Source organism: Manis pentadactyla, chromosome 15 (genome assembly GCF_030020395.1).
Source record: "Manis pentadactyla isolate mManPen7 chromosome 15, mManPen7.hap1, whole genome shotgun sequence".
NCBI lineage: Eukaryota > Metazoa > Chordata > Mammalia > Pholidota > Manidae > Manis > Manis pentadactyla.
Genome location: NC_080033.1, coordinates 104,721 through 248,899, shown reverse-complemented (window position 1 = coordinate 248,899; position 144,179 = coordinate 104,721). Strand labels below are relative to the sequence as shown.

The 144,179-nt window shown below is 42.7% G+C and overlaps 1 protein-coding gene across 1 annotated transcript; it reads left to right on the top strand.

Moving 5' to 3' along the window:
• The first annotated feature begins 35,335 nt into the window (after window positions 1–35,335).
• LOC130681092 (ENTH domain-containing protein 1-like) lies at window positions 35,336–132,451 on the top strand. Its single transcript, XM_057493271.1, is given in 8 exon segments — window positions 35,336–35,546; window positions 35,756–35,906; window positions 51,392–51,634; window positions 73,773–73,891; window positions 86,818–86,938; window positions 122,330–122,725; window positions 131,201–131,533; window positions 131,536–132,451. Coding segments are annotated over 8 exon segments (1,842 nt in total). The 5' UTR covers window position 35,336; the 3' UTR covers window positions 131,805–132,451.
• The last annotated feature ends 11,728 nt before the right edge of the window (window positions 132,452–144,179 follow it).

Genomic DNA, 144,179 nt, shown 5'->3' with positions numbered 1-144,179 from the left:
TGGCCATGGTCGGCTGAGCACCCGTGGTGGGCCAGGGTCCCTGCCAGGCCTTTCCCATCCAGTCTCCACGAGAGAGGAGTATTTGTCCCGAGTATTCGTCCCATCTCAAAGAGTCACACAGGCGGGAAATGACGTGGGTGAGGAAGACTGAGAAGGAGAAACGGTATGTATGTCAGACAGTTATACCACATCTGAGAAACACAAAATGGGGCCGGAGTCAGGAGGAGTGGCTGAGGGGGGGGGGTTGCAATTTTACTGGGGTACCAAAGGACATTTGAACAAAGTCCAGAATAAAAGTGAGGAAGCCAGCCTGATGGCTCTCTGGGGAAACAGCCTTTGCAGGTGGAGGGAGTAGCAAATAAAGCTGTAAGGTGGGCGCAAGTGTGACGCACTGAGTGAGGTGGAGAGAAGCTGGGACGGACGTCAGGGAGGGGGCAGAGGCCACGGCACGCTGGGCTTGCTGCCTGTGGCAAGGTCTTTGGATTTTACTCTAAGATAGGAGCCAGCGGAAGATTTTGAATGGGCAGTTATATGACCTGACTTGGGTTTTAAGTTTTTAAAGGGTCACTCAGATTACTGTGCTGAGAGTAGCTTGTGAGGGAGTAAGAGGAGGAGCAGGAAGACCTCTTCCCCATCTGGGCCACAACACCTCCTTCTGGCACTTGCTCATGGAAACTGCTGGAGCTCTTGACAGTCCCTTGCTCTCACACCCCACGCTACACCCATCAGCAGATCCTTGGCTTAAACTGCAACATACTTCCGGAACCACTTATCAACTACCCCCGCGGCGTCCTCCAGGGTCTCAGACCCCTTGGTTCTAAGGTGCTTCCTCCCGAGTCTCCCTGTGGGTCTCCCACCCTGACCCAGCTCCCCCTCTCCCACCAAGCAGCCAGAAGGGTCCTCAGAAAAGGTAAGGCGATTCACGTCTCTCCGCTCAGAAACCTCCAGTAGCTCTGCATCCCACTCAGAATAAAAATTCTAAGTCTTTAAACGGCCCGTAGGCCCTCCTTGCTTGGGCACCACTACCTCTCCCCATCCACACCCTGCTCTGCTCTCCTGGTGACACTGCTGGAGCCACTCTGGCCTCTGGCCTCTTCCTTGAACACACAGCAGGCGCTTGCTCACCCCAGGGCCTCTGCATATACTGCCCTGCCCCCAGCTGTCTGGATCATCCCATCCTCCCTGAACTCCAAGAAAGAGGCTCAGAGACGTAATGATCCCCAGAGCCCGTTCAGTAACAGAGCCCAGCCAGGAACCGCATCTTCCAATCCAGACACAGGCTTTTTTGGGAGGCTGTGCTCTCCCAAACTTTCACCCCACCGCTCTCCTGGAACCGCTGCCCACGTCCACAGGAGGACGGTCAAGGCTGCCCACGATCCAGGCCTTGGTGCTTCCTCAATGGGCTCCTGCCTTGGCCTGTTTTGGGCGATCTGAGCTCTTGCACCGGGCCTTCCCCCACCCCATTTCCTTGGCAGGAGCTGTTCTCCCATCCCCCGGAATGGCTGCCTCTCTCCATTTGTCGGGGTTTGGGGTGGTATGGGGTATGTGTTATGTGATGTGCCTGGTACACTTGTCAGCAGAGTGTGTGTATGGCCTGTGAGCAGTTGTGTGTGTGGTGTATGTGGTAGATGTTTGTGGTGTGGGTATGGCATGGTGTACAAGGTCCTGGGGCCCTCCCGGTGTCCCCATTTGGCTGCTGCTTTCCCTGTCACAGAGAGGCCCTTGATTCTCTCTCTCTGGTCTTGTATCCCCAGCAGCAGGCCTGCTGGGGCAGCCAGTCCCCTGGGTGGGGATGAAGCTGTGGTGGGGGCAGGTGAGGGGAAGTGGAGGCCCGGAGTTACCCAAGTCAGGGCTGAGGAGAGACAGGACCAGCAGCATGGAGGGATTCCCAGTCTGAAGCCAGGAGCAAGAGCTCCTGGACTCGCTTGGGCCCAAAGGGTGGAGCATCAGGCCCCCTGTGCCCCTCTGCCCTCCCACCGGGACCCTGGGCTCTGTCCTATTTACCTGTCCCCTGGCCCACATGCCTCACACTGCCCCTCAGCTGGACACCTCCACTGGCACCCCTGGAGAACTGCCCACCGGGAGCATCCTGCCCTTTGCCTACGCGTCTAAGTGACGTGCGGCTGCTGGCCTCAGGATGGGTTTGAGGGCAGGCCTTCTCCAGGGGCCCCTGAGCCCGGCTTCTTGTCAGGTCCTCACCTCTAGGAAGGCAGTTCTCAGTCATTACCAAGGGCCCGATGTGCTGAGTCCCCTTAAACAAGACGCAGCCTCCTCGAGGCACGCATCCCTGGATGCTGACACTGGTTCCGACGCCCCCTGGGGAAGGAGGAGAGAGGGAAAGAGGGAGCCGCTGCCCCTGGAGCCAGGCCCGCCCTCCCCCGGCCCCAGGTTCAGCGGCCCCCCTCCCCAAGGCCGATCTTGGTCCTCAGAACCCTTGCCCTGCCCCCGTTAGTGCCCGCAGGGACCTGAATCCTGGCTGACCTCCGATAAACACCAGCTCCCCACTGTAGCAGTGGGTGGCCCCGGCTGGGCAGGTCTCCTCTCTGGCAGACCTACAGCTTGTGGGGACAAGCAACCTGGACGCCTCACGGACGCTGGGACTGGGGTGAGACCAGACGGGAGGGCTGAGGGCTCTGGACTGGGGTCGGGGGCCTGTTCCCCACCTGCCTTTTGCTGGCCCGAGAATCAGCTTCCCTCTTCCAGCCCCGAGTGCCCACCTCGGGCTCCTGTCCTGCCGGCCTCAGGCTGGGCATTAAGGACGGCTGGCTGGGGAGGGGCAGAGAGGGAGGGGACAGGAGGCCTGGGGAGGGGCACCGGGGACTCAGATGGGGGGACACCCGGGGAGGCACACTGTGGGAGGAAGCAAGGCTTCACCCCGAGTGCCACGGAACAGTCTGTGAGACTGGTAACCCGAGGTCACGAACTATTCCACAGAGCACAGAGGGTCTACACATCACCCTAAATCCAATTTGTGATCCCAGAAAGGACAGCAGGAAGTTACAGAACAATTTGCCGAGGAAGAGGACACCCAAACCCTAAATAGCACATGAGTGAACAAAACCCAAAGGCATGAGAATGGGCGCAGAGGCCAGGGCCGTGGGCAGAGTCTGAGCAGCTGGTGGGACATCAGGGTGTCAGCGCTGGTGGGGGCTCAGGACTGACAGGAGCTGCACTCAGGGAGGGAGTCCGGAGAGCGTGGGCGGGACGGAGGCAGGGGCGCAAGGACCTCAACCCTCAGCCCAGGTGCTGCCCCCCCCCACGGCCGCCTCCCCTCCCCCTGGGCACTGTGGGGGAGGGCAGATCCCAGAGAGGGAGGGTGGTGGGGAGGTCATTGCAGGCATCCTGGCAGCACACGCGGGTGTAGGAGATGACAGACACGCCGGGGCCCGGGTTGTGCTTGGTGATGCGGGCCTCGTGATCCGTGGCCTGGGCGCAGCCCTTGGTGAGCACTATGTACACCAGAGGTCCTGGATGGGGAGAGGGGAACATGGCACTGGGACTAGCCCTCGTGTGGCCTGGAGGGAGGCTCTGCATCCTGGCCTGGGCTGAGAGGCTGGAGAGGAGGCAGCTGGGCACCCACAGGGGGGCCCCCGCTGGGGAGGCGGACAGCTCTGGGAGTGAGGACAGAGGTCTCTCAGTTCTGCGCAGAAGGCAGGTGGGACCGGGCAGGGACAGGCAGGTCTCTGCCCGGCAGAGGGGACTCTGGCGCGGGGCCCGAGGGGCCTTCTCCCCATTCTCAGTGAGCACCAGCATGGTCTGACAACCTTCATCTCCCTCACAGACTCTCTGGCCAGCCGTCCACTGGAGGGGCATTCGGGACGTATATTGCAGAGCCTCGAATGTCCCCCATTGACAGGTCAGGGCCTGCACTCCTGAGATGGGAAGGGCAGATCCATCTTAGTGCATCCTGCAGGGAAATGCCCTCCCCAAGGTGGGGGTCCTCACTCACCAGGCCACATGAGGACGGCACCCAGGAGGGCCAGCAGGGCAGGGCTCATGGTCAGGGCTGCTGGGAACTCTCCACCCTGCTTTCTCCCAGGAAACTAAGCCTTCCTATCTAGCCTCAGCCAGGGCAGCCCAGGAAAGGGTGGGGAAGGGAGGCCTTGCTAAAGGAGGCCTGGGCTCAGCCCCCTTCGCCTACCCAGGAGCCCGGCCCCCAGCCCCTCCACAGACAGAAACTGAGGCCTCCTGGCCCCCAGCCCCACAGCTCCGGCTGCCCAGCCCGCCTTCCTCCTGAGCCCGCCATCAGTTTCAGCGGGATTTGAGAGGGCAGTTTAATCTCTCATAGGAACCTGGCCACCTTCTGGCCCCAGGTGGGGAAGTGGCCCAACCGCCTGGGAGGACACTGTGCGGGGGGCGTCGGCCTCTCCCCATGCTCAAGCTCCCCTAACCTGTGCCCGCCAGAGTCCTACTTCTCCTTCTTCATCTTTCCTGCCTATATTGCTCACCTTTTCCTTGGGTTTTCAGGAACTACCCGTGGGCTCTTTCCTCTGTCCTCCCAGCACAACTAGGACCAGGGTCTCCACTTGCCTACACCAGGGAGGGGGCTGCAGGCCTGACTTAGACCACAAACAAGTTGAAAAAGGAAATGATGTCTAAGGTTTTCAAGTCTAAGTCATTTTGATGTCAAAAGTAAATGTCAGAATATATCCTACTGATAAAAGAATGACATGGGTTTATTAAAGGCCAACAAAACTTATTGAGAATCATAAGGAAGTAGAAAATCAAAGAACTAACATTTCTCTCAAACTACCAAATTATGAATTAAATGTTAAGTGTCTATATATATCATATATGAACATATATAAAATTCCATTATAAACTAAAAAACAAAACACTTTACTGTACCCTTAAAAACAGCACCGTATAGTGACAGTCGTTTCGTCCACACACGTCTTTCCCAACCTCTAACCCACCCCAGGAAAACGGAAGGGGGAGACCCACCACTGACCAAGTCAGGTCACTGCCCTCAGGCTAAAAGAAGTCGCAAATGTCAGCTGTTCTCTGACATACAATATAAATTGCCCAGGCCTATTAGAAGCTTTGCAATTCTCAGTGTTCCCTCCACCACTGAAACGAATTTTAGATGTATTTTCAAAGCCACCGATGCATCACAGCTGCATCACGGAGCATCATCAGGATCCAGAGCCTCACCACCACCGCCCTGCCAGCCTCCACCCCCGCCTCTCTAATGCTGTGTTTCCGTCTCTCACTTTGTATATCCACCTCCCTATTTCTTTTTCTCTTTGATTTTGTGTTTTCCCGCTGGGTTGCTGCTCACTCAGGTGCCCTCCCCTCTCCTGCCGTCTCTCCCTTCGGTGCCTCCTCTCCCCCCTGCTCCGCGCACTGCAACTGGTCCCCCTCCCGCTGCCCCTTCTCCCCGGGCTTCCTCACGGTCCCCGCTCTCCCCGCATTCCCGCCCTCCGCCCGCCCTCTTACACTCTCCAGCGCAGTCACTCCCCTGCCCTCCCCCCCCGTTCACGCGCCCCCCGTCCCCTCTCCGGCACCCCCGGCGGCTCTGCTTCCCTCCTGCGCCCTCCGGGCCGCCCCGGTCCTCTCGGGCCCTGAACCACGCCGGCCTGCGGCCACGGCTCCCAGCGCGCACCCTCCCCGGACTCCCGCCCCGAGCGCCTCCCCGCCGCCCCCCAAGGGCCTCCCTCCCCGGGGGCTCACCTCCACCCGGAGGCCCCGCAGGTTCTAAGCCTCCCCGGCTCCGCCGCCTGCTCCTTCCCGGTCTCGCCCGTCCTCTCCGGGGGCCTGCTCTCCCGCAGCCTCCCGGCCTCCGCACTCGTCCCGCTTCTGTCCCCGCTGCTCCGGCCCGGCCTCTCCCCAGCGCCGTCGCCCGCGAGCCCAGGGGCGCGGAGGCACCGGGCGCGGCCTCCCGGGAGAGCACGTTCACCGTCATCGGGGTCCGAGGCTCGAGCCCGGTGTCCCCCTGCAGCACCGCGGTCCGGGGAGGCGGCGCCTCGCAGGGACGGCCTGGGGGGCAGAGGGCCCGGCCCGAGGCCGCGGAGAGGCGGTTAGGGGCGGCGGGAGGGGCCAGCAGGGGACCGGCGGGCGCGCTGGGCCTCGTCCCGGAGCTGGGCGGCCGGCACCGCGCTTCGGGGCAGCACAGCCCGAGGCGGAGGGTCACCCGGCGCGGGAGGCCCGAGAAGCCACGGAAGGGCTGCAGGCAGGAAAACGACGAGAAAGGCGACTGGGGGCCTCACGGGGGCTGTGAACCGGAGGGGTGTGCGCGGGTGCCCGCAGCGACGTCAGAGGTATCACGGTGGTGGGCGGGGAACAGGCCGGAGGGACCCCGAACCACTTTAAGAGGACGGAGGGCGGTGGGACTTCCGCTTTCCGGGGCCTCCGCCCCCTCGCGCTGGGCGTTTCCGGGTCTGCGGGGACCTGCGCGTGCGGCAGGAAGAAGCGCGCGGCCTGGGGAGGGGCGTGCGCGGGGCCGGACTGCGCATGACCGCGGGCGGGTGAGGCCCATCCCTTGAGCTGGGTGGGGTCAGCACCGTCCCCTGCTGGCAGGTCCCTTGTTCACTAGGTTTTCCTCCTTTTTCCATGAACGCTTGCATCCTGCCTATCTCTGTGCTTCAGACTGTTCAAGATACTGTAAGAATAGAAAAACAAGTTAATCAATCATAAACACCGGAATAAGGCGGAACCGCCCTGACAATTAAAGAATGGTCTTATCCTGCCTAACCCTAGGATGTATACCTGCCCTGACAATTGAATGGTCTTATCCTGCCTAACCACAGGATGTATGAATAATGTATAGCTGTGGGGAATTACTATGAGTTAAGTGCTTTGAAAATGCTATATAAACCCTTAGTTCTAAGTGCTGGGGGTCTTTGTTGAAACCCTCATTGTCGGGCAGACACTTGGACCCCAGCTAGCCGGAATAACAATAAACCTCTTGCTTTTTCCATCCATCTGCCGTGGCCTTCGTCTCCTCACTGGGGGGGAAGCGCACACCGGAATAAGGCCGTTGGGTCTTACAATACAATGTTGCAGAGTTGTGAGGACCAGTGACGCTGGGAAAGATGGCTTGTCCGTCACAGAAAACAGTTCAAGTGAAAAGCTTTTTCCAGCAGGATGGACACAGGTTCTGCCAGTGAGGCTGAAGCAACTGAGAATCCGGGAACCAGGACCTTGGGGGGGGCGGGGCGGTGGCCGTGGAGCCGTGGTGGGATCCAGGAACCTCCCTGCAATGGAAATCAATTTAAGCAATTTAATTAAATCCTGGAACTGTCTGTGAGGGACATGCAAACTAGAATGTGCAACGAAAAGTCTACCTGGGGGAAATGGGTTCTTCATACTGACACCCCAGTAACCGCCCTTGCACTTCGCTATTGGTCCTGGAGTCAGAGCTCAACCCTCCGCTGTGTTCAAACACTTTCCCAAAGGAGACCTGGCGGGGAGGGCGTGGAGGGCGGAGGCTTGTCCTGCTGCAGATCGCCAGTCCTTGTGAGACAGGGAGCGTGGGTGTAGTCAGAGTAGGGGGAGGGCCTCCGAGAAAGGAAGGGCAGGATGTTTGCAGTCAGAGCAGTGTAACTGACAGGGAACGCCTTGCAAGGACAGCAGTCTGGCCCAGGTAGCTCCCATCTGCTGCTCTTTGCTGTGCAGGTAGAAATGTTGCATTTACGAAAGCAGAAAGATACATATTGCTTCCCTTGCCTTTCTTTGTTCGGGGCTCAGACCATGGGAGATAACTGTGGTCTGAGCCCGCCGGTGTAAAATAAACCCTCAACACTCCAAAACTTCCCAGTGCCACTTGGTTCTTCGGTCAGTGATCCTGTCAGGTTTTTCCAGGCCCAGCTTACTTTATCTTTACCGTTACCTATATACTATTTTATTTTCTCCTTCAGTCCCTAATTAAGTAGTTCTGTAACCTAGGCAACTAATTTAGCATGTAGCCCCAGCCGTAAACAACGTAGTAAAAGGCAGGAAAGATTCCATCTTAAAGAGTGCATTTTAATACCCAGAAAGTTAAAAATGTAGGATTCTTAACTTTCTCTTTAGCAAACAGAGAACAGCTCATCCCACCTCTGGGGCTCGGAAGCAATCTGTTTGAATTGCTCCCAGACCCAGACGCTGGGATCCCAGGGAGAAATCAGTGTAGGAACTTCCTTGTGTTAAGTTAATTCTAAGTATTCAAAGACCACTTAACAAGTCTGCACCCAGCCCTTAGTCACATTCCTAAAGAATCTTTAAAAGGGGAAAACCCCAACCTTTCCGGGCGCTCCTCTCTCTGAGGTCGCCCGCACTTGCTAAGTGCATAGCCTTTTAATCTTATTCTTTCTCTCTCCAAACCCTTCGGGGCGCCTCTCCTTGCTGAGGTTGCCTGCTGCACTTCTCTCTTTCACTTACTTTAAATAAAACTTTTACTCTGCTTCACTAACTGTCTCTGCCCTTCAATTCTTTGTCGCGGCGGGGACAAGGACAGAGGAAATACACAACGCTCCCCCAGCAATGTGATGGGGGTGTTGGGTAAATGGGAGTCTTCAACTAGAATCCCCACCCGGATGCGTATAAGGGCCTGTTTGCACACCAGTGGGATGATTACCACAGCACGGAACACCAGTCTGTAATTGGACTGCTGGTCAGGGCATGGGGTGGACGGGAAATGGTAATTCTCTCCACCGCTCCTTTTCTGGTACAGAATTGGTCAGGCGCCCTCCGGTCAGCAGGGACCCCCCACCCCCCATGAAGTTGCTCCTGCAGGGAGGGGGAGGGGCAAGCAGAACTGGCAGCAGGGAAAGGGAGGACTTGGGGGCACACGGGGAGAGAGCTGGGGAGCACAGCACAGCGAGAGGGGGCGCGAGCACTGGGAGATAAAGATGAGTGCGCACAGAGACTGGACAGTGAGAAATAAACACCCCCTCCCGAGTATTCCACCCTTGTGTTTATTAAGTCTCAGCAGATTCACAGAGAACTTATGACGGGCGGGGAACCCCTTTGAGCCTTGAGCCCCAGGAGGTTTACTCTCTCACATGAATCCTGTGAGAAACACACTCATTGGTCCAAACCCAGTAAGTGGACACGAAGACAAAGAGGACAGCAGAGTGTGGCTTCAGTGATGGTCTTGCAGGACCGGGAGGCTGGTGAGCGGGCACCCCCGGGGCAGTGGGGGCAAATGATTTATCCCCTGGCACGTGAGCCCCCCCCCCCGCCCCCTCACTGGCTGAGTACTGCAGGTTCACACTGTGTCCCCGACGGCGTCTGACCCAGTTACATCTTTCCCTTACATTTGTCTTAATCTTACTGGTAGGTTTAAAAACCTCAACCAGGTAGCGCCAGGCCCTCATCAGTTCCCACCCGACTCTCAGCCTGAGCAGCTGCCACCGCGGGGCCCTTTGTTGATACTTTACTGTTAAAATGTCTTAAACCTCCTGGTGGGAACAAGTCACATTTAGGTTGTATGCTATTTTCTGACAGCTGTGACAGTTTCTCAGACTTTCCTTGTTTCAGATGCCTTGACGGCTTTGAGCGTCCTGGTCAGATATTCTGGAGAGTGTGCCTCAGTTGTGTGTTTTTGTCATAGTTACACTGGAAGACCATAGAGGTGAAGGGTCACTGTGATCACGTGTTATCAAGGGTGCATGTATCAGTGTGGTGATTCATCCCTGCTGGTGTGAGCCTCGGCCACCTGGCTGGCGACGCTTGTCAGGTTTTTCCACCCTCAACTCAGTCTTCTTCCCCACACTGTACAGGAAGTCACTTAAGGAGGAAGGAGTTGTGCTCCACCTTTTTTATTATTTTGTTATTAATCTACAATCACATGAGCAACATTGTGGTTACTAGGTTCCCCCCATTATCAAGTCCCCACCACATACCCCCTTACAGTGAAGTAACAGGAGGCAGTGGCCAGAGGCAGATCAGGACGAGAGGCCGGGCCTGGAGGCCCCATCCGGGCTCCTTGCTGCTGGGACTCTCCGCTGGGTCTCAGGCTCAGAGGCTGAGCACTCGGGCTCCTAAAGCCGAACCCCCTCCGTCCCCCACAACCTGGCCTGTAGGATTCTTGGCCCCCACCTCTGCAGAGTCGCAGATAAATGGTGATTTCTGATCTTGCCCTCTCATGAGGCAGTGTGCTCCACCTGGAAGACCAATCTGAGGGGTAGAAAAATCTTCCATGATTCATCCATACCGGAGACAGTTGCTGAGTGTCTGTGAGCCCAGCAGGGAGCCTGCAGAGTCCTGGCACCCAGGGCCTTAGGTTCTGGAGATTTGAGATCAGTTTCCCTTGCTTCCTGGTCCCCAAGCTATCTCTGTCCCAGACAGGAGCTTCTGCAGACAGCCATTCCTCTGCAAGACAGAAGCAATCTGCTCCTTCCTTCCCAAGCTGGCCCTCGGGATATTTGAAGACGTCCCCTCTGCCACCTGCACACCCCCAGTCCCTTCCTCTGGTCCTCAGGTGACACGACTTCTTAACATAACTTTTATCACTTTACCAAGGGACACAGAAGGCATGGAAACATATTCCAGTACAGAAGAAGAAAATAAAATTGGCCCATAATCCCATCAGTCTATTCTGTTCTCTCTGTTGTCTATTAAAGTTTATTTTTCTTTCTTAAAGAGTAGGATAATTTTGTTTTGTAACAGGCAGTTCTTTTCTCAGTATTAAGGCATGAATATCCTTTCAGGTCATCAGATAGTTTTCCACAGTTTTACCTTAAATGCTTATGTCCTAGACCATTTACACCATAACGGTGTCACCTACATGCTCTCTGATCAGGTAGCAGGCTGTTTCTAACAGGAAAGGCAACGCTGCGGGTAATTCCCCTGCACTTAACTCCTCATATAAGTCTACATAATTTCCTTCAAAAACCCAAAGGTAAAAAAATATTTAAATAATGAAAAAAAAAAACCTAAGGTAAAAGTGGCTGGGAGAAAGGATTTATCCTTCTGTACGATTTGGATTACATATTTCCGGTTTGCCCTTGTGAGAGAGCCATGACGTCATAAGGCCCCTGCAGCCACGGCAACCTGGTTCTTAGAATCCTTCCAGGCCACAACTGACCACAGTTGGGCCACTGACTGGACACTGTCTGGCAGCGTGGCCAGACCAGGGTCCTTTCTCTCCCCACTCTCCGGTCTAAGCCTTGTTTTCTCTGCGAGTTAAGGTGCTGGAGGTGCAGAAAGGGCTCCCAGGCCTCCCTTCCCAAGCCTCCTGCGGTTCTAAGAGGCGGGGGGCGCTTCAGCCCAGCTCTTCCATGTCCCCAGGTGTCTCTAACCTGGGCTTTCTCCTTCTGTTTGTTTAGACCTGAGGCTGGAAGCTTCAGGTGCCTAGAGAGGCTCACGAAGGAGGCAGGGCCACCTCCGGGCGCCCGAGGAAAGGAAAGCGGCACCCCACTTCACCTGAGAGCCCGCTTCTGGACTGCAGCCTCCCGGGAAGGTGTTGAGCAGCGCCAGCTCCCGGAGCAAGCACTACCTGACGCACAGCCAGGAACGGACGCATGTTTGAGGAATCTGCAGCAAGGCCTTTAAGCGCCACAACCAACTGTATGTAGGAGTCTGGTCACCAACGTCTGTGCAGGGGCCTGGGGGGAGGGGGCGAGTTCCTAGGTCGTTCTCATCGCCTCCCAGATGAGCCCCTGTGGGTGTTGGGTCCCTGTGACCCGTGCTTAGACGCGGGCTCCGTGTCTGGGGACAGGCCTGACACTGCCCTGAACAGGTCACCCTTCCCAGCTCCCAAAGTCACACCAGTGAGGAAATCACTGCCTTGATTTGCAGATGGGACCTCCTGAGGCAATTCTGTCATGGAGGGAATTGGGTTAACTTTATGGAGAAATATTTGGAGACAGTGGTAGGAGCCTGAGGAGAACCAGCCCGTGTTTATATGAGGCCCATGTACCAGGACTCCACAGGGCATGAGAGATGCCAAAGTACCTGTGTCTAGAACGGGGCAACGGAGCATTAACTCTTGTTTGTCTTTTTTAAGTCCTGATTTCTTTTTTTTTTAACTCTTGGTTTTAAAAGAAAGCCCATTAGGTGTCTGGAGCAGAATATCTTTTCTTCCTAATGTCTCTTAAATGATAAGCTTTTCTTGATAGTGAGGAAGGACAGACAGACCTCCTCAAACCAAGAGACTGGCAAGTGGGAGACGGCAGTCCATCGCGTTTTATATGCTCCTGGCCTTCCCACGGGGCTTTGACTGACCCCCCTTCCGACTCATCCTCTCGCTAAGCTCCCCCCCCCGGGGAAAGGCAGCGATTTGTCCACGTCACAGACTGGTTAACAGGGGAGCTGGAGGTTGCGTCTCTGCCACTCTCCTCCGATGGAGGCCCGGGCCGCCCTTTGGGGAAGGGCTCTGTCATTGATCAGACACGCCCCATGTGCCGCATTATTAGGACTGTCCAGAGTAGGGTGTTGGGAATGTGCAGGGTGATTTACTCATCTGTTGAGGTTATTAATGTAGATATAAGAATGACATAAACATAGTGCATGTTTGTATTCATTTATACTATAGGAGGCACATTTAGGTGTTTCCTAGAAAGTTCTGATTGGGCATCTGTAAATTGTATTTTTTCCTGTGGGGGTTTCAGGCAGCTGTCTCCTTATAGGAATTCTATGGTAGGGGAAAGACTCCTTTGTTAAAGGCAGGATCCTCCCCGTGTGCTTTTCCTCAAATGTATTCTGCAAAACTTGGTTCTTGAGGGCGCTAAGAGGAACTATTGCAGAAAACTGTTCTGTGCGCAAGTGTGTTTCAGAGACATGGCAGGTTAAGCAGATGACCCTCTATCTATCTACCTGCTATGTGGCTGTTACATTGGCTCCCCTAAACCCCCAAGAAGCACACGGTGCTCTGTCGGGACTGACTTGCCAGGGGAGCAGATGTCCTCGGGGAGCCACTCGGGAGGGCTGGCGTTCCTGGGGAACCCATTCTGGGGAACTCTGGCTTGGCTTCTGGTTATTTTTCTCTCAGATAAGGGGTTTCCTTAACAGTGAGGGAGAGGGGCACCCCTTCCAGATGCTTTGACCAAAGCCAGGGGCTGAGTGCAGGTTCTGAACCGTGGTTCTGAGCTCCCTGCCCCTTGGGAGCACTGTGGGGGGATTCAGTCTCAGGACCCTGCAGTGGGAGGCTGAGCCCCAGTGCCCTCTGACTCGCTCCTCATGCATGACCACAGGACTGGGCACATGCTCCCCCACCAGAAGACCAAACCCTTTGCATGCATGGAGCAGGGCTGCAGCATGAGCTACTGTGATGACCTCTCCCTGCACCGGCACTACGAGGTCGAGCATGGCTTGTGTGTCCTGAAGGAGGCCACCCCTGTGGAAGAAGACTGTGGGGACTCCTCTCCTGCCCCCAAGGTGGCTGGACAGCCTGCTGCAGATGGCCTGCGGTCCATGGTGCCTCCAGAAGCCAGTTTGGAGGATGAACTGCCCCTCCCCACCGCACTCCTGAAGGCACCTGGGGAGGCCTCAGGCGACCCTGGATATGCTGGCGAGGAAGGAGACACCAGGGCTTCCAAGGAGAGCGATTCTGACAGGGACTCCTGCTCACAACAGCAGGTGCAGGAGCCCGCCCTCCAGGAGGCCCTGAAGCCGTGCTGGCTGTCATCTGACGCCACGCCGCTCTTCAGGCAGCTGTTCCTGAAGTCGCAGGAGTGTCTGGTGAGTCAAGAGCAGGTGCAGGTGTTCCAGATGATCGCCAAGTCCCAGCGGATCATCTCTGGCCCTCAGGTGGCTGTGGCCTCCTCCCAGCATGCTGTGCCTGAGGGCAAGCAGGCTGCGCTCAAGCCACTGCAGGGGCCGCGGCCACACCAGCCCCCACCACTGGCACCCACATTTGACTCTTTCCATCCTGGCCCTGGAAACCCAGAGGCAGAGGGATCCCCGCCCCACAAGGGAAAAACCATGCCCGCCCACCCCAGGGAGGCGTTGCCCGGCAACAATACACAGGACACGAAGGGAGGACCAAAAATGGCCCCTGCACCATGGCAACCCCCTGGGAACCCAGACGTCTACACTCTGGCCAAACAGCTGGGATCCACGAAAGGGCCCTTAGACCTGGGGGACATCCTCCCCACAGGGAGCCCATGGCAGACCCAGCTAGGTGGGGACGACCCTGCTGGAGCCCAGCTCCCAGGGAAGCAGGCCCAGGCAGAGAGTGGCCTGGCCTCGGGGGCCATGAAAGGTGCAAAGGGCCTGGCCTGCTCCCGGTGCAGAGGTCACATGCTCATCCCTGGTAACTCGCAGGACAAACGTTTCTCGGACTTCCAGAAGGAGAAGTTGAAAATGGATAGGTGCTGTGAGGCCTCTCCCAGCAAGGTGGCCATGGCCTCCTTCTCGTCGGCAGGTCCTTTGGTGAACCGCCCACAAGACTCCAAGTCCAACCTGATGATATCCAACAGGATCCAGGTACCTGCCTTTATGCTGTGACATGAGAGTCTCACTTATCACTTGTTTCTGAATTTATGAGTCATCCGGGCATTTTATTGAGTGTCTGTGCATCCTCAGACCTAGTTTCACAGAGGCGAAATGAAGGTCCTTAGAGATCGTGGCCTCCCCACCAACCTCCCCGCAAAAACGCCAGGATGAAGGCTTTGCAGAGTCGCTGGGACGCCCCGTGCCACCTTTCCTCACAATTTTTTCTGCCTGCTTTCCTCTTACCCTTCTCTTCCTTCTGGGTTTGTCCCTCAAATTCTTCAGAGGATATAAACGGAGAGTTCCTTCCTTCCCCCTCACTGTTCCTGCATGAGATGCCATCTCTTGCTGTGGGGCACGGGTGCCCACATGTGTCAGCACTTGGGCAGCATTAGCCTGCTTCCTCCCCAGGTGGTGGCCACGAGGACCTGGGGCCCAGGCGGTCAGCCGCTTCTCTTTGTGATGTGCTCGGGTCTAGCACCTGATGGCTACATACTTTAAAAAAAAAAAAAGCTTTAATATTCACATGCCATCTGATTGACCATTTTAAATCACATCGTCTGGTGATTTTTAGTATATTCATATAGTTGAAATCATACACTGTGGCCTTTCGGGTCTGCCTTCTTCCACTCAGCATAATGTTTCAACGTTCCCTCATATTGTAGCGTACGCCAGGGCTTCGCTCCTTTTTATGGCTGAGTAATACTCCATTGCGTGGATACATCGTATTTTGTTTATTTATTCATCGGTTGATGGCCATTTGGGTTTTTTCCACTTCTTAGCCATCGTGAATAGTGCTTCTGTGAGCATTTGTACAAGTTTTGGGGGGACATAAATTTTCATTTCTCTTGGAAATGACCTGGGGGTGGGATTATTAGTTCATGGGGTAGCTCTGTGTTTTAGCATCTGAGAAGCTGCCAGGTTTTCCAAAGCAGTTGCGCCCTTTCACATTCCCATCCACGGTGGACGAGGGCTCCGGTTTCTCCACTTGCTATTGTCCAATCTTTTTTTTTACCATAGCCATTCTAGTGGGTGTGAGTTGCTGCCTCATCACAGTCTGACTCACCTGGCTCTAACGGCTGATGGTGCTGAGCATCTTTTTCACGTGCTTATTGGCCATTCGTATAGGTCTTCTACGGTTTGGTGTCTGTTAATATCCTTTGCCGATTTTTGAACGGGGTTATTTGACTTTTGTTGAGCTGTAAGAGTTCTTTATGTATTGTACATACAAGGCCCTTATGAGATGTATAACATGGAATGACTTTCTCCCATTCTGTGGGTTCTTACTTTCTTGATGGTGTCCCTTGGTGCAGAGAAGTTTTAAGTTTTGCTAAGTCCAGTTTGTTCTCTTTCTGTGTCATCCAAGAAAGCATGGCCTAATCCAAGGGCACAAAGCCACACCTGTGTTTTCTTCTCGGCACCTTGTAGTTTTAGTCCTTGCATCTGCCTCATTTTTGAAATGTCCACTCAGATGTATTTTCATCTTCAGGGAGGAAATACCTACCGGCTCCCCGATCCAGTGAAGGAGGACAGCATGTCAGGCGGATGGTAAGTTCAGAAGCCTCTCCCTGCCGGGCCTGGGGGCTCAACCCCTCGGGAGTCCTCTGGGGGCTTTAATGTGCTGGCCTTGGGCGAGTGAGCTCTGGATGCTTCAGCCCTGTAGAGTGCCCATCAGGCCACGAAGGAAGGGGGTATCTTCTCCATTTCTGCGGATTCATCGAGAGTTGTCAGTGGATCAGACTTGAAAGAAAAAAAACAGAAAATGCAGGGGTGGAGTCCCCTTCCCCTGTTCTTCCATCTTGCCGTGTCTCTCTACAGTAACCAGCAAAATGGTGGCCCTGCAGACTGGGCAGAGCCAAGGAGCACATATGTCTGCAAGAACTGCAGCCAGATGTTTCATACAGAGGCAGGGCTGACCAGCCATATGTGTTTTCCCAACGACGACTGGCTGTCACCTCGAGGGAAGCAGGACCAGCAGGTAAAGGGGCGCACACAGTAGGTTCTGTGCTCGCAGGGCACAGACAGGCTTTGGGTGAGGGAGGCAGTGGCTGGGGGTCACTGTCCCAGGATGGAGGTGTCCCCCTGGGAAAGCCCTGCAGGTTCCATGGCCCTTCCCGTTTGGGTTGACACTGGTGAGCAAGACAAAATCCTTCTCCGTGGGGCTTACATTTTAATTTTAGGACAGTCAAAGGGAAATCTGTTTTCAAAAATTGTTAGTGGTTAGTGCTATGAAGAAAATACAATGGGGCGTGGCACAGGCAGGGCTCCTCCAAATGCCAGTCCTTTACGAAGGAAGGACCTGTTGCCTGCATAAATCCGCACACTGCTTCCTTCGTCGAGAAAACCCTACTGAGGAAAACCCCAGCTGCACTCAGCAGTATGCGCAGTGACGGAGCCGGTACGTCCACTGCAGTTCACAGGCCGCGGCCAGTCCACGGCCCCACCACGTGCTGAGTAGCCCTGGAGCGAGGGAGGCTTTAGGGGGGCCTGTCAGTGCTTTTCAAATGAATGAAGGGATGAAGGCAGGCCTCCACCTCACCTTCCCTCCCTCAGAAAGTAGCCTGCTTTCCTTCCTGCTTCAGGTGGCGCTAGAAACCAACTTACTCAGCGGACCCCTGAGGCCACCAACTCACCCGCTGGCTGACTATCACTACCCAGGTACTGGAGCGAGGCTGCGGGGGTGGGTGTGCCCGGCTAGTGCCCGGGAGCCAGTCGGTCTCGGTGGCAGGCACTGCTTGTGCCCCTGGGCGTGCTCTTGGGGCCCTCCTTCTCCTGCCTTTCCAGAAGGGCCTTTCCTCTCCAGGGGACCTCAGGGGGAGCCTCTCTCTCCTGGCTGGGTCCTCCCTTCCCCATTCCAGTGGTTCCCTCACGGGCTGTGCCCAGCCAGGAAAGGGATCCCCTGGCCAGGGAGAGGTGAAGGCAGGCTCAGATGCAGTGGCTGAGCACCCCAGCCTGGGAGTCAGGCAAGTGGGGGTCCCTGCCTCCAGTTGGCAAGTCTCTTAACCAATGGAAGCCTTGTTATTGCATCTGTAAAGTGGGGATAGTATTGGTCCCAACCTGCTCAGGTTTTTCTAAGGATTTTATGAGATAAAACAGAATTCTTGGCACATAATTGGTACTCAGTAACGACAGCTTTAAAAAGGGCAGGCTGCATTTCCGCCAGGGCTGCAGCCGCAGAACTGTCCTTTTCCCTCCTGTTTCCCCTGATAGGTTCAGCCTTCTGGACCCCCGTGGAGAAGGAGCTCTTTCATAAAGCCTTCTGTGTTTACAAGAGAAACTTTTCCTTGATACAAAAGATGGTAAGGTGTACGTGGGTGGGCTGGTGTAGACAAGGCCTCGTCTCACACCGCTGAGCCGAGCTAGAGCTGGAGGGACTATCGGGGTGACACGCTGTTCACACTGTAAACTGCTTGTAGTTTATAAAGCCACTCATGTGAACACCTCCAGACAGTACAGAAATGCCATCCCGTGCTCAAAGCCCTCCGCACCCATCCCCGTCGTCCTACTTCTGAATGATGACCTCTGAGTTCGTTGGGCCCCTCAGGCATTTTTTTCCCGTACAGATCTTACGTGCATATACATATGTGCAAATACATAAATACATGTATTTAGAAAGGATGCGAACATACTACACTTAATGTCTGCTGATGTTCTTTGTTCTTTTAACTTGATACACACAAAACTGCACGTAACCGAAATGTAAGGTTTGATATTTTGACATATTTATACCTGCAAAACCATCACCATGATCAAGATAAGAAACACATTCATCACCCCCAAAAGTTTCTTCCTGCCCCCGTGGTAAATACCTTTTTCCTACCACCCCTGTCCCTAATCACCTCCTTATCCTCTTTCTGTCACTATAAGTTAGTTTGCATTTTCCAGTGTTTTCTATCAATCCTGCAGCATGTGCACTGCTTGTCTGCCTTGTGTGGCTTCTTACACTCAGCATCACTATTGTGAGGTTCATCCATGTTACTGTGTGGACCCTTTTTCTTGCTGAGGAGTATTCCATTGTGTGGATGTAACACAGTCCGTTTAATCCTTCCCCTATTGAGGGACATCTGCGTGGTTTCCAGGTATCTGCATTTACAAATAAAGCTTCGGTGAACATTCACTTTCAAATCTCTACATGAACAAGTAGTGTTGGTTTCGGGGAGGGTGGTAAATACTTAGGAAAGGAATGAGTGGCTCACATGATAGGTGTACATTGAACTTTTTCAAGAAAGGGCCTTTTCATCTACTTCTTCCAGGCGGTTCTTTACCCAGTTTTGTGCCACCTCATGTGCACATGCTGGTCAGCACATTGCTGACTGCTCGAGGGGAGTGCCCCCCAGATCTCTGGAAGTTTCCTCTAAGCAGCTCTTCCCTGTCCTGCCTTGTCCTGTGAACTCTCACTGCCTTGTTCTCCCAGAACCCCCCTCCCATCTCAGCTCAGGAAGCCCACCGGGCTCTGCCCGGACCCCTCTCCCCAGGCCGTGGCCTGGAAACTCTCTCAGGGTGTAGTGTGTAGGGACAGTGGGGGCTTATTTTCTGTCTCTCAGAAAGACTTGGTCTTGGCTTGCCTAGCGTCTTCCCAAACATCATTTCAGACATTTTGACTGTTTCTTCTCATTGTTTTGAATGGGAAGGTCAGTGTAGCTCCTGATGCTCCATCTTGTCTGGAAGCAGAAGTCCAACTTCTTTCTTTTTCTCTTCCAACGTAGTGATAATTCTTAGGCAGAGGATTTACTACTCTAGCTCCGAATCTTTGAGGATATACAGAGCTGGAAAAATTTCACATGGAGAAAGTATTTTCTGAAGTGAGCCCCACATTGTAAATGGCCAATTTAATTTTCCTGAGAAATTATATTCCTAGAGCAATTAAACTTTCCTGTTCTGCTTTGTTTTTACAAAAGTTACTATTAATTGGGTCCATTCTTAGTGGGGGGAGAGCACACGGTGGGGTCTGAATGCCCAAGGATCCGACTGTTCCCTCAAAACCCCCCCTCCTCTCGTGGGCCGCCTACCTCTGCACTGCAGGGCGCTGCCTGGCTGTTGCACAGGCTTTGTGGTACCTGCTGATGGGAGTCCCAGCTGGTAAATGCATAGCCATTTGGCCTGACGTCACAGTGAGCACCTGTGTAGGGAGCCCTCGTGTACACCCTCCCGTAGGGATGGTCCCCGGGAATTACTTGAGGCTCAGAGAGCGCGCAGAGCTTGCACGGTGCTGGCTACGGCGGCGTCACCCTGAGCCCCTCATCAGCAGCAGGACTCTGTGCTTCTGTGCTCCTTGTAGCCCAGGGGAGTGCCAGGCCAGAGGGGAGAGACATTCCAGGAGAGCTTTCAGGAAGTGCCTAGCCCCACGGCGAGGGGGCGTGAGGGGCAGTGCCCAAAGCCCGCTGCTGTTTTCTTTCACCAGGTCCGGACAAAGACTGTGGCCCAGTGTGTACAGTATTACTATAGCTGGAGAAAGAGGGTCACGTTTACTACCTCTTCTTGGGCCCCAGCAGTGGAAAAGAGGGTCAAAAGGAAGCTGGCCGAGGCAGACCCAACAGAAACAAAGGTAGGGGATTCTGGGGCAATGGGGTCTCACTGCAGTTCAGTGCTGGTCTGAAGAGCTACTGACCACCCAGGTCGGGGTGGGGAAGGGGGCCCCTACAGAGGAAAGCATCACCCTCAGAAGGTGGAAGGTCGGCACCCTGATGTCATTTCTGCCCCTTCTGCAGGCCACTTGCAGCCCTCAGAAGAGACGCCACCACCATCCAACCCTTGAGTTGAAGACAGAGACGGAGAGTGGCAGGGGAGAATCCGTCATCACCGCGAGCCCTAGTGCTGCTCCCAAGCGGACCCCTGAGCCTCCGGGGCGCGTCCAGGGCCAGGGCGCTTTTCCCTGTGGGGAGTGTGAGAGGTGGGCACCAGCCCTGTCCCCGGATGCACCCACACAGCCTGCCCTCTGTCCCCGTGGCCCTCAGCCCACCTTCTCCCTGCTCTGACCCGAGTCCTCTGCTGACTCTTCAGGGTGTTTGACAAGATGTGGACTCGCTGTGCCCACATGAAGCGGCACCGGCTTCAGGACCCCGAGGAAACAGCCGTCGGGGAGGAGCGGCCAGCAAAGGCCTTTAAGGTGGAAGAGGAGGAGGAGGAGGAGGAAGGGGAGATGGGGGCTGACATGGGCCCCCTTGCAGGGCTGATTTGGGCCGTGAGCCGGGGCCAGGCAGCACATCACTGGGACGAGGACCTCGGGCCCCGTCACCTCTCCCATCAGCCTCCCCGAGGTGTTCAGGTCATCCCTCTGCCTCCACCCCCACCTCCCCTGCCCCCCACTGACCAGCCCAGCTTGCAGAATAGCTGGCATCAGCCAACAACAGGCACGAGAAGCGCCATCAGCGGACACTGTGGCATCCTCGTCAGCTGATGCCAGAGGCCCCGGTCCCTTTACATGTGCCCTGTGAATTCATACCATAGTCTTGTAATGACTTGGCTCATTGTTATTTTTTTTTGTCCATCTGTAAAAGCTATTAAATTTTGTTCTGAACAGCTGTCTTCTGGCTTCTCTGGCCTGTTGAGCCAGCAAAGGCTTTAGGGCTCCTGCCACTCGCCAGCGCCCCAGAAGCGCGTGAGCTGAGTCTCCGCCCTGGAGGGGCCGCGTCCTCATGCATTCCGGGAGCGGCCCTGAGGCGCCTGCCGCAGTGTGTGTCCGCGCCCGGTCCATGCAGCGGGCCCACAGCGACCCAGGAGGGACCCGGGTGCTCCCCTCAGGAGCTCACATTTTAGGAGCAGGAGAGCAGCAGGAATAAATAAGCAAAGAGGCGACTTTAGCTACTGCTTTGGGCCTAAGGACAGAAGAGTCAGCAGCGTAGTGACAAGCAGTCAGGACATGACGGGTGTTCCAGTGTGTCCGGGGTGAAGTCAGGGTCTCCCAGCAGCGGCCAGCTCAGCATGCGGATCGCAGCAGGGACGAGGATCACCTCCTCCTGCCCCGAGGTCCAAACCAGAGGGCACATAAAGAGCACGTTCCTCCCTCCTTCCTCGTGTCCCTTTTTAAGAGCGGGGAGACCTTGTAACGATCTCCAGAAGAGTGTCTCTGGGTCCCGTTGGTCAGGGCTGGGGCCCACGCTTTTTCTAAACTGATCCCTGGCAGTAGGAAGTGCAACATATCCAATATAACCAATAATACTGCAGCATCTTGGATGCTAATGGGGAACTCAACTTGGCGTCGCAAGCATCTGGTGACATATGTCATCACTGGGTCACTGTGTTGGACATTTGAAACTAATATAATACTGCATATCAATTTTATTCCAATTAAATTTTTTTTAAAGACTATAAAAACAATACTTGTTTTGGACATTACACAAGGAAGAAATAAACTACTGTCATACTTGAGCCACTGAAGGTTTGGCTTGTTTTAGAGATTGCTCTGACAGCTAGTATTAACCAGAATACCCGGCAATACCTGCCACGATCCTGTGTTCCCACCAGATATCAGCAATACTGAGGAAGAACATTCCATGTACACTCTGGGAAATATTTTCCAGGCAAAGCTAAAAAAGAATTTAAAAGCAGGTATTAGCAATGAAACTTCAGGCTCTTGATTCATAAAATGCACTGTTTATTTTCATTTGGCCATGGTTCGAGCTCTCACTAAAAGTGTTCGTTATTATTTTGTTTGTTCTTTTTTTTCAGAATAACTTTTAGAATAACTACTCTAGATAACAATAGTAAGAAGAAATCAGAAAATATTCTGACAAGGTGGAGGGAATCAGAACAATGATCCCTGCTGATTACCCTGTGCATTTACATACATGCCCGTAGGCTCAGATCCTAAGCACTGGTTAAAAACTAATAAAATATACATCTTAACTATGCCTGTATCACTTTCACAAGCTAGAAGTCTCCATTAAAGATTCTTTAAAGTTCTAATTTGAATGTTGCCAAATCTAATTTAAAAATTATGTGATTATGTAAAATCTTTAGTGCCACATAAGAGTCTACTCACCCAATTTAAATGTGTCCCATTTAGCAGTAAATTAAAGTTATTATATATTTTACCATATTAAATATATTTGAATATGAGTTGGTCTGACAATTTAACCTTAATATATTATCATAGGATGTATAATAATAGCAGAAGTAGTATTGTAAAGAGCAGTTTCCACTAGAATAGACTAAATTTGCATTGTATTAGTTGTTTTCATAACTGCCATCCCCTGCAGCTCTAGTTCATCAGTGCCCTAAAGCGCGGTGTTTGTGACCCGTATCTAAGCCACCCACATCTCTCACATTACATCCTGTGCTGTGCACAATAGCATATGATGAACGACTAAATACATAGGACAAATAATTTTCCAGGGAACCATTCGGATTTTCATTCATCTCTTTTTAGAAGTTGAGGAGCCCCTCTTCCCTCTTAAGTCCCACCGTGGTTTTGGATGCACCCTGACAATGTGGGACCTATGGCCAGGGCAGTCACAGCAAGCGACCTCCAAGAGGGGTCCCCAGCATCTATATATGGGTGTCAAAGTTGAGTGCCAGATCACGTTAAAAGTAGTCTGTAGTCAACCGAATTACGCGCATTTCGGCTTGATAGCCAGTACCCCCCTTTTAGCCGTTCCCCTACGCCCAGCTGCATTCTGGTTTGATATACACCACAGCACACTCTGTGTTCAAAGAGACTCTCCTCGCCCGGAGAACAGTGTTCTCTCTAACCAGAAAGACCGTCACAGTATGGACGTGGGTCACCACTCAGATGCTTTCTCATAAATACAAATATGTTCCAGGTTTCTGAAGATGAGGCTGGACGAGCTTCCTGGGAAATCCGTCAGCCCATAGAGGGGGATGACGGACAGCGCTCTCAGGGACACCTGTCCACATAAGGGACGTGGACACAGAGAAATGACTGGCCCACACTCACACACAGGTAATAGGTTTGAGTGGAATCAGATGGAACCTCAGCTTACAGGTGACACGCCGCTACCAGGACTCACTGGGGAAGCCTCATGGGAATGGACGTAGGGTCTGACATTTCCAAGACCTGAAGGAAGACTTGGAAAATTACTCTGTTTAAAAAAAGCAGAAACCTACAACTTTCAATAACTTTTTAACAACCACAGGAGCTTCAAAACTTCCCACCTGGGTATGCATTGCCCAGAAAAACCAAAAACTTCTTACTCAATAAAAATGTGAGCAGTGCCTAAAAAAATTGGCATAGGAATGACGGAGACTTTCTGACAACTCACAATGAACCATGGATACCGTTTGTTTCATTTTCCAGGAGGAACATCACAGTGAGAAAAATCTGTGAATTAACAGCTTGATTTACTTTAGACGTTCACGAAGAAGCCTGGAACATCAATAAGGCATAAGCCTTCCTAAATGCGCATCTGTGGCAAAGGCAATATGCTCCCTAAATATTCTACCTGCTCCCCCACATTCCCCAGCCTGGGCAGTTAGGTTCGGCCATATGACAGTTCTGACCAGTAAGCTGTGGGCAGAAGTGACTTGGGTCACTTTTAGGCCAAAGGATGGAAGAGCTGGTACGTGACCTTCTGGCTGTGTCCTTTCCTGTTGGGATGATGGAGGGGACCGTGACTTGCAGATGCTGCAGCTACAAGATGTGAAAAGCTGCTGCCCTCAGTCTGGGTCCCTGAAAGGCTGTGTGGGGCACACCAACACTGCCAACTCTTGCTGGGCACGGACAGTGAAGAAGAAACAAGCCTTTGTGTGTCAGCCACACACAGAGATGGAAGATGGGGCTATTCAGTCCCTGAAGCGTATCTTAAATGAAATTATATCTGAAGTTCAAAAACCTCAAAATTCTCACCCACCCAGCTTCACAGGCTCCAGATGCTGCGCTTCTGAAGCGTCCTCCCACGCTGAGAGCCGGGCAGGGCGCTCCGCAGGGATCGGCCCCACCTCGGCGTGCTGGCAACCTGGCACGGCCCCGCACCGGCCTCGGAAGGCAAAGCGGAACCGCAGTCCGGCCCGGGTCTTGGCGGGATGCCCCGTAATTCCTCCCGAAGTGAAGGGAGACGAGCGGCCCTGTGGGCAGCTGCCAAGCAGCCGTTTCTCACCTATCTTCCCTCATGTGGGGGTGGGGGTGGGGTGGGGGGGCTGCCACAAGCAAGTTTCCCATGCGCCACCCGCGTGTGGGTGAGCACCGCATTTCCACCTCCTTCCCTCCCCCGCAGGGCAGAGCTGCAGACTTCTGTGTCTGTCAGACTACTTGGCTGTAATTGGGGGACAGCTCCCCCAGCGCCGTGACCCCCCTCCCAGGCCGCCTGCCGGCTGCTCCCTGTGCTTCAGGCTCACCCTGTGTGGGGGGCTAAGAGGTGGGGACCTGCTGCCCTGCTGGCCTGATGTCTGCTGTCTGTGTAAGTGATACACGTGTGAATCCCCCTGGACTCCTGTCTCCTCAGCGGCCAAGTACCTGAAGCGTGGGCATCCAGGCGGGCAGCTGTGCTCCTAGTCACGGCCCCCGACCTGCTTCTGGGGATGCTTGACCTCTGATCATAGTGCAGGTGCCTTCACGACGACCGCCGACTGTTCAGCCTCGGACGGGTTTGTGCTGGGACACCTCTCTCTCGCTCGGAGAATGAAGTGGGGCTCCAAGCAGGCCGGCCTTCTGATGGGACGTTGAAGAGCAGATGAGCCAGGTTGATTTCCCTTCCTTTCAATGTCTTCGACACTTTAATAAAGTTACCAAAGTTAGAAGGCTCCAGCAAGGACCCCAGTTCGGCCACATGGGGTGACATTCTGTGTCTGACATGTGCTGACTGGTGCAACAGTAAGAGAATGCCAAGGCCCTGCCTAACACGCAGCGGGATGGTGTGTGGCATTTTCTACTTTGCCGTTCCAATGAACCAGAAACATATATCACAAGGATGAATCATTTCTTCCAAATCAATCAATGGTGATGCTAACACTTACTTTCCTGAACATTAATAAACATGAATGGTACACAAATTCATTTACTAACTGGTAGCCATCAGGAACTGTGTGAGACAGAGGGTTTACAGAGATAAACAGCACTCCATCTTGGGATGTAAACCAAGAGTTCTCCAAGATGGGCAACGTTTCCGACTTGGCAGCGAGATCCAGAAATATATTCTGGTTTACAGGTCTGTGGATGTGAGATGATTTACAGGTAACTTTGTGGCAGGTGAACCTTCTGTGGTTGTTACAAAGGGCAGGCCCACAGAGCCATCTCCGTCGCAATCACACAGCAAGGCCATGGCCTATGGACCCCCAAGAACGGCGGCGGGGTTTTGCTTCTCTAAGTTTACAAATATCCTAGTGAGAGTCAAAACCAACAGGACAAATTTTGATGGTCGCCAGGGAGAGATTTTCTCAGAAAGAGAAAGGGAAACAAATGCCTCATATTATTTCTGGAAGGAAGACATGATTTCTTTATAGGACTTGGAAATATGTTGCTCTAAAGATGATTTTGAGCAAAGACTGGTGAGTCATTCAAAGTGATGAATTTTTTGTAAGTAATATTTTGATATCTAATGAGAAAAACCAGAAGATGTTACCAGTACACAAATGATTGATGAACCAAGGCCCGACTCCCAACTGCCTCTCAGTGCCCTTTGGAAAAGCCCTTGGCACCTTTGGGGGCGCCCACCTGCCTCTACCCTAGAGCCCCCGTCTCCCCCACAGAGCTCCGCACCCAGCCCAAGGCTCTCGTGCTCGGGTGACCTGCTTTCCTTATTATTGTCAACCAGCCTCTCCAGTTGTATACACATGGTGCCACATCAGATTCATACAGCAAAGTGATTATTTTTCTTTGCAGATTGTCTAGTACTAACATTATAAGAAAAGGCCTTTACAACAAAGGGCCAATACCAACACAAAATTTGTGAAGTTAAACAAAATCAAATTTGTTTATTAGACAGCTAAAAAGTAATATTCCTACTAAATTTGAACAAGATTAAAATTACTCTTCCCTCATCTTTCACTGTTCAATACTAGTACAAACGAGCAGTTATTCCTGGAAAAATGTTGAAGTTGCAGACAGTTGTCTCTCCTTCCTCCAGACCCCAGAGAATCTCTGCACCCATTTCCCTTCCCTCATGCCCCAGCCCCAGGCTCCAGATGGCCTAACGCGTGGGTTTGGCATTATGTAAATTAATAATCTGTCACATATTCATATTGTCACTTTTATTGAACACTGTGAAACACATATTTCAAGTATCAATGTATCTGATGTTAGCATAGATAGAACTGGAAAATATCCTTTTAATCAACATATTTAAAAATATTTTTGACAGCTCACCACAAATCCATATTTTCCCAGATGTATAAATACAGGATATACAACATTTCAAAATACTCAAATTATGTGGCTAAATGTTTGCCTCTCCATCAAAAATTTAGGGCATGGCCTTCACACACAAAGCTTAGAAGTCCGCACTGCGAAGCTCAGCTCACACATTTCTCCCGTGCTGTCTCCAGTCTGTCAAACGTGTGTATATAATTGTTCCTCTAAGACCAACTCCTCAAAAGCCAGCGGGCATGAATCAAGGCTCCACATGCTCGCCTCGGTCCACCCGGGTCCTCTGGTGGTGCAGCCTGTGGGCGTGTCTCCAGCGGGAAGGAACACAGGCTCTCAGGAGTGCACACTGGATCTGTGCACGGGAGGTGAGCGGTCAGTCCGTGTGGACTCACGCCTTCGTGGAGAGATGCACATGGATGGAGGGGGATCTGGTGAGTTGAAGGCTGTGAAAGGACAGAAGGAACGCAGTACGGGGTGCCTGTAGGAAAGGGAGGCGCCCCAGGATGAGGGGGGTTAAGGAGTGGTAGAAAACTACCTGCTGCCGGGGCGGTGGGTGCCAATAACATGAAAGCCCTGCAGGGAAAGCAGGGCAGGAGCCGTGTCCAGGGGTAAGAAAGATGGGACACGGGCAAGATTTATATAAGAAAGGGGCTTGACAGACCCGCCAGGCCGGGCTCCGCAGCGATCGGGGGCGGGGCCGGGGCGCGCGTGGGTTCTCCGCGCGCGCGCCGCACGCCCGCGCTCCGTCTGGGGTAGCGCGGGGCGGTCTCGGCCGGCGGCGCGCGCGCGGGGTGTGAGCGGGGTTGCGCGTGCGCGCACGGCAGCCGAGCGAGGGAGCGAGGAGCGGCCGGGTGGGGGTGTGGGGGTGTGGGCGTGGGAGTGGGGAGAGGAAGAGCCCGGACGCCCGCGAGGCTCAGGACGGGGGGAGACACGTTCTGGCATCCCGACGCCCTCCCCTCCTCCTCGGTCTTCCAGCCGCCCCGCGGCCCGCGCGCCCCTCAGGGGCCCAGGCCCATCTCCGCAGGCTGCGAGGCGAGGGAGGAGCCGCCGGAGCCAGAAGGAGTTTACATCAAGGAGAAAATAATTCAGGAAAAGGAAGAACGAGCAGATCAAGATGTGTAGCTCTGTGGCTGCCAAGTTGTGGTTTTTGACAGATCGTCGAATCAGGGAAGACTATCCCCAAAAAGAGATCTTTTTTAAAAAAATTATTTTAGATAATTATTTTTTATTGAAGGGTAGTTGACACACAGTATTACATTAGTTTCAGGTGTACAACTGCAAACCATCTTTAACTGCACATAAAAAGGACTGTACAGCATGACCAGAGGGCATATATTCCTGGCAAGCAAAGATGGTTCAAAATATGACAATCATTCCACGTAATACTCCCTCCCTACTAACAGAATGAGTAAAACACCCCTATGATCATTCATTTAAATTCATTAATACGTCAACAGAGAATCCTTTTGATGAAAACCCACAGTCAACTAAGAACAGAAAAAAAAACCCTTGATATAATAAGCCACACATAAAGAGCTTGCAGGTAACGTCAAACTAAATGATGATGGAATGAAAACTTCTCTCCAACAGCAGGAACAAGCCTGTGCTGCCTGCCCTATTTCTAGAAAACGGTACCACAAGTCCTAGCCAGAAGAAACAATCAAGATAAAGAAACAAAAGATAACCAACGAGAAAGAGGAGAAGCAAATTATCTCTGTTCACAGCTGACATGACTGGCAAGAGATGATGACAACTTAGGACAAGTAGTGGCAAGTCGAGGTGGTGAAACGATGGGATTCTGAATATACAGGGTGATCAGAGTCTTAAAACATAGATATTACTTTATTGTGTATTAAAACATGGCACTGGCAAACCACTTATTACTTACTGACTACATATCACCGAGACTTGCTTGCTACCCTGTATCAGAATGAGCTGATGGATGTGATGTGTGACATGATGCGTGGACAAGGAGAGGAGTCGATGACTTGAAGGTCCACGGCCTGAGAAACTAGAAGCAAGGATGGGTTATTCCTGAGGCAGGGGGAACAAGTTTGGAAGACCAGGAGTTTGGTTTTGGACATATTAGATTTGATATGTCTATGAGAAATACCAGGGGAGATATCAAAGTAGGTAGCTATGTGAGTCTGCAGGTTGGGAGAAGGTAGGGCTGATGATAAAACCTTAAGAGTTGTTGACAAAGAGAAGGGTGTTTAAAGCTCTAAGACTGGATGAAAACACCTAGGGAATGAAAATAGACATCAGAGCCCTCCAAAGTCAAGAGGTCAGAAAACTGAGAATAAGCCAGCTAAGGAGATGAAAAGGACCAAGGATGTCCTGGAAACCAAGTGAAGAAAACTTTGATTTTATAAAACTCTGAGTTCAGGGAAGTAAAAACCACACCAAGTTATTACTGTAAAATGATGTTTGTATCTGGTGAATGCTACGGTATTGCAACTAAATTATGGTGCCCCCAAATGGAGGAAAGCAGGTAAGAAGGACCTCTTGCATAAGGTCACTGACAGGGTTACCATTGGGTAGGTAACACTTTACACTTCACGGAGCCTAATCAACTCCCTTTCAAAAGCACCGAGAGATTCATTCTAAAAGGAAAAAAATGAATGGGTTTTGAAAGAAATAACTGGGATCTCTGACTTCTAAATACAGCAGGTACACTTGTGACTGAAGGTCAATGGAGCTCAACGTCAAGGGCCAGAGACTGGTCCTTAGGGTAGGAAAAACAACATAGAATTGGACACAGCAGATTTGAGTTCAGATTCTAGCTAAATCACTTGCTAGTTGAATATTTCTGGGCAATTCATGTAACCTATTGGCTCCTTCAAACACAGCTCAAGTTCATGTCCTCTAGGAAGCTCCCCTAACTATGTAGATTTAGACAAATCCCCCTTTTATCCCATAACTTTCTATATTTGCCTTTATCATGGCAACTTACTATAACTGCTTATTTATTCCTGTCTCCTTTATTCGATTATTAGATTATAACTTCCTTGTATTCCCATGGCTCAGTGTAGTGCCTGGCACATAGCAGGTGCTCAATAATGTAGAATGAAAGCATGTTCCCCAACTCGGCTTCCTCATATGTAAAATGGGGTAATTATTGCCTACTTCTCAGAATTCCTTTGAAATTTATATGATATGCATAGAAAAAAAACTTCATCAACTATAATTCAATATATAAAATGCTTGCTTGTCCCCCACTACTTTATAGAGTAACACCTTAGCATGGCATTCAAGGCCCTGAACAATTTGTTTCCAAGCCACCTTTTCAATTTCCCTCTGGCTACTACTCCCACTGCTCTACATTATAGCTGGCTAAGCAATATTTCAAACACACCAAATTCTTTCATATCTCCTATCATTTTATATTGTACTTACCTACCTACATGTTAGTATCAATAATGTGGGATGGTATAATAATGATTGAAGGAGTAGGAACCGACAACATGTTATTTCTGTCTGCTAAGCATTATTTTCTCCTAAGTCTTTTCCCTTCCATCCTAGTGGAATACTGACATATTCATGCAGCCACCAACCTGCTTTAAAGCAGGGATTTCATTGTATTTTCAATTCGTAATGCATAAAAATCACCTAGTTGTATGGACAAGGACCCTTGAGATCTGACTTTCCTCTGTCTCTTTCTCTCCTCTGCTGTTTGGCTAAAAGCCTTTGCGACTGCCATACTAACTATAGCACTTGCAGTTTTATCAAGATAATAGGCTCTCTCAGCTTTCAAGCCTTTACAGTGATGTGTCCTTTGTCTTAAAGGGCCTCCTCTACTTTGTCTATCCAGTGAACCCCCTGTCATCCTTTAAGATTCGATTCAGATGTAAACTCTTCTGTGAAACCTGCCCTTAAATACTCCTTGGCAGAATTAGATGCTCTCTCCTATCTTATTACCAGATACATATCTTGTCACAATCTCCTGTGACGGTGCCTGTCACCTCCACTAGCCTAAAATCTCATCCAGCATTCGACTGATGTTTTATCTCCGGGTCTTTACTGTGTGGCGGGGTGTCTGGCACATAGTGGGTGGTCACTGAAGATCAGCTAATTATTTCAACGACTACTGGACAGCGGTACCCGAGGCCCTTACTGGAGGCACCCCATGGCTACTCATCTCACACACACTGGTCGTTTCATCTCTAGCCACTACTGGTACATTCTTTGTCCTTTTTGGTGGCAATCAGCCACGGGTGGCGTTTCCAGTCAGTTAAAATTACACTAGAAACACAAATTGCAAAATTTACTTTTTGGAAAGAGGATTAGGGCAGCACCACAGCACAACAGATTGTGAAATGAAGACATTTGCTTTCATTCCACAAGCTGGGTTATTTTAACCCGCGCATCCCTCCGGCTTGAGGTTCTAGGAGCTGCGGGCACCACACCCAAGCGAGGCCGGAAGTGAGGAAGCGGAAGTGGGGAAGGGCGCAGGGGCTTGCGCCTGGCCGGAGGAGGTGGGGCTGTTTGGGAGTCGCGGGTAGGAATTTGAGCGGGAATAGACTGACGCTGGCGGCTGGACCCTCAGGTAGTAGACTCTCCTTTGCGGGTGGAGCGAGGAGGGAGGGAGGCCCGGAGGTCCTGCTCCCCCGCCTCCTGCCCCAGACCGGGGCCTCCGCTGTCTGGGTGAGGGCGGGAGGGGGACGTGGCCTGCACAGTGCACTTGAGGGAAGGTCCCTGCTGTGTGGCGCCATCACGACACTGCCCCATTCCAGAAGCTTCTCCGCGGCCCAGCTGCCCACTCCAGATGAATTGCAGGCTCTCGGAGGGCACTGGCTGGTCCGATTCATTCGTGTTACGCGGTCCTGGCACAGAGCCTGCCTTGTACGCACTTCATCCTCAAGTGGTTCTGGGTCAATGAAGAAATGGACGCCAAGTAAAGAACCTGCCTACAGGAAGTCAGTTCCCTTTCAGCTTCCATCGTTCATGTTCAAAAATTTTCCTCAAGCATCTCATTTCTTCCTTTCAACAGTCTTCCCTATATGGCAATTATTTCTTATGCTGCAGAGGAGGGAACTGAGGCCCAGAGAAGTTGTTAAGCCTTAACTAAGAAATGGCAGAGCAGGACCTCAAATCCATGTCATTATAATCCTAATTAAAGTAATTAGGTGAGGTATGTAAATGCCTGGGTATGAGTGTATTGTGAACATTCAATAAAGAGTAGCCATTTACTCTGGAGGGTGGGGACTGGTCTTGTGGACCTAGAATCTCCTAGAATGGAGACTGCCGCATGGTAAACTCTGGGTTAGTGAACACATGGAGAGGCTCAAAAAAGTTGTTTTCTCCAGTGTTCTTTCCATCAAAGCAGTCATACCTCCTAATGCCATGGTGTTTTCTATGATCATTTCCCCCTAACAATCTTGACCAGAACTTCCTTCCTTCCACAGTCAGCATCTATAGGTTGAATCTGTGCAAAGACAAATCTGCTCTGTCCTTACAGCAGTGCCCTAAGTGCCTCTTTCCACATTCCTCTTGGCACTCAGTCACGGTAATGTGTTTGATGGCTCAGAGTGGTCCCAACATCTTACTGTGGGTATCATGTAATACATGGTATAGACACCACTCCGCCTTTCAAAAGTCCAGAGAATTTGAGTGTGAATTCTACGATGTCACTTTATAACTTAAGTGATTTCCTGTTAGGATTCAGGTAAAGTTGGCAGAGGAAGCAGTGTTGTGGAAGTGGGTAAATCTAAAAAGGAAACTAAGAGATTTTCTTATATTTCATCTTTTGTTTATTTTGGAATTATTTAAGGGGGAAAGCTTTTTAACTAAACAGTGCTTTTTTGAATGTAGGGATCATGTTTTTTGTTATATACTCCATGAAGCCGTATAAATGGCAGGTACTCAAGAAATATTTGTTGGTTGATTTGAAAATATTTGTTTAAAACTGTAGAATTTTACTTAATAATTACAAGAGCTGGATTATATTTTTGAAATATCATGTTTTTAATCCAAAGCTGTAGAATCAATGAGGTTCATCCCAAAGCAGAATCATCCAGTCATTTACTCATTCACTCAGCACCTGTTTCTTGAGTTCCTACTACATGCTAGGTACCTGTTAGGCAACAAGCTTATACTGGTAGAAAAGATGGTCATGGTCCTGCTCTCAAGAAGCAGGCTGGTGGTGGAGAAAGCCAAAGAGCAAATGACAAATACATAAGTACAGATCATGTGAGTGTCATAGAGGATATAAACCAACTGCTGAGAAGGGTATGATGGAAGACATAAGTAGTTACTGTGGTGGGGGAAGGCCTCTCAGAGGGGGTGACCCGGATTTGTGACATGGACTATCTTACTTCCCTCTGCTTCTAAGTATTCTATGAGTTTGGGTAGCCAAACAATCAAAATTCAGGTGTGAATTTTAATGGGCCCTACTTGTGCCTCAGATGTCACATCACTGTAATTACAATCTCAAATTTTTGATAGTATGAGTAAACTAAACATTTGCATGTAGTTAGGTGTCTAAAACACCTAATCAACTAACAGATAATTTAATACCAATTAATCAAATTCCTTGTTACTGTGAAAAGATATCAATGGTAGAATGGTGCCTTACATATTCTTTGTTCATGTCACAAAGTACTTTACGTTCGTAAATTATATTAATACATTTATCCGGACTTTCTTCTTTGTGGTTTTTCTAACAGTTAGAAATGTATTTAATTTTGGTATGTCAAGCACATCCATTATAAACGACTCTAGGATTGAAGGCTATTATTTAGATACTTTTCTGGGGCTAAAAATTCATTTAAGAAAACGTATTTTAAAATTAAAAGTGCAGACTAGAGAATAATCCTATAAATTAGGATTTTGTTCTTCCAAAACATAGCTAGCTATCCAAAAAAGAAAAAAAGATGTTTTAAAAACTACTGTTCAATTCCAACAGATTATGATTCTAACAGGGCCTTTTTTTAAATACGCTTGTGTGGAAACAAATCAGTATTTGGTGCTCTAAGCCAGTTTCACAATGCATCTCTGCATTGAGTGAGTTTGGTAGAGGGGAAAAAGGACAATAAAAAAGAAAACCCTCATGATTGAATATTTTAATAGCTTATTGAAACACATTGTAAATCTGGTTTTCACTGCAGGAATGAGTCAGATAAAAATGCCTGTATTTGAAATGTGAACAAGAGAGAAAGCAGAAAATTGTAAAAACACAAAACTTCTTTTCTTCTTCCTAGGATTGATGATAGTCTATTTCTGAGGAATCTTAATTAAAGTGATACATTTTCTATCTTGCTTATTTGTGGTTGTGTTGTACTTTCACCAAAAAAAAGTTAATTATCCTCTTTTTTTATTTTTTAAAAAATAAGTGATACCTCATTTAGGATGCTTCTGAAAATTTATGTCTTCTTTAAATACATAGAAATTAATCAAGCCTGAGGTAGGAGTTGAGAAGGTCAAGGAAGAGAAACAAAACTAAAAATAAAAACAAAAAAGCACATTTGTTAAGGATTTTAGCATTTTCCTTTTGTACGTGTGCAGTTTCTCTAGTGAAGTCTGATTATACATCATCAAGTCTTCCTTGGGTCTGGCTGCTTGTCAGGGCTTGAAATCAATTTAGTGCACTCTCCTGGTGGCCGTCAGCAGCGAGTCACCAGGGAAATTGCAGACTAAGTGACCCACCTTAATAATGCAAAGTAATGAAAAAGAAGAAAGGGAAAGGTTTCGTATATACTGTGACCTGATCATTCACAAATACCATTTAAAGTTTGGGGGCTGCATGATCCCTTTTAGGTTTTCATGTGTTTTGTATCAGCCTAAATGGGCCTCTCTGTGTGTACTTGTTTTAAAATCTAACAGATACATACTGATCACTCCAGGTTTTAGGAAAATTGTTACCTGGTATGAATCATCCTATTGACATTGTTTAGTCCTAAATTTATGCTTCCTTTTCTAAAGCCAAGTAATTTAACCTTGTGCTTAAGTTTACTCGTCTTATCAGAATTAGAATATTGGTTTAGCGTACCATGAATTAGATAAGGAGTCCACAGAGGTGCAACTGCTTGTCTTAATGGTTGATGACCCCCTTACCCCCTTTTAGATGAACAAAATTAATAAAAAGGCAGAACAATTTGATCTGATTCTGATGACTTGTAATTCTAAAACGAATATAGCTGTAGTGTCACTTGGTGATTCTAAGACAATTTTCACCATCTTAATTGCTTTCAGGACATAATATTTTTATACACGACAACAAATCTTAAGTATGAGATGTCAGAGCAAGTTCCATTATCTTACACTAACTTGTCCATCGTCCAATAATTCTTTATTGTAATTTTCTTTCTAGTCAAAGAGGTTGAATGATATTTTCAGCAGCAACTTTTAGGGCTAGAAGACGACCACCTATATTTCTTTAAATAATATAGGCCAGTCCCTTATGAGAGATTTTCCCATACTGATCCTAGGAACTTTTTTATAGTACCCTCAATTCTGGCTGATGTAAGTGATGGGCTGCTTTAGAAACTAAACCTAGATTTTCAGACTGACTCAGTCTTGTATAGACATTAAATATTTAACTGACATAGTTTTTTTTGTGCTTTCCTTTGCAGGAAATCGATGCCTTGTCAGATGGAGATTAATCATTTGTATCTGCAAGCAGCAGAACTGGGGACAGATTACCTCTCAAGGGCTTTATAAACCAGTCACATAAACTATTCCTTTGTTCTCATCCCTGTTGCACTCCAAACTTGTGTTACCTATGGCGTTCAGGAGGCAAGTGAAAAACTTTGTGAAAAATTACTCAGATGCTGAAATAAAAGTCAGGGAAGCAACTTCTAATGACCCTTGGGGCCCTTCTGGTTCTCTGATGTTAGATATCAGTGACCTGACCTTCAACACGATGTATCTCTCAGAGATTATGAGTATACTATGGCAGAGACTCAATGACCATGGGAAGAACTGGCGCCATGTGGGAAGATGTAGCAGATGCCGAAGCTGTCTGGGTTAGTCTTGTCTGGATCATATTTTTTTGCCTTTTCATGTTGACAGGTGCTACTGGCTGTCAGCTGGGAGGGCCAAAATTTTCACTTGCTACTGGCCTTTCTTTACTGGGACAACTGCGACCCCTAGTGGCTTGTGTTGGGTAATTGCGTGTAGACTGGGTCTTTGTGTCTTGAGAACTGGCGCCATGTGTATAAATCTCTTACGCGAATGGATTATCTACTCAAGAATGGATCAAAGAAAGTTATTCAGCATTGCAGAGAGGGGTTCTGTAATCTTCAAACACTGAAAGATTTTCAACACATAGATGAAGCTGGAAAAGACCAAGGTAACAGTGAAAGTTTATACACAGTGTGCCAGTAGTGATTAGATCACTTTAAACCTGGAGCTGGGGAAAAGTCGCTCTTAAATGTATTAGCTGCCTCTCTTCTGGGACCGTTTCCAGTTACTCCTTTCTGTTGACTCTTGAGTGCTTTACAGAACAATTTCTTTTTTCAAAAGGACATATAAAACTAACGCACTTAGGTTCCTGATAAAGTGATACCTCATAGAAAATGAGCAAAGTGAATAAAACAGGAGGCATGGAAATTTGGTATAATAATGTCACTGTAATTCATAATTATAATTAGACTGGAATTTAGTTATAAATGTAAGGAAGTGTTTCCAAAGACTATGGAATCTTCAAAGACTAGATGGAAGTAGTTATAGAAATATAAAAAGTCAGATCATAAAATAATTTTGGGGGGGTGGAGGAGGAGGTAATTGGGGAAAGGGTATATAGAATACTGAGCTGAGATGATTCAGTAGGACCAGATATCTATCCTCCAGTGGTAAAAGAATTAGCACTTCCTCCCCATCTAATATAAGATTATAATTTGTGTTTCAAGTGAATGGTCTTATGAATCATGAGAGGAAGATAAAATTCAGTGCAGTCCTCTGTGTTAAGTATACGTTTTTTTTTAAAAAAAGGTTTTTCAGAGCTGTTTTGGGTTTACAGGAAAATTATGCAGAAAATAGAGTTCCCGCATTCCCTTTCCCGCCCACGCATGGTTTCTCCTATTGCCATCTTGCCTTAGTGCGGCACATTGTACCAACTTTGATGCGTTCTTATTAACTAAAGTCCTGAGTTTACTTAGGGTTCGCTCACTGTGTTCCACAGTCCTGGGTTTTGAAAATGTCTGTATCTACCGTTCCAGTATCATAGAGAAGAGTTTCACTGCCTTGAAAATGCCCTGTGTTCCACCTATTCACCCTTCTCCTTCTGCCCCAAACCCTTGGCAGCCGCTGAACTTTTTATTGTTTCTCTAGTTTTGCCTTTACGTCATGTTATTAGAAGGTCATATAGTTGGAATCATACAGTATGTATGATTTTTTCCAGACTGCTTTTTTTAACTTAACAATATGCACTTGAGATTCCTCCATGTACTTTTATAGCCTGAGAGCTCATTTTTTCCCACTTCCCTTTTTAAAAACAGCTTTTTGTGATATAATTCACATACCACACAATTCACCCACTTAAATGATGTAATCCTGTGGTTTGGGATATATTACTAATTTTTTAAGTTGTGATAATATATATATATGTAACATAAAATGTACCACTTTCCATGACATTAATTACATTCACAGTGTTGCACAGCCATCACCACTATTTACAAAACTTTTCATCATCCCAAAGAGAAACACTGTAACCATTAAGCAATAACTCTCTTCTAAACCTCTCGTCTACTTTCTGTCTCTATGAATGTGCCTATTCTGGGTACCTCATATAAGTGGAATCATATAGAATTTGCCCTTTTCTGTCTGGCTTATTTCATACACCTCCAGGTTCATCCATGTTATAGGATGTATCAGTACTTTATTCCTTTTAAAGCTGAATAATATTCCATTGTAAGTATGTACTATACTTTGTGTATTCATTCATCTATTGATGGATTCTTGGGTTGTCTCCACCTTTGAGTTATTGTGAATAATGCTACAGTGAATATTAGAATACAAGTATCAGTTGAGTCCCTGCTTTCAACTCTTCTGGGTGTATACTTGGGAGAGGAACTGCTGGATCATACGGCAATTCATGTTCAGCTTTCTGAGGAACCACTAACCTGTTTTCCTTAGCAGCTGCAGCATTTTACATTCCCACTAGCGGTGTAAGAGGGGCCCTATTTCTCCACATTCTTGTCAACACTTGTTATTGTCCATCTTTTGATTATATTCATCCTAGTGGATGTGGAGTTATTTCTCATTGTGGTTTTGATTTACATTTCCCTGAGGACTGATGATGTTGAGCATTTTTTCATGTCCTTTTTAGCCATTTTTATATCTTCTTTGGAGAAATGTCTGTTCAAATCCTTTGTCCATTTTTAACTGCGTTATTTTTTTTGTATCATTGAGTTTTAAAAGTTCTTTATATATTCTGGATACAAGACTTTTATCACATGATTTGCAAATATCTTCTCCCATTCTATAGGTTGTCGTTTTACTTTCTTGATTAAATTTTGATGAAGTCCAATTAATCTGTTTTTCCTTTCGTTGCTTGTGCTTTAAGTTCATATGTAAGAAATCATTGCATAATCTAAGGTCACAAAGATTTATACCTGTGTTTTCTTCCAAGAGTTTTATAGTTTTAACTCTTATATTGAGATATTGGATCTAAATCGAGTTCATTTTTGTATATGGTGTGAGGTAGAGGCCCAACCTCAATCTTTTGCATGTGGATATCTAGTTATCTACTATCCTTTTACCCTTGAATTATATTGGCATCCTTATAAAAATTGACTGACCATAGATTTGTGGGTTTATTTTTGTACTTCCAGTTCTGTTCCATTGATCTATGTCTATTCTTATATCAGTGCCATGTTATTTTGATTATTGTAGCTTTGTAGTAAGTTTTGAAATAAAGATGTGTGATAAAGTCCTTTGTTCTTTTTTCAATATTGTTTTGGCTATTCTAGGTCCCTTACATTTCTATAGCAAGTTTAGGATCAGTTTGTCAATTTCTGCCGAAAAGGCAGCTAGAATTTTGATTGAGATTGCATTGAATCTGTAGATCAATTTTGAGAATATTGCCATTTTGACAGTATCAATTTCTCCAATCCATGAACACAGAATGACTTTCCTTTTGTGTAGATCTTTCATTTCTTTCATAAATGTTTTGTAGTTTTCAGTGTACAAGTCTTTCACTTTTGTTAAATTTATTCTTAAGTATTTTATTCTCTTTGATGCTATTACAAGTGGAATTGTTTTCTTAATTTCATTTTCAGATTGTTCATTGCTATGGTATACAAATACAACTGATCAGCTGATTTTTGTATACTGATACTGTATCTTGCTACTTTGCTAAACATGTTCATTAGCTGTAATAGTTCCCTCCCCCTTTTTTTGGTAGATTCCTTAGGATTTCCTGCATGCAAGATCATATCATCTGCAAATAGGGGTAGTTTACTTAGTCCTTTCTAATCTGGAGACCTCGTTTCTTCTTCTTGCTTAATTGCTCTGGCTAAAACTTCCTGTATAATGTTGAATAGAAGTGGGGAGAGCAGATATTCTTGTCTGTTCCTGATCTTAAAAGGAAAGCTTTCAGTCTGTTACCATCAAGTATGATGTTAGGTGTGGATTTTTCATAGATGCTGTTTATCAGGTTGACAAAGTCTATTCCTAGTTTATTGAGTGTATCAGGAAAAGGTGTCGATTTTTTGTTAATTTTTCTTTTACATCTATTGAGGTAATTATGTGTTTTCTCCCCCTTTATTCTACAGATATGGTGTATTACGTTGATAAATTTCCATATGTGAACCAACCTTGCATTCCTAGCATAAATCTCACTTTGTCATGATGGCTATCCTCTCTACTTTTTAAGTGTTTATCTTAGGTCAGGTTTGAAACTTAAGGTTGAAATTGAAGAAAATATTCTTGGGTTTTGATAATGCTGTGCTTCTTAATCCAGAAATTGTAAAGGTATCAACTTCTGTGTGGATTAAATTTATTATCAAAAATTAAAATACTAATTAAAGGTTTTCATTCCTGAGAGGTTAAAAAAGACATATTTTTTTGGATAATAGTGAATGGAATATAATCATACTTGTACCTTACAGAGCAGCTATTTTATCACTGTATTAAGCACTATGGTAATTTTTTTTAAGTGGGAAAAGAGGATCAGCCCCTGGTTTAAGTGTTTATGAGATATTTTGAGAGAGAAAATAGATAGGCACACAGTTATAAGCAGACAAACTTATTCATTTATACCTTTTATATGAAAATGGCATGGTGTAGATGGACATGTTTAAAACCACTATCATAAAGGTCTTTCAGATTTCCTAACAGTTGAGATTAGAATCAAATAAGTAAATAGAAGTATACTAAGTTGGACTTTGTAAATACTCTTGGTGCCTTTGTTAGCACCAAGAAAGCAAGAAAAATGCAAGTTAGAACTGAATTGTCAACAAAAGCATAGTATATTAATTTATTTATTATGGAAGGTATATTATATTAGTTCCTGATTGATAGCATTGGCACACAATAGTAATTTATTTAATAAATACTAATTAATGAAAATTGATTCCACTGGGGGAAAATATTTATTTCATCTTCATCATTTATACATTTCTCTTTTTGCACTTATTCCCTAATGAATGTAACATATTAGCATAATAATTTAATTTATACATTAATAAATGTATATGTATTGGGGGTGGATGCAAGCACAAAAATTTGTTACCGATGGGGTGTGCAGTCAAAATAGCTTGGAAACCACTGGGTCTCAGGATATAGTCAGGCCCTGAGCATGTTACTGACCTACCTTTTCACTCTTATTTTCTTAGTTTTCAATCTAGCACGTTGCATCACCATGCATTCCTAATATATTGTTTGCTTACATAGCTCTGTGCTTGTACTTAGGATGTTTCTTCTTCCCTGTAATATTCATTCCTTGCTATTTTCAAATCCTAGTGCCGAGGACTTTTCCTCTGCACCCCCTCTCTCTTCTTTTCCTCACTGGGCAGAATTAATTGCTGCAACACTTTACTTATAATATCAGTGTTGCATTTTTTACAGTGTATTTTATCTATTATATATATACATATCTCCTTAACTAGATTCTGAGAGTTTATACCATTTGTTAACCAACTTTTTATCATGAGGCCTTGGCATATACTAGACAGTGAGTAAATTTTCATTAAATGGAAGTCATAAAGCAAGAGACTTGAGGAAAGAAATGTGATCATTGAAAAACGACTTGATAAGAACGATTCTGTTGAATCAGAGAAGCAAGCAAGCAGAGAGCAGGTCTGTACTGAGAAGTTCACGACAGAGGAGCTGTAGTGGTCCGAGTGATCTCTAGCCGGATCCTGCCTAGATAAAGGTTATCAGGAAGAGACAAAGAAAAAGGGTAAATGTAGAAGATATTCTTTTTCTAAAAAATGTGTATTTTTGCTTTCTTGATCGGTCTTAACACTTGCCATTCCTTTTGCCTGGTGTGCTTGTCCCCAGATACCTGCTTTCTCACCTCCTTCAGATCCCTGCCCGGAAAGCCTTCCTAATGAGGCCTTTTAGATGTACCGTAGTTACAGAAAAGCCGCCCGCTGCACTGTTTGCACTGCTGTGCCCTAGCCACCTTCTCTGTTTTATTTTCTTCACAGCCTTTCTTATCTGACATAGCCTATATTTTATTATTTGTTTTGTCTATCTCTTTCAGTTAGAACAAAAGTTTTATGAGGGCAGGGACACTTTCTGTCCATTTTGTCCGTATTCTGTCTCTATCATTACAATAGTGCCTATCACAGAGTACCTGCTCAGTAATTAATAATACCAATACTATAGGGGGAAAAAGTTGAGAAAACAAGTCAGAAAAAAATGGGGAAACACAGAAGAAACTTATTTTCAAATAGTATGTTAACATTTTCAAATAATTTTTTAATACACTTTTCTTCGACCTCAGTGTGTTTTTCATGACAGCCTTTGGGGTGTAGTAAATTTAAAACAATGAGTCTAATTGTTAATAAACTTCAATACATTTATTTATTACTTACTATTATTATTTACTAATTCATAATAAATGTATTATTTTCCCTGTATTTCCAGACTTTTGGGACACAGGATTGTGTTTATTGTGAAGTTTTTTTTAGGTTAACAATTAGACACTTTCTTTAAATTTAGAGGTACTTCACTTTTAACAGTGTCTAGAATCTATAGAAAAACATCATTTGAAAATTTAGCTGACATACTGTTTAAAAATAACTGTTCTGTACAACTCTTTGGACCCCCTATATTAGCAAACACATTAAATGCTGAACACTTTGCATGTATTAACTCATTTAGTCTTCACAATTACCTTTGAGATAGGTTGTGGGATCAGCCCCATTTTTCCAACGAAGAAACTAAGGTACAAAGAGGTTGAGGAATCAGTTCACACAAGTAGTTAGTGGCAGAGCCCAGATTACAATCCAGGCATTTGGCTCCAGAATCCATGTTCTTAACTTTTACAATCCTTAACATCTACAATATGTTGTTGAATGATGGAATGATGAATGACTGATGCTTTCCCCATCCTGATCATGCTGTTGTTCATGCCTCTCCTCCATCCTGTTGACATGTGTCATGTGTCCAGGTTTGACCAAGCATTTAACTACTTACAGATAGCAGGATGGAGCAGATAGGGGCTTGAGAACTGAGCTCCTCTGTTCACCAATCAGGGATAGGAAATGAGAAGTTTATCCTTTTTTGAATCTGTTTCAGAGTTATTTAGAACAAAGATAGTACGACAATTGTATACCTTATACTTTTTACTTGTTGCTCTCATGGCTAAAAAAAATCCTTACTCAAGTCTAACTAATATGATGGCCTTAGGCAAATAGCTAGATAAGAGTTGGGATGGCTGGGCCAGTTTCTTTTCAGTTTGGGCCCATTACAGGTAAGGTTCAAACTCATCAGAAAGGGTGCCATGTTCCTGCAGATGATTCAGGGTCTCCAACTGATAGTTCTAAATCTTCTTGACATTCTCAGGAAGAATGTACCATTCTCTCTGTCAGAGCACATTTATATACATGTCTGTGTCCCTTGCAAAATTGTGAATTTTTAAAGAGCAAGAACAGTGTCCCTTGCACTTAGTACATTGCCTGGGAATAGAATCACCCAAAAGACATTTGATGAATGCATAATTAATACCTTTATATTTTTACACTTTTAGCAAATTTATACCAATTAACTTTCTTTTAGGAGTATAAAAAATATAAATGTTATAGTTGACTCCTTTGATAATTATTTCCATTTCTTTACTATAAATTATTTTTTAAAGTAGATTTTTAGTGTTGACAGTGCTTTGTTATGATATAATTTATATATATATATAATGCATAGATCTTAAGTATACAGTTTGGTGCATATTGGTAAATGTGACCATCACCCATATCAAGATTAAGAACATTTCCATCATCCTAGAAAGTTCTTTCACCTCCTTTCTGGTCAATCCTCCCTCCTCTCTAGAGGCAGCTACTATTTTGATTTCTTTTACCATATACATTAGTTGCATTTGTTCTTGAAATTCATGTAAATGGAAGCATATTGTATGTATTCTTTGTTTCTGGCTCCTTTCTCTCAACATAATGTTTTGAGACTCATTCACGTTGTTACATGTATCAGTGGTGTCATTGCTATTTATTGCTGAGTCATACATATTCCATTACATTGAACAGACCGCAGTTTGCCAACCCATCTTCTGTTGATGGATATTTGGGCTGTGTATAGTTCTTAGCTATTATGAATAAAGCTGTTATGAACTTTTTTGTCTAAGTCCTTTTGAGGCCATGTGTATTAAGTTCTCCTGGGCATATACTTAGGGGTGGAACTTCTGGATTATAGGACAGGTATATATTTAACTGAAGTTTTCTAAAGTAATTTTTACCATTCATACTCCTGCAGTCAGTATTTGAGTCTGTTGTTCCACATCCTTGTCAGTACTTGTTATTTTTAAGTTAGCCATTCTGATTGGATGTGTAGTGTTTTCTTGATTTGTGCATTTCCCTATACAGTTGTTGAATGCCTTTTTCTGCATTTTTTGGCCATAGGGACTTTTAACTATTGAAGTTTCTGCCCAAATTGTAATTAAAATTTTGTTTTTCCTCATTTTAAATTTAATTTGTAGTTCTTCATAGATCCTGAATATGAGTCCTTAGTTAGATATATGTATTACAAATATTTTCTCCAAGTTTCTGCTTATCTTTTCACTTTCTTAATGTTATCTTTTGATGAAGTCCATTTTGTTTTCTGTTTTTATGGTTAATTTCTTTTGTGCCTTGTCTAAGAAACTTGATGACTGCAAGACCATGAAGGAATTCTTCTATTTTCTTTAGACATTTTATAGTTTTAGCTAGGCCTATGATTGACCTGGAATTAGGTTTTGTGTATATAATGAGGTAAAGTTCATTCTTTTCTATATGGTATCTAGTTGTTTGAGCATTACTGGATTTTAATAATAGAGCATTTCCATGTATCTCACTTGATCCTTACAACATCTTCTGAGGAATGAAGATATGTATTATCTCTCTTACAGAGATGAGGGGTGAACACTCAGATTAAGTTCTTTAAGTAACGTTGCACAGCTAATTAATGGCTAAACATGATTAAAACTCATCTATCCTCCTGTTATTTAGTTCTATTTTTTATTATACTACACAGCCTCTCCTAATTAAGCTCTTAAAAATATCCTAACAAAGTTTTATTGCACTACTAGAAGGAACTTAATTAAAATTGTCTGAAAAATACCAATTGAATGTTTCATACCATCAAATTATTTATTTACACAAATTGTGGTATTTTCTTTATAAAACCAATTCAGATTCTCAGAAACATATGCATTGTAGGTTTATGTACTATTTGATTCTCAATTAAGTCTTGAAATTGCAGTTAATTTCACTTAAATGGGCCATTTTGTATATACACACATATTTAAATTATTTTATTCTCAATTAAGTTCTTGAAATTGCAGTTGATTTCACTCAAATGGGCCATTTTGTATATACATATACACATATTTAAATTAAGGAGATATTTCTTTTAAAAGGTGCATTTTAAAAAGACAAATTTTCAGTGTTAAAAAGTTATGTTAAGCTATCTTACTGGAAGAACCAGGCATTGGTGACATTACTGCCATTTTATTTTCTGCTATCATTATCAGTCATCCAATTTAGAAAATTAGGTACCTCACATATATATCTATGGCTAATTTTGTAAAGGCTGCCTCTCTGTGTGTCCCGCAAAACTGGAGGATGACCCCTTACGGATCACCTACCTATTTGCTCACCAAAGTTTGAATGTCTTGGAGTAAGAACTAAGCCTTTTAAGCCATAGTTAAGAGATACAAATTAAAATGTAAAAGGCAAGTTCTCTGGAAGGTGTAAGACATTTATTTATATTTACCGTAGTTTATAAATTGCTAAAATCAGTTTTTTGAGAGAGAGGTTGTTTTTGATTTCAGGTTCTCAGAAGGGGAGAAAACACCAGGTATTTGGGCCATGAAAGGGTTTTGAGAGGGAGGGAGCCTGGGTAAGTAGGAAAGAAAGGAATGATTGGACATTTTAACACAACCGAAGAATCAAATAAGCCAAGATATCTGGGAAGAATAAGTACAAGAGAAGAAAAATATTTAAAAAATAAAAATTTAGTTTAGATGTGGGTTAGCCATGCTAAGGCTCTGAACACTGAATAACTAAAATTTGGGGGTATTCTTTTACAGAAGGGACTGAATGGGGGGTGGTAGGCGGCAGCTCCTGAGTAATGTGATATAGTGGCTGAGGACTGTGGGAAAAAGAATCTAGTTTTGAAGTATATGAGATTCAATTTCTTTTCTACAGCCGTCAGACAGCAGTACTCAAAATTCTCTAACCACCGAACCCAACTGATAGATGGTAGTGGATTTTGTTCATTTACAGAGAGATGGGTTAATTCATACAAGGCTGCTGAGTTCATTTATAGCTCACATGAGTAAATGTGATTTCTTGCAACAAACATTTTTATAGTCTTGATGAACAAATGAATTTCCTTGAACAAATATATATTATAGGCCTTGGGTCATGGTAAGCCCATTCTGTTACGGTTAAAAGTTGTAGTTAAAACTTTTATTACTGTGAGTTGAAACACATTCTCTCTTCATGTATTGCTTGGTTTCTGTTTTAATTTGTTCATTGATCCAGTGATTATTTAGAAACATGTTTAGCCTCCGTATATGTGTAGCCTTTTTTGTGTTCTTTGTGTAATTTATTTCCAGTTTCATACCATTGTTGTCTGAGAAGCTGCTTGATACATTTTCAATCTTTTTTAATTTATTGAGGGCATAGTTTAATTTTATGTGATCTCTTCTGGAGAACATTCCATGTACACTTGAGAAAAATGTGTATCTAGCTGCTTTTGGGTAGAATATTCTGTAAATATCTATTAAGGCCATTTGATTTAATGTGTTGTTCAGTGTCTCTGTTTCCATATTTATTTTCTAGTTGATATGTCTATTGATGTGAGTGGTATATTAAAGTCTCCTAAAATGAATGAGTTGCAGTCTATTTCCCCCTTTAACTCTGTTAGTATTTTTTTTACATATTTAGGTTCTCCTATGTTGGGTGCATAGATATTTATAATGGTTATATCCTCTTGTTGGACTGACCCCTTTTTTGTTATGTCATGTCCTTCTTTGCCTCTTCTTACTTTCTTTGTTTTGAAGTCTATTTCCTCTGATAAAGGTACTGCTACTCCTGCTTTTTTCTCCCTATTATTTGCATGTAATGTCTTTTTCCATCCCTCCACTTTTAGTCTGCTTATGTCTTTGGGTCTGAAATGAGTCTCTCGTAGGCAGCTTATAGATAGATGGTCTTGTTTATTTATCCATTCTGCCACTCTGTCTTTTGATTGGTAGACTCAGTCCATTTACATTTAAGGTAAATTTGATTGATAGGTATGTACTTATTGCCATTTTATTATTTTCTGGTTATTTTTATAGCTCTTCTCTGTTCCTTTCTTCCTCTCTTATACTCTTCTCTTATTTGATGATTTTCTTTAGTGTTGTGATTGGATTTCTTTTTTTAAAATTTTTTTGTGTATCTATCATAGGCTTTAGATTTGTGGTTACCATAGGTTCAAGGATAGCTTCCTAACTACATAACAGTCTATATTAATTTGTCGATCACTGTATTTCAAACACAGTCTAAAAGTACTACTTTATTCTTCTTTCTCCTCCACACTTTATGTATCCAGTGTCATAGTCTACATTTTTTTGTGTATCCCTTTTTTGTGTGTGTGTATACACACAAAAAATTTTGTGTATAGTTGGTTTTACTATTTTTGTTTTAATTTCATACTTACTGAGTAAGTAATTGATCTACTCCCTTTACTGTGGGTTTATTTTCACTAGTGGAAAGTATTTAGGCTTAAGGACATTTTTATTTACTGAGGTTCCTTTAACATACCTTTAATGCTAGTTTAGTGGTTATAAATTCCTTCAGCCTTTGTTTATCTGTGAAATGGTTAATCTCTCCTTCAGATTTGAATGCTAATCTTGCTGGTTAGAGGATTCTTGGTTGAAGGCCCTTCTGTTCCAATACATTAAATATTCATGCCACTCCCTCTGGCCTATAAAGTTTCTGCTAAGAAGTCTGCTGATAGCCTGATGGGGTTTCCCTTATAAGTAATTTTTTTTTTCTCTCTTTGGCTGCTTTCAGTACCCTCTCCTTATCCTTAATCTTTGCCATTTTAATTATTGTATGTCTTGGCGTTGTCTTGCTGGGGTTCTTTTTGTTAGGGGCTTTCTGTGCTTCCATGCCCTGAGTGTCTATTGCTTTCCCCAGATTGGGGAAGTTTTCAGCAATTATTGCCTCAAAGAAATCTTCTAGCCCTTTGTCTCTCTCTTCTCCTTCTGGTGCCCCTCTTTCATGTGAGTATTGTTTTGTTTGGAGTAGTCACACAGCTCTGTTAACATTCTTTCAATTCCTAGAGGTTCTTTTTTCTCTCTGTTCCTCTGCTTCGTTTTGTTCCTGTTCTTTAATATCCATCTCATTGATTGTTTCCTTTACTTGCAACAATATGTTATTCATTCCCTCCATTGTATTTTTCATTTCAGTCACTGTTCTCTTTAGCTCTGAGTAGTTCTTTTTCAGCTGTTCTCTCTCTTTTTTGAAGTCCTCCCTGAGATCTTCTGTACTTTTCTGCAGATCAGTGAGCATATTTATGACTGTAACTTTGAAATTATCAAGAAGGTTGGTGAACTGCATTTCATTTAGACCTCTTTCTGGTGTCTTGTCCTATAGTTTTGTCTGGAACATATTCCTCTGCCTCTTCATTTTGTCGGGTTTCTTTGTTTCTTCCTTTGTATCAGATGGATTTGCTATGCTTCCTGGTCTAGAGAGTAATGACTTTATGAAGAAGGCGTCCTGTGGTGCCCAGAAGCTCAAGACTATTTCCTCTCCAGTGCCTGGTTCTCCTTTGCTGTGGAGTCCCAGTTGCTGTGGGTGGGCAATGGGGGGACTGCCTTTCTGTCTGTCTGCTGGCAGTGGTCTATCTCAGTCCACTGAGGCTGGAAGTTTGCCTCAGCTGGCCCTTTGTGATCAGAGCAGTGGTTTCTGCTGGGATTGCTGTGGGCAGGGCCACCCTCTGCCTTCCCTGCAGCAATGGCAAAGCTGCTAGGTTAACAGATGGGCAGGCGGTCATGCGGCTCTGGGGCAGTCTCATGGTGGCAGTGGGATGAATGGCACCAGGTTTGACCACCTCCCTGTGAGGGAGAAGGCATGCTGGGAGCTGGCTCCTGCAGGCACCTCCCCAATTGGGCCAAGACAGGGCTGAGAAAGCTGGAAGAAATTCCCTCTGCCTGCCAGGCAGCACAGTCTGATGCTGCAGGGCCACGTGGGCTGTCACACCAGCGGTGCACAGGGAAGCGCCTCAGGGCTGAGCAGTCAGTGAGGGGGATGGAGTGTCTGGGGCTCCTGAGAATGCCTGACCTGTTGGGCCAAGAAAGGGCTGGGGAGGTATTGCCCACCTGCCCTTTCTCCTGCAGAGATCTCCATCCAAACCTCACCTGCCTGGCACCCCTCCCACTGCTGGTAAATCTTTCAAACTGCCACCTCTGTGTTGGGTTTCAGCAGGATGGTGGAGCGTGCCTGTACTCCATAAGCAGCTGGGAGTCTCAGGCTCCCAGAGTGTTCCAACTGTCCCTGGTGTCCAGCCCTGCCAATGACCAGAACCCAACGCCATATGGACCTGTGAGTCCAGAGCAGATCTCCAGGGCCAGGTGTGCAGAGTTCCTGAATACCTGTCTCCTCCCTGTTCCATTCCTCTTCCTCCCACCTGTGGGCTGGGATGGGGGAACGACTTGGGTTCTGCTCCATTGTCGCTCTGCCACTTTACCCCTCTCTGTTTGGTCCTCTCTTCACCAGGTATAGGTGGTCTGGTGACTTCAGGTTGTTTTCAGGGTTAGTTGTATTTGCTGTAATTGCTTCCTTGGTGTGTGTGGGAGATTTCCAGCTTGCCTTCCTACTCTTCCTTCTTTATTCCTCTCTGGATTTCTTTCCTATTTTCTACAAAGTGCTGTGGCCTGACCTTCCTGGTGCTGCAGATTGCTACCTCGGGGAGGAGTCCTGGTGTTTCCGGGAGAAATCCATCATTGCAGCTGGCTTTGTGCTTCATGTACCTGCTTGTCCTTTGAACTATTGCAGCTGCCCTCAAATCCCACCAATCCATGCAGACTCCAAATAGAATATTCCACATCTGTCCCATAATTCCTAGTTCTAACTTTTTCTTATTAGCGGTGTTGTAAGAAATTATTTCAGGCCAAGAAGCTTTCTAAGGCAGCTGAGCCATAAATTGGCACTCAATATCCTTCCTCATCTAGTTCCATTTGCCCTAGGTCAAGGAGAAAATTGAGACTTTTTGGAAAGTTACTTCTTTATCATCTGTTCATTCACTCAGTTAGTATTTATTGAGCATCTCTTATGTGCCAGTCATTCTCCCAGACACTGAAGGTACCAGGTGAATGAGATTCTCTGTCCTCATGGAGCTTGTATTCTAGGTGAGGAAACCAACAGTAAACAAGAAAACAAACAAATGTATAATCCAGTATTAGGCAGTCATACATACTGAGGTGAAAAATAAAGCAGGGTAAGGGAACAGACAGGGATGAGGTGAGGCTATTTTAGAGAAGGTGGACAGAAGGAAGGCTTCTCTGAGGAGGTGACATTTGCATAGAGACCTGAAGGAATCAGGAATCTAGGCATGTGAAGAGTCCCTGGCAGAAGCACCAGCCAGCACATGGCTCTAAGGAGATAAGAGCTTGGTGTGATTGCAGAATAAGGTGGCCACCGTGGCTGGAGTAAAGAGGGTGAGGGGGCCACTGGAAAGACACCAGTCGACGAAGTTAAGAATTGGGAGACAAATCACCCTTCCCTCTCTCCCAAACCAAGCTATGTCAGTTATCCAGGGGAAGCTTGTGTCTAGCTTGTTGTTCCAAAAGGCTGATGTGACCACCAGTAGGCTTCTATCATGTGACACTGCGTGGTAACCCAAAACACTGGACTTTTTTGTTTTGCACTGCAAGCTGATCATAAGAAATCTGTAATGATACAGTTTGGAGCAGTTATAAAAAGTTTGGAAGAGAGAAATGATAAAGAAGTGAGATTAGACAAAACAACCTTGAAAAAGATGGCAACTTGAGCAAAGGTTTCAGACACTGTCCATGTCAATCCTTAATGAAATGACTGGAAGTTAGATAATGTTGGCCTCTGTCATCTAAAATATACCCTGAATTTGACCCATTTCTCATTACTCCCACTACTGGAAAATTACATTTGGAAACATTAGCACTTTAATTTGTCACACTTGAAACCCAAAATAGACATAGTACTGAATTTTTAGGGACTTTCCAGTTTACATCTGGAAGAAGGCTTGGGAAGACATGAAATGTTAATATGATTTGGTCCCAAGATGTGGAGGTTTAAGTGGTTTCCTTCATCATATCTCATGGGAGAGGGTTGAGAGTAATAATAATACCACATATTTGAATGACTCTACTTTTTTATCTGTGAATTAAACTGAATAGATGTGCTTATGGTGGTTTTCAGATAGGAAACTCGGGTCCAGACACACCACCTAATTCAGCTTGGAGTTGCACAGATGGTGAAAGACAGCATCATTGTTAGAATCTTGGTCTTAAGACTGGGCTGTGGCACTCTACTAGTGACCTCAAGTTGTGCTGTGTCAAAGAAAATCCAACTACTATCCCTTCTCTTGTCCTACCCCAATTGTGCCCCTCTCAGGTAGCGGACATGAACAGCATTGTGGGTACATAGCTGGCTGCCTACTTGCCCATCCGTCATCCAGCCATCCACCCATCTATCCTTCTCTGTATGTCTCTCTCCTCTGTCATATGTAATGGTTTATTTTCCCCTCTGCTTTACAGATTTGAATCATAGTGTACATTTTCCTTTAAATCTTTAGCCGTGTGTCATTGTCATACGTCTAGGTCATTACATCCAGGACTAATTCATTCCTCCTCTTTGTATGCCTATATTTGATTTATTGCAAAGTATGTATTGCTTTTAGAAGGAAAGCCCAATAGCATATTTAAAGTGGAAAATGTAATGCTATGTATGATAGAATTTTTTACTTCTTAAAGTGTAAGAAAAGGAGAATACTGGCAATTACAGTGAAACTCAGGCTTCCCCCACATTTGCTACAGCTTTTGTCAGTTCGCTTACGTTTTCATTTTTTTCCTAATTTTCTTTAGCATAACAATTGATTGTAGCCTTAATAAATATTTTCTTTCATAAGCAAATTCAATGTATTTTTCAGGTTATCAGATGCGGCAAAAGTCAAAGCAAGTCATAACATTGCTGATGGATGACCAGTCGCTGCGTAAAGACAGGGAAGCAGCGCATCGGACCAGACAGCGAACCTCCTGCTCCGCGACGCGTCCTCAGGCGTTACCCGGTGCGGGCCACTCACCCGCAGCACGTGCTTCTGCCCACACACCGGGGACCGCTGCCTCGGGGAGGAGTTGTGAGCTTCTTAAAGTTGCAAGGCTCCATCATAAAAGTGCGTATAATGAACATTGCCCTAAACTGCAATAGGTATCATTTAAGAACAACTAAAAAATACAAAACATTAGGTTTTAGTACTGAGTATTAATGCTATATGAATACTACAATTACTGTACTAGACATCATACTGTAGAGAATGTAAAGATGAAGAATAATATTCGGTAGAAAATTTTCTGACTATTTTTTGCATGCAGTTGTCTGTGGTTGAAATGAAATATTTTTGAACTTCTAAGGTATTAAACTAGTGACTACCCTATTTGGCATCATGATTCAGTTTTAAGATTTTGATTATAACTGGAATATGAAGGAAACTTTTGTGAGACCAGGGGTCTAGGTATGTGTGCATTTGTACTGTTTGATTCCACAAATCAAGAAACTGACATTTTTTAAAAATGTGCCTCAAAATTCTGATACTGCTCTCAAACTCTTCTAGGATAATACCTTGTATTATACAATCCTTTCCTTTGCCTGAAACTTTAAACCTGGACCGCTGAATTTTTTAAAAAAGGGATTTATTTATAATGTTATAATAGAAAACAGCAAGAAAATACAATTATCTTTCCTACTAAATTTGCTGAAACATAAAGGAATGTCATTTTGATCTAACTTCTCCAGCACAGACCCTGTTGGTAAGTTATGTATAAGGAATGAACAGTTTGAGGAGGCGAAAGCATTAATGAAATGTGACATATCTGCTGTCCCTTGAAAGGAACTAAACTTTGTGCCATGAGGCAAATAGTAGGTGTGACATATAGTTAGAAGCATTTTCAGAGGCCTTTCTCCTGGCTTTATCATGTAACTCTATGGCGCAATAGCTGAAAGAGCTGTGGGTATTTGATAAGAGGAGATATTCCAAATGTCAGTTAAGGGTGGAAATTTAAAAATGCTAATAGTAGTCATATCAACACAAATGAATCCTGCTAAAAATCATTAAAATACTTCTCTGACTCGGTCAAGAGTTCTCAAAAATTCACTCAGTTTGTACTTGTATGGCCTGGGGAGATAGCAAGACAGTAAAAGAGGTGGCCATTGTAATTATAGTAGTAAATACCACCCGATGCTTCCAAAGGAGGTGGGGCTTCTCTCATTAGGGTGCCCATTCTTTTGAAATAAGTCTCCAAAAGAGACAGAGACCCATTCTGTATTTTTCTCACGGAAGCCTTAAATTCAACCCTGTACTAAAAAAGATTAACAGAGTAACCAATGACGACTCATCCAGAGTTTCTTCACCCGTTTTGCTGCCTCTGTTACCTTTCTTGGTCTTCCTTCTTCCATTTCTTTTCTGTCTTCTTTTCCCTTTCATTATAAACATGTATCTATTGAATTATTTATTTGAAATTTAGATATCTTGCAGTAATTTGGAGCTATAGCAGTGAATAAAACAAAATCCCTTCATCACGGTGCAGATATTCTAGTGACAGAAACCAATATTAGACACACAAAACAAAATAGATATAAAACATTATGTCAGATAGTGATAAGTCCCAAAGGAAAAAGCAAGCAGGGTCAGGGGACAGAGAGGGACAGGGATGGCTTTGTTTTAAGTTAGGTAGCGAGGGAAGGCTTTCTGGAGGAGGTGGGTACCTAAACAGGGACCTGAATGAAGTCAAGGAGCAGCCTGTGTGTATCTGGGGTGTTCCAGGCAGAGGGAACAGGGGTGCAAATATTCTGAAACTGGTGGAAGCTTGGCATACTAAACTGTAAATTTAGGAAATGAGTTGCTAAATCGCTTCTAAAGTAGCTCAACTTGAGCAATTTTTTAGATTTGTACAAGGAAATCTGATTTATTGCTTTATAGTACTCCTTTTTTTAAAGAACCCAAAATGATTTTTCCCAGCTTTATGACACATTTTCTTCACTAGACTGAGCTCTGAATGACTTTGGGGTGTTTTTGAAAAAATCAATATACCTTCAAGTGAAAACATTTTGCTACAATAATTTTTTTTTCATACCACAAACATGCATTGAACACCCACTCAGTATATGCCAGACACTATCCTAGGCCTGGTAAGCAAATTGGGTGTATTCCTGCTTTCATGGAGATTATATCTAGTGATGGGCTTTCAGTCTGCCTTGAAAATGATGTTCAAAAAGTTTTGATGAACAATGACATCACTGAAGTGAATCTGTAGTAAGAGTACTATTTAAAGGGAATAGTGAATGTTTGGAAGTAAAAACCAGAGTAGGTTTGTTAAAAATCTGTTATATTATTTTAAAGTTTCATTTATCATCACTATATGTACTCATGCATACTAGATATATAGACGTGTGTGTTTGTGTTCAAAAAAGAATAATGGATTATGTAAGCTTAGCAATACTAACCATTTCCATGTAGGCATTTGCATCTGAAGGTGTATTTTAAAGGAAGGAAGAAAACTGACAGTTTGGTTTAGAGGGAACAATAGGAAAATAAATTGGGGGAGCATTCTTGCTGGGCCAGGAGAAATAGCACGTGAACACATGGAGATGGGTGGATCGGTTAAGAATTGGCACAGCCACAAGTGTCATAATAGAGGCCACAAAAATGGTAGCAGTTTAAACATAATAGGAATTTCTCTCTTCTAAAAATAATCCAGAACTGGATATTCTAGGACTGACACGGCTCTCCTTGATGTCAGAGACCCAAGGCTCTGTCTAGTTGCTCCACCAAACTCAGCATGTAACTTCCACGTGATGATCCATGATTTCTGCTTGAGTTCCAGCCATCACATCGGCATTCTAGGAAGGAGAGCTTGAAAATATGAGTGCCCCTTCCCTTTAAAGAAATTTACTGAAGTTGCCTCCTAACATTTTGGCTTACATATTACTATTTGGCGCTTAGTCACGTGGACACTCCAGCTGCAAGAGCTGGCTGAGAAATGTCGTCGTTATACTGGACAGCCGTGCACCCATTTGAAAGTTAAACAGTCTATTGTGAAAAGAGAGAATAAATACAGGGGATAATATTTGCTACCATAGTGGTAAAGAATACAAACAAGAAATTAATTAATCCTGGGAATACATGGTTGTCAGACTACATGAATAGAGAATATACATTTGAATGTATAGAAAAATGTGGGCAGACAGTTGAGAGTACTCAGCACAGTTCATAAAGGACATAATGAACAATATTAGAAAATTTCAATTTGATACGCCTAGCAGCTAGGAACCACTGTAGGCCTTGGCAAACAGAAGGGATGTTTAGCTTAGTCACAGAACTTAGCTTTCTTATTACTGGAAACAGCTGTTGGTGGAAGATAATTCTTACTTCTTTGTGTAGAAATGAAGGAGATCTGAATTGGACGGAAGCTTTCTAAGAGGCAGTTGTTTCAATCCAGGCATCCAGGATCTATTCTAGGTTATTTAAATGAGGGAAAGGTAATGTTAAAGATAGAATATAGAGAGGTAATGGGGTCAGTAATGATGTAGTGGAGAAGAAAGTGAGAATTGAAAACGACTAACGTTTTGAGTTAGAGAAGATGGAAGAAGTGATGGTATCATACCGGAAAATTTAAAGATGTCTCTGAATTATTTAGTTATAATGAAATGTAAAATTGAATGCACTGCTAGAAATTTGATTCCCAGGCTTGAGGATGTAGAGCTAAAACAGCTGTGCCTAGCTTCTTGTGGGTAAATTAATAAGGGAAAAAGGTACTGGGAGAAAGGGTTATACACACATCACTACTGCCATTCGTTTTTTTCTGTTCTTGGATGCTTTCCCCCCATTTTAATTTTGGTAGCTAGCTTGGGTAGTTCTTGTTTAGATGATTTTGTTGTTGGAAAGAAGAGATGAGCGAAAGGATAATTGCCGCTTGACGCAGGACAGGAAGCATATGAAGCAGGTATAACTCAGCTGCTCTGAGCCACCGCGTCAGAGCTCGTTCCTTTCCTTAGAAGCAGTAATTATAAAAACTATCACCAGAGACACTGCTCACAGCCAGACCAGTGAATTATACCTGTTGGTTATCCAATCTTCCATAAAGAGCTCTTTAGTGGTGTTATTCTTTGCAGTGGAACTTGACCTATGCTGGAAAAGGATTGTTCTGGTCTGTCTTAAATGCATAATGGAAATATTTACCTAAAAAGTGTATGTGATTCCTGTTGGACCAAAAGTTAAACTTCAAAGTAGTCATCCTGCTTGTATAGGCAGAAATGCCAATGTTGATGTTATTTCCTGCAGTGAACTTTGTACTAGCAGAGATGTGGAGTCATACTGCGTTGCCTTATCACATGTAATCTAGATGGCAGGGCTTGTGGTGCAAATGGTAGTTGCTGCGAAGAAAACATTTACACTGATGAATGTCAAGTGGTGAATTTTTTTTAAGTTTAAAAATAAACGTACAAAAAAGAAAATAACAATACCTTATATCCTTACCACCCTAAGCTAATCACTATTAACATCTTAGAATATTTGCTTCCAGTCTGCTTATTTTTCTTCTTTCATTTTTGCTTCAGAAAAACCACATTCTTGTAAAAACAATACAGGCTCATTATAAAGAATCAATCACTTCCAATCCCATCATTCGGAAACAGTCATAGTTAATATCAGATGAACATAAATTCTAGGCACCTTTCTATCCATCTATACATATAGAAATATGGGTAGCTACAGAGAAATTATTTTTATAAAAATAGAATTGTACCAAATACTATTTTTTGCTAAAAAAATATTTCAGGTCTAGTTCTCACAATAAGACTAAGAGCTCCAAGAAACCTATTTATGGCACAGTAACCAAAGACTGGAAACGACACACTACTTGAGATATTTCTGGCCTCCCCAGAAGGAAGGAGGTTTCTGAGGATTGCTCCTTCCAAAAATTAAATTAATTATTTAATTTAATTTAATAGGCAAGATAAGGACAGGACATGTGAGCTGGGATCAGGGTGGCTTGGAGCTGGTGCCTGTGGAACACTACAGGTGACTGTAGGGGTTGAGTCACTTAGGGGAAGTTGTCAGTAAAGAAAATGAATTTGGGGCCCACCTTGAACATTGGGAAAGAAAGCCTGGGACTACTGTGCTGAACCCAGATGAGCAAGGGGGGCTGTGGTGATTCCAGGTAGTTTCTCTGCTGGAAGAAAGCCTGCTCCAAGTAAGGTCCATAAGATTCCCACCAATTAAAGTCAGGCAATGAGCTCACAATCCGTATCACCAAACATGGGAGAAAATAATTAGAAAAGAACTAATTTAGTCTCCCTAAAGATGATAGATATTAGAAAGGTCAGATACATGATGTAGAACAGCTATGTATTTAAATATTTAAGTAAATAAAGGATGCAATCACAGGGTCACCCAATGGGGGAGGTTACACATTTGTGGGGCAGGGAGTATAATGGAAATCTCTGTATCTTCTTCCCAATTTTGTTGTAAGCCTAATTGCTTTAAAAACTAAAATCTTAAAAAAAAAGAAGACATGCATATAAGTACAACCCAACCATTAAACCTGGATTTTTCTTTCTCTAAATTATTCAAATGTCAGTTGTATCTGCCACAGCCTGGCTCTTTGGGCTGAACCAAATCTTAAAAGTTAAAGGCCTTTTACTTTAAAAAAATTTATTAGGAATTAATGTATGAATTTAAAAAATGGGAACTTACAGAAATGAGAAATACCATTGAAATAAAAAACTTAATTTAATGAAGTAGAGGATACATCCAAAATAAATGGAAAATATGAAAGTAATGTTAAGATATCTACAGAGGAATGACAATACCATGCCAGTAAACTCTCTTCATCAGCTACAACAGAAGCCAGATGACAATGGTACAATATTTTCAAAGTGCCAAGAGAAGAGAACAGCTTGTAATTCTGTACCTAGGAAAACTGTCATCCAAGGATGAGAGCAAAATATCATTTACAGATGAATACAGAAGCTGAGAATTTATCACTATGAAATCTACATTGAAGGATATACTTCAAAAAGAAGGAAAATTATTCTGGAAGAATGGTTAGAGATGCAAGAGGGAGTGATTAACAAATAATAAATATGCATATAAAATAAAACTCATTCTGTATGAAATAATATCTAACTTTTGAAAAAGTTTAAGAAAGGACAATGTAGCCATGGTATGCAATTTGGGAGTGGGTCAACCGAATTATAGTGTTCTAAGGCCCTTGTATTTTTTGAGAGAAAGTTAAGGTTATTATTTGAATCTAAATTTCTAAAGGTTAATGTGCATAATATACTTTCAAGGATAATTTCTAAAAGAAGAGAAGTAGAATGCATAAATTTCAAAATAGTGAGAAAAAATACAATGAGAAAGAAAATTAAAAGTTTTGTGAAGGGTAAGAAGCATAGATAAAATTGGACAAATGGAAATAAAAAAGTAAAATGGTAGAAATAAATCCAAACATATTAATAATCACAATACATATCAATGGATTAAATTTATCTGTTAAAAGGATTATATTATCAAATTGGGGGAAAAATCCAGATATAAGCTACAAGCATAATTCACATAGATTGAAAGCAAATGCATGGAAAAAGATAAACCAGGTATATACTAACTAAAGACAACTGGTGTAGCTTTGTTTATATCAAAGAATTTAAAGCCAAGAGCAATGTTAAGGACAATGCGAAAAATGTTTAATTCCCTAGGAAGGCATAACATTTCTAAATAAAATAATTTCAACATATACAAAGCAAAAATTGGTAGAACTATAGGAAGAAGTTAAAACATCTGCCATTATAGCAGATGATTTCAAAACATCTCTTGCAATTATTAGTAGGTCAAGTAAATAAAACATTTTTTAAAATCTGGATTTTGTAATTGATTATATGTATTAGAAAGGAAGTCTCAACATTTCAGAGAAAGTGTGTTACACAGACCACTCTCTCTAGCAAAAATGCAATTAAGTTGAATCTTAAAAATGTAAATTAAAAGTTTGAATGTGGTAGTATTCCCTTTAGAATCAGGTAGGAAAAAGGTTCCCATTCTCCTTGCTTCTATTCAGCTCTGTACTGGAGGTCCTAGCAATCACAATAAAACAAGAGAAATTAAAGGCATAAGTATTGAGATGGAAGAAACAAATTTATTTGCAGATGATAGGATTTTCATATAGAAAATTTGAAAAGATCTGTAGACATATTAGAAATAATAGAGACATTTAGCAAAATGGCTGGCTGTAAGAGCAAAATATATAAGTCAAGTTATATTTCTATATATCAACTGCAAACAGTAAACATAATTTAAAAAATACCCTTAATAATAGCAGAAAATCATGATCTACTTAAGGATAAATCTTAAAAAAATACAAAAGATTTTCATATTTGTTTTTTGAAATACTAAGAAATGTAAATATCAATTCTCTACACATTGCATAGATTGAGTGGAAATTTTCTCAGGCTTGGTACTAGTGACATTTTAAGCCTGATATTCTTTGTTTTGGGGGCTGCCCTCAGCAATAACAATGTTTAGCATTATCCCTGGCCTATACCCATTAGCACACCTCCTCTCCTGTTGTGAGAACCAAAAAGGTCTGCAGACACTGTCAAATTTGAGGACCAAAATTGACCCCAATTGAGAACCACTGACTGGGTACAATTACCATCAATATACAAAAAGGCTTTTTTAAATTGAATTTGATGGGCTGATTCTAACATTTATGTGAAAGGATTAAAAGGTCAAGAATATTTAAAACATTCCTGAAGAAGAATTAGGTGGAGAGTTTGCCTTTCTAGATAGTAAGACTAAAGCAGCAGTAATCATGACAGTGTGGTCTTGATGCATGGATAGGTAACATGAGCCAATGGAACAAACTAGAGAGCCCAGAAAACAGACCTATGCAATATGTTATCTTAGCATATAACAGGGGTGGCATTTCACATTGGTGGGGAGAGAATGAACTGTTTAATAAATAATACCAGGATTATTATTTATCCATGTTGGGAGAAAATGAAATTAGGTTTCTATCTCATGCACAAAAGCAAATTTTAGAGGAATTAAGAACTTCAAGGTTGTGGGGGAAATGGAAGTTCCTTTGACCAGGATCCTCACCTGACCCTAAACTACTTGATGCTGTAATTGGCCTGCTGGGCTAATGCTTCCACATCCATAGGCAATAAACTATTATTGACTCAGTCACTATATAAAGAGCCCCACCAGTGCTCTGGGACAGGGCAGAGACAGAGGTGGATTATGGACCTGCAGACTGCTGGATGCAGACGTGGTTCTAGTGCTTGACCTATTGCCATGAGAATAAAGGCTTTTACCCCAAGTAAAACCCTTTTTCCCCAAGGTATAAACCCTTTTACCCCAAGAATGTTCTGTTGTCACTTCTCAGTCTCACCAAATCCATAATGAACTTGCCCAGTGCTGAAACCCTCAGGCAAGACAAAGGTGAAAAGACAAAACTTCAGAATGTTTAGAAAAATATATAAGAGAATATCTTTTTTTACATTAGGATATGGAAGGATTTCTTAAACAATCAAAAGAGTGCAAACTATTTTTAAAAAAGCATTTATAGAACAAGGATTCAAGATGTCGGCATGAGAGGTGAGACAGAGAATTCCTCCCAAAACCACATGTAGTGTGAAAATATAGTTAATACAACTAGCCTGAAAACACCAACAGGAAAGAAGGCTGTACCAGACTGCATACAGACGTCATGAATAGAGCCGACCTCACGAAACAGGGTAAGGTATGAAAGCCTTGATGTGGTGGGACCTGAGCCCTTCCCCTACCCCAGCTCACCAGCAGGAGGAAGAGAAACGGAGTGGGGGTGGGGTGGGGAGTGGAAGCCTAGAACTGCTGAACACCCAGCCCTGGAAGTCTGCTTTGGACCACAGGCCTACATTGTGTGGTACTCTGGAGGTTGCTGGGGTTGGGGAGCTGGGACAGGCGGAGTGCTTGAAAGACTGAGATTCCTGCCATTTGTGGAGGATGGGGATCCACATCCAGCCACTCTGGGACAAAGGAAAGGCAGCCGGTCTGAGAGGCTTCCTAGCAGCGAGAGGGCTGCTGAAGGGGTGGGGTTTGCAGGGAGCTTGCTATGTGGGAGAAGGGATAGGTGGACAAGGTTGTCTGGGGCACTCTGCACAGCAGGTTGGGAACTTTGAGGAGCTTCAGGTGCCCCATCCCCCTGGCTGGCTACTCAGCTCCGGGGACCCCCACTGTGACATGGAACCTGCTGCACCTTCCCCCTGGCCTACTGGCACCTGCTTGAAAACCGGCAGTCACTGTGCTGGTGTCAGGCCAGCCAGAGGGAGGCCAAGCCTACAGCAGCTAGAGATGCCAAGCACAGAGGCTTACACCTGTGTGCTCGGCCCTCTGGCTCTGACACTGGGGACAGGCACTGCAGCCAGGAATAAGGAAACAGCTCTTTCCTGCCCACAGGCACCAGCGCGGCTCCCCTACATCCACCAACGTGACTCTAGGGGCTGAGCAGCTCCAGAAACTAGAGCCTCTGGGCACTAGAGGGCACCACATAGAATTATGAAATGTCAAAAGAACATGGTTCAGACCAAAATATCACAAACCCCAGATAAAGGGCCAAATGAAACTGAACTCACCAATCTTCCTGAAAGAGAGTTTAAAATAAAAATCAGAAACATGCTCATAGAGGTACAGAAAAATATCCAAAAACTCAGGGATGAATTAAAGATGGAGATTCAATCATTAAGAAATTCCATATCTAAAATGAAACATACAATGGAGGGATTTAAAGGCAGGTAGGATGTAATAGAAGAGATGGTAAACAGGATAGAAATTAGAGAAGAGGAATACAAAGAAGCTGAGGCACAGAGAGAAAAAAGGATCTCTAAGAATGAAAGAATATTGAGAGAACTGTGTGACCCATCCAAATGGAACAATATCCACATTATAGGGGTTCCAGAAGAAGAAGAAGAGAGAAAAAGGGATAGAAAGTGTCATGGAGGAGGTAACTGCTGACAACTTCCCCATTTGGGGAAGGAGATAGTCTCTCAAGCCATGGAGCTGCACAGATCTCCCAACACAAGGGACCCAAGGAAGACAATATCAAGACATATAATAATTGAAATGGCAAAGATCAAGGATAAAGGCAGACTTTTAAAAGCAGCTAGAGAGAGAAAAAAGATCACATACAAAGGAAAACTCATCAGGCTATCATCAGATTTCTCAACAAACCTTACAGGCCAGAAGGGAGTGGAGAGATATATTTAATGCAATGAAGCAGAAGGGCCTCGAACCAAGAATACTCTACACGGTAAGGTTATCATTTAAATTTGAAGGAGGGATTAAACACTTTTCAGATAAGCAAAAGCTGAGAGAATTTACCTCCCACAGACCACCTCTACAGTGCATTTTGGAGGGACTGCTATAGATGGAAGTATTCCTAAGGCTAAATAGATGTCTCCAGGGAAAATAAAACCATAGCAAAGTAGAACACTTAATTACTAAGCAGATGCAAAATCAAATTAACTACCCTCCAAGTCAATCAAGGGATAGACAAAGAGTACAGAATATGATACCTAACATATAAAGAATGGAGGAGGAAGAAAAAGGGGGGAAAAAAAGAACCTTTAGGTTGTGTTTGTAATAGCATACAAAGTAAGTTAAATTAGACTGTTAGATAGTAAGGGAATTATTCTTGAACCTTTGGTAACCACGAAGCTAAAGCCTGCAATGGCAATAATTACATACCTATCGATAATCACCCTAAATGTAAATAGTCTGAATGCACCAATTAAAAGACACAGAGTCAATGAATGGATAAAGAAACAAGACCCATCTATATGCTGCCTACAAGAGACTCACTTCAAACCCAAAGACATACACAGACTAAAAGTGAAGGGATGCAAAAAGATATTTCGTGCAACCAATAGGGAGAAAAAAGAAGGAGTTGCGGTACTTGTATCAGACAAAAGAGACTTCAAAACAAAGAAAGTAACAAGAGACAAAGAAAGACATTACATAATGATAAAGGGGTCAGTACAACAAGAGGATACAACTATTATAAGTATCTATGCACCCAACACAGGATCACCTACATATGTGAAACAAATACTAACAGAATTAAAGGGGGAAATAGAATGCAAGGCATTCATTTTAGGAGACTTCAACACACGACTCACTCCAAAGGACAGATCAACCAGACAGAAAATGAGTAAAGAGACAGAGGCACTGAACAACGTATCAGAACAGATTGACCTAACGGACATCTACAGAACTCTCCATCCAAAAGCAACAGGATGCACGTTCTTCTCAAGTGCACATGGAACATTTTCAAGAATAGATCATATACTAGGCCACAAAAGGAGCCCCAGTAAATTCAAAAAGATTGAAATTATACCAGCCAGCTTCTCAGATCACAAAGGTATGAAACTAGAAATAAATTACACAAAGAAAATGAAAAGGCCCACACACACATGGAGGTTTAATAACATGCCCCTAAATAATCAATGGATCAATGACCAAATAAAAACAGAGATCAAGCAATATATGGAGACAAATGACAACAATAATTCAGCACTGCAAAATCTGTGAGTTGCAGCAAAGGCTGTGCTAAGAGGGAAGTATATTGCAATACAGGCCTACCTCAGGAAAGAAGAACAATCCCATATAAGCAGTCTAAACTCACAATTAATGAAACTAGAAAAGGAAGAAGAAATGAAGCCCAAAGTCAGTAGAAGGAGGGACATAATAAAGATTAGAGAAGAAATAAATAAAATTGAGAAGAAGAAAACAATAGAAAGAATCAATGAAAGCAAGAGTTGGTTCTTTGAGAAAATGAACAAAATAGATAAACCCCTAGCCAGACTTACCAAGAAAAAAAGAGAGTCTACACACATAAACAGAATCAGAAATGAGAAAGGAAAAATCACTACGGACACCACAGAAATACAAAGAATTATTAGAGAATACTATGAAAAATTATATGCTAACAAACTGGATAACCTAGAAGAAATGGACAACTTTCTAGAAAAATACAACCTTCCAAGGCTGACCCAGGAAGAAACATAAAATCTGAATAGACCAATTACCAGCGAGGAAATTGAATTGGTAATCACAAAAATACCTAAGAACAAAAGTCCTGGACTAGATGGTTTCACTGCTGAATTTTATCAAACATTTAGTGAAGACCTAATACCCATCCTCCTTAAAGTTTTCCAAAAAGTAGAAGAGGAGGGAATACTCCCAAACTCATTCTACAAGGCCAACATTACTCTAATACCAAAACCAGGCAAAGACACCACAAAAAAAGAAAATTACAGACCAATATCCCTGTGAACATAGATGCAAAAATACTCAACAAAGTATTAGCAAACCGAATTCAAAAATACGCCAAAAAGATCATCCATTATGATCAAGTAGGATTTATTCCAGGGATGCAAGGATGATACAACTTCTGAAAATCCATCAACATCATCCACCACATCAACAAAAATAAGGACAAAAACCATATGATCATCTCCATAGATGCTGAAAAAGCATTCGACAAAATTCAACATCCATTCATGATAAAAACTCTCAACAAAATGGGTATAGAGGGCAAGTACCTCGACATAATAAAGGCCATCTATGATAAACCCACAGCTAAGATTATACTGAACAGCGAGAGGCTGATAAGCTTTTCCTTTAAGATCGGGAACAAGACAAGGATGCCCACTCTCCCCACTTTTATTCAACATAGTTCTGGAGATCCTAGCCACTGCAATCAGACGACACAAAGAAATAAAAGGCATCTAGATTGGTAAGGAAGAAGTCAAACTGTCCCTCTTTGCAGATGACATGATATTGTACATAAGAAACCCTAAAGAATCCACTCCAAAACTACTAGAACTAATATCTGAATTCACAAAAGTTGCAGGATACAAAATTAATACACAGAAATCTGTTGCACTCCTATACACTAATGATGAATGAGCAGAAAGAGAAATCAGGAAAACAATTCCATTCACAATTGCATCAAAAAGAATAAAATACCTAGGAATAAACCTAACCAAGGAAGTGAAAGACCTATACTCTGAAAACTACAAGACACTCACTCATGAGAGAAATGAAAGGAGATACCAATAAATGGAAACACATCCTGTGCTCATGGATAGGAAGAATTAATATTGTCAAAATGACCATCTTGCCTAAAGCAATCTACAGATTCAGTGCAATCCCTATCAAAATATCAACAGCATCCTTCAATGAACTAGAGCAAATAGTTTTAAAATTCATATGGAACCACAAAAGACCCCGAATAGCCAAAGCAATCCTGAGAAGGAAGAATAAAGTGGGGGGAATTATGCTCCCTGACTTCAAGCTCTACTACAAAGCCACAGTAATCAAGACAATTTGGTACTGGCACAAGAACAGACCCACAGACCAGTGGAACAGAATAGAGTCCAGATATTAACCCAAACATATATGGTCAATTAATATATGATAAAGGAACCATGGATATACAACAGGGAAATGACAGCCTCTTCAACAGCTGGTGTTGGCAAACTGGACAGCTACATGTAAGAAAATGAAACTGGATTATTGTCTAACCCCATACACAAAAGTAAACTCAAAATGGATCAAAGACCTGAATGTAAGTCATGAATCCATAAAACTCTTTGAAAAAAACATAGACAAAACCCTCTTGGACATAAACATGAGCAACTTCTTCATGAACATATCTCCCCTGGCAAGGGAAACAAAAGCAAAAATGAACAAGTGGGACTATATCAAGCTGAAAACCTTCTGTACAGCAAAGGATATCATCAATAGAATAAAAAGACATCCTACAGCATGGGAGACTATATTCATAAATGACATATCTGATAAAGGATTGAAATCCAAAATATATAAAGAGCTCACACAGCTCAACAAACAGAAAGAAAATAATCCAACTTAAAAATGGACACAGGATCTGAACAGACACTTCTCCAAAGAAGAAATCCAGATGGCCAACAGACACATGAAAAGATGCTCCACATCGCTAATCATCAGAGAAATGCAAATTAAAACCACAATGAGATATCACCTCACACCAGTAAGGATGGCCAAGATCCAAGAGACAACCAACAACAAATGTTCGTGAGGATGTGGAGAAAGGGGAACCCTCCTACCCTGCTGGTGGGAATGTAAATTAGTTCACCCATGTGGAAAGCAGTATGGAAGTTCCTCAAAAAACTCAAAATGGATATACCATTTGAGCCAGGAATTCCACTTCTAGGAATTTACCCTAAGAATGCAGCAGCCCAGTTTGAAAAAGACAGATGCACCCCTATGTTTATCGCAGCACTATTTACAATAGCCAAGAAATGGAAGCAACCTAAGTGTCCATCAGTAGATGAATGGATAAAGAAGAGGTGGTACATATACACAATGGAATATTATTCAGCCATAAGAAGAAAACAAATCCTACCATTTGCAACAACATGGATGGAGCTAGAGGGTATTATGCTCAGTGAAATAAGCCGGGTGGAGAAAGACAAGTATCAAATGATTTCACTCATCTGCGGAGTGTAAGAACAAAGCAAAAACTGAAGGAACAAAACAGCAGCAGACTCACAGAACCCAAGAATGGACTAACAGTTACCAAAGGGAAAGGGATTGGGGAGGGTGGGTGGGAAGGGAGGGATAGGAGGGAAAAAGGGGCATTACTATTAGCATGTATAATGTAGGGGGGGCACACGGGAAGGCAGTATAACACAGAGAAGACAAGTAGTGATTCTACAGCATCTTACTACGCTGATGGACAGTGACTGTAATGGGGCATGTGGTGGGGACTTGATAATAGGGGGAGTCTAGTAACCATAGATGTTGTTCATGTAATTGTACATTAATGATAGCAAAATAAAAAATAAAAAAATTAAGCATTTATAAATTGACTATTATGGTAGGCAGAGTTTTGAGAATAAGCCCCAATGACCCTCATCTTTATATCATCCACTCCCCTTTGAGCATGGGTATAACCTGTGAATATAATGAATGAACACTCCCATGATTGTGTTACATTATACATCAAAAAAGGAGTATCCAGGTGGACTTAATCTAAGCACAGGAGCCCTTTAAAAGAAGTTTTCTCCAGCTGGTGGAAGAAGAGAACTTCAGAGAGATTCCAAGTGTGTGAAGGATTTGACACACCATTACTGGCTTGAAGATGGAATGATAAGGAATGCAGGTGGCTTCTAGAAGCTGAGTGTGACTTCTGGTTACCAGCGAGTAGGGAAATGGGACCTCAGTCCTAGAACCACAAGGAACTGACTTCTGCCAACATCGTGATTGTGGAAGGAGATTGTTCCCCCAAGTCTCCAGTCTGGCTTATACCTTGATTTAGCTTTGTGAGACCTGAAGCAGAGAACACAATCAAGCCTGCCTGGATTTCTGACCTATAAAACAGTGACATAATAAATGGGTGTTGTTTTAAGCCACTGTTTGTTGTAATTTTCAGCAGTAATAGAAAGTGAATAAAACAATACTAAATTTAAGAACTTTCTCTTCATCAAAAAAAACCCATATAAAAAATGACAAAGACAGTCACAAACTAGGAGAAAAATTTCCAACACATGTAACTGACAAAGGATTAGTCTCCCATATATGTAAAGAATTCCTATAAGTCAGTAAGAAGAGGACAGCCCAACTGAAAAACAGGAAGGAGATACAGAAAGCATTTCGTCAAAAAGAGGAAGAGCTATATAAGGCCAAGAAACATTTTTTTTAACATGCTCAACCTTGTACTGCTATGTAGTAGCAATAAGTATGAAATATATGAAAATACATAACTTCAAAAACCATCTAAATGCCATAGTGTGAGGAATTTCCCTGTTTTCCTTGAGCTACATTTTCTTCTCCATTTGGAATCCTTTTCTTTGTGTGTGTGTGTCATCATCCGTTCTTCCTCTCTCTTTCTTGCTTCTCCCTCCTTTCCTCTTTCTCTTCTCATTTCTTTTTTTTCTAGTGGAATGTGTATGCTTAGCTGCCAGGCCATTTCTTTACATCTTGCTGATGCTCAGGCAGCTCTGAGTAGGCCCCTTATTTTGAAGGCTGTGAAGAGTAATGGTTAAGCTCAGGTTCTGGTGCCTTCCTGCCTGGATTTGAATCCTGATTCAAATGGAATAGATTGTGTGACCTTGGACATGTTACTTAAAACTTTGTGCTGCAATTTTCTTTTGTGTAAAATGGGAATAATAGATATAGATTTGTTGTAAGAAGTAAATGGGTTAATACAAGTATAGCACAATACACTTTGACAGTTATTTGCTCAGATATTCTTATTGCTTTCTTGACTCTTGCCAGTATATCTGAGACCAGTTTGTTTTCTCCACTAAGTTGCTCTTTGTGGGCTATTTCTTATTTTATTCACTTTTCTACAGCAAGATGGAATGGGAACCCTCATTAGGCTGTATGCAGTTTTGTTTAGAGTACCTGGACTCTCCTCTATCTTCTGAGGCTTTTGTGCAAGATCCTGCTCATTCTGTCTGCTTGGGACATGGGTCCTGTTCCCACAGGGTGGGGAGATACCCTTTAGCTTTAGACCATTTACCCAATACAGTGTGAAGCCGTGGTTTTCACTTCCACTGAAGTGCTGGCATTTCTATTTCCTTCGTTATACCTGGCCTTTTTGCCTATTTCTACCACTTTACCTATTTCTACCTCTTCTCACTTGTAAGCAGGGAAAAAAGTCTTGTCCACTCAGTTCCCTTTTTCCCAGACATGTGGATAATCTGGAATGAAGATTTCTTACATATGATAAGAAATCTCAGAAACTTTCAACTCATCAGTGTCATCTTTGGGGAAGAGGGAATGTCCTAGATCATTTTATTTGTTGTCCACCAGTTCTTTTCTTTGAAAAATTACTTTCAGTTGTATCTTGTTTCCATGTTAGATGGCTGTTGTTAAAAAAATTTTTTTGTTAGTTTTGACTTCCTTTAAGCATCTCCCTAAGTCTTGGGTGTTGGAAATTCTGTGTTGCAGTTTCACTCCACTGTCTTAACCAGGAGTCAGCCACTCAATTTTTAAACCTGCTTTTGTAGTGATTGTATTTTTCCTTCTCCCTGTAGCTGAGCTGAGTTTGTGGGTTTTCCCGTTTTCTATTATTTTTTAGTAAGAATTACTGGCAGTGTCCCAAATTTTGTAAGCTCTTGTAAGCAAAAGACTGAAATAAAATTGCCTAACTCCCTTTTTAAATCTGCAACGTTTGTCCTTTTTCACTTTTTAGAAATCTGCTTAAAATTTGTTTTTAAAATCTGCTTAAATGTCTCTGTTTTCTTCTTCTTTATCCTTTTTCTGTTTTCATTTTTTTAATGTCTTTTCCCCACTAATCTCAGATTTCACCTTCCATAAAAGATTTCCAGTCCTCACACTCGATTCCCTGTGCTCTGACGCGTTTCTCAGAAGTCAGTAGGAGCACGGAGGTGGTGTCTGCCCTGGGTGTTGTGGTGCCCCCTGGTCACCGCGCGCATCCCCCCGGCTGCCGAAAGGGCTGGCAGCTGAGGGGTTCTCATCTGAGTCCTCTGGGAATTCCCAATAACTGAAGAGAGCCTCTTTGCCCAAGGTCACCCCCTTCCTGAGGGAACCTACGTGCAGTGACCTGTGGATGTGGCCCGGCCCCCTTGCTTCAAGGCAGGACAACTTTGAAGAGCTCTCCCCGCTCCCCAGCGCCTGGTAGGCTCGGCTGAGGCCGCTGTGGCAACCACATGACAGTGCTGTCGCCCCCAGCCCTCCCTCCCACACTCCTCCCAGATCCTGTTTCTGAGAGCATTCCTAATGACTCTCCCTCATACAGATCTGAACCTTGGGGTCTGTTTCCTGGGGAACCCAACCTATGACAACAGCTTTTCCCCCAGATTTAAAATACAGGACTGTCATATGTATACATACATGAAGAAAGAGAATTATAAAGCAAGTGGGACAAAATGCTAACAGCTGGTGAATCTGAATGTAAAGTATATGGGAGTTCTTTGTACTACTCTTGCAACTTTTCTGTAAGTGTGAAATTATTATAAAATGAAAGTTTAAAAAATTAGGACAAATATCAATTACCTGAAGATGCTTAAGTGTAATCATGTGCCAAGGCAGTGAAATTGTTTAGGTTCCAAACCCATAATTCTGCAAAAGGTAAATATCAACTTAATCACTATGAGGTTTTTCTATCTTACCAGTCCGTTATCTCACTGAATATTTTCTGTGATAGATTTATTTATTTTAAAAATTAGTTGTGTTAAGGAAGTGGCTTAATTTACTTAAACTACACCTGAAAAGATTTTGTCAATAATTGTAACAATGTTTATTAGATGCTGAATAATCAGTGGAACAGTTCTGGCATTTGTTTAACTTACGTAGCATTTCAATTGCAGAATGTGCCGTCGCATAGCTAATGTCTGATAGTTTGGAGATCAGTTTTACATCTCATCCAAGAAACATCACAGGGTTCACCAGTTCTGCTTTGTGGTATTATCTGAGTGGTACAGGCTCAATGAGATCTACAGCTTCTCTGTAGATAGTTTCTACAAGGTACCCACTGCCTGGGTATCTAAGCACTCATCTCCCAGTGACTCAATAGCATCGTTTCCTGCAGCATCTGCACTCTTTCCTTTGAGGCTTCTCATTCACACACTAGCCCTCCTTGGCTTGTCACTTCACAGTTGCAATTGATAAATAGCTTATGATACCAGAGGGACTTCATTTCCACCAAGGAACTGAATGTGTGTTCTCCCCTTCCACTTGCTTGTGAAATCCAGAAATAAGTGTTATGTAATCCCCTAATTTAATTAAGCACACCTCACATCCAGTGTTGTGCTGTCTGATACTTTAACGTTTTCTAAATGCATCTCCATAGACTCACTAGGTTCTAACTGCTTTCCTTCTTGCCCTGTAAGATTACTTAGTATAGGTTTTTTAACATTTTAGCTATTCTAGGCTAGAATGCATCTCCAAATATGTGAGATATTTTTTCTTTCACAATTCTAGGTTTTCTTCTGTTTTCCTCACACTTTACTTCAAAGTTGACCTCCCAGAATTGTTGTTTATCTATTTCTCTGATGTCAAAAACCTACGTCCCCAAGGATGATTTTGCTGCTGAATTCTGAATGATAATAAAAATGGTTCCTAATGAAATCACACAAAAAGTACATAGATGATCTAAGCCTCAAATCATTACTGTTTGCTGGTATTATAAAATCCCCAAGTCCAAAATAAGTCCTTTTAATTATTCATTTTCATGTGAAGTTATAAGAAAAGGAAAAGTTAGTACCATGAAGTTTTTAAGCTCTTCGGTATCTTTGGCCTATGCCGTACTTGCTCCGTTGCCGTGTAGTTCCTTTTGCCTGGAATAATTTCTCCCTCTGCATTTGTCAGGATCCTAGCCATCCTCCAAAGCCTTGTTCAAATTTTACTTCCTACTTGAGGCTCTTTTTGATCGCTCAGGTGCACATTGATTTTTTTTCCTGCTTAGAATGTCTCCATTCTAAATTATTTAATATAAGAAAGTTTGGTATGTAATTGTTCTCTAATTGTTCACTATAAGCCTGTGTGCTAAACTTAATTTCCGTTGTCAGTTGTCAGGCTACAAAGTTTTTGAAGTCAAGGACCATATCTTATACCATTGCTTTTCAAGCTTTTTTTCTTATATAACCCCTAAAATGATTTTGAAAAATTATATACGTCCTTACACATTTCTAAATTGACATGTGAAATTTTATCATGTTATAAGTAATTGCAAAGGACATCAATAAAGGCAAAGACATTAAAGACAAAAGAAATCAAAACAAAACTGTTATATGAGACTTTTAAATTTATCTAAAGTAATCTAAAAACTATTGCAATTGACACCTGTAGTCACTGACACATGAAGTCTTCAGCTTTAGAAATTTTACATCATTCCCTTTTCTCCTTGAAGTCATATTTCCATTCCACATCCCTCACTGAATTTTATCCTAATAGAAAGCATTTTTATGCCTGAAAGTCTTCTCTACATCAAATATGTAAATAAATTGAAATTATTTCTCTATAGTTGCTGTGACCAGGGCTTTAAGTGATAAAATATTCCTTCTAGATTGACTTATCATTACAGATATTTTTGTACACAGTCTATCAAAACCAAAACCACATAAATATATTATAAATTTTTATAAGTACTTATTGAACATAAAGAACACAATTTTATTGGAATACTTGTTTTTAGGAGATACATAGAACTGTTCACTTACCCACATATGAATATTACTTATTGCTAGAAATAAGCAGGGCTCAGCATCAATTGTTTCTGTTTCACATTATTATAGATATAAATGCTGAGAAGACTTGTTCACATAAAATTGTGGGTGGGAATCGAAGTTGTTTTATTATAGTAATGTCAATCAATTCTATGAATTCCTTCCAAGTAATGTGCCAAAAAGTATATAGTGATTTATTATAAAAATGTTTTCCATGTCTTTTCAACCATTAACTTGATTAGGTCTTTCTTCAGTGTGTTGAAAGCAAAAGATTCGAAACGACCAACTTAGAGATCTGGTAAACAGTCATTAGGAGTAATTTACTTTCTCAATTTCTGGGAATAATACCAAAAAGCTTTTACTAAAATTTATCAATGGCTATTAATTATAATGGTTACACTTTAATGTAGCCCAGTACACTCAGAAACTGTGGATAAAGTAAAAACATTGATTACAATATACCTGTCAGTACAATAATCTTTTGGAGAAAATCATTTTTGTGTCATATGCTGTAAACCTATCTTCATCAACTCTTCACTGCAGATTTGGTTCCTTCCATTTTTGGAAAATATTTGCCATATTTACCTAGTTGACAAAACCAACATGCATTGTCAAAACAACCAGCCAGATCAGATTTAAACTCTCTTTAAGAAACCATCTTACTTTATTTCTTCAAATAAACATGTAAACAAACATCAGTCTGGCTGTATCCAAGCTCCTGAATTCTTTTCCTCAGATAGAAAGCTCAGGAGTGGAGCTTTGTCCTAGGTTTGTTGTACCAGTACAGTGAGGTGCCCCTGCCTCTCGTTCTTTCTTTGCTGTCCTCCAATGGGACATTTCTGCAGCAGCGATGCATTCTTTGACAGTATGTGGGGGACGAAAAGCACAAAGACATCAAATGAAAGTTGCTAGCTGTCCTGCCCCTCCATACTATAATGTGTCTGTCCGAATACCAAACATCCCAGTATGGACCAGCATACCCTGTTACCGATGCCATGTGTTGTCATTAAAAGGAATGTACATAAGACAACAAACTTTGAAGCCCTACTTTGGGTTTTTCCTGCCTTAATTAAAGGAGGCTTCTCCAAACCAGTCTTCTTTACTATTGTTTGGTGCCTTAGAAGCTCTTATGCTTGCACTATAAGGGAAGATACACCATTATAAGATGGATAAAGGAGATATCTTTGTCACGTGGGAGAAGATTGGTATGAGAAGGAAGGACGAAAGAACCAGCCTGATGCCTCTATGCTGTTGCATTCTCAGGCAGATCAGTTTTCAGAAAGAGTATATATAGGAGCTGTGGATCTGGACGTCGCTTCCTTTAAAACTGTCTGTGCCCACCTAGCCCTTGGGAAGGCTTTATCCCCCCTGCAGTGCATGCACCAGTTTGAAGATAGCGTTCTTATTCTTCTTATTGTACCCAATAACATGCTGAGATATAGTTCGTACTAATGCTTTATTTAAATAGTAGTTAATGTAGGAATGAAAGTACAACTACAAAAACATTACATTCAGCAGAAATAGAAGAAATATCTGTTTGTTTTCCTTGGCATAGTCTTTTATGTTGACATTTTTAAAAATTTTGTTAAAAAGTTCTTTCTTACCAAATAGTCTATACGTTTCTGATTTGTTTCACTTAGAACACATGAAATTCACATTGCAGTACTAAGTTCTTTTATATACTTATTAGAATAATTATAGTTGTCATTCCTGCTTTACTAAATTTCATCTGAATATGTTTCACATTTTCAGACTATTTCTATATTATGTTGTATCTTATTTTGTAATGTTTCAAATAATAAAGCTTATGAACTAGAACTGTTGATGGGAGAAAGGGCTAGAATCCAAGTTGCCTCTTTAAAATCTGCTTGAACTTGTCAGTTATTATAAAGCAATATCTTAAAATGATTATTATTCATAGGTAGACATTGGCAGATGATTTATATTTTATAGACCTAATGGCTCTTTACTAAAAATTGTGAGCTATATAAAAACATTACTGTTTTTTTCCAAAGTAAATCTTAGCTTTGTGTTGTTGACAGAAATCGCTTCCAAGGCAGGATTGAAACAGGAGCGGTGCGGAGACATTCCGTTGCCCAGTGGAAACGTGTCATCCCAGGAAACACCACCGCTCAAGGCTAATGCTTGGAAATCAACAGAGGTAGGAGGCATTGTAGTAGTTCCGTACTGCCGCTGTAACAAATTACCCCAAACTGCATGCCTTAAATCAGCATGAATTATATTATCTTAAAGTTCTATAGGTTAGACGTCTGACAGGCTGCACTGGCTGAAATCAAGGTGTTCACAGGGCTGTGCTCCTTCCTGGAGCCCCTAGTTTGTTCTCTTGGCTTTTTCCAGCTTCCTGAGTTCTAAGTGAAACCGTTCTTGTCTTTTAACTGTGGTTCTGGTGCCTTTTGTAATACAGTTTTAAATAAGATAAGGTTACATTATCAAAGTTTTCTTTTATAGTTTGTGCTTTTAAAAAATCTTATTTAAGAAATTCTTTTTTATACCAGTACAGTAAAGGTCTTTTGTTTTTTTCTTCTAAATGTTGAAATCCTATGCCCTCTAGAATTTTACTATATGGTGCAATATAGAGGTCTTATTTTATTTGTACCCCTGTGGATAAACAATATTTACTTTAATGAATAGCCCATCTTTCTCTACTCATTTTTAAAAACACTTTATTGTGATATAATTATAGACTGTCAGGCAGTTGCAGAAATAGTAGAGTCCCACATACCCTTCAATGTTGACATCTTATATAGCTGTAGCACAATACTGAAACCAGGAAATGCATGTTGGTATGTTACTGCCAACTAGACTACAGACCTTATTCAGTTTTCAGATTTTCAACTCAGTGTTCAATTTTTTAACCTGCATTTGTGTGTTGTAGGTTCTATGCAGTTTTATCTTAAGTATAGATTCATGCAACCAGCCCCCAAATCAAGATACAGAACCATTGTATCCCCACAAAAGAAGTCCCTTGTGCTACCCACCCTTCTCACCCCCAACAACTCTTTCCCCTGGTGACTGCTAATCTTTTCTCCATCACTATGGTTTTGTTATTTCTAGAATGTTCTGTAAATGGACTCAGACAATTCTGTAACCTTTTGAGATAGATTTTTTTTTCCACTCAGCATAATGCTCTTGGGATCCATTCAGGTTGTTGCATGTATCAATAATTCATTCCTCTCTATTGTTGAGTAGCATCTCATTGTATAGATATACCAGAATTTATTCAACCGTTCACACACTGAAGGATATCTAGCTGTTTCCACTTTGGGGCTATTTATGATTAAAGCTGCTGTGACCATTTGTGTACAGGTTTTTGTATGTGAAGTTTTCATTATCTCTGGGATAAATGTCTAGAAGTTATATGATAAATGCATATTAAGTTTTGTAAGAAACTGTCAAACTATTTTCCAGAGTGGCTGTACCATTTTACGTTCCCACCAGAAGTGTACAAGGAGAGATTCAGTTTTCTGGCATCCTTACCAACTTTTGGCATTACCACTATTTTTATTTCAGCAACTCTGATAGGTTTGTAGTGGTATCTCATTGTGTTTCCCAAATGACTCATGAGGCTGAACATCTTTCCATGTGCTTTCTTGTGCCATCATAACTTCTCTTTGATCAAATACATGTTCATATTTTTGTCCATTTTCTAATTGGGTTGGTTGTTTTATACCATTGAATTTTGTGAGTTCTTTGTATATTCTGGATGCAAGTCTTTTGTCAGAATGTGATCTGCATATATTTTATTCCAGTCTGTGGCTTGTCTTTTTTTTTTCTCTTTCTTTAAACATGTCTTTCTAAACCGAGCAAAAGTTTGATGTTTTGGTGAAGTCTGATTCATCCATCTTTATTTTATGGACCAAGTTTTTGGGGTCATTTGTAAGAACTCTTTGCCTAACCCAAGATCATGTAGGTTTTCTCCTATTTTTCTTCTAAAAGTTTTATGGTTTTATGTTTTACTTTAAGGTCTGTGATCTATTTTGAATTAATTTTTGTATAAGGTGTGAAGTATAAGGTTGCAGTTCTTAAGAAAAAAAATTTTTTTTGCCTACAGATGTCCAGTTGTTTCAATATCATTTGTTGAAAAGACTTAGATTTTACCATAATAGGCTTTCATGTGGGTGTTCCTTATCTCTCTTCTTTGTTACTCTGCAAGACTCGCCAGGAGGAGGTCTTTTATCTACATTTAATTCCAAGAAAGTTTTGTCTGGTTCAAATACTTCCTACTGTTTATTTTCATTTTTCTCTCTTTCTTGGGCTCTTCTTGTCTGGATATTAGTAATTTTCTATCTTCATATCTTTTAACTTTATAGTTTTTATTTCTTCATTGTTTTTCTTTTTTCTAGAGTGTCTCAAAATCTGATCTTCCAATTCAATAATTTGTTCTCAGCTATCTATCTATTCCACTATTTATTCCATCTGTGTTCTCTATTTCAACTATTCTATTTTTATAGTTGATATTTACTATTTCTATTTTATTCTTTTTATTGTGTTTGTTCCTGTTTTATATTGCTTGTATCTTATTTATTTTAGTATGTTTATTAAAGTTATGTTAAATTCTTGGTCTGTCTTTTCTAATATCTGTGCTTCTGATGAAACCTGTAATTCAGTTTTTTATTTTTCTTTTGAAATAGCTTTGATCCTTAAATGACTAGCTACCCCTAGGGGTTATGGCTGCTCCGTCTGGGACTGCTTAAGGCTGGTCCTTAGTCTGTATCCGCCCTGTCAGCTTCAGTGGGAGGTGGCCGGCAATGGCCTCTAGTGTGGAGAATACATCTCTCTCCTCCCCTCTTTCTCCAAGAATAGCAGAGTTAATCATTCCTCACTTCAAGGATCAGTGCCTCAAGTTGGGCCTTTATCCTCAGCACCCCAAGAAGCAGCCGCTTTAGAGGGAGACACTCTTAAATTGTAAACCGCCTGCCCTGGGGTTTAGAAGAGGAAGGGTGAAGGCATGTCTTCTCGTCTCCGGGCCAGTCCCCACTGACCTTGCCCATCTGCTTACCCCTCAGGGCCTCTGCACTAAGCAGGGACACTCCTGCCATCTGAGTCACAGCAGGTTCCAAGGCGAGGGTTCCACCAGCTTCTCCCAACCTTCCTCCCAGGCTGAAGCCGACCCCGGCGCCCTCCTCCACTCCCAGACTCGCCCTTCAGCTCAGTCCCTCCGTCTCCTCAGCAGCCGCTCACGGTCTTCTTCTCGCTTTGATGTCACCCCTTTATTGGATCCTCAGGGTTGGTCCTGAGGGCCGGGGCTGCCAGCACCAGAGCGTGCCCTGCTCTTCAGTGCTCCCTGACCTTCTCACACGTACACCCGCTTACTCTCGTGTGCACTTTCACATAAGAACATACATCTGTAATTCTGGCATATATAGTGCTCCAAATATTTTTTCTCTATTTCCTTGTAATTTTTTTCTGCTTGATGTCAATTAGATAGATATTGGGCTACTTAATCTTCCATTTTCATGTCTTTCAACTACTTTAAAAATTTTTACTGTGTCTCATTGTATTTCCATGTTGCTCTTTAGGTAATTCATCAGAACCGTCTTCCAGTTCATTTTTTCTCCTTTCATCTGTGCCCACTCTAGAACATTTCCTGTCCATCGAGTGTTTTATTTTGATTTCTCACTGCTTGTTCATATCCATTTGTAGTTATTCCATCTCTGCCTGTTTTTGTTTCTTCTTTTCGTATCCCTTTAAATTAATGCTATCCTTTCTAGTGTTTTCTGGAGGACCTTCAACATACTTAGTTTTAAATACTCTTTAGACTTCATGGTTTCCTTTTGTCGGGAGTGAATCTGTTTTCTTTCTGTTTTTGGAATACAGCTTTGGGAGCTGCTCTTGAGTGGCTCAAGTTTTCTTTCTCTCTGTCTCTCTGAGTGTCCTTACCCTTCCCTGCCTACCAGGTCTTCCCTGCCTCCTCCTGACGCCTGGACTACCTATTCACAGTCAGGACTTAGTGGGCAGCTGGGGCTCCTTTCTTTTGCTCTTGTCAGAGACATTGCAGACCCGGTTCCCAGACCAAGTGATGACGCCATGGGTCAGCTGCTGGTGACGCTCACTCGGTGCCCCTCACCTCCTTGGGCATATGGCTTCTCGCTGTGAGAAGCCGTGGTCCCAGGCTGTGATTGATGCCTGGTTCCGTCAGCCAAGGCCCATGCGTAATTTCAAGCAGTAAGCCCATGTTCGGTACTCCTCTCATGGGCGGGCATTTTAAATCTGTATTTATCTGCTTCTCAGGAGTTGAGCTCCTGGTTTTCTCTGACTTTTTCTGGATCTAAAACCCCAAAGGTCCGCAGTTTCAACCTCCTCACCATTGTTTCTGCTCATGGTCTTGTCTATGAGGATGTCCATCTCGATTTTGAGCATGACTGTGTCTTTAATTTTCACTTGTCTTATCTGTCATTGCCATGTGTTTGGAGAGGGAACATATCCCCAAAGTATGAACTTATAGAACCATATTAACAGGAAATCTGCTCTATTCAGGACTATATGAAATTATCTGATTCATTTATTTTTCTGTTTGATGGTTTTGTTCCTCCTGCTAGAAGGAAAGCTCCTTGAGAGTAAAGACTTTTAGTCCTATTCATTACTGAATCTTCAGTTGCCAAATTTTTGTGAATGAAGAAATTAATGAATAGTAGACACCCAATATTAACTTTCTTCTGTCTTTTTTCTATGACAGAAGGTTATTTGGTCTTCTGCGCAGAGCGCTTTGTTTGGTGTTCCTGCCTCAATTCTTATGAGGGAGGAGCTGAGGACTTACTGACCTTCTGTTTTCAGCCTCTTTCCCCAACCCAATTAGTATTAGATTACCTCATTTTCTAGCAGCTCAGAAAAGTACATAAAATTAAATTTTTACTGTTTCTTAATTGCATAGTAGCCCACAGATTGAAAATGCATAGCTTATTTTAAAAGATATGATATTAAGTCAAAGTGATTTTTAAATTTAAGATCAGTTTATTTGCCTCTGCTGGCTTTTAAGAGCAAAAATAGACTTGAATTATCTTACGTGCTTTGGAGCCTAACAAAGACATAAAATGGTACCTAGTTTTTTTTATATCAGACTTGGCTTCTCTTTGTTATTGTTTTTCCTTACTTTAGAGGAACCTACTGTAATTGATTTACAACATTCCCTATCTTATATCAATGAGCAAAAAATGATGTCCTTCTCTCAAAATAAGTTTAAACATGGATTTTCCTCTTTCAAAGCATTGTTATAACACTATTCCATCATCCCTATTGACAGCATCTCCTCTTATTACTGTCGGGAACATTTGATGCAATCCAGCGTGCTCTCGTCAGCAATCTGCTTTTGTAGCAGAAGACAAAACCTACTAAGTTGAATAGTAAATCTAGTTGTTGTTGCCAAATGTACTGCATTACATTAAAATTCTCATGTTCTTAATACAGAAAGAGAAAGAAATTGTTGATTTCTTAGACAGAATGAGGGATACTTAAAAATATCTTTCAAAAACTTTAAATAGAAACCTCTTTAATTTTTCTCTTTCTACAAATGAAAGAATTATTTAAAAGCAATAAATAAAATTCTTAACAGAATAGGGCTTTCAAAAGCAGAACAGTGGTTGCCTGTGATACTTTCAAAACTAAGGAAGCCTTTAAATTTATGACACTGAGACATGGATATGTTTTTTTCTCTGCATATTGTACAGAATTTTTGTTATTAAATTCGCTAATTAATAAGGCTATTTGTAGCTTTTCACCACTTCAAAAGACCACCTTCTTTCCTTTTTTGAGGAGATTCAACAATGAGGGTTATGATTTTGGGGGACACAGCTGTTTCCATAGCAGCAGATAGGGATGCTGTGTATTGGTTAACACAAAATTAAAGCCAACCAAAGCCTTCAGTCTAGTTGTGAATTACTAAATTGCTAGTGGTGGAAGATAAATGTTTATTTCCTACTGCCTCCAGTTATTATTTTGCTAAATGAAGGGTAAACAAGCTTTATCCTTGGATTTATTAACATAGCATTTCTTACATTTGCAAGAATGTGAACTCAGCAAAGCTGTTAGAGAAATGGAAGTTATCCTTATTCTAAGTATGTTAATTAATCATCCCTTTACCTGTTTTCTGCATCATTGCTTTATGCTTAAAAGTCCTTTATTTTCATGTTTGTACTATTACTCTTTTGAAATTAAAAAATGCTTACTGAAAAAAGTATAAACAATACGAAAGGGTGAAGAGTGAAAAACGAAATTTCTTCTTCTCTATACTCCTGCAGTTCCTTTCCTTGGAGACAGCTCTTACTAACAGTACTTTAGGAAGTTTGGAGGGAAATTTTCTGTGTCCACACATTTCTTTTACCCAAATGAATTCATTTAATGCATACAGCTCTGCAGCCTGCTTTGAATTGAGCCTTGTATCTTCTATGTAATAAATGCAATCATTTAATGTATCTTGTTCCAAAACATGCTTTTGTTCACTAAGCTATATATTATGGATATATTTCTGTATCAGCACATAAAGCTGTGCTGTATTCTTGATTATCAATGAATCTTAATTTATTTAGTCATTCCCTGTTGGTAATCAGTTAAGAATTTTTCATGTTTTTGTCTATTAAGAGCAATATTGTTATAATGACCCTTACACATGGATTTTTATGATGCTGTCCTTTTATGAAGTGTAATTGCTGCAAGGTTATATTTATTTTTAGTTTTGGAAAATACTGCCAAATTGTCAGCCCGAAAGTTGCACCAATTCATACCCACCAAAGTTATCCCTCTATCTTTGCAAATACTGAGTATTATCAAATTTTTACATTTTTGTCAATCTGAGAGGGAGAACAGTTTTGTTTGAATTTGTTTTATTGTAATTATATGTCAGTTTGAACAACCTTTCATGTGCTTATTGGGCATTTGTGTTTCTTCTTATCATTGACTGCATTCATGTTCTTTGCTTTTTTGCTTGGTTTCTCATCTTTTTCTCCTCAGTTCTAAGAGTTATTTGTCATTGTCTGGTTGTTTATTCACTTTCAGATTTTTGACTTTTGACTTTACAGGGTTCTTTTTTGGCCTTTGTAAAGGAAAAACACACTCCTCCTCCTGTGTTTCTTCTTTACTCTCACACTACTTCACACTTCACTTCTGACACCAGAGATGGGGTTTTCCACACACCAGGCACTCCTCTGACACCAGCTGGGTGTCCCTCAATTTACCTCACTTCTGCCACAGTCTACCTGGAGACAGCGTCAGATCCCAGAGGTTAAGGGCTCAATCCACAAAACGTCCGTCCACCTCCCACTTCAGATGCCGGTTGCAAGCCCAGGTTGTCACCTCTGCTCCTGACCAACTGCTATAAATCAGGGTCCCCATGATCCTTTCCTTGGGTTTGTTCATTGGCTAGAACAGTCACAGAACTCAGGGAAACACTTACTAATATATTGCATAATAAAAGATGATAAAAGATACAAATGAACAGCCAGATGAATAAATACATCAGGTAAGGTTCATAAGGTTCTGGGCGCAGGAGCTTCTGTCCCCACGGAGTTGGGATACATCACCCTCCTGTCATGGAGATGTATTTAGCAGTCCAGTAGCTCTTCAGACCTCGTGCTTCAGGGGTTTTCATGGAAGCGTCATCATGTAGACCTGACTGATGAGTCACTCAGTCTTTAGCCCCGTCCCCTTCCTGAGGCATGGGGCTGAAAGTTCCAAGCTTGTAATCCGGATCTTTCCAGTGACCAGCCCCCATCTTGATGACCCTCTAGCAAGACTGATAGAGAAGACCCAGATCACCAATGCCAGGACGAAATAAGATATCCCTGCAGTTCCTGTAGCCCTAAGAGGACAATAAAGAATTATTACCAATAACTTTATGTTCATAAATTTGACACGTTAGAAGAAATAGAACAATTTATCAGAAAGCATAAACTACCAAAACTCACTGAAACAGAACCTGAATAGTCCTATAACCATTAAAAATTTTGATTTTGTAGTATAGTCTCCTGAAAAAGAAATCTCTAGACATAGATGGTTTTACTGGAGAATTCTACCAAATGTTGAAAGAAGAATTAACATCAGTTATACAGTGCCTTCCAGAAAATAGGAGGGAACACTTCCAAATTCATTTTATAAACACTATAAAAAAAAAGAAAATACAGGTAATTATATTTCATGAAATTAGATGCAAAAATCCTCAAAAAATATTAGCCAGTTGAATCCAGGAATGTACAAAAAGAATTATACACTAGGACCTAGTGGAATTTAATCCATGAATGGAAGGCTGGTTCAACATTTGAAAGTCAATCAGTTCATCATATCAACAAATGAAAGAAGAAAAATTATAGAATTATGTCAATTGATGCAGAAAATCACCTGACAGAATTCAAAATCCAATTATGATAAAAACTCTTAGCAAACTAGAAACAGAAAGGAATTTCCTTAAGTTGATAAAGTTCATCTACACAAGCCTACAACTAGCATCATACTTCATAGTGAATGCCTTCCCTCAAGATCAGAAACAAAGCAAGGACTCTTCTTCAGTATAACAACTGGAAGTTCTAGCCACTATAACAAGTCAAGAAGCAGGCATGCAAACTGTAAATGAAGGAATAAAACTATACTTTTTTACAGATGACATGATTGCATAGACAATTTCAAGGAAATGACAAAAAACAAACCTCATAGAACCAGTAAATAAATTCAGCAAGATTGTAGGATACAAGAATTAAATACATAAATCAATTGCATTTCTATATACTAACAGTGAACATGTGGAAACTGAAATTAAGACATATGCCATTTACTTAGGTACAGTTGTAACGAATTATTTATAATATCAGCATGCTGAAAATTATAAAATACTGATGAAAGAAATTAAAGACTAACTAATTAAAGGCATACCATGTTCATGGATTAGCAGACACATCATAGTAAAGATGTCATAGTAACAATACTTCTAATTATAGATATAATACAATTCCTATCAAAATTCCAGAAAAATTTTTTGAAACAGATAATATTATAAAATTTATATGGAAAGGCACAGGCTCTAGAATAGCTAAATCCTTCTTGAAAAGGAAAAATAAAATGGGAGAAGCCATTCTATCTGACATTAAATCCTCAAGAGAATGTGGTATTGATGGAGCGATAGACACTTAGGTCAGTGGAACAGGATAGAGAACCAAGAAATAAACTCACACAAATATGGCCAACTGATTATTTTCTACAATGGTGCAAAAGAAATTCAATGGAAGGATAACCTTTCAACAGATGATATTGGAGCAACTGGACATTCATAGGCAAAGCCATGAACCTCAACTTAAACTTTATACAGAAATTCACTCCAAATGGATCAAAAGACTTAAATCTTCATCACAATTAAAATTTTTTTGGTTTGCAAAAGATCCTGTTAAGAGGATAAAAAGACAGGCTACAAACTAGGAGAAAATATTTGCAAACCACATATCCAACAAGACTAATATCTAGAGCATAAAAAGAACTCCCAAAACTCAACAGTTAACCAAACAATCCAATTAGAAAATGGGCAGATATATGAGCAGTCACTTCAGCAAATACAGATGGCAAATAAACTCATGAAAAGCATCAGCATCCTGAGCCATTAGGAACATGTGATCTAAACACACAATGAAATATCACAATGAAATATAAAAAATAAAAATGTGGTGGCAACACGAAGTGCTGGTGAGCATGTGGAGAAACTGGATCATTTATATATTACTGTTGGGAATGTAAAATGGTACAGCTACTTTGGAAAACAATTTGATGGTTTCTTTTTTTTCTTTTTATTTTTTTGTTAAGGTATTATTGATATACACTCTTATGAAGGTTTCACATGAAAAAAACAATGTGGTTACTACATTTACCCATATTATCAAGTCCCCACCCATACCCCAATGCAGTCACTGTCCATCAGTGCAGCAAGATGCCACAGATCCACTATTTTCCTTCTCTGTGCTACACTGTTTTCCCCGTGATCCCCCACACCATGTGTACTAAACAAATACCCCTCAATCCCCTTCTCCCTCCCTCCCCACCCGCCCTCCCACACCCCTCCCCTTTGGTAACCACTAGTTCCCTCTCAGAGTCTCTGAGTCTGCTGCTATTTTGTTCCTTCAGTTTTGCTTCACTGTTATACTCCACAAATGAGGGAAATCATTTGGCACTTGTCTTTCTCTGCCTGGCTTATTTCACTGAGCATAATATCCTCCAGCTCCATCCATGTTGTTGCAAATGGTAGGATTTGTTTCTTTCTTATGGCTGAATAGTATTCCATTGTGTATATGTACCACTTCTTCTTCATCCATTCATCTACTGATGGACACTTAGGTTGCTTCTATATCTTGGCCATTGTAAATAGTGCTGCGATAAACATAGGGGTGCATATGTCTTTTTGAATCTGAGAAGTTGTATTCTTTGGGTAAATTCCTAGGAGTGGGATTCCTGGGTCAAATGGTATTTCTATTCTTAGTTTTTTGAGGAACCTCCATACTGCTTTCCACAATGGTTGAACTAGCTTACATTCCCACCAGCAGTGTAGGAGGGTTCCCCTTTCTCCGCATCCTCGCCAGCATTTGTTGTTCTTAGTCTTTTCTATGCTGGCCATCCTTACTGGTGTGAGGTGGTATCTCATTGTGGTTTTAATTAGCATTTCTGTGATGATTAGTGATGTGGAGCATCTTTTCATGTGTCTGTTGGCCATCTGAATTTCTTCTTTGGAGAACTGTCTCTTCATATCCTCTGCCCATTTGTTAATCGGGTTATTTGCTTTTTGGGTGTTGAGGCATGTAAGTTCTTTATATATTTTGGATGTTAACCCCTTGTTGGATCTGTCATTTACAAATATATTCTCCCATACCGTAGGATGCCTTTTTGTTCTGTTGATAGTGTCCTTTGCTGTACAGAAACTTTTTAGTTTGATGTAGTCCCATGAGTTCATTTTTGCTTTTGTTTCCCTTGCTCAAGAAGATGTGTTCAGGAAGAAGTTGCTCATGCTTATATGCAGGAGATTTTTGCCTATGTTGTCTTCTAAGAGTTTTATGGTTTCATGTCTTACATTCAGGTCTTTGATCCATTTCAGGTTTACTTTTGTGTATGGGATTAGACAATAATCCAGTTTCATTCTCTTGCATGTAGCTGTCCAGTTTTGCCAATACCAGCTGTTGAAGAGGCTGTCATTTCCCCATTTGATGGTTTCTTATAAAACTAATCATGCAACTACCATATGACCTACCAATTGCATTCTTAGGCATTTGCTTAGATAGGAAAATGTTTTTTCAGACAAAAGCCTATACACAGTGTTCACAGCAGCTTTCTTTGTAATAGCCAAAATCTGGAAACAACCCAGATGTCCTTTAACAGGAGTAAATAAACTATGACACATCTATACTATGGATGATATCAAGCAATAAAAAGGAACAAATTATTACATGCAACAACTTGGATAAATCTCCAGGATTTATGCCAGGTGAAAAAAAAAGCTAATTCTAAAAGGTTATATCCTGTAAGATTCCATTTATATAACATTCTTAAAATGTCAAAACTATAGAAATAGAGAACAGATTAGTGATTGTGCGGGGCAGGTTATGGTAATAAAAAGTCAAGAGGGTTCTTATGGTGATAGAAATGCTCTGCATCTTGCCTGTACCATTGTCACTATCCTGGATGTGATAATGTAGATAATGTTTTCTGTTGCTTTAGGGGAAACTGGTAAGGGTTCTCTGTATTAGTTCTTACAACTGAATGTGAATCTACAATGATTTCAAACTTAAAGTTGAACAATAAAAAGTGGCAATCACTTGGAAAATGGTTAGGCAGTTTCTAATAAAGTTATTATCCTATGATCTAACCATTCTACTCCTGTGTAAATATCCAGGAGTAGTGAGTGCATTTGTCTTCAAAAAGATTTCTACAAGGATGTTCATAGTAGGTTTATTTATAATAGCTGAAATTTGAAACAATCTAATGTCCATATACAGGAGAATGACTAAACATATTCTGGTATATTCATACAACGTAATACTTCTTACCAAAAAAGCCCCCCAAAAACTACTCATATACACAAAATATGGATGAATCTCAAAAACATTATGTTAAGCAAAGGGGATCAGATACAAAAGAATACATAGTATGTGATTACATTTGTATTAAATTCAAGAACAGGCACTCATTGATGGTGATAAAAGGCAGAATACTGTCACTGGTATTAGAGGATGGTATCAACCGGAAAGGATCTTGGGGAACTTTCTGGACTGAAGAAAATGTGGTTACATAGGAATACATATAATATTAAAAGTTATGGAGCTCTACACTTAAGGTTTATACATTTTATTATATGTTAATTTTACATTTTTGAGTACTGTAAAAAAAATTCCATATCAACCAATCCCTACCAACTGTAGAAATTTTATCTGGATCCTCCTTCAGACAAATTGTAGAAAAATCTATTTTGACATGAGAAATTTAAAGTCTGAACAGTGTATAATTATTGATGACATTAAGGAGTTATTGTGAAGTTTATAAGTGCAAAATTATTATTATGTTAGAGTTCTCATCATTTAGCGAGAGAGACAGTGAAAGAAGTGATCTATCTAGGGTTTGCTTCATGTAAAATACACAAGGAGTGGTAAGATAAAAGTGAAACAAGACTAGTCATGTGTTGATTGCTGTTTAACCTTTGTGATTAGATGGCTTATTATCTACTTCTGACTCCATCGTTAAAAGTTAAAATTTGTAAATATGAATAAAAGATGCACACAGGTAACATTATTACAAATAAAACACAAAAAGCGGCCACTGAGATAGAGTGCTCTAAGGATGCTCAAGGAGTGGTAGGGAAAGTGAATGCCCTAAGAATCATTGCTTGTCTACAACCGGTGTCTTCAGCAGGGAATGGGGATTCCCAAGGGTAGAAAACTACCCTATGCTTAGTGGAACCCAAGTGTATAGACAACTTATGTGTGAGTTCTTTCCAACCATATGTATTTATGAGGATATTAGCATGTAAGATACATTATATAAATTGGTGATCCATTGTAACAAATTGAGGCATGGGGTTCACTTTTCAACTTCTATGTATTCTCTTGTTTTTTGAAGGACCTCATGTTATTTTATGAAGATCCAAAGCTGTTTCTGCCGACAACTCCTCCTCCCAACATCTCCTCAGCTACGTGGCTGTCAGGAGGGCAGGCAGATGTGTGTAACCTCTGTGATGCAGGTAGACTGGCTAAGACAGAAAGTTTACCAAGAAGTATGAGTATGGAACACTGGGCTGGACATATTTTCCTCAGATTTTATTTTATGATCTATAGCAACAATGATTCTAATTTAACTTTGATAATGAGAGACAAGACTAGTGTGGATAAATTCAACGCACACATGATCCTGTCATCTTATTTTACCATTTTTCAATGATTTTTCTCATATTTTGCTTCCCCAAAATATTAACTACAAACATTAAATCTTTTACAAATGGTTTGAAAAATCAGAAAAATTAGTTTTAGTTTCTTTTCTTATTTGTATTAACTTCTTTTTGACAGAGTTTAAATTATGACATTTTTCTGAAGCAAGCATTAGGTGAAAATGTGAAAAAGCAAGATGCATCGTATCCCAAAAACTGGCTCATCGCCTCTTGAATAATTAACATTAGAGAAAGGTACGCAATAAAATTCTACGAAACTGGCCTCCAGTCAATCATAAATTACACTATCACATTCCAGCTGGGCCCTACTGCTACTCAGGATCTGATTGATTCACTGTTGAGCCACTTCATCCTGTCCCTATTCTCCATGAACTCTCAATTTCAATACATTCTTCCTCTTGATTGTCTCAAAAAATAGGATAAAAGATCTTTTGCCAAGATGAGAATGAAATGTTCTCATTAGTATCTTTCATCCCCTTAAATCTTAGCTTTTATCTTCATCCAGGCATCCTTTCCCTTAATTACAGAGGGAGCTCCTTACATTCTGAGTTACATCTTCATCTTTGAGTCATGCACCTCAACTTCACCCTTATATAGATCCCTAATATCCAAAATATAAAAACTATAGTTTGTTAGTAAAGATTTATTTTACAAGTGCACATTTTTGTACTTTTCATTTAAAACCAATTGTGAGAATGATGAGGAAATTTTAATAGACACAAAACAAGAATTCATGGGTTATGGATATTGCTAGTGTAAGGATGGCCTTCTTTATGTGGATAGTTAGTTCTAAGTGGTTACAATTTTTTAGACAGCTTGCTTTGTATTCTTAGAAAACACTTTATGTCAGTTGATCCAGATCCATAAGCTTGAAAGAACAGGAAGGAAAACATTTTTGTATTCTAATATTGCTACATTCCCTCCCCAACATTTTTTTAAGCAGCTATTTTTAGAGCACTTTTAGGTTCACAGCAAAACTGAGTGGAAGGTACAGAGATTTCCCATACACCCTCTTCCCCCAAATGAGTACGACTTCCCTCACCATCAGCACCCCCAACCAGAGTGGTACATTTATTGCAATCAGTGAACCTACATTAACACGTGATTATTGCTTAAAGACCATAGTTGACATTAGGGCTCCCTCCTGGTGTTGTATATTTTATGGGTTTGGACAAATGTGTAATGACAAGTATCCATCATTATACTCTCATACAGAGTATTTCACTGCCCTAAAAATCTTCTGTGCTGTGCCCGTTCATTCCTCCCTCCGCCCAACCCCTGGCAACCACTGATATTTTAACCGTCTCCATAGTTCCACTTCTTCCAGAATGTCATACGGGCGGAATCATACAGTATGTAGTCTTTTCAGACTGGCTTCTTTCATTTAGTAAAGTGCATTTAAGGTTCCTCCATGTCTTTTCATGGCTTGATAGCCCATTTCTTTTTAGTGCTACATAGGATATACTAAAGGTATTTATCCATTCACCCACTGAAAAACATCTTGGTTGTGTCCAAGTTTTGGCAGTTATAAACAAAGCCGCTGTAAATGTGTGTGCTGTTTTTGTGTGGACATAAGTTTCCCCCTGACAACATTTTAATACAAGTGAAACTGAGTATAAATGAGCATCAGAGGCAACCCTTAACAGGAAAAATAAATCACAGAATGTGTGATATCTTTTTAATCTCAGAGATATCTTGCTAAAATACAGATCTTAGCATTTCATTTCCCAGCTTAAAAACTTTCAACAGTTTTCCACTGCCAGAAGGATGTCTAATTTTTTTATACTGTCATATAAGACTTCATGGTCTGGTTCCAGCCAATCTTTTTGTCCTCACCACCCAGTACTGGCAATATTCACAATGCTCCCTGACATTCTCTTACTTGTCTGGTTTCTTCTCCTTAGATTATCTTTGTTCAGGTTACTTCAGCTGTGTGACACATTGCTCTAAAACTTTGTGACATAAAATGACCCTTTATTCTGCACATGGATTCTCTGGGTCAGCAATTAGGACAGATCACAGTGGGATGACTTCTCTCTGCTCCATGACGTATGTTTGGCCCTCAGCCCGAGAACGCAAAGGCTGGGACAGGAATCATCTGAAGGCTCATCCACTCGTGTGTCTGGTAGTTGATGCTCACTATCAGCTGGGGGCCTCAGTTTCTCTCCGCATGAGTCTCTCCATTTGGTGGGCTAGTTTGGGCTTCCTCAGAGCATGGTGGCTGGGTTCCAAGGGTGAGCATCCTGTGAAAGAAAGGACCAGGAAGAAACGGAATAATCTGGAAAGCCATGCTGTGATACTTCCTCTCCATTCAGTCAGTCATCAAGGCAATCACGCAGCCTTGCCCAAGTCCAGGGGGAGGGGGTGTGGACTCCCACCTCTCTGTGGACAAGTGTCGATGTTATATTGAAAGAAAAGCGTATGGGATGGGATGGGTGTTAGTACAGTCATCCTTGGAAAATACAGTCTGCCACAGTCCTCCACCAAATTATAAATGCTTGACAAAATCCTCTTCAAACAGCGGGGCTCCGCTCAAATGTCACCACTGCTATTTAATCACTCTGCACACTCATTTCCCCTTTCACTGTGTTCCCACAGGACTTTGCCCACACTCCTAGTATAGAATTTATAGCTTTGTATCATAACTGTGTTTTATTTGTTTTTTAATTATATAAGTAATAAGTAAATATGCTCTAATTTTTAAGAATCCAAACAATATAGGTAGAGTTAAATGCCGCCTTGACTTTCCTTTACCCCCACACAGTCCCCTCCCCGGAAGTAACTGTTATCAGTGTGTCGGTTACTCTCCAGACCTTTCTCTGTGCATTTACTAATGTATATATACCTTTAGAATTATGTAGAATTGACTTTATTTTGTTTTAGAACATTATTCTGTTTTTTTCTGAAACTCTTTTTTAACAATATCACTTGGCAATCCTTCACAGATGTCAGTATTTAGAGATTATCTTTTTTTTTTTTTAACTCTACACTGCCTGTATTATAGTTTATTTCCCTGCTGATAGGTATTTTGGTATTTTATACTTTTCACTGTTCCAAAATAATATTTCATGGAATAGCTTTTTGCACATAAGTGAGTGTTTCTTTAGCGCGGATTCCTAGAAACAGAGTCCCTGGGTCATGGGGTTTGCCCATTTTCATTTTAATTAATATAGCCAAATAGCCCCTCAAAACATCAATTCCAATTTACACTGAATGCAATATATAAGACTACCTAGTCATTCACACCCTCACCAGCACTTGATATTTTTCAAGTCTTATCTTTTTACCACGTGCATAAAGTTTGCATGGCATAGTAGATATGATATGCATAATTCCTTATATTAATTGGATATTTCTATTTCCTTTTCTGTGGACTGCCTGCTAATATCCTTACTCTGGTTTCCTTTTGGATTGTGTTGTTCATCTAAGTTGATTCTGTAGCATTTTTGCATGTGTGCAAAATGTTTTCTACTATTTATGTTGGAAGTATCATCTTCCAGGCTGTGAATGGTCTTCCAACTTTAGAGGAGTTTTTTGTTTTGTGTAGTCAAATGTATTCCTCTTTTCCTTCAGAGCTTTTGTTTTTGATTTTAAGGTTTTTCCCTATACCCAGTCCATAGTACATATTCATCCACTTTTTATTTTAATTGTTTTAGTTCTTTAATCAATCTGGACTTAAAGTATTTATGGATGGTTTTAGATAGGGTCAGTGGGTAGCCAGTTGTCTTAACATTTATTGACTGGTTCACTTCTCTGTACTGTTTTCAAATGACTCTTTAACCTGCACTAAAAAGTGTTTGTTTAACAACTCTATTCTGTTCCACTGATCAGTTCTATTCCTGGTCTGTTTGGATTTTTTAACCGTTATAACAGGACATAGTATGAGTATCCCGTTTTATTTAACCAGTGCAATATTAATGGGCTATTTCCGTATTTTTGCTGTTTAAATGATGATGAAATATCTTTTGCCTTTCTCAAGTAGGCTTTTAATTTATATTTTTCATAATTTGATGCAGGTACTAAAATACATTATTCTGAAGTTCTGTTGATAAATTCTGTCCAGTTCATTAAGTTATCCTATCAACAGATGGTTATTTCCATGTTATGATTTTGGCAACTTTAGTCCAAGGCAAAAATAAAGGAGGAAAGCCATTGTGGATGTAGTGTCCTCAGTGGGTCTCCTCTCCCTTTCTGTAGGTGCCCAGTGTCCCGCTGTCCCTACCCAGGCTTGTAGTACCCACCCGCGCCCACCGCAGTGCCCCATCTGGCCTTATTGATCCCAGCCCTTTCCTTCCCTCTCTGGCCACCCTCTGGAATTTTGTGCTCATCATGCCTTGTTTTTCTCTACAGTTTTACTACATATGTTTATACTCTAAACAATATATTTATTTTAACAGGCTTTTAAATCTTACCTTAATGGAGTCATTCAGAATTTATTTTTCTGCAACTTAACTTTTATCACTCAATAATACTTTCTTAAGGTGCATCCATAAGTATATATGGTTATCATTTGTTTTCATGGTTGTATAGTATTTCATTGCATGCATATATTCAAAAATCTTTATTCTACTCTAGAATACTATTATCAATACTGTGTATCAAGTTTTTATATTGCAAACAGTGCTGTTTATGAACATACCTGTACTAGCCTTCTGGTTTTCATGGACAAGAGTTTCTCTAGAGTATATATTTGGGAGTGAAATTGCTGACGATTCAGTAGAGTAGGAGCATCTTCAAATTTACTAGATAATGCCATGTTGTTTTCCAAAGTTCTAATCGCTCTGTGTGCTCACCAACCCTTGATACTGTCATTTTCAGGAAACAAAACAGCGGAGCTATTGGATGAGAATTGGGATCTCATTTGTTCTAGAGTGTTTGGGGTTTTTTTAATAATGGAATTGAGCATATTTTCATATGTGAATGGCTCAGTCTTGTTTCCTCATCTGTGAAATGGTGTTCGTGTCTTTTCGCTATTTTTCTACTTGGTTGTTTGTCTTTTTCTTAATTGATTTGTAGGAATTCTTTATTTATTCTGGAGGCTAAGCATTTCATTTTGTAAATACATTTTTCCAGTTTGTGATGTGTGTCACTTTGTATGGAGTCTTTTGAATAACAGTTCTCAATTTTAATGAGGTAAAATTTTATTCTTTATGGTTTGTACTTTTTTGTATCTTGTTATTTTTAAAAATTCTTTGCTCAAGACCATAAAGATACTTCTTTATAGGCCCAAATTTTCATATTATCTGTGAATAATGGCAGATTTGTTTCTTTGTAAACTATATACTCTGTATTTTATTTTCTTACCTAGCCATGCAAAGTAGAACCCTCAGTGCTAAATGAAAGTGTGACTGTACCTTCCTAAGCTTGGTCTGCATCTTAAAGAGAATTATTTAAACATTTTTCCATTAAGACAGGTCTACTGTACATATTTTTGCAGATCTCCTTTCTTAATTTGTTCAGTTTTATCATGAATATGTTAAATTTGCACCATTTTTAGCATCTATATTAATAGTTATAGGTTTTTCTCCTTTGAGCTAATTTTGCAAATTAGTTGTTTTCCAAATATTAGAACATTAGCTTGATTTGCTAATGTTTTGTTTAAGAGTTTTGCATCTATTACCAAGAGTGAAATTAACCAGGATGGTCTCTTCTCATATTCCCTTTGTCATGTTTTGATATTGAAATTTTGCTAGACTCAAAAAAAGAATTGAAGAGTGCTCTTTTTTTAATACTCTGAAATACTTTGTGTAGCGATGCCTATGAGGTGATGCAAGAAGAGTTTCGGTGTTCTGTGAGTTCACTGTGGGGGGCTGGCAGAAGGGCTACAGCCGGGGAAGGCAGCTCTGCACCAGAATATGCGTGTCTCCCTGTGAAGGGAAAGGCCTGCTCCCTGTATAATGGAGAGGTCCAATGGAATCAACCTGACACCAGGTAACTGGCCATTTTCTCTGGAAAACGGTGCCATGCTAGGGATACAGCATTAACCTCTACTGTTGATAGATTGGGTGTTCGACAGTTGTGGTAGCCAGGTTACCTTGGTGAGGGGAAGTTCACATTGTCGAGCCTGTGCATAGCTTTCGTCTCTGCCACGTGGCCAGAGCCCATTGAACAAACACTGGAGTGACTAAGGAGAGAGGACAATTGATGGCAATTAAGCAGAGCATCTTGCTCACCGGATGTTTTAGAGCCTCTTCCACAGTGAATGCTCCCTGGCAGGCATTTATATAGGACATGAAGATCTTCACATAATGTGCACATACATCCTAGGAGGTGCATCCACATATTTCTTTGTCACCCATCTTCCAAATCTTATTTTTTTCCGAGTCCCTGACAGCACCCATCAGTCACTGTCCATGAATTGCCTCTTGCCTTCTATATGAAGTGTGCATCCAGATGTACCACCTGCAGTTTTGTCCACTAGGAGGATTCTCCTACTGTCTTTAGGGGGCCCTTCTGAGTGGGGCTGTAAGTTAGCAGTCGTCCACTTCTGGCCAGTGCTGGCATAGAGATTCGGCTGTAAACCAAGCCTGTACCTTTCCCTCTTCGCTGGGAGTTCTCCACGAAGTAAGGTGGAGGCTGAGGGGAAGCCAGAGAAAGAGTGGGAGCAGGCTCCACAGAGTCTGAGCCCTGTGCTTGTGCAGTTTACATGGGCCTGCTGAACTGGCTTGTTTGGTCTCCCATATGCCATTTAATTTTACAATGTGAACTGGAAATTGGAAAATGTCACCATGCATGTCCAACTTCGTGTTCTGTGATCAGAGAACAGCTATTTCGTGATGGGCACATAGTCCTGTGGTGTCTTGTGGTATGGGCGAAGGAAGGCATGGCCTTCTCCAAAGCCCTACAGGTCAGCCTAGTGGTTTTCCTGTTGCTGCTCAGTAGGGACTCCACTTAGCATCTTTTTCTGCCTCAGGCACTTGCAGTTGTAGGACACACAGTCCAGCTGTCAGGGCAGCTTATACAGTAACCTATGCCTGCTGAAGAACCTTGTCTTGCTTTGTGCCCCACTCAAAACTGGCAGTACATGGTCAGGGCAGCACACCCAAATGTGATCTATATTGCCTTCAGAACTCCGAGCCCCATGATTACTGTGCTTTTTTCTTTGTCTAATAGCACAAATTCAAGGTCAGTGCAGGGTAAAACAACTTGTCTCTCACTTTAGAGGGGCCATCCTGGCATGATTCAGACCACTGAATACTCTAGAAATGGCACAGATGTGGCAGGACTATTTCCCACCTTCCATATGCATGCAGCACAAAGAGGGCTGGCTACTTCCTTCTGAATAAGACTAGTTTGCATTGTATCACTAATGTAATAGAGCAGTGTGATGTCCTGTGGGTTATCAAGGAAATCCAGGTCCCTCTGGTCTCTATTAAAAGAGACAGTAGCAGAGTTGACACACCTGTGAGGCAAGACAGTAAAGGTCTGCTGTTGTCCCTGCACTGTGAAGGCTACCTGATTCTAGTGTCTTTACTAACAGAGAAGAAAAAGCATTTTGAGGCCAACAGGTGTCACTAGATGCCAGAGGCTGTGTTGACTTGCTCTAGTAAAGATACCACAGCTGGAACTAGATCTCTGATTGGCATTACCACCTGATTTTATTCGCAATAATCTACAGTCATTCTTCACAATCCATCTGGCTTTTCAGTAAAACGGGTGAGTTATACTGGAATGTAGCTAAGACCCACCATCCCTACAGCTTTCAAGTCTTTAGTGGTGCCATTAATCTGTGCAGTTTCCCCAAAAGGACATTTTTTGGGGTGGGAGGTATAATTCTAGGGGTTTCTACCTGGTCCTTCTAACCATATAGCCGAAACTCCATGGGTCACAGAAGCAAAGGATTCTGCCAGTTCCTAATATTCCCATTACACATTCTGAGACCATTGGAAATAACTAGAGGCAGGTCTCTGGTTTTACTGGACCCATTGTGAGGTGAGCCTTGCAAGACTCCGTGTGTCCCTTGATTTCCATAAATCCCTCTTCAGTAGACTGTAGTGGCTCTGTTGGATGTCCAGAGACCAGTGTCAGTGAGGAGCCAGTATCTGGCAAGATCCAGAAGGTCTGTGTGTTTCCCTTTGCAAGCACAGTCATTGTAAATGGTGTCAGGTGCCTCCAGAGAAGGCTTAGGGGAAGGTTTACTATATACACCTGCAGCAGCATTTCTGGAGTCTTCCTCAGAGGGCTCTGACCTTCCTGTCAGTCACAAGGTTCTGGCTCTGTGAACTGGCTTAGCTTTCGGAATTGGGCAAGAGGCCATGAATCCCCCGTGATGACACTAGTTGAGTTTCCCACCTGTGCCTCTCAAACAGCACGTTAGTAGGCTGCCCATCTATTTCCTGTAGCTCTTGTGATTCGTTATGCCATACCCATGTGTGGAGAAAGTGAAGGTTCCCGTGGCCAGGGTTCTCACCTGGCCCTGGTCGGCTTGCTCACTGCACACGTGTGGACACTATGTTGTTATCGATTCTATATAAAGAACTCCCCGAAGTGCTCTGGGCGACATGGTGGCAGGGCTGCAAGGCTGCAGGAGAGCAGAGGCTGGAGTGGTGGCAGTGCTGAGGACAGAGACTGAGACGGCTGTGGAGACAGAGAGGCCCAGAGGCAGAGACTGGCTTGCTGCACGAAGACTTGCTCTGAGTGGACGTGATTCTAGTGATTGACTTGCCACCATAGGAATAAAGTTGGGTATAAACCCTTTTACCCCAAGAACGTTCCATTGTCATTTTTTGGTCTCATTGAATCCGCAGTGAACCTGGCCAGGGCTGAAACCCATTGACAAGACACCATGGAAGTCAAAAAACCCACAAAAACTGGCATTGTGGGGTCCCTGTGGCTCCCTGTGGTTATTGTGCCCAGCTTGTCTCCAGAACTCAGAATTGGCACCTGCTTTACCGTTCCAGGACGCCGTCATTCCCACCAGTTCATCTGCACCATCTGTCCCTGTGGTCATCTCAGCCCACAGATGACAGCCACTGCAGAGCTCTTCAGCCGTGCTGGTGCCGTCACAGTATCTTTTTAATGCCTTGGTGTCTTGCCAATGGGTTTCAGCCCCAGGCAAGTTCACCATGGATTCAATGTGACCAAAAAAGTGACAGTAAAACATTCTTGGGGTGAAAGGGTTTATACCCAACTTTATTTCCACGGTGGCAGGTCAGTCACTAGAATCCCCTTCACTCAGAGCGAGTCTGCCTGCAGCAAGCCGGTCTCTGCCTCTGGGCCTCTCCACCCCTGCACAGCCGTCTCAGTCTCTGTTCTCAGCGCTGCCGTCACTCCAGCCTCTGCTCTGCTCTCCTGCAGCCTTGCAGCCGTGCCACCGTGTCACCCAGAGCACTGGGCAGGGCTCTTTATAAAGAGTCAGTAACAATGTAGTGCCCACACATGTGTAGTGAGCCAGCCAGCCAGGGCCAGGTGAGGATCCTGCCCACAGGAACTTCTACTTTATCCACACTTGGTGAAGGGAGTGTCCTCCAGAGCAATTGGAAGGTGCTTGAGCTTGTTCTACATGATAGATCCATCCCAGCAGTCCCATCCCATGACTTTAAGCTTCCTTTACAGTGTGCAAGAGAAGTGCCTTTTTTCCCCAAAAAAGCCTCCCCTAAGTCCTGTACACACAGTGATCTCACTCTCTCCCCCTCTCACTCTCGCTCCCCCTCTTTTCAGGTCCTGCTGAAATGTTACAGTCTAGGGAGGCTCTCCTGAACGTTTTCTTAAGCACTGACAGCCCATCACCACCACTGGCCCACCCTGTCCCTCCCTGCTTTCTTTTCTCTGTTGCACTTATCCTCATCTGACACAGGTATCTCTGATTTGTAAGAGGGTGTTCTGATCCGGGAGTTCCTGGACCACCCCCAGGGACCCCCTGAATCTACCATCAGCATAGCACTGACTTTGGCCTCTGCTCTTTGCCACTTCTCGGTATCTATGATGTTTTTTAAGTAGTTGCATACAGTTTGCCTAAGGTGCGCGTGAGGTGGGTGGGTGCATTGCACCAATGTCTTCTGTTTTGAGGGAAGTTGCCGTTTGCTTACACATTTCCCTAAAAGAGTCTTTATATCAATCATCAGAACTTTGCTAACCATTTTTCAAATTAGAGGACTGACTAGAAATGTGAGGGGTTATCAACATAGCAGCTGTGTGTTATATGGTTGGTATTAAGAAATCCAATTAAAACCTTTTTTGACTTCATTGTTCCCTCCTTTTTTATCAAAAATATGGGGTAACATGATTCATGCATGAAAAGCAGGCATAAATGAAACTATTAAAGGCTTTGATTGAAATGGATGAACAGAGCAAAGCCACAATAATTTGCAGTAGAAGTCAGTTAAATAATTAAAAGACTAGAAGGCTGGTAACTACATTTAAAGGTGTCACCTTTATTTAAAGTAGCTAACTTTTTTCATCATTGTAAAGATTAAAAGAAATACTAGGAGATGCTGACATCTGAATTACTTATGAATTTTAGGTCAAGAAGCCATCCAACTTAAATTCTTTTCTACGTTACTAACAAGTGTGTATAAATAAATCTTCTGACATTTCAAATTAGAATCAAACTTAATCTAAACTACAGTGGCAGGTTCTTCATCAAAGTGGTTGTGACTTCTGAGGTGCACAAGTCCCAAGCTGACTTCATGTGGGTGAAATAAATGACTGTGTATCTATTTCCAAGAGGGAATAAATTATTCATCCCACAGAAATTCACTGAATACCTGCTATGTGCCCGGTACTGTGCTAACTGCTAGGTATCCAGTGATGGAAGATCCCTGCCTTTATGCAGCTTGCAGGCTTCTCTGGTCTAATCAGACAAATGAAGTAAGAGAAGTGAGGAAAGGAAGATGACACAGAAACACAGCGGAGGCCATCCAACAAGCCCGACTTGGATGTTAGGGGACACTTTCTGGACAAACTGATGTCAAAACTGACACCTGATGATAAATTGGCCAACACATATATTGTATGTGCTGGTGATACTTTTAAGCATTTTCATTCACTTAATCTTCATAACAATCTTGTGAGACAGATGAGAAAAATCCACACAGAGAGTTTAAATAACTTGCCCAAGATCACAGGGCTAGGAAGTGGCAGAGTCAGGATTTAGACCAAATTTCTCTGATCCCAGAGCCTATGCCAATGTGATTCAGACCTTTTGCCTGTGATCCAGTCAGAAATGCCTTTTAGTCATGACCCGTTTATACACACACGTTCACACATGCTTGAAACAATAGTGCAATGTACTCTGATCTATTTTATTCTCCACAGTCTTATTTTTAAAAAGATATTAGGTGTGACCTACAAAATGATTTCACAACTCACTAATGGATCACAACCCACGGTTTGAAAAACAGTTCATTGTACTGTTTTGCCTACTACTCGGAATGAACCAGACCAAGTAAGGAGAGAAGAAAATATCTTAGGCAGAGTAAACACTGTGGGAGAGAGCGGGGGGTAGGGTAAGAGGAAACGTGGTACATTTCAGGAAGCTTAGCAGGGCCTATTCGTTTGTCTGAGTCCTCAGGATTCAGAGGAGATGTCCTTCTCCTAGGAAACCTTTCCTGACGTGCCAAAGGCAGGGGTGCGGCTCATCCCCGGGGCTCCCACGGCACTCCGCGGCCCACATGCAGCTCCAAGCCTGCTGTATTCCTACTGCCCGGTATTCCTCCCCAGCGTCAGACCAACTACACTATGGCTTTAAAAAAATTTAAATATAATTGACATAAAATGTTATATTAGTTTCAGGTGCACAACATAATGATCTGATATTTGTGTACATTGTAAAATAATCCATTACTGCACATAGTTACAAATTTTCTTGTGGAGAAAACTTTTAAGATTTACTCTTAGCAACTTCAAATATGCAATGGCAATATTATTACCTATAGTCACCATGCTGTACATCACATCCCCAGGACTTATTTATTTTCTACCTGGAAGTTTGTATTTTTCAACCTCTTTCACCCATTCTTCCCCCAGCCCATCTCCTGTGTCTGATAACCACCAGTCTATTCTCTGTGTCTATGAGGTCCAGTTTGTTTGTTTTGGTTTCTTTGTTTTTTTTGTTTTAGATTCCACATAAAAGTGAGATCAGACAGTATTTGTCTTTCTCTGCCTTATTTCACTTAGCATTACGCCCTCAAGGTCCACCCATGTTGTGACAAATGGCAAGATCTCCCTCCTTTTTCATGGCTCAGTAACATTCCATTGTCTTTAACCACTTACCTGTTGATGGACACTTAGGTTCCTTCCATGTCTTGGCTGTTGTAAGACTGCTGCAGGTATCTTTTCAAGTTAGTGTTTTCATTTTCTTTGATAAAAACCAAGAGGTGGATTTGCTGGATTATATGGTAGTTCTGTTTTTAATTTATTGAGAAACTTCCACATTGTTTTCCATAGTGGCTGCACCATTTTACATTCCCACCAACAGTGGAAGAGGGCTCCCTTTTCTTCACATCCTCACTAACCCTTATTACTTCTTATCTTCTTGATAATAGCTATTCTAACAGGTATGAGATGATATCTCATTGTGGTTTTGATTTGTATTTCTCTGACATTAATAATGTTGAATATCTTTTCATGTATCTATTGGCCATCTGCATGTCTTCTTTGAAAACGTGTCTATTCAGATCCTCTGCCCATTTTTGAATTGGATTGTTTGATTTTTTTGCTATTGGACTGTATGAGTTCTTTATGTATTTTGGATACTAACCCCTTAACATACATGGTTTGCAAATATTTTTCCCATTCACTAGGTTGCCTTTTCATTTTGTTGATAGTTTCCTTTGCTGTGCATTAGTTGTATGTAGCCCCACTTATTTTTGCTTCTGTTGTCTTTGCTTTTGTTGCCAAATCCAAAAAATCATCTCCAAAACCCATGTTAGAGCTTGAGACTTGTGTTTTCTTCTAGGAATTTTATGGTTTCAGGTTTTACATTCAAATCTTTGATCCATTCTGAGTTAATTTTTGTGTATGGTGTAAGACAGTGTATAGTATAAGACAGTTTCATTCTTTTGCATGTGTCTGTCCGGTTTTCCCAACACCAGTTATCGAAGAGACTGTCCTTTCCCCATGTATATTCTTGGTTGCTTTGTAGTAAATTAATTGATCATATATGCATGATTTTATTTCTGGGCTCTCTAACTCTGCTCCATTGATTACTATGATCTTTTTGAGAGAAGGTCCATGTCTTGATCATCATTGTATTCTCTGCCTCTAATCCAGGGCTTAGCACATAGTAAGTACTCCACTAAACATGTTGACTGAATAGGTATCACTTGAGATGCCCTTGAATTGAATATAGTCGCAGTGTTCTTTCTGTATTTTTTGCATATACTTTAAAAGTGCCTTCAGAGAATATCCATCATGGATTTTTACAAAAGAGCAGCATGCGCAGCACAGTGGGTGTACTCTAAGTTCACTGATGAGGTCCACTACCTGCAGTCATCTTTTGAAATTTTGTAGAATTGTCCTCATCCCTAGTTGACACTTGATTTTTATAGTAGCTAAAGAGAGTCTGTTAAAAAGAGGAAGTATGCTCAAAACACATACAATTTGCAATAATGTACAAGGGTATAGAGAGGAAATGCATGTGGACATTGGTGTTGGCCCAGATATTATTTACATAGCTTTTCCTTTTGTTTCAGTTCAGGTCTGGTCTGAAACTGGGAGCTGTCTCTGGTATGTCAGGAGCCCCGAGACCCAGCATGGATGATTTCTCCCCAGTTTCTAGATGTTGGTACTCAAGTTAGTGGGTTTCGGAGGGAGGAAAGCCTGGAGGGCAGAGTCCCGAGGGGCTGTCTCAGTGTTGAATTAGAAACAGGTAAAGAGAGACAAAGGGCCATCCGGGAGATGAAGACGCCCTCAAAGACAGAGGTGGGTCTTACCCAGGCCTGAGTTATCAGCATGATATTTTCAAGTCAGGACCTCAAGTGGGCCAAAAGGAGTAGCTAAATGTTTCTGTAATTCAAGATAATTTTAAATTTCCTGATGGCAGAAATTATACTTCGGTTAATCTGTTTTCTCAGTCATTTCCAGTTTAAACTCAGTCTGATAAGGAAAAATTTACAAGGAAAGCAATCTAGTCCAGGTGGCTCCCTTCTGCTTCTCTTCTTAGCAAAAACAACAGACCACTCCCTTCATTTCCCACTCTGCCAGGCACTCACTCCCTAAACTTACTCCCCCTCCCTTGCGTGCTGTGCATGTAAAAATTTGCAGATATGGAAGCAGAAAGATATATATTGCCCCCTTGTCTTTGTTCCAGGCTCAGACCTTGGGAGATTACTCCCCTCTGAGCCGGCCGGCGTCAAAATAAAACCTCGACACCCCAAGACCTCCGAGGGCCGCTTGGTTCTTCCGTCAGCGATCCAGTCCAGGTTTTTCAGGTTTTTCCGTGACAAGTCCATTCAGGATTTCCCTTTCTTCCCCCTCCTCTTGAGGATGGCGTTAAAGTTTGAGGAGCCTGCCTGACGTCCGGCAAGGGGGCAAGGGCGTGGGGGAGACACCTCGGCACACTGCCTTCTGCCGAGTCAGCGGCGCGTGTAGGCTGCCGTGCCGGGAAAGGCCTGCCAATACAGTACGTGTGGGAGGTGCGGGGAAGGAGCTATGTGAACACTTCCTCTTCCTCTCCCCTGCGTCCCCAGCTCCTAGCACGGTTCCCAGCACGTAGTAGGCTCCCAGTTAAGCCTTACTGATGGAATACTGGCTGAGGCAGAGACTGGTAGGACCCGAAGAGAGAGGAATAGAAGCCTGGGGGTGTGCCCCGGGGAGAGGGGAATGCGCTGTGGGAGGAAGGCTCGGTATCGTTGATTCTTCGGTGAAACAATTCTGTTCCACAAAGCCACGTGATTTGTTGATCTTGAAGCTAATAAATAGAGTTGCTATTATTTGTATTGATTGTAATTATAGGTGCTCTCTAGACCTCAACTTTGTAAATTAATTCTCTAGGGTCAAAACCAGAGATTGTTCAACTTTTATAAACATAAACTGAAAATGCTATCAACAGCTAGTCATTAATTGCTAAATAATAGTAAAATTCTAGAAGGGAAGATTCAGAAGTTCGGTTGTAACTCAGCAGGTACTGAGTTTCTACCATGTGTCAGGCTCTGGTGAGATACGGCAGTGAGCATGGCAGGCCCTGTCTGCCCTCAAGGAGCTTCTTTTCTAGTGAAGGTGACCAGTAATAAACAGATGCAACAATGATAGATCGTAACCCCGTGACAGAGGAGATAAACAGGGAACTTCACTAAAGTGGTGATGGAAGGTAACGTTAGTTAGGGTGGTCCGGGAAAGCCTGTATACAGAGATGATTGATGTGAGACGGAAGGATGAAGAAGGCCGGAAAGGGACATTCCAGGCAGAGGCATGGCAGTTCAAGGGCTCAGGGGCGGGGTAAAGGTCAGCTTGCTCCTGGAACTGCAGGGGTGCTAGTGAGGCACTTGGGGGGAGGGTGGGATGAGAGGAGACCAGGGAAAGGTGGGCACGAGCCGTGTCACGCAGGGCCCTGTAAGTCACGGGGAGGAGATTCACACTGAATTCCGAGTGAAGGGGGAACATTGGAAGCAGAGGAGTGATGTGATCTAATTTATATTTGCTTAACTATGAAACCGGGGACAGTGAATTATGGGAGGAGGAAAAGCAGAAAGAGCAGCGCAGAGGCAATACAGGCTGACCACGTGACCACGACTAAGGGCCGAAGCGTGGCTGTGGAGAAGAGTGCAGATCTGAGACATATTTTGGAGTTCAGCCCCCAGGATTCCCTAACGATTGGCTGTCAGGGTGAGGAGAAGGATGAAACGATGATGATTCCTAATGTTCTGCGTTTGAGAAGTGAGTGTGAGACAGTGCCATTTACTGAGATGGGGAAGGTGGAGGAGAACAGATTTGAGGGAAATATTAAGAGCTGCATTTTTGATACCATACGTTTGAGGTGCCTGTAAGACTAGGAGACGTCCATTTCAGTTCCTGTGTTCTGGAAGTCTTGGATATCAGTATGCTAACATAGTAAATTGGAACTTAAATGATTGTTTTCCCTATTTCTTTAATCAGTCTCTCTTTCCTTGAGACACTTAATTTTTTAAGAAGTCTAACTGTGCTTTCTGGATGGTGGTTGTGTGTCTGTTGTGCATTTCAGAGATCTGAACAGTCCATTACTGTTTCAAAGAAAAAAGCGCAAGACACCTTGAATGTAGGTCATCAGCAGACATGGCCAATCCTTTAATTAAAATTCAGAGAGAAATCTAGTAGTTCATCTTTTTGTCCTTGTTGGTGACTACAGTCCAGCATGTCTAAATGACAGCTTCATTTTCCCTCATGTTAGCAGTTTTTACACAAATGTAAATAGTGGTGCTTGGTATTTCTTCTTCATATTAGTATCTTCCATACAACAGATTATGATGCTATAAAGGACTGGGCAGAGTACGCAGTGAACGATCTAGTTTCTGAAAGGTTGAACAGATTCCTGCAAATGTCCTTTTTGCACGTGTGTGTCTTCCTGTGTGTGTGTGTGTGTGTGAGAGAGAGAGAGAGAGAGAGAGAGAGAGAGAGAGAGAGAGAGAGAGATGATAACACTATTGTACAACCATGTTACTCCGGAAGCGCCTTAGGGTTTTCAGCAGGTGTTCCCTGCGACAAGATAAGCAAAAGGCTACAGCAGTTGAAAATCTTTATAGCTCAGCTGTGGCCCCTGCCAAGGCCAAATGCTTTGAATAAATACAGATTAAAAGGTGTTTTGCTTCCTTGGAGGCATTTGATTTATTTAACTTAGAAAGAACCCAGCAAGGAGCACTTGATGGTTTGCAGTCCTTTCCTACCTATAAACTTGGAAAAAGCTTAACTATCCAGAAATATTGAAGCACTAAACTGGGAGTGTTCTTTGATAATATCTTAACTGTCCTCTGGCCATGCCATGTGCGCCCTTGTCATCTGTTGCCTGTGTTGTGCTGTTAGAATCCCTCTGTCAGGGATCTCTTTGCCTGCCTCACTCCTGTCTATCTCCACAGTGATCTGTATAACACACACGTCTTCAAACAGCTTTTAATGGCCTTTCAATTCCTACGGGATAAAAGCTATATACTCCTGACTTCTTACATTTTCAGTAGTGTGGTGGACTAGACACAGAAGGTCCTCCTGCTATCAAAAGAAAAACTAGATTCTGGGTAAAAGATACCTTTTAATGCACTGTTGGGCTAGTGAAAGCTAAGGGCAAAGCAGAGCAAAAAAGAAAAGCACACAGAGGCCAAACCCGAGAGCTGAAACCTGATTGGAGCAGGGAGAAGGGAGTGTGGAGCAATCTAGGGGCTGGCTTCTGTCAAGGCAAAGGCTAAAGCCAGCATCGCAGGCAGAGAACTAAGCGCTGAGCCGGCAGCATGGGAGGAAGTGGAGCCTCTGATGTCTGCATCAGGCAGAGCCCCTCCGGGGGCCAAACTGGCTCTAGGAGTGTTGTCCTGGCTCTTGACAAAAGCACACATCCTTTCTGGAAGAAAGCAAACCCAGTCTAGATCCCTAGGAGCCATATGGGTTAACTCCACCAAACACGGGGTCACAATCAGGGATCCCCAATAGCACAAAGGAATAAGCCTGCGTAACTGATAGTCTACAGAGAATGAACTGTGGAGCTAGCCTCCAAGGGTCTCACATAGGAACTGTTAGCTACAGAATGTTAAAAAGCGCAGCATGAAATATTTAAAGAAAAAAAGATGGAATCAATAAGGGAGAGATGACAGATATGAAAAATCACCAAATAAAACTTTCAGAAAGGAAAAATAAAATTGTTTAACAGTAAAACCTCAGTGGATGTGGATGGATTAAACAACAGATTAGATAAAACTCAAGTGAGAATTAGTGAATTAGAATGTGAATCAGAAGAAATTCCCTAGAATGCAGCAAAGAGGCCAGAAAGATGGGAAATATTTTGTTTAAGTTGAGACACAAACGATAATTGAAGTTGAATATAGCCAATCGGAGTCCCAGAAGAAGAGAATGTATAGGTAGAGAGAGAGGCAATGTTTGATGGGATGACAGGAGAGCATTTTTGCTGAACTGATGAAAGACATGAATACAAAGATACAGGACAACATGGATGGACCTAAAGGGCATTTTGTTAAGTGAAACAAGTCAGAAAGAGAAAGACAAATATTGTGTAATTTTATTTATATGTGAAATCTGAAAAACAAAACAAATGAAACAGAAATAGACTCATAAACACAGAGAACAGACTGGTGGTGGCCATAAGGCAGGACATGGGCAGGGGGAGTAAGTGAAATAGGTGAAGGGGGGAAAATAAGTGAGAATGTTCCATATCTTGATCTGGATAATGTTTACATGAGTGTATACACATGTCAAAATGTACCCTAAGATTTTGTGCATTTTATTGTATATACTTCAATAAAAATAAAAGGTATAGGAAGCACAATATATAGCAAATGGGATAAATAACTAAAAAACTTTACAAACTCACATATATCCTAGTGAACCTGTAAAACACCAGACACAGAGAGAGGCAGGTTATCTAAATCTATAAAAGAATAACAGAGCAGACTTGTCAACAGCAACCTTAGAAGCCAGAAGACAAGGAACACCTACATGTTCTCAGAGAAGACATCTGTCAACATAAAGCATGTAATCAGCTAAGAACAAGAGTGAAATACATTTTCCAAAAAAAAACTCTTAAGTAAACAAAGACTGAATTTACCGCCACTGATGCTCAGTAAAGGAACCTGTAGACAATATTTCAGAAGGAAGGAAATGATTCCAGAAGGGTTGTCTGAGGAGCAAGAAGGAATGGTGAGCAAAGAAATTGGTGACATGTAGTTTGATATAAACAAACGTAGTCTTTTAAATTAATTATAACGTCTAATTTGTGGTGGTATATACTAAATACAAAATAGAACTAAATGCTAGGCAACAATAGTGTATAACTGAGGAGGTGTAAGTTAGACTTACAGGGTTCTAAAGTCTCTGAATAACAACAGTTCAGGACGTGAGTTAGCCTATGAACTTTAGATTCTGCCAAGCTACGTGTGTGTATTAGAATGTTAAAATGGGACTCTTTCTGAATCTTTTTTTGTTGCTTTAGCTGCTAATTGTAAAATAGATATCAGATATCAAATCCATATGTAGAGACTTTTAAAGGAAATGGATGGAAACCTGCTCTGTGCCTCTTGAGCCCCACCCTCACCCACAGGCTCACGGCCCAACAGCCTGCTCTGTGACCATCCCCACATCCCCACACGCAATGAGAGAGTTTGGAATATCACCAGGGGGCAGTGCGGAGGAGAAAGAATCTGCCCAGGCGACCCCTTGGGATGCTGTGAGTCTCCATCCACACCCCCTTTGGGGGAATGCGGTGGGGGAAGACTGCTTCTCACTAAGCCCCACCCCAGTGAGCAAGGCTCTGAAAAACGTTCCCTGCAGTTGGAGGCCAGGTGCCTGAGATTGTGGTCAGGATCTGACTCTAGCCTGGGAGAGAGAGAAGCTGACCAACAGCTTTGGTGGGGAAGACACAGAGGCCTGGGGAGTTAGGATGGGGCTGTGCCCCAGGTTGCCCGGAGCAAGGGCTGTGCAGGGGTGGGTTCTACAGGAGGGAGAGCCTTCGTGGTCGTCTTGGGTCTTACCCAGCAGGGCTGTTGAGACGGCAGAAAGACCAGCAGAAAGGGGCTAGAGGTCTATGAGGACAGTGTCATAAACACCCAGGCAGAATAGAGACGGTCCAACCCAGCCTTAGAGTCATCACCAGCTGAGTACTTCTCTCATATCAGCTCTACCTGCAAACTATACCTAGAGGCCGATCACCCCCAGCACCTGCCCTGGTCCTGCTACCATGATTGCTTGCGTGGGTTACTGCAGTAGCCTCCTGACGGGGCCCTGCTTCTCCCCTTGCTCCTCATAGCCTTTCCTCACATAAAAACCAAAGTGATTTTTATAACAAAGAAGTCATATCATATCATTCCTTTGCTTTAAAACCCTCTAGAGACTTCTCATCTCCCACAAGATAGCTTCTCCCTGACTCCCAACTTCCTCCCTGCCTTCCTCTCCTGCCCCTTCTCCTCTTTGCTCATCTGCACAGTCATCAGAGAGCCCACAGTGTTCCTGGCACCTGCCAAGCACCCCCCGCCTCTGGGCCTCAACAGTGACTCTTCCCTCCAACCAGAACTTTCTGCCCTCTGCTAGTGCACACGCTTTTCTCCCTCACATCCTTCAGGTTCATGCTCCGGTGTCACCCTAACAGTGAGGTCTGGCCACCCCCGCCCCACCAGCCTGCTCACTCCCTGACACTCCCTGCCCCCTAACTCCATCCGCCTCCACAGAACTGATCACCATCTGACTGACTTGTACAGTTACTTGCTCAGTTGTTCATTTCTTCTTCCCCCACTGTATTGCGAGCTCCAAAAGAGCAATTGTGTTTTTGTTCACTGTTGCATTTTGTTCACTCTGTGCCTAGAATAGTGTGTGACACACTGCCTAATAAATACCATCTGAGTGAATGAATGTATGACGAGAAGGGTGCAGAGGGGGGACCGACTAATCCACTGGGATGACACAAAGATATCCTGTGACAAAGGACTGAAGAAGTTGTGCTGCTAAATTGGATTCCGTTGCTGAAGTCCATTGGGTCTGGCAATTAAAAGGTCAGTGAAGGCTTCACAGAGGACAGTTCAGTAGGCAGGAAAGTAGGAATCCAGATTATAGAGTTTTGAGGAGTTCAACAGGAAAGAAGGAAATGAATTCAGTGGGGAAAAAATGGTTTCTCAGTGCGCTTGTGTGAGGAGAGCAGGAGAAAGGAACAGCAGCCGGAGAGGCCCGGAAAATAAATGTTTGAAATAGAAGAGGCTAGGCTCCTCTGTGCGCTGAGCGGGGAAGCCTACTGCCACAGGAGCTGAAGACAGGAAGAAGAGGGAGTGACCTGGGCGGGTGTTTCGGTGACACGGGTGGTGGGGCAGGTCTGCATGGGGGTCAGAAGGCTTCTGAACCTCAAGACTGAAGGAAAGGATTTGAGGAAGAGCTGGTAAATAGGAGGATGAGGAGCTGATGCAGCTCAGTTTAAAAGCCTCTTTTCTTTAAGAATAAGGTAAATGATCATCTGAAATGAAAGAAAAAAGGTCAAGTTGACAAGGGTCCTTGAGGAGAGCAGTGAAGGTGTGGAATGTTCTTTAAAAAGAGAAACAGGAGAGCTAAAGACAAGCAAAAAGGATTTGTGGGCCCTCCTGAGGGCCCAGGTGACTCGGAGACCGCGCACCATGAGCTTGCAGTTGTGGATTTTCTCCAGCAGTGATCAACGCCGGGAGAGGAGAGAAGGAGGGGGTTCAAATGTGTGCCAGGCCCAAGGTGCTGGAGGAAACATGGAAAGTCACGGGGGTGTGGGTGGGGACAGCAGGGAGGGGCTGGAATACGCTGAATCAGACCTTGCTGTCCTGCATTAGGGAATGGGGAGGGCAGGGGGCTCCCGGGTGCACTGAAAAACTCCTCTTCATCCCATAAGAGAGCCAGCGTCGGGGACCTGCCATACAGAGGGCACAGGTGGCCATTTTAGACAGAGAATCAGCACCAGTCAACAGAGATGTGACCACAACAGTGGCCAGGTGAGGACAGACACTTGGTTCTTGCTCCCCTCCTCAGTTCTAACACCTGAGAAGAGTTGAGCTTGAGAAGGAGGATTTGTCCCACAAGCTAATTGTACCTTAAGTAGGTCAGAATCACCTTCCGGGTGAGAGAGAAGGGAAGGAAAAGTAGGAGCAGGCCAGGAAGAGAGCCCAGCCAGAGCCGGAGCACAGAGGCGTGGTAGCGCCTGGCGTGTTGGGGGATCTTCCGAGTAATTCAGAATGGCGGACACATAATGACGGTCAGAGACCAGAGCGGGGCTAGACTGACGAGAGACGGTGGCGGACCTTCTCACTCCATCCTCCTTATCCCTTAAGCTCACATCCATATTTTCTTTCTCTTTGCTTTCTGCTGGATGTTTGAATAATTTGTACTATTTTCCAATTCCCAGTTTTCTCTTCAACTGGGGCTAATTTGCTGTTTAAATCCACCAATGACTTCTTTAAATTTCAGTCATTTTATTTTTCATCTTGAGAAGTTCTACTTGGATCTTTGTTAAATCTACTTGTTTTTATTTTTATAATTTCTTATTCCACACTCATATTTTCTGGTTTTTATAATGTCTTTAAACATATTAAATATGTCTGTGGTTATTTTATCTTCTGTGTTTCTTAATTCCAGTGAATTGCAACATTGAAAGGCCTTGCTGGTCTAATTCTGTTGGCTTTTGTATTTTCAGGCACAGTACATAGTACATGATTCATCTTCAATATATTTGTTGCATAAATGAATGAATGAAAATATGTGGAAGGTGCCAGAATAAAAGAGCAAATGAAATATTGGTAGTTAATTAACAGTGTAGTGTTGTAAGTCATGTTATAAAAGCACAAGCAAAGAGCTACAAGAACAAGGACCATACACCTGCCTCTGCCTGGGGGAAGGGAAATGGCATGTGTTATCTTAGGTATCCAGCAAGGTGTTTTCCCAAGGGACAGAGCTTACATAGTATATGAAATTTTAATAGGTGGCAGGGGTTTAGGGCTTATTTTGAAAATAGAGCATTCATGCTTCATGAGGAATAACACTTCCTGAATTCACAATTTAAATGATATTTAAATGTTTCCTGTGGTGTTTTAGACTTAGACATGATTTTTACTCTGTTGAAGTGAAGCGTATCATTGGGCTACACAACTAATGGGGAAAATGTTTGAGAATTATAGTTCTTCATCACATTTTCATCTTTCCACCGAACACTAGTTCTCCGAGAGCTGGTGGACACAAAGGCCGTGCATCGTGCCTGTGGTCTATAAGTCCCGGAATCTCTGAGGGAAGGGAGAGCGCCTGGTGCACTCAGATTCCCATTGGCTTCCCGTCAGGGCCATGCACGAAGTCCCTCCCAACTCCCCTTCTTCAGACTTTCAATACCCAAAATACCCAGTAATTTTACAGCATTACTGTACCCAGGTACCGTTTCAAGCACTTCATATATTTAATTCAAGTCAGAATTAAACCTCTGACTCAATTTATCTTACCTTTTAACTCTCCCACTGTCCCCCTGTAGGGTTTTATTGTCATTGTAAGGATTGGTCTGACGGTCACAAACACCTGCGCTTTCAGACACCTGCTCCTCTTGGGCAGCCTGGGGTATGCTGTGTACTGCAGGAGACCTTCGCCTGTCAGAGACCAAATTCCATTTAAACTCTAGCCTAAAATACAGGAAACACTGACATAGGTAACGATCGCCGATTTCTCAAAGACATTTTCAGCTTCAGTTTTTATAACAGTCTGCTGAAGGGGATTGTGATCTTTATGATTGGTGATATAACAATGAACATTTTGCATCTGTTTTATAAACCATCCCTTGCTATCCATTTTCATGGGCTGAAAGTCTTTAGCTGTCCCCTTAAAGAGATTTTTAAAGAAAGCACTTATAAATATGTCCATTTCTCTATTTTTCTGTGAGAAGTTAAATCTTATCTTAAATTTATATTGAAAAAATGACTAAATATACTTGCAGTATTTCATAGCCACATTTTCCAAATGTATTTTCTTATTTTCATACTTGGTTATAATATATGTGACAGATAAATGTAATGATATAAGGTGAAATTCTCAGAACCTACAACGGTGTATATACACACACACTTAACACAGATCCTAAGGAGATTATAGCTATTCTAACTTATTTGATTATTTGGGTTTTCATGCATATACTACAAGAAGAAAAATTAAGATTTTCATGTCAAATATGTTGTTTCACATTCAATCTCCATTTTAAATTAGTGGCTTGTCTACTTTAAACCAATATATTAATGAGCAATTCAAATCACCCCTTTATATTAACAATTTATAACTGTGGCTTCTTATCACAATGACCTTATTGTCATCAGATCCTATTTCCTTTGATTAATATAATGACTAAAGTGGGAGCTCCTTCAGTTACACATTTTTAAGCTACAGAAAGACATAATTTGGCATCGATCTTACGTCACGCTTGCCAGCTCTCTGCTTGGAGCTGTAATTGGATATTATGTATCAGACCAACAGGAGAATTAATCACAGCAATAGCTCTGTTGGAGTATAACACCCATTATCAGATTCCCCATATAACGGGATGTAAAATAATACACAATGATTACAGCACCTGAAACAAGCCAGTGGAATTATTAAAAAATGTAAAAAAGTTACGAGCATAGAATGTTCCTATCTGTAGGCAAAAATCTCAACTCAGAATTAAATCCAAAGTTCCCTTTCAAAAATGATTTCATCATCATCTCCAAACGAGCAAAAACATTTTCACTACCGTCAACAGCAGAGCTATTCTCCTTTGTTCTTAGTCTCAAAGCGGGGAAGTGGGGGTGTTTTTTTTTTCCTTACTTCAGGCGTTTGAGTGATGGTCTGTGTTTAAATTCGCAGTCTGATGTCTGACACGGGAAATGAGCTCCTTTCCAAAGATAACTACAAAGAGCGATCAAACCAGCTTTAATATGACGACTTTCCAAGGTCCTGTTTCGGATTTATCAAATATATTAGCAAGCATAAAGCCGTGCATAATAAAGAAAACCGGATGCCGTCTCATAATTTCATCCTGGGCTTCCCATCCAGGAGTCTGCTGGAGAGAGACTTGAGAACAAAGCTCTCTGACACTCAGGTTTAAATGGAAGGAAAATGAGAAACCAGATACAACAAGCCAACCAAATTAATGCACTCTGTACTCCTCTCTGCTTTCTCAGTGGAATTCAGAGACATTCTCTCCCAGTGAACGGTGGGAAACGCTCATGAAACAATCACGTTAGCATTGACAGAGTATACGTTTATGTGCTTTGTGTTCAGATATGTAAGGACAGCATTCGTTGTTGTTCCCCATCAAATCCTCACAGAGCCCCACAAGGGCTTCCGAAAATTCTCCATAAGTGCTGTCCATTCTTTTTATGGATCCAAGAGAACATCTAACCCAAAGCCCTTCCTGGTAGAAGATAAACAGAGGCCGGTTGTGTACTTAACTCAGTCCCGCACCACGTGGCCCTGCATCTCTAAAAGCAGCACCAGGGACAAATGGAGTGATCCCAAGGTCAGCCCACCGTTGTGAGGCTGTTAGAGGAATTGTTATGAAGGAGTACTTGGCCCAACTGGTTCCGCCACACTTCCTAGTCCTTCTTTTACTCCCCTAGTAAAGAGCATTGAGCTAGACTTTCGGAATCTGGGGTTCGGGTCCTACTTCTGCCCTTTGATCACGGTGCAACCTGCTCGTCTCGGGTTTTCGTGTGTGTCAGGGGACTGAATTGGAATGTTCTCTGAGACTTCTGTCCCTACAGTTGAGTTTATTTTAATGACAAACCGTCCAGATAATGACTCACTGAGCAAACGTTTGTCAAACAACTGCCAGGCACTCTGCTGGTCACCTATGGGTTGAACAAGTTGAGCAAGATGTATGCCCTGAAGGAATTCGCCGTTTCCTGGACGTGGCCGATCTGCACACAGAAATTACAGTTATCAACAACAAACCTGTCTACTGTGTTACGGAGGTTACAGAACTTAGAACAGTTAAGTACCTGGCACATCCTTGTACTTAATAAATGTTTGATTTTTTTTGAATATTTGAAATAAGTGAAAAATGTGAATATTCACATTGTACTATGCAAAAACAAAGAGAAGAGAAATTTGTTTGAACTTGTAGGATAAAGAAAAGATTACACAAAGAAGACAGCATTTGTATTGAGTTTCGAGGAATGAAGCCATTTTTGACAGAAAAGAAACGTAGGGATGGAGGATAGTCTAGTCTGAGGGAACAGCTTGAACAAAGCCCCAGACATGAAAATGTCCGTCTAAGGTAGTGACTCTATAGCATCTTACTACTCTGATGGACAGTGACTGCAGTGGGGTGTGTGATGGGGACTTGATAATGGGGGGAATCTAGTAACCACAGTGGTGCTCATGTAATTGTATATTAATGATACCAAAATTTAAAAAATGTCCATCTAATGCACATCACCCTATAAATTGGAAGTCAGTGAGATGTGAAGAGGGGGAAGGAACAGTAGGGGTCAAAGTGTGGTGCATAGAGGGCGCAAGGTAAATTTGAAGAACTGAAAGAAGTAATAGTAGAGACATACAGTTTCAGGAAAACCAGCAGTACAAAATGATGCAAGATCGGTATCGAGACTGATTTAGACTACGCAGAGCCTTGCAAACCACGTGAGGTAGCTTGAAGAAGTATTGGAGAGAAGTAACATGATCTGCTTTTCATTTTAGAAAGGTCTCTCTGGCTGTGATGTGTGGAGTGAACCGAGGGAACAGGGCAGGGAGACCTCTTAGAGGCTGTGGTAGCAACTAAATCTCCAAAATAACCTGAGTGATTGGGAAGCTGATGGACATGTTCACAGAGGTAAAGATCCGAGGTGAGGAGGCTGGAGGGTGGGAAGACCTCCCTGTGCAGAGGGAGAGGCATGTGTTTGGGGTTAGAACTCCGTAGAGGTCGGAGCTGTGGGTAAAATGGCTGAGTTATAGTTGACCCTTGAACAGTGTGGGCTCAGCCAGCAGCTGGGAGGAGACCCAGGCAGTGGGTGGGGACCCAGGCCTCTCGGAGGCGGTTCCGGCTGGCTGCGGCTACTGTTCTAAGGGGGCGTGATCAGGCTGCTTCGCCAAGGCTGGAGGGCAGGGCAGACTGGAAAGAAAGCTGCCCGTGGAGGGAAAAGCACTGCAAGGCTGATGCTCCTGGGAACGCTGAGCAGAGCACCGACTCCTTGCTGCCTCCTCCTGGATTCTGGTCTCCCTCTAACACCTCCTGTTGGCAGAACCTAACAGGAAGTTAGCCAGCAAAGCAAAAGTGTGGTGGCTGCGGTGGGTGGGATCCCCCAGCATCGTATAACCTAGGGACACAGCCACACCTGGCTGTTCAGCGTCCATACACATTCTAATGCACATAGTTGAATGTCCAAGCAAGAAGAACAGCTCTAAGTATCTTTTGTACAAAAGAAGGTCATCTCCCCCAAATTATGAGCCATGAAGCCCCCAGCCCTCCAAGGTGCCTCACCCTCCTACTCCTGAAACTTTCTGGAGTTCTGTGGTAAGAATCGGTTTCTTTCACATTGGCTTTCCCCTCTAGAAGTATTTAGGTGTTTGCTTCTACCTACTGTTTTCATGGCATCTCTCCTCTCTTGTCCTCTCTTCTCTCCTGCTCTGTTTTCCCTTCTAGAATTATACCATTTTATTCCACTTGTCATTTCAGTGGGCTTGGGGAAGAAGAGGAGATAAATGACTGCACCTTAGAGCAAATGCCCCGCCCGCTATTCCCCTGGCCTCGGTCTGAGTAACTGCGGTCTTGGTGACCAGGTCCCAGATACCCCGAGAGGCCTGTGTCTCTCCTTCTCCACCTGAGAGTTTCCCCGGGAGCCCTGAGACTCGTTCAGCCTGAGCAGAGCAGCCTGCAAGTGCCAAAGATTTGGCACTCCCAGCGGCAGCCCGCAGCCAGCGAAGGCAGGAGTCGTGGAATACATACGCTGCCTTCCTGACTTAAAGGGACAGTTACGAGGCACCCAGCAAGACTGGACCTCACCTGTCCACAGTGGTGCTCTGGCACCAATATGGCCCTTTGGCTTGTGTCCCTTTTTGTTTCACTTTCTCACTCCCTGACTGGGGCTCTTGGGGTCACTGGCCAGATCAACTACCTGCACCCCAGCCTTTTCTCAGAGGCTACTTTTGGGTGAACCCAAACAGAAACATGCTCAGTTCACTGTGCTATACAAACATATTCTTAATGTTTACTCACTTATTGAGAAAGTGCGATCTCCTAGACATTATGGAATTGAGCTGGTAACTTGTATTATTATTTTTATGTGTTTATCATACATATACTTTTGTGTATATATATATATATGTATATGCAAATATATATATATATTCAATCTTCCTTGTTGCCTATCTATATACATAAAATCTATGCTCGATCTCAAGTTTATTGACAGTAGGGACTATGACTTCCACTTGCATATGTCTCCAGTGTCTAACACTGGCCAGTGCAAACAGTAGGTGCTCAACGAGTGTTTCTTGATTGGCCATTCTTATTTTCAGGCTTCACATACAGCATCCATTGTTATGCACAAAGTCAACATATAAAATTTATATTAGATAATTTATAAATTAAGAAACGATTAAATTTAACAAATATTTGTATGCCTCCTATATGCAAAAGCATGGTGGAAGATATAAAGTCAGAACACAGGAACTTAATATGATGTGTGATAGGCTCTATACAGCATATAATTGGGTGAAAAAAATGAGTTTATGGAAATAAATATTATTTCCAAGAAAGGAAGGATTAGGATGGAGCGATAGTCATGTTCGGAAGTAGTTTCCGGAGGTAGTACCTCCCGGAGATGGGTCTTGAGGACTTGGCAGACTTTAAATAGAGAAGAGGAGGGTGTTCCAGTGTTGCAGTGCAATGGAAACAACCTGAATTAACATGGAGAGCGAAGATAAAGGGACGCCCAAGGGCCTGGGGTGTGTGAGTGGTCGAAAGAATGGCCTGACTCGGGTTAGTTTCCCTTGGGTAGTGGTAGAAATGAGCAATGGAATAATAACGGGAAAATAAGTGGGTGACAGTGATCAAAAGTACAGACTTCCAGCTACAAACAGGTCCTGAATGTATTGGACAGCACGGTGACTCTGGTTAATGACACTGTATTGTACATCTGAAAGTTGCTAAGAGTAGATCTTAAGTCTCATCACCAGAAAAAAACTGTGAAGACATGTGGTGATGGAGGTTAACTAGACTTATTGTGGTGGTCATTTTGCAATATATACATATACTGAATCATTATATTGTATACCTGAAACTCATATAATGTTGTACGTCAATTTATAACTCAATTTAAAAAAAAAAAAACAAAAAAATCAAGTTATTAAAAACTGGAAGGAGGTAGAGTAGAGGTTTCTAGATAATGTGTAAACAAATGGAAAAAGATCTAGCATTTTGTGACCCAAGTCAGTGCCGATTAAGTTAAGGTGTTAAGTGGATCCCTTGATAAAGTATTAAACTGTTAGTAGGGGTCACGCCCTCTTGAATCCGGAAGGGCTGGCGGGCTGGGAAGGGGGAAGCATTTCCGAAAGGATGACCCTGCTGTCCTCCACTGTACAGCCAGCAGCTAAGCAAGCTGCGTGGCGTTACTCAACCGCCTCCCGCACACACACAGAGACGCCCCCGCAGCCCCTGAGCACCCCCCACCCAGCGTGAGATAGTTCGGGCCACACGGAGCCAGGTGCAAAAGTGAGCAGACTTTCTGAACTGAGTGAGCGCTTTTACAACGCAGCTGTAGGTGAAAGAAAGAAGAGGGAGGCAGGGAGAGCGGGAGGGAGGAAGGGAGAAAACAAGCCGCGGAGGTCCTTGAAGACTCGAGGAATTCAGACTTCGTCACCGAAACAAGCGAGGTGTTTTGAAGGATCGTTGAATATGAGCTATAAATAACTGAAGGAGTGATCGAATTGAAGAGGATTACTTTGGCATGTTGCACAGGGAAAGAAGTGGAGCAAGGCTGGCGGCTGGGAGGCCCAGTCCAACTGGCTTCCCAGAATCTTCAGGCCTCTTTAGCATTCTGTTCAAGCAAACAGTTTTTGTTTTAATCGGCTGTGCATTTAAAATCATTACTTTTGATTTGTCACCACGCTTTCTTCTTTTTGAGCATAGTATTTTATCCATTAAAAACGTTACCCGTTAAAAAAAAAAGTCTAAGCAACGAAAAGATTGCATTCTGTTCTTCCTGGACTTTTGAGAAAGGGGGGTTGATAGGAACAGAATGACTTCCGTCTGGTAGGCTTCATTGCACTTTAGGATTTTTTTTTGTTCTTTTATAATTTTAAGCTTTTGTACTACAAATTAAAATGATGGCTCTACAGAGGACCTTAGACATCCCAATTCTGAGATTTACATTGAGTGTTTTGAATATTTTCATCAGAAAGTCATTGTCATTCTGAATTATCTTTACATATTGCTAAATCTTCAGATGATTCTATTACTATAGAAAAAGATTCCCCCCAACCACCCATTTTTCTCAGATGTGAAATGAAAGTGGATGGAAAAATATTTGACTAAAATTCGCTTTTAAGGAATGCTGTTATGTAAATATGATGATGTACACTTTGGAATGTCAAAATCCAGTATTCTACTAAGACTATATGAATATTTAATAGAACTTTTAGTATAACTTGATTATATATAAGTTGGGAATGTTCTTGAATTTATTTCCACCTACCAATCTTCTATTTCTTTTCAGCATCATTAAGTAAACTATATCCAATTTCTCAAAAACAAAGGCATTACTTTTTCTTCTCCTTGTGCTTCGATTTGTCCTGTCACACAACACACATTTATTGAACACATCCTGTGGGAATGGCACAGTGGGTGCTAGGATGCGAACGTGACTCCTCACCAGTTTCCGCAAGGAGGCCGCTTGCAGAGAGGGGCCGGACTGGTAGTAAAGGAGATGAAGTGTGCTAATTACAGGGCCTAACAAGGCGCGGGAAGGGGCACAATCACAGGAGAGGATGAGGAAGAAGAGGACCAAGCCAAGCTTTACAGGAAAAGTGATACTTGAGTTTTAAAAGATTGATAAAGTTTGGAGATGAGAGGGTTGGGAAAAAATGGAATTCCTGGAAGAGACAGTGAAGTAAGTTTCTGAAAGTGTCCGACTCTGTGGTATCACAACAGCTTTTTAGCCCAGGCCAGCCTCCAACTGTGGAATGAAAATGGAGAGGAAGGTTTTTAGAGTCAAATAAAATTTTCTTTTCTTTAATGAGGTAGAGCCTGAAACTGATGATGAGGGCATGTGAATGTGCATTGTGAGCTATGTAATGATGCGCATTGCGATATATAAACACATGGCAACGAATTACACAATTCCTGTATCCCCTTCTCCTTGGGAGCTTCAGGTAATATAATCCATTTGCCCTCCCTCACCTAGTTATTTTACCAAGTTATGTTTCTAATTTCATGAACTCCATCTCTTGAAATTTTTCTTTCTCTCCATATCCAACTTCAGATAAAACTATTTGAGAGCAAGCTTTAGCACTGAGTGCTGAAGACTATTTGCATCTAGAAATGTGGCCCAGGCTCAGAATTCATAGACTCATAGATACTCCTATATCAGACCCACCTTAAGTTTCAATTCCTTCCATTTATAATAAATATTATTTGCCTCTTATATTCCAATTTAATTTTTCTGCTATTTCCTAGGTTCTGTGGTGATATTTTTTTTTGAAAATTTTTTTAAATTGTTTTTTTTCTGATATCGTTAATGTACAATTACTTGAACAACGTTATGATTGCTAGACTCCCCCTAATATCAAGCCCCCCCCACATACCCCATTACAGTCACTGTCCATCGGCATAGTAAGATACTATAGAATCATTACTTGTCTTCTCTGTATATACTGCCTTTCCCTTGTCCGTACCCCCCCTACATTATGTGTGCTAATTGTAATGCCCTTTCCCCCCCTTTATCCCTCCCTTCCCACCCATCCTCCCCAGTCCCTTTTCCTTTGGTAACTGTTAGTCCATTCTTGGGTTCTGTGAGTCTGCTGCTGTTTTGTTCCTTCAGTTTTTTTCTTTGTTCTTATACTCCACAGATGAGTGAAATCATTTGGTACTTGTCTTTCTCCGCCTGGCTTATTTCACTGAGCATAATACCCTCTTAGCTTCATCCATGTTGTTGCAAATGGTAGGATTTGTTTTCTTCTTATGGCTGAATAGTATTCCATTGTGTGTATGTACCACATCTTCTTTATCCATTCATCTACTGATGGACACTTAGGTTGCTTCCATTTCCTGGCTATTGTAAATAGTGCTGCGATAAACATAGGGGTGCATATGCCTTTTTAAAACTGGGCTGCTACATTCTTTGGGTAAATTCCTAGGAGAGGAATTCCTGGGTCAAATCTGAGGTGATATTTATGAATAAAATGGACAAAGATCCCAATATGATGGAGCTTCCATTTTAGTAATCGCCACAGCAGCTCTGAAAGGCTGCTGCTTTTCTCCCACGTAGACAAAGGACTTATTAAAATTAACCTGCTACCTAAAGTGGCAGTTTTCTTTCATGTGCTTTACATAGGTACTGGGGAAAGAAAATATTTCTTACTTCAGGGAAAACTTGCCCCTGGGGTTCTGTAAAGATAGACAAGTATGATGTGGCATATTTTCTCTGGTTTATCTTGTACAAGATGTAAGTTTGAAGTATTAAAAAAACTATGGTTTCAGAGACCAATAAGTGGGTGAAGGGAGAAATATTTAAAGACAGGTTATTTGGCGCTTTCCTTGTCTGGAGCCTCATTGAGGAGAGAGAAGGCAGCCACTGAAAGACTAAAGCATCAGTTAGCTCGGGCTTGCTGTACAGGGAAGAACAGGAGCACAGTGAGAAAGGAGAAATGACTTAGCAGAGAACTCTGTTATGGCATTTTAAAAAGCCCAAGTTATTAAAATTGCAATGCATTTGAAAGGGTATTGTCTGTTTTCTTTTTTGATTGTAGTCCTTTTTTTTATTTTGGTATCATTAATGTACAATTACATGAGCAACATTATGGTTACTAGACTCCGCCCATCATCAATCCCCACCACATACCCCATTACAGTCACTGTCCATCAGCATAGTAAGATGCTATAGAGTCACTACTTGTCTTCTGTTATACTGCCTTCCCCATGCCCACCCCCTACATTATGTGTGCTAATCGTAATGCCCCATTTTCCCCCTTATCCCTCCCTTCCCACCCATCCTCCCCAGTCCCTTTCCCTTTGGTAACTGTTAGTCCATTCTTGGGTTGTGTGTGTCTGCTGCTGTTTTGTTCCTTCAGTTTTTTCTTTGTGCTTATACTGCACATATGACTGAAATCATTAAATACTTGTTTTTTTCCACCTGACTTATTTCACTGAGCATAATACCCTCTAGTTCCATCCATGTTGTTGCAAATGGTGGATTTGTTTTCTTCTTATAGCTGAATAATATTCCATTGTGTATATGTGCCACATCTTCTTTATCCCTTCATCTACTGATGGACACTTAGGTGGCTTCCATTTATTGGCTATTGTAAATAGTACTGCTATAAACATAGGGGTGCATATGTCTTTTTCAAACTGGGCTCCTGCATTCTTAGGGTAAATTCCTAGAAGTGGAATTCCTAGGTCAAATGGTATTTCTATTTTAAGTTTTTTGAGGAACTTCCATACTGCTTTCCACAATGGTTGAACTATTTTACATTCCCACCAGCAGCATTGGAGGGTTCCCCTTTCTCCACATCCTCACCAACACTTGTTGTTTGTCTTTTGGATGGTGGCCATCCTTACTGGTGTGAGGTGATATCTCATTGTGGTTTTACTTTGCATTTCTCTGATAACTAGCGATGTGGAGCATCTTTTCATGTGCCTGTAGGCCATCTGAATTTCTTCTATGGAGAAGTGTCTGTTCAGATCCTCTGCCCATTTTTTAATTAGCTTATTTGCATTTTCTTTGTTGAGGTGCATGAACTCTTTATATATTTTGGATGTCAACCCCTTATCAGATATGTCACTTATGAATATATTCTCCCATACTGTAGGATGTCTTTTTGTCCTACTGATGGTGTCCTTTGCTGTACAGAAGCTTTTTAGTTTGATATAGTCCCACTTGTTCATTTTTGCTTTTGTTTCCCTTGCCCGGGGAGATATGTTCATGGAGACATTGCTCATGTTTATGTCCAAGAGAGTTTTGCCTATGTTTTCTTCTCAGAGTTTTATGGTTTCATGACTTGCATTCAGGTCTTTGATCCATTTTGAGTTTACTTTTGTATATGGGGTTAGACAATGATCCAGTTTCATTCTCTTACATGTAACTGTTCAGTTTTGCCAACACCAGATGTTGAAGAGGCTGTCATTTCCCCATTGTATATCCATGGCTCCTTTATCATATATTAATTGACCATATATGCTTGGGTTAATATCTGGACTCTTTGTTCTGTTCCACTGGTCTATGGGTCTGTTCTTGTGCCAGTACCAAATTGTCTTGATTACTGTGGCTTTGTAGTAGAGTTTGACGTTGGGGAGTGAGATCCCCTCCACTTTATTCTTCCTTGTCAGGATTGCTTTGGCTATTCGGGGTCTTTTGTGTTTCCATATGAATTTTTTAACTATTTGTTCCAGTTCATTGAAGAATGCTGTTGGTATTTTAATAGGAATTACATTGAATCTGTAGATTGCTTTAGGCAGGATGGCCATTTTAACAATATTAATTCTTCCTAGCCAAGAGCATGGGGTGAATTTACATTTATTAGTGTCCTCTTTAATTTCTCTTAAGAGCGTCTTGTAGTTTTCAGGGTATATGTCTTTCACTTCCTTGGTTAGGTTTATTCCTAGGTATTTTATTCTTTTTGATGGAATTGTTTTCCTGATTTCTCTTTCTGCTAGTTCATCGTTAGTGTATAGGAATACAACAGATTTCTGTGTATTAATTTTGTATCCTGCAAATTTGCTGAATTCAGATATTAGTTCTAGTGGTTTGGGAGTGGATTCTTTAGGGTTTGTTATGTACAATATCACATCATCTGCAAACAGTGACAGTTTGACTTCTTCTTTACCAATCTGGATGCCTTTTATATCTTTGTGTTGTCTGATTGCCGTGGCTAGGACCTCCAGTACTATGTTGAATAAAAGCAGGGAGAGTGGGCATCCTTGTCTTATTCCCGATCTTAGGGGAAAAGCTTTCTGCTTCTTACTGTTAAGTAAAATGTTGGCTGTGGGTTTATCATAGATGGCCTTTATTATGTTGAGGTACTTGCCCTCTATAACCATTTTGTTGAGAGTTTTTATCATGAATGGATGTTGAATTTTGTCAAATGCTTTTTCAGCATCTATGGAGATGATCATGTGGTTTTTGTCCTTCTTTTTGTTGATGTGGTGGATGATGTTGATGGATTTTCAAATGTTGTCCCATCCTTGCATCCGTGAGATGCATCCCACTTGATCATGGTGTATGATCCGCTTGATGTATTTTTTAATTCGATTTGCTAATATTTTGTTGAGTATTTTTGCATCTATGTTCATCAGGGATATTGGTCTGTAGTTTTCTTTTTTGTGGTGTCTTTGCCTGGTTTTGGTATTAGTGTGATGCTGGCTAATTGTAGTTCTTATTTGTCATCTTACAGATGCTGCGCCTGTTCCCTCAGAAAAAAGCTCATCTCTGCAGACAAACGTGAGCTTGGCTGAGGAAGGAGACAGAAGCATTACAAACACTGCCACAGAAAATCCCTTGCAGGTGCCTCTAGAAGAGCAGTCAGCTGCAAGCAGCTTTGAAACACTGACAACTTTAATGGCTCTTTGGCCATCGAGCGAAAAAGAGTTTATCAGCCCTGATTTGAGCCTATCAAAGTCAGATTCTACTTTCTGTAACCTGCCCTCTGTAGAGACACTCTATGTCTCTCCCTCATTCAAAACATTTGACTCAGTGGAGAAGCTTACCATCAGTCAGGACCCTCAGAAGCCAACACAATCCAGCATCTTCCAGATGGAGGACAAAAACCTCAAGGCCTCAACCACATGGGGTGAGTGAATAAAACAAACAAAACCACACAAACACAAAGCCTCTTTTGAAGCCACCTTCTTTCACTTTTCTCCGCTTTCTTTCTCTTTTTGGTTCCCTCCTTTCCCTCCCCCATCAGGTGGTATTAAAATGTATGTGCCATTAGAGGTGCTTCTCAGGTGGCAAAGTGCCCCTTTTATTAAATGGCTACTAGGCAGCTCATCATTGTGGTTACGAGCACTTGATTGAAGCACAAGTTCTGAGCAAACCTGATGCAGAACAAATTAGACCTAGCATGAAACAAGAGCTTCCTGCTAGACATTAGATTACTTATTAAGAGACTATAAAAAAGAACTGGTTATTATGTATACTGATGTGTGTGTGTGTGTGTGTGTGTGTGTGTGTCCTTTTTTAAAAGAGCTGTGTACTGATTGCAAAGAAAGGCATGGACCAGCTCTTCCTTTCCTGTCCTATGCAACACCAAGGGGCTCACAGGATTGCTTAGACTTGATGATAAAGGATAAAGCCAGTTGAGATGCCAGGTTGTTGGATGTCTTGCATTTCATAATTATGCTTTCTTCTCTAAGTTAGTAAAAGAATAATATGTTTGCTCATGCATTTTTCAAAGACTAAGTAGTTTTATCAGTTCTTCTATATAATAATGCTTACCAGTTGCCTCACACTCAGGTCGAAAGTACCATATAAATACACACAATGGAAGCCAAAGTGTTGATGGTAAAGAAATTTACCTTGGTGCTAGTAAAGTCAGTAATAGAAGATCCTCCTTGCTGCCCTTACCTGAACTTTTTGGAACTGAATGACCTAAAAATAAAGCTATTAGAAGCTAATTTGAAGTCAATGAAAAACAACAAAAGTAGAAAACTCATGCTGGGTCAAGGTCCTAGGGAAAAGGACTGTGGTATTGTGATGTAATAAGAAATACATGATTTGATCTTCCCCCCTTGTTCCTGGCACCAAGCTCCTCAAAGCCTTGCTATTGTCATTCATGGTAAACCCTCCGAGGAGACCTGCCAGACGTGATGATGAGGTGACTGTTGGAGGGTGGGGCTTGTTGCCGGAACCATCAAACAGGTGATGAGAGCCTCTGAGTTTCCAGCCCCACCCCTGACCTCTGGGGAGGGGAGAGGGGCTGGAGGTTGAGTTAATTCTCAAACTTGGTCGATCATGCCTACAAAATGGAACCTCCATAAAAACCCTAAACAATAAAGTTTAGAGAGCTTCCGCACTGGTGAACACATGAAGGTTCTGGAAGGATGGCACGCCTAGAGAAGGCAGGACGCTCTGTGCCCATTTCCCATACCTTGCCCTGTGCATCTCTTCCCTTTGGCTCTTCCTGAGTTGTATCCTATATAGTAACTGGTAATAGTAAGCAAAGCACTTCCTTGGGTTCTGTGAGCCATTCTTTCGAACTATTGAACCCATGGAAGCGACATGGGATCCCTCGACTTATAACTGGCAGATCAGAAATACAGGAGGCCTGGACGTGTGATTGGCATCCAAAGTTGGGGCAGTCTTGAGGGATTTAGCCCTTGATCTCTGGGGTCTGCACTGAGTCCAGTAGTTAGTGTCAGAATTGAGTTAAATTGTAGGACACATGATTGGTGTCCACAGAGAACTGGAGAAATCCTTGGTGTGGACAACCTGCACATCTGGGGTCAGAAGTGCTATGAGTAGAGCAGGAAACTAGTTTACTTTAAGTTGGCCCCATATTCACCTCAGTTGCCCACTTGGGTCATTCACTGGATCATAGGAGCAAAGGCCTGGGCTTTCTACAGTCTCATTGAGCTTGGGAGACGGGGAGCTCAGGAGAGTTTGGGGCTTCCAAGGTGGCAGGGCCTCAAGGGGTCCATATTCCAGAGGGGAGGGCATCACAGAGATGAAAATCCAAAAATCTTTGTGTAATTTGTTTCTGAAACATCTGCCCCCTGCAAAGCTGCCCCTGTTCTGGGTGAGATGCCAAGAAAGGAAACAGGAAGCAGCTTCTAACGGGCCAGTGAGCTAAGCACAGATTCTGATAAGCTTATGGTGCTAGGAGACAGATGGAGTTCAGAATATGCATACCGTAGGGGCTCTGGTAACTACCCCAGGCTTCAGCTGGGACCTCTGACAGGCTGCACCCTGAGCATCAGAACCACACTCTAGGGGTAAGCACAAACCAGCAACAGAGGAACCCTCCCAACTGCTGAGGGCCCGCTTCAGCTAGAGCACATGATGGCCGTGTAGTCCATGTGTCTTCTAGAAGTCACTGAAATCCTTTCTTAAGAGCTGCTGTCATTTTTCAAGCAAAATTTTTGGCACTCAACAAAAAATGACCAGGCGTACAGAAAACGAACAAATGGCCAGAAATACTGGAGAAAGACACAATAGAAATAGACCCCAGATAATCTACATACTGAAGTTAAAAGACAGGTACTTTAAAATGATTACGATTAATACAATCAAGAAAACAGGGAGATGGAGAATTTCATCAGAATACTAGTATCTATTTTAAAAAGTACCAAATGAAAATTCCAGAGCTGAAAAATATAGTACCTGAAAGTAAGGCCCTGAGGGTGCTGTTCAGCCCACCTGGCCTGAGGTATCAAAAGAGAGAGCTCAGTCATGGCAGAGGGGCTAGAAAGTCATGAGGGAAGCCCTGAAAGGGAGGGACTCAGAAGGGGAGACCCCACATTCTGTTTACAAACTCTGCCCAAATCCTCACCTGACTCTACCTGGAGGGGAAGGCCCCAGGAGTCTGGACGGTGGGGGAAGATGAACACTGGAAATTATAAATATGTGGGTATAGAATTTATATATTTCATTTTTATTCTAATTTAAAAATACATATGACTGTTTAAAGCAAAAATTTTAATACTGTATCTGGGGTTTTAGAACATATGCAAATGTAACATATTTTACAGCACGGCACAAAGAATGGCTGAAATCCATAGTCTCCGGTAGCACGGGTTCTGGAGTCTGACTGCCTGGGCTCATCGTCCCAGCCCGGCCACCAGCACAAGCAGGGGAGAGGGACTAGAGTCCAGGACAGAAGGCCGCCTCATCCTGAGGGCCGGTAGGGAAGGAGCAGACAGGATATGTCACACGTGAGGGAAGCTTTTTGTAGTTTTTAATGATGAGGAGGCCTTGAGCCTCCACGTGACGCACACTGTCATGGCCTCAGTACCTTATTGCCTGAGGTCTCCTGCTCAGACTGCGCGGTGGGGAGTGGCCTAAGGATTGCCAAGAGACTCGTAAACATCTGGAATAGCCACTGTAAAGAGTGGAAGAAGGGGCTGCTAGGACAGCGTGGTGGTGAAGCAGCAGGAATTCGTAGGGGTCCTGACTCGGGGGGTCCTATGCGCTTCTTCAATAGTGCTGAGCAGGCGGGGGATAGGAATGAAAAAGGCAGATATTTACATTGAAATAGGGTCAGGACAGAAATTGGCAAACCACAGCTTAAAATCTGGCCCACTGCCTATTTGTAAACAAAGTTTTATTGGAACACAACCAGTAATTGGTTTACATACTGTCTTTGGCTGCTTTTGTGCCACAACAGCAGAGCTGAGTACCTGCAACAGACTGTATGTCCCACAAAGCCTAAAATGTTTACTATCTGACCCCTTACAGAAAATGTTTGCTGACCCCTGCTTTAGGAATTAGTAGCAGGGAAAGCAGAAAACCTGGCAGCAAGGGGGTAGCAAGAAAATGTTTCAGTGATGGATTATGGGATTCTAGTCTGGCCAAGAAAAGAGCCAGAGCCAGATGAGCATTGATAGAATGAGAGAAAATAACAGGCTCATTGGGTCTTTTGTCTCAGTGAGGTCAAAATGTAGATGCATTAAAAGGAATGGGACGGCAAGAAGTCCTAGAGAAAGAAAGTAATCTTGGAAAACAAGATTTCAGAGGTAGGGCAGTTCAGAGAGAAGACCTGTTCTAGGGAGCAGCCAGAGGAGTGGCTGAAGGTTATTGTGGTTGAGGAATTCAAGAAACAATAAGGCTAGGATGGGTGGCTAGTCTCCGTGGACGCTGGATGATGGAGGACAGAGAAGACAGCATCTAATTTTTTGTTTTGATTTAAGAAGAAGTATTTATTTACATGAAGGGTCCAGGTCTAGTGTTATAAACTCATTGGAGATAATAAACTGGGCAAATAAAAAAATACATGCAAACTCATAGTTCAGCAGATCTCAAATATGAGGAAGGCCACCTAATACACATTAATGTTTTTACTGACTGAGAGGGACCCATTTGCTGCAGCAACCTCCTTCAACGTTTTGATACTAAATAACTTTTCTAAAATAGCCCATTCCTTCTGCTCTCTATTTAAATAGTAAGTTATTTACCTGTAGCTCCAACTACTTTTAGGTCGTTAGGTAGCTTATCATGCACACTAAATGGACAACAGGGCTAGTAGATGCTTAGAAGCCAGATCCGGTGACGGGCAGCTGTTATTACATTCTCAGAAGCCACAGTTTAGAGTAAGTGTGTTGGGCTGCACTGGACTTGACTTTCTAATTTTTTGGAAGAAAAAAAATCTATTCTGTACTCGCTCATGCTGGGACCGTGATGAGCATGTTCACTGGCTCCTTCCTTTGTTTCTGTCTCACTGGCTCCATTTTCTTGTGGTGGTAGTTCTGTGTAGCTGTTCCTCTATTCGCCTTTGCTGGGCAAAGAGACCAAATGTGACACATGCACAAAAGACTCATTAACCAAGCCATTTAACTTTTTGTCTATAAAAAGCTTCAGAGCCAGAACAATTAATAATTTTCCGACGAGAAATGAGGAAAATGACAGAAAACATTTCTGCAACCCGCCCCAGCTAACCCTGCGCTATGACTGCCTTCCCACGCCCCGCCCGAGGTCAGGGTGGCCCCAGCTGGCTGCCTGCCCCAGCCCCGGGGCCGGCAACCCCGCCAGCTGTATAGCTCCTGCCTGCTTTTGTGCAGACAAAAAGGCACACTGACGCAATTTTTTAAATTCAGTGAACCAAAGGAATACTGCATAGGTCAGTGAGAAAACCCAGCTTTCCTCCCATCCAATTCTCCCACTAAAAATTGAGCATAGGTGATTTAGAGGCAGGTTCATGAGCATTTCTCTCTAACCCTGTTATTCCTAAATCCATTTTCTTGATGTAACTTATTTATAATAATGGTATTAAAAATAAATTTTCAAAACTTACATTAAAAAAAATTGAGATCTAATTCAGGTACCATAAAATCCACCCTTTTAAAGTGCACAAGTCATTGATGTCTTATATAGTCTCAGAATTGTGCGGCCATTACCGTTAGTTTTCCTCACCCCAAAAGGCCTGTACCCATTAGTAGGCACGCCCCATTCCTCCTTCCCCCTGACTCTTGCAACCACTTGCTTTCTGTCTCTATGAATTTGCCTGTTCTGGATAGTTCATGTGATGGAATCATACTACATGTGAACTTCGTGTCTCGTTCCTCTCACGTATGAAAACCTTTTCGAGGTGCTGCCCTGTTGTAGCCTGTGTCAGCACTTCTTTCCTCTTTATGGCTGGACCCTATTCCACGGCATGGATGGACGCATTTTATTATCCATTCATCAGTTAATGGGCATTCGAGTTGTTTCCCCTTTTTGGTTATTATGAATAATTCTTCTATGAACATGTGTATAAAATGTTACATTTTTAAGCCACAGGACAAAATCAGAATATTTTAATTCATATATATAGTTAACTGGATAGCTATATACGTCATCTAGGAAGACTGAAAGAGATGAATTGGAGAATGAAAAAAAAAACTGTTTTACACTCAGCTGTTCAGACCAAGAACTTGAAGCTAACAAAACAGTTTACATTTATTGCTACAGCTTTAAAATATTTATAGGAATATATTTGTCGTTTTATTTTTGCAGCATAGTTCTTCTAAATGCTTTTTAAAGTTGTAATATAATAATTCACTGGTCCCAAGTGAGTATAAAAAAAGTCAGAGATATCACAGCATTTGGAATGATTTTATCAGCTGTCTTCAAGCCAAGTGCAACACTCATTGGCGTGCATATATCACCTAAAATTTTAAAATACAGCTATTTATCGCAGCTCATTTGCAACATTTGCTGCATTTCTGCTCCGGTGAGTAGACGGTGCAGAGAAAGAATGTTAACAGGATACCCAGATAACCTCTGTAGCGAGCCCGAGAGGAGAAACTCGATGGGCAGGGAGTTGAGCTCTGAAGTGCAGCCTGAAGTGGCGGGTGCAGCTGTGGCATGTTTGGAAACAAAAGTAAATTGGTGCGCGGCAATTAGAGATGAAGTGGCTCTTTATGAGCAAAAGCATCATGGTGCCTGGGAAGCAAAACTGTAAACAGTGAGAAGCTATTTAGTCAGCAGTTACAACCACAAAGCAAAAACAAGGTGGACATACAGTAGAAAGCAGCGATTCTCAAACTAGCATGCATCAGGGACACCTGGAGGCTCATCAAAACTCAGTTTAGGGGGAGCACTCTTCCAGGTTCCGATTTGAGTTAGAAGGGTGGGGCCCAAGAACTGCATTTCTAACAGGTTCCCAGATGCTGCTGCTGCTAATTCAGGGCCACACTTTGAGAAGCACTAACCTCAAGTTAAATACCAGGTATTTCAATCATTCTACGCACAGGTGACTAACCTAACTATGTTAGCCTTCTTCAACGAACTGCTGGAGAATGGGCTGCTCCCAAAGGAGAGTAAATTAAGAAAGAGAAAGACATGGTACAGAGAAAACAGGAGAGCCACCCCGGAAGGACAGTGACGGAGCATGTCAGGAGGCAGCTGTGCTCAGAGCGCACCTCGCCCAGAGGGCAGCCGCCTGACCCGGGGTGCAGAGAGGCTCCGGCTTTTCCCATCAGCGGGCCCTGCATCACCCTGCCTTCTTTTTAATCCAGCCGTAGGTCATCTGCTTAAGCCTGACCTAGACTCATAAGTGTGCTTATCTTGACCTTGTGCTGATGAAGTCCCGACTTTCCTTTTGCTGTCCTGCTACGGCACCAGCTACATATTTTTTACAGAAGGCACAATTCAGTTTAGAGGGACATAAATATATAAAACAAATAAAATCGTATAGAAAGATAAGCCATGTGTGCTAAGTGGTAAGCATTAATTTCCCTATTCTATAACTTACAGAGAATAAGGTGTTTTTTTTTTAAGTATGAAGTCCAGACTTTGCCAGTTCCTACCACCTACTACGTAAATGAATGTAGAGACATTCCAGGGAGACAAGATAAACTTCTACATCCAGGAAAGTTTGGGAAACACTTGAATAAATGTCTTGCCCCGGGCAAGTTCACTATGGATTCCGTGTGACCAAAGAAATGACAGTAGAACGTTCTTGGGGTGAAAGGGTTTATACCCAACTTCATTTCCATGGTGGCAGGTCAGTCACTAAAATCCCGTTCACTCAGAGCGAGTCTGCACGCAGCAAGCCGGTCCCTGCCTCTGGGCCTCTCTGCCTCTGGGCCTCTGTCCTCGGCGCTCCCACCACTCCAGCCTCTGCTCTGCTCTCCTGCAGACTTGCAGCCCTGCCACCATGTTGCCCAGAGCACCGGGCGGAGCTCTTTATATAGAGTCAACAGCCATGTATTTCTCACACACGTTTAGTGAACTAGCCAACCAGGGCCAGGTGAGGATCCTGGCCACAGGAACTTCCATTTTATCCACAATAAATTACTGTAGTTTTCCTCAGAACTTCAAATGTGCTATAGACATGTTTATCTCTTAATGCGAGACACCATATGCAATTGCCTAGTCTTATTTGGCTTGAAGCCCTGTTTTCACAAAACATATTTTTACATCTGAGAAACAGTGTTTCTCAGAACACAGTTTGGGAAATAATGATTTAGAATGAAGTATGAAAGAGGATATTTAGTATGATTTTGCTTGAAAAGAATTTAAAATGTTACCAAATCTTTGTTGGAAAATAGGTTTTTAGAATGTTTTTTATTTTACTTATAGTTTCTTGCTGAAAAAGAAAAATAATTATATACATGTGCTAAAAAGTGTTCTGGATCTCAGATAGGCTGGAGACCATTGAGAGAAAAAGATAAGTTTCACAACTTTTTGTTATTTGTAGTGGATTGTTCATTTTGCCATAATGTTCTTTGTAGAGAAACAAAAAAAGGTAAATGAAGTTTCAGATTTCTTAGACTTTCTACTTTAAACACTAACTTAAGATGCTAGCAGTCAGTAGAACAGAGTGAAATACTTTACTTTTCTGCTCATACTAGTGATGTGTAGTGTAAAATGTTTTGGGCAAGGTTTGAAAGTCAAAGTGAATATTAATAATCCTATTCTAGTTTCCCTGATAGTTAATACATCTTTAGGCTTTCTCTATTCCCTGCTTTGGGTTTGTTTAGGCTTATTGTGAATATTTAACATACAAAATTCTAGGTAGTATATTGCTACCTTCTGAATAGGATTTTACATTATCAAATTATTTTAACTGTTACTATCATTTATATGTTTATATGCATAATCTTTTTTTCTCATTTATACATTTTAGTTTCAAATGCCTCTGGGGGAACATCCTCCTTTTCTACTTTATCCATGTCATCTTCTGATTGGGCCTCTCCAGAGAAGTCTGTTCCTCTCTTATCTCCAGTTTTGGGTGGACCTTCTTTCCGGACTTTGTCCCATCAGCAGTCTTTCTCTACCTCCTTTAAAGAGAAAGATAAGACAGCCAGGGTTACTCACCTCTTCACTCCTGAGGGCCCAGTGTCTTCTGTTGAAGAGGAAAATGACAACCTTAACCTACTGGAAATTCTTCCAGATAACTCTGATTCTGCTAAGAATAAGATAAGTGATGTTTTGAGAAGTAATTGGGTCACATATTGCACCCAAATATAAACCACTTCACATCTGTGTCCTGTCCTAGTTTTCAGACAACCAGAGGCCCGCCTAGGGAGCCTGAAGCAAACAATTCCATTGAAGTCCTTCTAGGGGAGGTAAAAAATGCGATAGTCAAATTACATGAAGACCTGAGCGTGGTAATACAAGAACTTAATGTCATCAGTGGCCATCTGGTAAGCATGAGTGGGAAGAGTCCACAAAGCAGCACCTCTGTGCAGGTTCCCCAGGCTTCTGAGGAGAGCTCAGAGCACGTCTAATGATCTTGGTAGCCATTTTTGGTAGAACTCATGTGGTTCTACTTTCTAAAGACAGAGAAGTTAACCTTTTATAAACTTTCATTACAATGGCAAAAATAGGGTGATGGTTTGATTTTTCCTCATCAGGTTTATTAACAAGTATCTTTCAAACTAATAACTTCATTTGGGTGGTTTATTTTTTAAAGAGAAAAGGTATCACCTTTGACAATATTTTCAGGTTTGGATATTAGCTCATTTGAAACTGAAGAGAGTTTCATTCTTCCATGCTCTGTACTTTACCTCAAAATAGAGCATTAGTGAAAGTTGTGGTGAGACCTCAAACAGCAGATGACTATTCTAGAACATTAAGTGGACAATAGGAAGCCCTTTAATTTCCATCTGTATGGAGCTTCATTGTTAACAAACCTTTGCCTTGACCAAGGGGATTGAGTCTGGGGTATACATTTCACATGTTCTCATGCCAGTTTTCAGGTTCTGCAAACCAAGGGCCAGAAATCTTTCCCTTCTCATGAATGTCACAGTTGGTTGGGAGTTAAGCTGAAACAGGTAGGACATGGAGCAGGTGTTTTTATTGTTAATGTACACTGCAAAGTGAATTCAAATGTATAATTTTTCTTGTACTTTGTAAAATAAATTTGATATTTTTCATCTTATATGTATGTTTATGATTCATTGAGACAGATTTTCATATAGAAATGTCTCAGTTATTATATTTATGGGCTAAATAACTCAGTTCAGGCATTATAGACCAGTGATTCTCAACCCCACTGCACATTAGAATCACCAGAGAAGCTTTTATTTTGTTTTATATTTATTTAAGAGAACAGTGTAAGGGGCTCCATGTACCCATCACTCAGCTTCAACAATTATTAATTAAAGGCTAATATAATCCCTGATTCCTTTGAAGAAATGTAGGACATTAAAAAAATACTCTAATGCATGTGTGCATTCCCAAACCAAAACCAGTTTTCATCGTGCAAACTGGGTTAAGAAGTAGAAGGAACTGTTAGTACAAAGACTCTAACACAGGAGGATATTTGACATGTTTGAGGCCAGTGTGAAGTGAGGAAAGGAAAGAATAGTAGCTTTGCAGTAATGGAGGAAAGAACAGGGAGTTTTGACAGATGATACAGGTTCTTGAAGACAGTTGTTAGAGATTTTGGCTTTTACTCTATGAAGTAAAAGTCATGGCAGGGGTTTAGGGTGAAAGATGACATGATGTGACTTATGTTCTAAATGGTCGCTTTGGCTTTGAGGGAGAGAGGGGTTTGGGGACATGGGGTGAGGCAGGTAAGCCAAGTAGAAGGCTGTTGCAGTTATCCAGATAAGAGCTGATGGTAGCTCAAATCAGGTGGCAACATGCAGATAAATGAGACCTGATTAGTAGGGATTTGATGATGGGTTGGATAACATATATGAGAGAAGGAGAGGAGTCTAAAGATGTATCCAAGTTATTGGACTGAGCAATTGAAATGCAAGATGAAGTTGCCACCAACTGAGATGAGGAAGGTTGCACATAAAGAAAATTTTAAGGCATTCATTTTTGGATGGGTTAAATTTCAGATATCTGTTGGATAACCAAGGAGAGATATCAAATAAGCAGTATGATATGAGAGTTAAGTTTGAGAGAGGTCTAGATTGGAATGGAGGCTGGGAGTTAGTAACTGGTGGTATTTAAAGCTATGAGACTAAAGAATTAGTGTGATAGTGGAGATCAGTTGAAGGCCTGAGCCCTGAGGCATTCTAACAGAGGATCAGGAAGACGTGGAGGAACCAATGAAGGACTCTGAGAAGGAACTGCCACTGAGGTAAGAACAAAACAATGTAGTGTATAGTGTTTGGATGCCAAGAGTGTTTTTTGTTCTTTTCTTTTCCATATGCATTTCAGAAGCACTTTGTCAAGTTCTTTCCAAAGCTCTATTAGATTTTGATTAGAATTTCATTAACTCTATTTGGGGAAATTTTTACAAATTTAATCTTCTAATCCACGAGCATAGTACATCTTTATCTATGTTCATATATGTCTTTTCGTAATGTTTTTCAATAAGCTCATAATTTCCCCAAGGAAGGCTTCTATTTCTTTTTGAAAGACTTAGTACTTTATTCTTGATATTTTTATACTATTATAAATGCCACCTTTTGCCAGTTTTAAAATTTTAGAACCAAACAGTTGATAGAAATGTTCACATGAACATTGAACATGCATCTGCCCTTCATCTAGATTCACCAGTTGTTAACATGTTGCCGTGTTTGCTTTATCTCCCTCTCTGGCTACACGTTCATGTCTATGTTCACTTTTTATAGCTCGATAAACACATACATACAACATTTTGCTGAAACATTTAAAAATAAGTTTAGATATCATTACACTTCGCCACAGAATATTTCACCATACTTATTACATGAATCAGGGTAATTCTTTTCCAACCTGCTTTCCAGGTAACCAATTCTCTCTTCAGCTGTGTCTAATCTTCTCATCAAGTTTTCATTCAGTTATTGTATTTTTCATTTCTAGAATTCTACTTTGTTCTTTTAAAATCTATATTTTCATCAGTTCATGTTTCTTGCAGATATTTCAAGTGTATCTTTCCTAGTAAGAATAGAAAGAAAACTAATATAGAATTCTTACTAGTATGAATAATAAGTCAACTATAGAGTATTACTAGCAAACTTTTAATGTTTAAAATGTGCATTTAAGATCATAAATTTTCCTTTAATAGCAACAACCTACAATTTTTAAAAAATTGAGAGATAATTCACAAACCATAAAATTTATTCTTTTTAAGGTATATAATTCAGTGATTTTCATATATTTGCAAGATTATACAGCCATCACCACTATCTAGTAATTCTAGAACATTTGTTTCACTACAAAAAGACATCCCATGCCTGTTAGCAGCCATTCCCCCCTCTTCCAAGCCCCTGGCAACCACTAATCTATTTTCTGACTCCACGAATTTGGCTATTCTGGGTGGAATAATATAATACATGGCTTTTTGTGTCTGGCTTCTTTCATTTAGCATAACGCTTTGGAGGTTTATCAATGCTGTAGCATGTACTGCTATTTCATTTGTTTTTATGGCTGAATAATGCTTTGTGTGGATATAATACATTTTATTTATCCATTCCTCAGTTGATGGACATTTGGGTTGTTTGTACTTTTTGGCTATTATAAATAATCCTGCTATAAATATTTGTGTGAGGATGTTTTTGAGGATATGTATCTAAGAGTGGCATTTTTTAGTCATATTTAATTTTTTGATGAGTTGCAAAACTATTTTCTGAAGTGGCTGCACCATTTAACCACAAGTTTTAGTATGTGACATTTTTACTGTCCTTTGGCTTAAAATATGTTCTAATTCCTATCATGAAGAAGCATAGAGGTTATTTCTTAATTTGCTAGCATATTGTACTCTCTGATAACTCTAACATTTAAATTTTTCATGAGTCTATTTTTGTTGTCTGTTGTCTTGCTGATTTGTGTTCTCAATTTTATGTTTCCTGGTACCTGATTTTCTTTAACTATATATGGACATGACACTCGAAGATTGATTTATATGAATAACACAAGAATTTATTTTTTGCTTTTGCCAAGTGCCTGGTGCTATTACACCATTATACTGGTTAAGTGAGTCAAGGTCATAGCTTGAAGTTTTCTAGAATACCCAGGTTAATCCCACACAAAATTTCCTCATAAAGAATGGTTCATTTCCAATTCATTCTCATTGCATAATCATTGGGTTCCACTTTGTTAGTTAAGGAGTATTTCTTAGCCTTCCCACCCTGTGTGGGGTGATTTCTATCCCTATCATCTTTCAAAGCCATCAAAATGAAAGTTGGAATTTGTTGAACTCAGTAAATTCCCTAAGGGAAGAGTGGCTTCTGTGATCATTTCCGTATCAGGCCTCTGTCTCTCTGAGTACCTGTTATTCATGAGACTCTGTGCCAGGACCTGGGGATACAGTGGTGAGCAAAGCCAGACATGGCTCCTGTCCTTACAGAGCTCGATTTCTAGACTTCTGGAGAAATTTGATAGATTAATCAAATATATTTTTTTAAAAATATAAAAGTCTAATGGTTCTGGGAAATGAAATGTAGGATTTGACCTGGCAGAGGAGTTCAGGGGAGGTTCATTTAAGGAAGTAACTTGAACTGAAATAAAAATGCCAGGATTATTAATGTCAATGCCCCTGCGCCATGTTGGGCAAATAAACTGCGTTATGAAGTAGAGCATAAAGTCAGGATGAATTTAAGACATCTTCTGTTAGCTTTGCTCACGCCTCTGGGAAGCCCCCACCCCCCACCCCAGTGGATTCTTAAGGGATAGTAGGATACAGTATCTCCTTTTTGTGCTATACATGGCTTGGCTAAGAGGAGAAAAAACCTCCAGAGACATAGCACTCCTCACTTCTCACCCCCATCACCAAAAGGTGCTGCATCAAGTATCCTGAAATTTACTCAGAGAAACCCCACAAATGACTGAGGCAACAAAAACTATCCCTTTGAGGAACCCCCTTACATGCTCATAGTAACTTCAGATTTTAAGTAGATTTTACATAGCTCATATATTTTAATTCAACACTTGTTAATTAGTATAATTAACAAGCACTTACTTGAGTTTCTATTTAGCCAATTCCATTAAATGAATAGAATAAACTTAGCTTAAATTAAGAGTATATTCTGATTGACTTTGTAATGATCGCAGATTAAGAATACTTCATTAAATGCTATTCTCTTAAGTATTTTACTTGGAACCTGAGGGTCTTATTATAAGGCAGTCACAACAATATTTTACAGTTTACTGACTGTCAAATTACTCATGTGTTCTTTCTTTAAATATTTATGAAGCACCCATCATGCATAGGCAATTTTCTAGACATTGGGGACACGATGGTGAACAAGATGGGTTCAGTCCTGTCTTCCGAGTTACAGTTCAGTGGAAACACAGATCAAGAAATGGGTGATTAAAGCATAATCTTTAAGTCTGGTGGATGTGGGAAGCACAGGATGGTTTGGGAAGGCCTGGTAAAGAATGACAACCAGCTCTGATTTGGGGGTCAGATGCATCCCAGAGGAAATGAAGTTCAAACTGGATCCTGCTTAAGCAAGGGAGTTGGGAGAGAGAGAATTTTCTAGGCACAGAGAACAGCACATATAAGAGCTGGGAGCAAGAGAGAACGAGGTGAGTTTGAGGACAGGATGTAGAAAATGGGTGGGTCGGAAATCTGAGCGCTGTCTTTCCGTTTCTGCAGTGACACAGCAGGTGATGGCACGTAGCATTTACCAGCTAAGTAACAGAACGACAATAGATCACACTGAAAAGAAAGTATAGAAACGTGGGGGTTACGTGGTTTCCAAAACCCATTCACAGGCTGAAATAGGCTTTATTTAAAGAGCGGTTTGTGGAGACCTTGGTGACTTGTCCCCCCCGTCACATGAATTGGTTGTGACACTGGTTTGCTCTGGATGTGCAAGGAGCCCCTTCTTTGTATGCCTTCGTTTATGGAGAAAAGGAATACTGAGAGCAGCCTGGTGAATCAGTGACATACCCAGCACACTGGGGACGGTTTTTCTAGGTTTCAGTTAATTTTAATAGAGTGAACTCAGAGATGTTATAAAAGGATTTAGAAACGTGGAATTGAGAGATTTTTATTTCTTGCAGAACACTAAGTAATTTGAGGAGGCCAAGCATATTATTGTTATACCAGAATATATGTGCCACCTTTTATCAGCAGGCAGGCATAGAAGAGAGTAAGTTGGCTGAGAAGAAATAGGTTTTCAAGATGATTTTGTTTGGTATTTTGAACTTCTGTTTTCTCACTGATGGTGCAGGAAGTTCTCAAAAATATGGTAATTATTGCAGAATTATGGCTTCAGGCCTTCATAGCTATTCAAACAGTAAAATTCCATCATAAAATAGCGTGATCTATGTGTTCATTTGCGCTGCACTTGGGACCTTGTCCCACATTGTGTATACCGCATCGTTCTTAATCATACACAGGACAGAGAGAGCATAAGCAAAAAGTAGGAAGTTCTGGGATTTGGTGATTAATTAAAGGGGCTAAGGGGAGATAGGAATGCATCGAGGATGAGCTCTGGAATTCTGATCTATATTATTACTATTATTAATAGCAATATAATAACAATAATAACAGTTGACATCTATTGAATCCTGACAATGTCCTAAGCACTTTTTAATGATCTCAACAACCCTGCTAGGAAGCTCCTAGTATTGTTACATTGCACGTGAAGAAACAGAGGCTAAGAAAGGCAAGGAACTTGTCCAGGGTCACACGGATAAAAGTAAGGGTCAAGGCCAGACCTTGAACTCTGGTCTGTCTTAGCGTAGAGCTTGACTTGTAACTGCACTGCCTCACACATCAAGGTGCTGTATGCCATTGGCTGGGCAGGTCCAGCCTGTTTGGCCCCTGACCCCAGGGGGAGCTAGAGCTGTGCTCCCCATCCACATCCCACCCTCCAGCCGGTCGCCTCCCTTCGAGGACCTCGCGGCTGAAGCTGCCACCCCAGACCCTCTGGAGTTCTTCTGTTGGTTCCCCCGTTTTTTGAAGAGCTGTCTGCCACACCAACACACCGCAGCCCTTCCTTGCCCCCTTTCATGTCTAGACCCAAATTAGCAGAGGCTGGGGCGTTGCTAGAACATATTAAGAGCTGGTTTGGAGATTAAGAGACTGTCCCAATTTCTCTTTTCCCACCTAATTAAACCTGGGAAATGTAGCCACACACACATGCTTTTGACAGGGGACTGTTTTCACTGGTTCACCCTAACAGTGGGGAACTTTATTCTACTACAAAGGATCTCTGCTCTGGAGTATAATATGCACTTGAAAACCATGCAGAGCAACCCAGAAACAGCCGGCAGGCACTGAGGAAAAAAAATCAGCTTTGAATCTAGTTACACGTAACAGCAGTATATCCATATTTCTCTTTAAAAAACATGGTGGGGGGCACTTACTGTGGTGGTTCTCAGAGTTAGTTTCATTGTCTCAGGTGCTAATGCTGGGATATTTGCTTGACTTCCACACCCCTGGGTAACAGGACGGAGGGAGCAGCCACCCACCCCAAGAAGAGCTGGTTTTTATTGGCCCTCAACCTGTCCCACCTGTATCCTGCCAGTCCCCAAAAACAATAGAGAAAGGCCTGAACCAGAAACAATCACATGCTAGATTAAGCCAAATGTGAGAATATATACACAGCTTGAAAAGCCCAAATTCCAGAGATGGAGAACTAGCGAAAGGGAGGAACACGGGTATGCAGCTGACGCAGGAGGCCAGCACTGCTGAAAGTTGGGGACAGTCAGGCCCAGGGCTGTCGCTTCACAAGGGCAGAGGGGTGGATCAGTATCAGACCCACAGTGGGCAGCGTTGGCTGGCAGTTTGAAAGCGTCTGGAGAAGGGACAGGATGGGACATAGCTGAGAAGCTCATCTTAGGCTGAAAGCGGCGGAGGGGGCAGCGCAGAGTGGCCTGCAGGAAGGCCCAGCAGGTGCACTTATTGGAGGTGGGAAGAGACCCTGTCCCAGGGGCCGTCAGAAAACCTGAACCCAAAACAATGTTTCTGAGGCAAGAGGCCCTTACAGAAGACGCCCGAGCAGCACCTTCCAGCCCATCCATGGAGATCCGTGTTGGTGCCCCCAAATAAACAGAAGCCTCTGAGGCCCAGAGACCCACAAAAGCTGCAGAGGGGACAGGCCTGGAGGTGGCCTTCTGTGCGCCCACTCCTTTGCTGAGCCCCTTGCTTGTTTGCTGGGAACCGCTGCGGGCGTGGCCCTGCTGACTCGGCCTCCGCGCTGCTGCTGCTCAGTCGCAGGGGAGGGTGAGCAGCCACGGGTCCCCTTAGGGACAGCAGTGGCATGCGGCTTAGGATCAGAAGGTCCAAAGGCTCCTTCATCTGCTGTGTGGGCGGGGTGGACTGACAAAGCCTCACCTGAGACCTGTAGTTTTCCTCTTCTAAATGCTTTCAGAAGCTACAGGAGGAAAACTCAACACACGCATTTGCTGTGCTTTCTGGTTATTTATCCCAGAGGGTTTCTGCTGCTCAGTCTGTTCAAATTCCCTTGGCCTCGTGCTTCCTAACATGTGTGGCGCTTTACAGTTGGCAAGTGCTTGAACACACCCCTGTTTAGTCTCATGGCTCTTCAGAGAGCAAGGCTGATGAGGAGTGGGGGCCTCCGAGAGGCTGAGTCACTGGCCCAAGGTCACACGGTTCTGAGCAGCAGAGCAGGGGCGTCCGCCCAGCCTTCTGATGCTACAAGCATCCTCTCCCACTAGCCTGGCCACCGTCAGCCCCTCTCCTAACACAGGGAAGTGCTGGAATTCTAACGAGCTGGCAAAAACTCAATATTGAGTGTCTGCCCTTAAAATTGTCTTCTATAGTCTTAATCTTGTAGATTAGCTTTGTGCAAGCCATTAACATATTTCATCATCTCTAATATGTGGACACTAGTGTTCTCATCTGGCTCATAAGTCTCTGCTTCTCCCCCGAAAAAGCCAAAGTTATTGGAAACAGTATTACCCAAAGGCCAGCACACCTCATATTCTTGATATGAACATAGTGGGGGAGAGAGTGGTTTTCTCTCTGCTTTTGTCTAGACACCTAAATGACGACCGTTAAAAGGGTGAATTTCAGTGACTATCAGCTGGGGTTTGCAGCGAAACTCTGCTATTTAGCATTAGAACTAAGCAGTATTTGCCAGCTTCTTAGCCCATCATCTTTACCATGTGGAAAAATAAAAAAACTAGAGATGCTTGAATATTAGTAAGCAATTGATTAATTCATTAAAATTCCAAAATTTTAAAATAACCCTGGTGGTAGGATGGAGTTAGGAGCGAGCATGTGCTTCCTGCGGCTCCTCCCGCGTCGCCAGCTCGCCTGGGGCGGCCGCGCAGCCCCGGGAACAGACGAGATGTGGGCAGCGTCTTCACCGCAGCCCCTGCGCGAGGGGGCGGCTTCCGGGGGCACCCTGCTGGAGCCGACGAGGTCCCCAGAGCCCCCCGACAGAGCGATCCCGGCAGGGCTTTGGTCTCGCCGAGAAGTGGCCTGTCCAAGCCGCGGCTGGGGCCGAATGCTCCCGCCCGGGAGGGGTCGCTGCCGCCACCACCCCGGCCCCTAGATCAGCCTCCTGAGGCAGCCAGAACCAAGAGCCGCGACCTCGTCGTTTAAAATAGAAATGTATTGTCTCACGGTTTGGGAAGCCAGAAGCCCAAGTGGCAGCCCCGTTGGTTCCTTCGAGGGCGTGAGGGAGACTCGGTCCCAGGGCGCCTCGCTCCAGCCCCCCTCCCAGGGCCGCTCCCTGCTGGTCTTCACACTGTGCGTGTCTGTGCCCGTGCCCTCACTGCTCCCTGTTTTATAAGGACACCCGTCATCTTGGATTAGGGCCCATGCTAATGACCTCATTTTAACTTGATTACCTGTGTAAAGGCCCTATTTCCAAACTAGGTCACACTGTGGTACCAAGGGGTGAGGACTCCGCGTATATTTTTTAGGGGCACAATGCAGCCCATGGCAGTTTCATTGTCCCACAAGAAGGCAGTCTGTCCTCCCCTCACATGTGAACACGTATTTCAATAAAAATAGGCCGTGCCTGAGGCACCCACCTGGCTCCATCCAGGCCTGACTCCCAAGAGAAGGCAGCAGGTAACCCCAGGGCAGCCCTCGGCGAGTGAGCTGTCAGCCACTCAGATTAACAGGCCATCTGCGCGGGGCGCCCAGCACGGCAGACAAGCTTTAGGGATCAGGCAGTGCTGACGTGAGCCCAGCCTCTGCCTTCTGGGCCCCGCAGCCCCAGGCCTGCTACCCAGCCTTCCCCTGTCATAAATTAATAGCACCCACTTGGCCTGGTTAAGTGAAAACATGTCTACAAGGTGTTTTACACATATTAGATGTTCAATAAATATTAGCTCCCTTTCCCATCTCCATTTTCCCATTTATCTCACACAGTCCTGGGATTTTTGGTGGACCTGGTCTCCTGGGTCTCCTGGGCAGAAAGAGGATCGCATGTACAAAGGCCCTGACATTGTTCTATAGGCAATTCTGCAACAAATGTGTGCTCCCTGAGCTGAATTTGTGGCTCAATTAGTTGACAAGAAGAAGCATTTTTCAGTGCCTGGGTTTTCAGAATCCACCAAGGGCTACCAAGCCAACTGGTGGGTTGCCTTCTTTGAAAAGGACACAGGCCAAATGCCGTGCCTGGCATGGACTGACTATCACAGTGTCTCTCCAGGTCCCACGTTGCGTGGGCCTTTGTGTCTGCCGCACAGAAATCAATTGCCCTGTATCCTGAGGAGCAGCGTTCAGCAGAGCAAGGGGCACCAGAGCACGCACCTTGCTGTTCCAGGCTGCTCCGTCGTCGCTGCAGGCAGGTGAGGCTGAAGCCTGCAGCTAAAGGACATCTGCGGGAGAGCTCCCCCTCGCCTGGGTCACCACCACCTCAATTTTTGTTCAGAAGTGCTTGCTTTATCAGCTTTTGCAGAGATGCCCAAGCCTGAGGAGTCTGATTTGTAATAACCCAAACCAAAACAGACTTTTATAAGCCAGTCTGGTTCTTTGGCACAGGACCTCAACTCTTTCTCTGTTCCTTTGTTTATTCCCGCACTAGTCAGCAAGCATCTGTGGAGGGCTAGGCACATTCCCATGGTAACTCATTTCATCCTTAAAATAACTCCAGTGGTCTCTAATATTATCCACACTCTCACAGACAGGGAAACTGAGGCTTGGGAAGATGAGCTGATTTTCCTGGATGCAGACCCTTGTGGTGCACAGGGAATGAGACAGGAAAGAATGGGAACCCAGAGAGAAAAGCAGTGGGGAGACGAGGCTCGAGCGGCAGGTTGGGGCTCAACTGTGTACCTGGGGGGATGGGGGTCCCAAATAGCACACACCAGCAGCCCTGGGATTCTGACCCAGAAAGGGGAACTCGTGTGGCCACACTTGTAACATGAGTAAATCACTGTTGCCTGGCATCACCCCATCTCTTCTCCAGGGTATCTCAAGGACCATGGGTGTGTCCTCCCCCAGAAGCTTTCCCTTCACAGAATCCTTACGGCCCATGTGGTTGATCAGCTCCCACTAAGTTATGCTGTGGTGGCAACCCCGATTCTCAGTGGCTTGGGGGCACCACGGTCAATTCTCAGGTTAAACATTCCCCCTGGGACACGTGTCAGGGTAGAGGGGGAAGAACAATGGTGGAACCACATGGTGGCTTTTTAAACTTCTGGCAAAGGTTACCTCCCTTGTGAGCGACACGGCCAAGCCTCCTTCACAGGGGCGGGAAGTAGGAGCCCTTTGCTGTCGAGGCAGCAAGTAACTGGCAACGATAATATAATCTACCACAGCAGCTTATCTGCATTGATGGTCTCCATTTTCTGGTTTACAATATGGAAATAGCAATTTCTTCTTAATGAGGTGCTTGTAGAGGTTAAATGAAACGTGGTGTGTAGGCAGCTCAGTAAACTGCCAATTTACTTACAATTTTGTAATGCCCAGCATGGTGCCTGGCATACAGTAGGTGCTCAAGAGATATTTGTGGAGCTTTATTGATCGATGACTATTTACTGAGCACCTACTATGTGCCAGGACCATTCTAGGATGGCTTTTAGGAACTAGGGTTGAATAAGGCAAGCAAGATTCCTGTTCTCAGGGACCTTACGTTCCAGTTAGTGCAGCCCAGACAATAAACAACTAAATAAAAATTTCCAAGAGTGGTAAGAACTGTAAAGAAAATAAAACAGTGTGGCAAGTGAGTGAGACTAATCAGGAAAGATCCCTGCTAAGAGGTAACTTTGAGCTGAGACTCACAGGAGGAAGAGGAGTTGGTCATGAAAAGACACAAGGAACCAGTCTTCTGGGCAGATAAAGGCTAGCATGTACAAAGGCCCTGAGGCAGGGACAGGTTGACTGTTTAAGGAACAGGACACAGTGTCCTGAGCACAGGGCACACCCACATACAAGGAATCTGGAGAGGAGGCAGAGACCCCCACCTCGTTTCTAGTCTCTTGCTTTCAGGGTCAACAGAACCTGGCACAGTGCCTGGGGCATAACAGGAGTCTAGGAAACATCGGTCAAGAAAGAAAGAGTCACCATCAGGTTGGGACAGAGACGGAGCTTCCATCCTGAGGAGGCTGCAGAAGCTCCCATTCTTCCTGATCCTCCTCAGTTCCTCGCTGGCCCTAAAACTTCTCACCTCACAGCATTGCTCCACAGCATGTTATAATTCCCGAAATTACAGCTGATTTTATATTACATTTCATGGTGGCTGCTTTCTGACGACCTAGAAATGTACTTCATTGTTATAAATAAGCTCTCCCCAAATCAGGAATGGGCTGAAACGAATCCATCCATTGTACACTGATTGCTGTCA